The 122,000-nt window shown below is 42.0% G+C and overlaps 6 protein-coding genes, 1 long non-coding RNA gene and 1 pseudogene across 10 annotated transcripts; 6 read left to right on the forward strand and 2 right to left on the reverse strand.

The window, feature by feature from the left end:
• The first annotated feature begins 34,291 nt into the window (after positions 1-34,291).
• On the forward strand, positions 34,292-39,229 carry LOC105899475 (dentin sialophosphoprotein-like). The gene is made up of 3 exons (XM_031582552.2): positions 34,292-34,323; positions 34,495-34,605; positions 34,708-39,229. Exon 3 carries the CDS (start codon positions 34,986-34,988, stop codon positions 38,151-38,153), a length of 3,168 nt encoding a protein of 1,055 aa, XP_031438412.1. The 5' UTR covers positions 34,292-34,323; positions 34,495-34,605; positions 34,708-34,985; the 3' UTR covers positions 38,154-39,229.
• A 5,832-nt stretch (positions 39,230-45,061) lies between these two features.
• Positions 45,062-53,709, forward strand: LOC116224210 (mucin-19-like). Its single transcript, XM_031583413.2, has 9 exons — positions 45,062-45,644; positions 46,780-47,076; positions 47,880-48,116; positions 49,002-49,181; positions 49,474-49,605; positions 50,568-50,804; positions 50,974-51,069; positions 51,184-52,953; positions 53,228-53,709. The coding sequence occupies exons 1-9, from the start codon at positions 45,584-45,586 to the stop codon at positions 53,707-53,709; spliced, it is 3,492 nt and encodes a 1,163-aa protein (XP_031439273.1). The 5' UTR covers positions 45,062-45,583.
• A 3,587-nt stretch (positions 53,710-57,296) lies between these two features.
• On the forward strand, positions 57,297-63,464 carry LOC116224211 (annotated as a pseudogene).
• Positions 63,465-63,471: 7 nt separating this feature from the next.
• LOC105889570 (CD48 antigen-like) lies at positions 63,472-107,408 on the forward strand. 2 transcript variants are annotated; one of them, XM_031582558.2, is made up of 5 exons: positions 63,472-63,568; positions 67,603-67,899; positions 68,359-68,595; positions 68,771-68,869; positions 107,326-107,408. In XM_031582558.2, the coding sequence occupies exons 1-5, from the start codon at positions 63,508-63,510 to the stop codon at positions 107,370-107,372; spliced, it is 741 nt and encodes a 246-aa protein (XP_031438418.1). In that variant the 5' UTR covers positions 63,472-63,507; the 3' UTR covers positions 107,373-107,408. The 2 variants fall into 2 exon arrangements, with proteins under 2 accessions (XP_031438418.1, XP_031438417.1); XM_031582557.2 differs by lacking the exons at positions 68,359-68,595; positions 68,771-68,869; positions 107,326-107,408 and adding exons at positions 89,982-90,218; positions 90,401-90,505; positions 90,605-91,556.
• Positions 85,796-87,274, reverse strand: LOC116224032. 2 transcript variants are annotated; one of them, XR_004165393.2, is made up of 5 exons: positions 86,837-87,274; positions 86,667-86,719; positions 86,515-86,574; positions 86,299-86,359; positions 85,796-85,895 (listed from the first exon to the last, which is right to left on the reverse strand). It is a non-coding gene; the product is annotated as an uncharacterized LOC116224032 (long non-coding RNA). The 2 variants fall into 2 exon arrangements; XR_004165392.2 differs by having other exon boundaries at positions 85,796-86,574.
• Positions 95,972-99,452, forward strand: LOC105913066. The gene is made up of 7 exons (XM_031582556.2): positions 95,972-96,772; positions 96,994-97,347; positions 97,450-97,663; positions 97,965-98,185; positions 98,507-98,654; positions 98,748-98,857; positions 98,982-99,452. The coding sequence occupies exons 2-7, from the start codon at positions 97,015-97,017 to the stop codon at positions 99,282-99,284; spliced, it is 1,329 nt and encodes a 442-aa protein (XP_031438416.1). The 5' UTR covers positions 95,972-96,772; positions 96,994-97,014; the 3' UTR covers positions 99,285-99,452.
• On the forward strand, positions 104,073-107,408 carry LOC116224031 (CD48 antigen-like). Its single transcript, XM_031582559.2, has 4 exons — positions 104,073-104,869; positions 105,751-106,047; positions 106,719-107,241; positions 107,351-107,408. The coding sequence occupies exons 1-3, from the start codon at positions 104,830-104,832 to the stop codon at positions 106,979-106,981; spliced, it is 600 nt and encodes a 199-aa protein (XP_031438419.1). The 5' UTR covers positions 104,073-104,829; the 3' UTR covers positions 106,982-107,241; positions 107,351-107,408.
• A 4,877-nt stretch (positions 107,409-112,285) lies between these two features.
• wu:fa56d06 (uncharacterized protein LOC795664 homolog) lies at positions 112,286-121,614 on the reverse strand. Of its 2 annotated transcripts, none has more exons than XM_031582554.2 (20): positions 121,518-121,614; positions 120,964-121,004; positions 120,364-120,606; positions 119,911-120,036; positions 119,417-119,509; positions 118,838-119,071; positions 118,323-118,448; positions 118,070-118,183; positions 117,031-117,117; positions 116,585-116,716; positions 116,274-116,399; positions 116,070-116,183; positions 114,467-114,598; positions 114,176-114,301; positions 113,971-114,084; positions 113,580-113,660; positions 113,382-113,491; positions 113,036-113,170; positions 112,673-112,784; positions 112,286-112,456 (listed from the first exon to the last, which is right to left on the reverse strand). In XM_031582554.2, exons 2-20 carry the CDS (start codon positions 121,001-121,003, stop codon positions 112,383-112,385), a joined length of 2,319 nt encoding a protein of 772 aa, XP_031438414.1. In that variant the 5' UTR covers position 121,004; positions 121,518-121,614; the 3' UTR covers positions 112,286-112,382. The 2 variants fall into 2 exon arrangements, with proteins under 2 accessions (XP_031438414.1, XP_031438413.1); XM_031582553.2 differs by having other exon boundaries at positions 119,905-120,036.
• Positions 121,615-122,000: the final 386 nt, after the last annotated feature.

Genomic DNA, 122,000 nt, shown 5'->3' on the forward strand with positions numbered 1-122,000 from the left:
TATTGTCTTTGGTAGTGGCATGTGTTCTAAAGGGTCTTTTATACTCGGGTTTTACGCAGAAACGTAAGCACGTAAGATACATAAGCGCAGTTGTTTTGATTTATAGTTCCTTTAGGTTCCCCAAGGGTTGTGCGTGTTGCAAAGTGATTCAACGCTAAAACAGTAGGTGTAGTAACGTTTTTTTGCCTACCCCATGACGTGAATGGACACGATGAAAGGGAGATTTTTCTGTTGAAAATGCCTTACTTTATAGACAATAACGATCATACACCCCCATTGCACTAAACAACAACACTCAAAAAAATAAATATTGTATTGTTAGTCTAAGTATTGTATTTTATTAATTAGCCTGTTGTTAACCTTTCCTGCTAATCGTAGTCTGAGATTACAGGGGAGACTTTTGTTTACTGCTCCAGAGCCGAAGTGATCTATATTCTTAACTACGGGCTTATCTCCCTTTCCCTTTGAATGTTGAGTGAAGTAAGCGTATTTATTGCAGCGGGACAAAGGAAAATGAATACATTTGTTACACAAAATACAAAGATTGGCAATTCAGTACCAGTGGCGAAAAAGACAGATCACATGATGCAGAAGTTCGTTTATTGACACATCTTTTAAGGACGGGCACAGCACTTTAAAACGACGTGTTTATAAGTTACATTGTTCAAAGGTGAAAGATAAAAGGCGAGAGAATCGCCAGGTGTAGGCCTACCTTTATCATCATGAGTGTAGCTATGTTGTCAGTATTTGTAATACAATGGTGTTGGCCGCAAGTTAACTCCACGTTAATGTTAACTTTTGTATATGAGCAGACCAGGCTCCATTCTATCGCTTGCCTCAGGGGTGAAATTGATTGATTCACATCAATATGAATGGATGACATGGCTAACAAGTGGTGGAAAATGAATATGAAAGTATTTGTTCGGTGAATTAGCGCGTTCTCTCCAAACAATCGCAGTCAACGGTTTTTAAATGTCAACACAGTATAGCCTATCACCTAACTATCATCTGAAATATGACGGTATGTCAAACCAAACCTTTGATCTAAACAGAATATTCAGTATGGAATAGGAATATATCAGAGCAGTATCTTTTATCGCGTTTGACAAATATGCTCAGATTGCTGTTGCTGATTTCTCCTGTGAGAATGGGATAGTAGCGTATTCTCTCCATGAATTTGCGGTCATTTGAGCGTCCTTATAAGTGTTTAAAGAGGGTTTGTAAAGATGCTCATATCTTCGGACCTCTTCTGTTATGTTTGTTCATAATCATATATATTATATTTGATCATAATCAACAAGAAGAGGCTTGTGAGACGGTCTGCAGGCTATTCATGATTCAAAAACATTCTAGTCTTGCCTTGGCCTTTAAAAATGGCGGTATTATGCTATGAAACCGGATATGTGAGACTCCTGAAAGGATGTGGTTAGCAGCCAATCACAGTCTTTGCGGGCTGCGTGGGGACGCCGTCGTTTTTGTTGGAAAGTCAGAAATTTTGGCGGACGCACTTACGTGTTACGTCACTGCTTAAAGGGGCTTACAACAGCGTTTATGTAACTTACGTGTTACGTTTCTGCGTAAAAACCGAGTATAAATTGCACTTTACCCATCATGAGTATGGAGGGGGATGGGTCTGGGCAGTGGCGTAAGTTACGACGGGCCCCGGTGCAGGCTATTATGACGGGCCCTAGTCAGTGGCGTAAGTGGTAGTTATGACGGGCCCTATTGCATGCTAGCTACTAGCTTGAGGCGCACACACAGCATTGGCGTATATATTTTAACAACAATGTGTTGGATTTTACGGACAAATTTGTTACTTCGGCTATTGTATTGGGAAAGTAGACAGGTCAACGAGAAAGCGATCAGAAACATGGATAGTGCTTTGCCTCGCGGCAACGTAAACAGACGGTCAAAGTGCTGAAACAAGGCATTATTCGGTACGGCGCACACACAGCAGTTTTACCCACATCTAAAAAACACATACACAATAAAACAGGCGCTCGGCGGCGGCTTATTCATTTCATTGAATCGTTTTTTAATAGTTTCTATAGTGTATGTAAGATAAGCATATCATTTTGTTATAGATTGCTACTATTTTTCCCCACAAATAAAATCATGATGGAGATACGTTTACCTTTTCGACCATATATATAAATATACCTTTAGACACTCTAACTCGAATACCAGGTCTTCTCTGAACACAAGCGTATTTGAGCGGCAAAAATATGAATCAAAGCCTTATGTCAGACGCAGCCCTGGGGGGCCCGTCAATTTAGACCTAAACATGTCTATGAGTTCGGGTACGCAGACGGGCCCAGGTGCAACTGCACCAGCTGCACCCCCTATAGTTACGCCCCTGGGTCTGGGACACCAGACAACATGTCTCAATTCCAGGGGCGGCTTGTCCATTGGGGCTGCCTATGGGAAAAGGGAAGAGGGAAAATAAAAAAAATCCTGATGTATAAATGCAATTTCCTTGTAAGTCGTTTTGGATAAAAGCGTCTGCTAAATGACTAAATATAAATGTAAATGTTATATTTTTTTCCTATCGGATTCTACCACTAGACGGTCTGATCTGCCTTTGAATGTCATTGTCCAATCAGGTAACAGCCAGGCTGTCAGGCAAAAGTCGTGCTTCAAATTCCAGCTGTCACGTGCAATCCAGCTGTGTCCGATGGCGCTTGTGTAGCAGCCGTGGAGATCTCGTGCAGGAGATAGTTTGTCTGTTTTGTTTTTATGTTCTGTGTTCGGTTTCACTATGATAATCCCATACACACGAAATGAACTACTAAACATCAGAGCAACTTTATCCCGTAGTTGCCACCCTGATCTTCAGGGTTTTCATTCGGATGTCCTTACTAACTCTACGGATCGTAGCCCAAACAAACACACGAGAGCTCGCCCATGGAGGCTACTCCCCCGCAGCAGAGCGAGGGGCAAGCGAGCCGGCTGCAGACTCCGCTTGGAGAAGAAAGGTTTCCGTGCACCTTTACCTGGATTAGTACTGGCTAACGTGAGATCACTCAGCAACAAGCTGGATGAGCTCCAACTTCGGCTGAGGACGGACAAGAGCTATTCACATATTGCTGCTTTCTGCTTTACGGAAACCTGGCTCCACTCCAATATTTCTGACACGGCGATGGACCTGCCCGGCTATCAGCTCTTTAGAGCGGACCGCGATGCGACAGCCACCGGGAAAACAAAAGGCGGAGGTGTCTGCTTTTATGTGAGTAACGAGTGGTGCAGCGATTTAACAGTCATCGCTGAATTATGTTCCCCCGATCTGGAATTACTGGTGATACACTGCAAACCCTTCTACTCACCTAGAGAAATATCATCCATTATCCTTGCGTGTGTCTACGTCCAGCCTCAGGCGCACGCTGACACCACACAGCAACTTTTAGCAGATCATATCACGGAGGTGGAGAACAAGTTCCCTAACTCCACTTTATTTGTCATGGGTGACTTTAACCACACTGATCTGAGATCTGAACTTCCAAAATACCATCAGCTGGTGCGCTGCGCCACCAGGGGAGAACGGACTCTTGATCAGTGCTATTCTACCATCAAAGAGGCATATCGCGCGTGCGCACCACTAGGCAATAGCGATCATTCTGTGATTAAACTCATCCCCACATACCAGTCCCTACTCAAGAAACAAAAACCGGTCAAGAGGTCTGTCCAGATACGAACACCTGATGCAACTGAATCACTACAAGCCTGTTTTGACATTACAGACTGGGCAGCTATTAAGCTGGCATGCAATGACATTGATGAGTATGCAGACACATGCTCATCCTACGTCTACTTCTGTGAGGAACTCTGCATCCCCAGATAATCCATTGTCATTTATAGTAATAATAAACCGTGGTTCAACAAGGAGGTGACGCTACTGAGGAGAGGGAAGGAGGTGGCCCACAGGAGCGGAGATAAGGACGCGTACACCAAAGCCAAATATGCCCTCAGCAAAGCCATCCAGCATGCTAAAGGGGTGTATAAGACTAGAATTGAACAACAGGTCGGGGATAAGAACATCAGAGCTGTCTGGAGGGGCCTACAATCTGCCACGGGCTACAAGAAGAAGCCCCCCCCCCACCTCTAACGACCCAAATCTACCAGACCAGTTCAATGTGTTCTGCACAAGGTTTGAAGCACCGCGTGGGTCCACCCCCTCCATCCCCCCCGCCTCCCCTCCCCCTGCCACCACCTCACCTGCTCCACTGGTCATCACTGAGCATGAGGTTCGGAGGCTCTTCAAAGGTCAGAACACCAGGAAAGCGTGTGGGCCGGACATGGTGTCACCTGCTACCCTCAAGCACTGTGCCAGCGAGCTGGCTCCAGTGTTTACGGACATTTTTAATCAGTCTCTCAATTTATGCCGTGTCCCTGTATGCTTCAAGTCTGCTGTCATCATTCCAGTGCCGAAAAAGCCCAAGATCACCTGCTTAAATGATTACAGACCGGTCGCCCTCACCTCTGTAGTCATGAAAGTATTTGAACGCTTGGTCCTCTCCTATCTCAAAGCATCCACTGACCACCTCATGGACCCCTTCCAATTTGCATACAGACGGAACACCTATGCAAGGGTCCTGTTTGTGGATTATAGTTCTGCCTTTAACACCATCATTCCCGACCTCCTCCATAGCAAACTGACCCATCTGAACATCCACCCCCTTACCTGCTTATGGATTACAGATTTTCTCACCAACAGGAGACAGTATGTCAGGCTGGGCCCGCATCTGTCACAGCCCCGCACAGTTAACACCGGTGCCCCCCAGGGTTGTGTGCTGTCCCCCCTGCTCTTCTCCCTGTACACCAACGACTGCTCCTCTGGTGACCCGTCTGTCAAGACCATCAAGTATGCAGACGACACCACCATGATAGGTCTCATCAGCAACAACAACGAGTCTGCCTACCGGAGGGAGGTCGGCCATCTAGAGTCCTGGTGTGCAGTCAGCAACCTAGAGCTTAACGTGAACAAGACAGTGGAGGTGATTGTGGACTTCTGAAAAAAGGTTTCCGACACATCTTCCACTTGTCATCAACAACTCATCTGTCACTGTAGTAGAGCATTTCAAGTTCCTAGGCACAACCATCACCAACACACTAAAATGGGACAATAACATCACTCAATTAGTGAAGAAAGGTCAGCAGCGCCTGTTCTTCCTCCGGCAGCTGAGAGGACTACAGGTCAGCCCCCCCATCATGGTGCAGTTTTACAGTTCTATCATTGAGAGTGTGCTTACATCCTCTCACTCGGTCTGGTATGACTCTGCCTCTGCCCGCTCTAAGGCCAGGCTCCAAAGAGTCGTACGGGCAGCAGAGCGCATCATCGGCTGCCCCCTTCCCTCCATCAAGGACCTTCACAGCTCCAGATCCCTCAGGAAAGTAATGAAGATCACGGCAGACCCCTCACATCCTGCTAACAGTCTCTTTAACCGTCTCCCCTCTGGACAGCGATACAGGGCCATCATGACCAAAACATCACGTCACCTCAACAGTTTTTTCCCCCAAGCAATAGCCCTCCTAAATAGCTCTCACACACGAACTTTATCGCACTTTATTTGACTTTATTTAACATTATTATTGTTGCACTACCTCCATTCTTATTTATTATTTTGCTCATACTGTCTGGTACTATCTGTCCTTGTATTGTTGTTCTGTGTTGTCTTGTTGTTCTATTTGTGATACTATAGCCTGCATGGAGAAAACCAAAAAAAAATTCCTAGTATCTGTATACATGGCGAAATAAATTGAATTGAATTGAATTGAATTGAAATGGGCCCGCCCCTTCTGAGCGATTTGGGGCGAAATTAAAATTGCCCCAGACCTCTCCCATTGACTCCCATGTTAAATACATTTTTTTTCACAAAACAGGGCTCTCTGTCGCTACCCGATCCTAGTCCTCTACCCGATCCTAGTCCATGCTCATGCGCATGCTCAGACACAAACGGTTTACGGCATAAGGCTCATCATCAACATATGGGGCTTGTCTTAACGCATAATGTGGGTTTATTTAACGTAATATTTGATAATGTTGTAAACGGTTTATAGCATAAGGCTCAACGTCAACACATGGGGCTTGTCTTAACACATAATGTGGGTATATTTAATGTAATATTTAATTATGTTGTAAACGGTTTACAGCATAAGGCTCAACGTGGGTATATTTAATGTAATATTTACGTATACCTTTCACCCTTTTTAAGCTAATTGGCTCAGACTATTTGAGCAGTCTTCATTTTACTGCTGTTGTGCTGTAGGCTACAACGTACCCCTCAAAATGTAACTGGGGATAGACAGTGTGATCCTCCACCTGCCATTTTTAGTCCATAGTGACACCATCTCTCTCGTTTTTAAATAAACGGTCATGTTTCGGTATAACTGGCTGTCTTCGCTGTCTTCCATGATTGAAACCATAGACAAATATAGATATAAATGTGTGATTGAAACCGGCAATCTTACATGATCTGTCGTTGTGACGCATGCGCGGCTTTGCTGTCGACAATGTCACAAAGTGACGCATGCGCATGAGCATCGACTAGGATTGGGTAGGGGACTAGGAGCATATACATATATGTCTATGACTAGGATTGGGTGACCAGATTTCCCGGACCTAGCCCTTTGCAAATCTTTAGTGAATGCTGACTTTCTCTTCGGCATTCAGTTCATAAATTGCCCCCCCTGAGAATTTTTTCAGGAGCCGCCACTGCTCAATTCAACAAAACACTGATGAAGGAAAGTGCCTGCGTGAAAACCCCAGTGAAATGTTCGCTACAGACAGTGCATGCTGTAGTGTGGAGGCCCTTTATATATCCTGGACTCATCATGTGAGACATGTTTCAGCTGTCTCCAGCCAGTTGTTTGTTGTTGTTGTATCAGTTGTGCAGTGCAGGATCTATGGTTGGGCAGTTGCTGGCGACCAGTACTTGCATGTGACAGTGAGAGGATTGGCTGCTCTGGGAGGTCCCCAATCAAAGGCACAAGGAATTTAACATCTTGTCCTGTCCAAATTAAAACAAATTATTTTTTGTGACAAACAAAATACCAGTGTTTTGGACAGTTCAGGGGGGTATTGGTCGTAGCTCACTAAGCGGTTTAGCGAGCTAATTTTCAGGCTAAGATAAAAAAAAAGCCCCTCTTTTTGGTTTGTGGAAGCAACTTTGGACAAATCACCATAATAACATATCAATTAGCACTAACCTGCTCCAGCGCACGCTAACTTAAGTGTAGCTGAATAAGCTTGCCACACCCCCGGAAAAAGGAGGGATCCCATTGACCAAGGACTGATATTAGATAGTTAGATTAGCGTAGGGAGAGAGTTCTTTGCGATCGCCAAGATCCATTATTCCATCATGATGAGTTCTTGAATGAGCGCCACCGACTCAGCCGACAAGGAATAATTAATTTACAAGACCTTCTCGAGTCTATTGCAAACACCACAGTCGAACATTGACTGTCTTGTGCTTTTTTTATGCGAGTGGTACATTTTTGTAGTGTCGGTGATGCAGAGAACAAAGCACTCATAATTATATGACAGTGTTATTAGTACACCATAGCATATCATTATTGTAGAAAATGATTAAGAATAGAGAGAAATACACACAATTTACTTTCACTGCTTTAATTTATTGCATTTGTTATTAATACATTTACATTTAGTCATTTAACAGACGCTTTTATTCAAAGCGACTTACAAGGAAATGTAAAACTACACCGAATTTGGAGGTGAGGGGAATTGAACTAGCAAACTTGCAGTTACTAATCGGCAGCAGTATCCTCTGTACCAGGTCACACTTGCTGTTGCTCATTTATACATAGATATCACCCCATAGACATCCTCACACACCGCTTCTTGTATTGCTCTCACAGCGGTGGCGGTGTTGAATTTTGCCATGATTATGGTCTTGTATTCTTCATAAGCGTTCATGTTCATCTCCTGCTCGCCAGCGGAGAAAAAAAGAGCCCTTTTCTTTGAGTTTAGAACCATTATACCGTTAGAAAATCATTGTTTTGGTGATCGACCTTTCCTGTGTATCAGTGCAGTGGTTATTGTGGTTAGTGGCAGCGTATAGACGCCAGGTGCATGACGTTCTCGGGTACAGCTGTTTAGACAGCGAAGAAGCTATAGAAGCACGTAGGTATGCTTGCTTGCTTGCTTGCTTGCTTGTAGTTGTCCATCGAGGCCGATGATGACGTCCACTTCTGACTCTCAACGGTGAGTTTTCAGGTGGCTGTATAGTCCTATCCTGGATCCACAGGTCTTGTCGCAGGTGGGACATGCGTATGTAGTAGTGGTGGTACTGGCAACCTTTGTTGTTTTCCTTGTATGCCTTCTTTCTTGCCTTTCCTGTTTCCTGGCTGTCCTGTCCTCCTCCAGTGCTTTGGTCCCGTCTTGGCACATCTGACGCCAGGTGTTACGGTCAGCAGCCAAGCCCTCCAGGTCCCCAGGTCTGATTTTGCACTTCTTTAGCGCTGTTTTTATCTGGTCTTTATAGCGCTTCTTCTGCCCTCCAGCAGAGCGTTGGCCTTGGGCGAGCTGGCCATACAGCACTTTGTGAGGCAGCCGATTGAGGGGCATCCTTATAACGTGCCCCAGCCATCGTAGCTGGTAGTGGGTGATGGTGGCCTCAATGCTCCTACAGCCTGCTCTCCTGAGGATCTCGGTGTGTGGCACTCGGTCACGCCAAGTGATTCCTAGCATTCGCTGGAGACAGCAGATGTGAAAATGCTCCAGGGACTTCACATGGCGGCTGTAAGTGACCCATGCTTCACAACTGTAGAGGAGGGTGGTGATGCAAACTGCTTGATACACAGAGATTTTTGTATAGTGATATAAGTTCTTGTTTTGAAAGACCCGGCGCCTGAGTCTCCCAAAGGCAGCTGATGCTTGTTTGATTCTGTTCTGGACCTCATTGTTGACGTTATTGTCCTCAGAGAGGATACTCCCCAGGTATTTGAATGATGGTACTACAGACAGATTCTTATCAGTGATGTTGAAGATGGGTGGCGTGGGTGGGATGTTGGTGCTCCACTGACAGACTACCTCTGTTTTGGTGATGTTGATGGTCAGCCCCATCCTGCTGTAAGCCTTCACAGCTGCATCCAGGACAGCCTGGAGGTCTTGTGGAGTGTGAGCCACAAGAGCGCAGTCATCTGCATACTGCAGCTCAAGGACCCTCACTCTGTGCAGCTTGGTGGTGGCTTGCAGCCTCCTGATGTTAAAGAGGTTGCCATCTAGCCTATAGACCACTGTCACCCCGCTGTTGTCCTCAATTTCCTTATGGAGAAGCTGGGTGACGCATAGGAGGAAGATGTTAAAGAGCACTGGTGCTAGTACACACCCCTTCCTGACCCCTGTGCACACAGGGAAGGAGGCAGACTCTTGTCCTCCTATTGTCACCCTAGCATTCATACCATCATGAAACTGTTGAAGGATGTTGACAAACTTGCTAGGGCATCCAAACCGGAGCAGGATGTCCCACAGTAGGTCTCTCTGCACAGTGTCGAAGGCTTTGGAGAGGTCGACAAAAGCCATAAACAGGTCTTGATGTTGCTCCCTGTACTTTTCCTGAAGTTGCCGGGCTGTGAAGACCATGTCGACTGTACTCCTGTTCTTTCTAAAGCCACACTGTGATTCTGGGAGCAATGACTCTGTGATGTTGTTGAGTAGCTTCTGCAGCAACACCTTGGCCAGGACCTTACCAGCAACAGCAAGGAGTGATATACCCCTGTGGTTGCCACAGATGGTCTTGTCACCTTTGTTCTTATATATGGTGACAATTTTGGCATCCCTCCATTGCTGTGGGATGTTTTCATCAGCCCATACTTTAGTGATGTGTTGATGTAGCGCTCTTGTACAGAGGTAACCACCCTGTTTAAGCAGTTCCGCAGGGATATTGTCCATGCCAGGGGACTTGTTGTTCTTCAGAAAGCGGACGGCTGACAGAACCTCCAGGAAGGTCGGGGGTTGGTTAAGGTTGTCAATCGGTGGAAGTTCAGGCAGTTGATCCAGGATGGTGTGGTCTGCTTCAGAGACCTGATTAAGCAGGGTATTAAAATGTTCAGCCCACCTCTCCAGTACACTGCTCTGGTCTTTTAGGACTCTGAGCCCATCTGCGGTTTTAAGGGGAGTGATGCAGTGGTTTGTTGGGCCGTAGATAGATTTGACTGCATTGTAAAAGTTATGCATATCATTTCTATCAGCGAAAGACTGGATTTCCTGTGCCTTCTCTGTCCACCACTTGTTTTGCACTGACCGTAGGGTCTTTTGCACTTCACGCCTCGCCCTCTGCCATTGCTGTCTGGCGGTGCTCGATGAGGGTTTTTTCAGGGTTGCCTGGTGTGCTTTGTGCATGGCGTTCAGTGAGTTACGGATGGTGTCCGAGTTATTGTCAAACCAGTCCTGGTGGTTTTTGGTCTTATAGCCGATTGAGTGGGCTGCTGCTTCATGAAGGGCTGAGCTGATAGCGGTCCATTGCTGGTCCTTGTCATTCCCTCCACTCAAGATGAGTTCAAGCTCTTCAAGTTTTTCAGCTAGGGAGCATCGAAACTCATTTCTTGTGCTGGTATCAGACGGGCACAGTCTAAGCGTCTCCCACTGGCCCCACGTTTCCGTATGGGGGGGCGTACGCTCATGTGGACTTTGCCCATGATCATCCGGTGGTCTGTCCAGCATTCTGCACCTCTCATGGCCCGGCACATAAGAACGTCTTTGATGTCACAACGTCTCACGATGACATAGTCAATCAGGTGCCAATGTTTAGAGCGTAGGGGGAACCATGATGTTTTGTATTTGGTCTTTTGCTGGAAGATGGTGTTGGTTATGGTCAGGTTGTGCTCAGAGCAGAGAGTAAGTAATATCATGCCATTTGAGTTGGCCTGACCAATACCATGCCTGCCAAGCACTCCTTTCCATATCCTGTCACTTTGCCCCACACGAGCATTGAAGTCCCCAAGGAGGAGGATCTTGTCGGTCTTGGGGATCCGGTGGAGAGCCTCATCCAGTGACTGATAGAATGAGTCTTTAACCTCAGTGTCGGATGGCAGTGTTGGCGCATACACACTAAGAAGTGTAGCAAAGCGGTTCTTCGCCAGGGGGATATGGAGGGTCTTCAGTCTTTCACTGATGCCCACAGGTGTTTCAGTGAGTCTTGGTAGCAGTGTGTTCTTGATGGCCAGTCCCACACCGTGCAGATGTTGTCCACCTGGGGGATAGCCTTTCCAGAAGAAGGTGTAACCGGACCCTTCCTCTATTAGCGACCCTTCATTAAGGAGCCTGGTCTCGCTAAGTGCGGCGATGTCGATGTTGTAACGCCTCAGCTCAGCCGCAATTAGTGCTGTTCTTCTGTGAGGTCTTTCGGTCCTGCCATAGGAATCCAGAAGAGTTCTTACGTTCCATGTTGCCAGTTTTAGGTTTTTTTTCTTTTTTCTTCTGTTTCGACCGCAGAAGTGGAATGACCCGACAGGTGCGGTATCCTGTCCAGGTGTGAGTTGAGTGGGCATTTTTTAGGCCACCTTTTCTAGGCCCCTCCTCAGATTTGAGGTGAGCAGTGTAGGTAGCAGGTAAATAGGGGCTGCTTAGTCACACAGGGTGCTGCCGAGATCAGCTGCCACTCAGTCCCAGCTGATAGCGACCAATACCCTGTGCCGCTGACGTGCAGGGCTCTGACTAGAAGCTCCCAGTCTATTCAAACCTGCTCCCGTCGCCAGTTGCCCCATCGCCGCCAGTCTTCAACCAGATGTGGATCCAGAGTATACACCGTGGTCAGAGGTGGATACCTGCGCAAAGAGATTATTTAGAGTGCCGTTGGAGGCGCGCTATCCCCAGTAGCACTATCTGGTGGCATGGGTGAGCCCAGGACGACCAGTTCCCCATCCTGGCTGTATGAGTCTGCCGGGTCCTGGCTCTGTTTAGGCCCGCCTATTGCGCACCGCCAGTGCATTGCTTTTCTGTCGGGGTCTGCTCCCTTAGCCCTGCCTCAAGAGGCTAACCCACAAGGCAGTGGGGCTATTTGCCCATAGCTGGGGCGGTGGTTGATGGGTGCCAGGGCGTGTCCACCTTGTGGTGGGCCTGCACACCACATCTCTGGGGCCCACTGCTGCTCCGAGATCCCCTGCAGTTTAGCCTGGGACCGCGGGGTACCCAGTTACCATGTGTGGCCACAAGGAGGCACTGCAGGAGTCTTGGTGGTGGAGAGGCTATGTACTGGCAGAGGAGACTTACGCTCTCGGCTCCTCTTTTCACCCCCTATGAGGGAGCTAGCCAGCGGCGGTAGCTGAAAGCAGAGAGTTGCAAGCAGAGGGCAGCATGCAGCATGCACTAACTACAAGCACTTCTACACTACTGCACTAGACGCTTCACACACACCATATGTGATGATCGTCTCACACACACACACGTAGGTATACAGTATTGTTGGCTGCTGTTCTCTTATGTTTGGTTATAGTTCCGGGTGCTGCTTGTAGAATATATGTATATTTGTTTTACCCTCTAGCCTGGGGGGCTAGCAGTATATACTGTATGTGGTTAGGAGGATATTGTGAGCCACAGGTTAGAGGGTTTCTTTTTGTTTTGTTTGTTTCGTTAATCTGTTATCTGTTTCCCCCATGTTATTCCCCTCTCTCAATAGCCTGGGTATTGATTGGGCCCTAGCCTAGATTACAGGTTGGCCGGTTTTCCTCTAGAATCATTTCTCACCCTTGATATGATGTGCAGTGTAATGCAGTGAAGAGTGAACCCCCTTTTCTTAATGTGCCTAAGTGGTGCGCTTGCAGTGATGTGGCCAATGAGCTCTTAGTGTGTGCTCTCCTTCACATGTGGTATTGGAGGCAGGCCCCCTGTTAGTCTGTTTGTCAGTGGCTCCGGATTCTTACCCAACGGCTTAGTCATTCCCATGAAATCCCTTTAATGTATTGTCTATGTATTTATTTATTGACAACCATAGTGACACTTTATTTTAACGAGAAACAAGAATAAAGTACATCTTTTATATTTAACCAAAGAACCTGTGTTGGACCATTATTGGGACGGAGTTCCCCTTGCTATTCCAGTTTAGCTCAAGGGGTGGCGTAGTCTGGTGATAGGCCTACCGAGGGCCACAGTAACATGACCTTTTTACGGGAACAGCCATGAATTATTTAAACGAGATTAGTGGTGGATTGGGGTTTTTCTGTAAAATGTAGTCTTTACAGTGTTTGTTTTCAAAATGCCAGATAGTCGCTTACAAACCGGTGTTATTCACATTTTTGCCGCAGCTCTCACCCTAATCTACTTCTCCCTTGATAAAACATTGTTATTTTTTCTTAATGTGTCTATTTGTCAGAAATGTGGTGTAAGTAAATCAGGGTTATCAGTCTATGATTAAGCCTATTGTACTTATCATACTTGACCAGCTTAATTTGAAATGCTGAATCTCTGCTCGCTAGATACGTTTGCTGGTTGCCAGTTGTATGCAATGCCTGTTACAATAATCCACAGCTAACCTCTCCTAACATTTGATTATATGATTGGAATATAACACATTGTATGCAGCTAATAACTAGTATCTGGATAGGAAACCACTGATCACAACCACATGTTACTTGTGTCCTGTCAAAATCAATTGTGCAGTCAGAATCTTTCGCAAAACGTACAAGTTACAAATTTGACCCATAAACGACTTTTGTCTATAACAGACATTGAGACTGACATTTTGAATGTAGCATGCTGATGCCATCACAGGTGTTATCTGTGAGTTTCATCAGATGTTTCAACTGGCCTCTTACTCGGTCTCCGCTAGTACTGGGTGTTGTGAAATATCCAAGCGGGTTTGAAAACCACTGCGCTTATCTCATCTCAGAGGTGTGGCCAAATGATCCGGTTTTAAGTTGCACTTTCACTTTGACAGCCACGTATGGGGCGCCGTTTGTAAAATGTCGCACGTTCTAAAACCCTGCTCAGTTTTGGTACATTTAGCATTATCATATGGGGAAAAAAGCACAACAATATTCAAATGTCACTTTTTCAAACATTTAGAGAGATATTCATATAAGGATAATGTTTGGCAGTAACACAAAGTTATTGAATAATATAAATGTTTCATCTAAATGTAAATGTTAAATATAAATGTAAATGGTAAATGGTAAATTTAAATGTAAATGTTAAATATAAAGGTAAATGTTCAATATAATATGTAAATATAATAATGATGTAAATATAAGTGTTAAATGTAAATGTTAAATGTAAATGCTAAATGTTAAATGTAAATGGTAAATGTAAATGTTCAGTCTACATGTCAGATTTGAAGACTGAACCTTACAATATTTACGCCAATTGGCTTTCATAGTTTTCACGTCACGTCAGAATTACCAGCTTGCGGGCAAGAAATACACTCCACAGCTGTCTACAACTGGAATTTATACAGGAACTGACCATCTTTCATTCAAGATTATTTAATATCTCCGCTTTAAAATTGTCTGACATAGGTAGTAAAATGCCAGACAGTTGTTGCTCGGTTGGCTGTTCAAATCGGCGAGGAGACAAGCCCGGCTGTTTCCAGCTGATTGTAGAAGTCTTCTGGGTCAACTTTTCTCAGGCGGGCAGTAAAGTAGCCTTATTTTTGGAGCTTGCAATAAAAGCAGTAACCTGTTTTGGTCGCCTCATTTATCAGAATAACTACCTAAAACGGCAATAGATCAAGAAATAAAGTCAAGAAACAAAGCATCAACATGATTAAATTTGGATTATCCGGTTTCTGCTCTGAGATTGCGACAAGTACCTAAGCAAGTAGGCTAGGCTACGGTATTTTGTCATCCAACTGGTAATACTACAATGCCAGTAGAAATACTTGGGAAGATAATTTCAGTTGTCATTCGCCAGACCAGGTGGTTGTACTTGTGTTAACCAGGAAATTGTGTCAAATGATAAAGAACAGTGTTGGGTAGGCTAAAGGCTGCGAGCTAACAGCATGTAGCTCGCTAGCTGGTAGCTAGCTATTAAATGGCAATCATCTTTGCTCTGATAATGAAGATGTTTATTAGTTTTCACCTTCCAGACGACATCGTTATGAACCCATCCCCTTCTGAAAATTAAATTGCTATCTGTGCTTTTGGTAGGCTTTCAGTTTTTGAGGTGTGTAGGGGGACGGATTTTCTATTAGATAGATGTAAATATCTCCAAACTGGAGCTCAGGCAGGGACTTCTACGACGTTATAGAAATACAAATATCAGCGGGTGCAGTAAAGGGATCACAGGTTCCCAAAATGTAATTTTTTTTTAGATATCTCTGTCTGGCTATTGTGGTATGATCTGTGTTTGATGGCGATCGTAATTGAGTAGGCTGCACTGCTCGACGATGTCCACTGTTGGTCGACATCTTCGCTTTTGCCCGCAAGGTATCCCTTGTAGTGTGACTGAAAGCTATGAATTACCGTAAATATTGTAATGTTCTGTCGTCAAGTCTGACATGTAGACTGAACATTTACATTTACATTTACATTTAACATTTACATTTAGCATTTGATATTTGTATTTACATTTAACATTTACATTTAACACTTATATTTACCATTTATATATAACATCGAACATTTACGTTTATATTTAACATTTACATTTAACATTTACATTTAACATTAACATTTAGATGAAAGATTTAAATTATATAACAACTTTGTGTTACTGCCAAAAATGATCCTTGGAAAAGTTATCGCATGAATTTACATGAATTTATCTCTAAATGCTTGAAAAAGTGACATTTGAATATTGTCATGCTTTTTTTCCATATGATAATGCTAAATGTACCAAAACTGAGAAGGATTTTCAAACGTGCAACATTTTACAAACCGCGCCCCATAGCCACGAGCACTGTCAACAATCATGACTGAGAGATTTACGAAGAGAACCATTTTCTGCATTATTTTCACTCTGTTTTACGGTAAGCGCTATGCTTGATATGTTAACAAAATGTAATGTTACAGGCTATTAGTAAGCTTAGTGCGTAGCCTAATGTTCATGAATGTTGAGAACACTGGTTTGACGTTCGTGGACTCTCGCATACATTTAGCTGATACATCCATGAAAGTTCTATGATTAAGTAGTTGCATCAGAGAGGAGAGCTGTTTTGCAGTGCGCAAAGGGAACAAGCACTATGTGCATTATTTACCAGTCAGTGATCTGTGGGGGTGTGTGAGGGGACTTTGTCTCCAGGACGAGCAAGACACAAGACGGGCCTGCTGGTAGATAATCCTATACATGAAGGAAGTTCCAGACAACCTTATTCCATTTCTTATTTTCCTATGGTACCCATTTGCAAACACCAAAGTCGGAGTTTGCCATTTGTGTGAGTGGATGGAATTGCAGACTGTACCTATACAAGCCATTACAGTAAACTTACGTGCCAGTCAGCAAGGGGACATGCTCTGCTGTCAATTTAGTGCAATGACTTTCTAGGTTTTGAGGATGATGAGGAATATCTGTTCGAAAACTGTTCAGTGATGTTTTAATTACTTACAACTAGAGGGGCACTTGAGGAACACAAGCCTCCGCTGAGGCCAAATGCCGTATCTCTCAATGTTAATGAAAGTGAAACTAAATTTGTGGACCTGCCCTGTCATTCGGTTCCACTCCAAAATGTAATGGGTTATTCCCTGGCCACAAGTTTCATTGGTGGTAGTTCAAAGCTGGTAGTTTCTCTTTAAAGGTGCAGTATATAGGGTTTATGGTGATCTATTAGCAGAAAAGGAACATAGTATTCATTATCATGTTTTCATTAGTTTATAATCGCCTGTAACTACAAAGTGGCGTGTTTCCATTAGCTTAGAATGAGCCCTTAGTCTATACATAGGGAGCAAGGCCACCATGTTGTGCCATCATGTTTCAACCATAGCCCAGAACAGGCAAACCAAAACACTGGCAATAGAGGGCCTTTCACCTTTTAATGGCACCTGACGGCCACTGTAGCTTCTCCTACACGCTTGTGAAAGGAGAGAATCACAGACTGTGTCCTAAAAGGTTGGCTCAAGGTTAACCCTTTCAACAACTGAGTTGCCACAAACAGTCAAAGAAATTGATCTTATATGGCAATTTTATTATTTAAATGTATTCTGAGTGATTGTATTATACTGTGTATCTGCTAGGCTTTGTGCTGCCCATCTCCAATAAAGGGCAACTGATTTACCACATATGCCAAAAATTTGGCTGTGGAGGTTTTTGCTTGTATTTTCTATGTTTGTTTAACTATAGCATGAAACAGTCATTTGTCATCAAAAATTGGCATCATAATAAGTGCATATTTGACCCCAAATTATTTCTAATATCTGTTCTTTTCAGGTACATCCTCAAAAACCATCAATGTTGCCACTAATGGAATAGTAACATTACAGCCCCTGGTTGAAGGAGAGATAGAAGACATTCTGTGGAGGCACAATGGCAACAAGATGGTGGAGTGGGACAATAAGGGTGGAAACGTCAGTGCATATTTAAAATTCAAGGGGAGGATTAAGTTGGACGTAAAAACTGGGAATGTAACCATTATACATCTGACCAAAGATGACAGTGGATTGTATGACGCAGTAATGATAATTCAAGGAAAGTTAATCATCAGAAAGCACAGAGTTGAAGTAACTGGTAAGCACAACAAGCTATATTCACCTAATGACACATTCTTAAAGGGGAACAGTCATTCTCTACAATCTCTTTACAGTTATTGAGGTAAACAGACACAGGTCTATCTCTGTAGGGATCCTTTGCATGTTGTCAGACACTTACAATTATAATACTCGTATAGCCATTTTACGGTTGCTGGTTATAGCATTTTAATTCCATCCTGGACCAATTTTGATTGTTAAAAGTTTCACCCAAGAAGATCTAAAAATAGGGTCCAGGTTGAAAAATGCTGAAATTTCCCTTCAAGGAATTGTACAGACGACAAAAATACCTGTACTTGTGTATGTGTATGAGATGTATGTGATGTTAAATAACATAATATTCAGGCTAGTTTGATGAATGTCTATGACTCACAAACAATTCAAGCAGTAATACAAATAATTCTTATAACCAGGAAGATCAAATAAATATAGAGTGTGAGTTATGCATTTTCTGTAATTACACTGTACTCGATCTTTCACCTCAAAATGTATGTCCTGTATCATCTATCACAGTGAGATTTTAGATCACACAAAAATCAGATCAAATGTACACCCACACTCCCACCCACCTTATTAAATGCCTTTTCCTCCCTGTCTTGTAATATTTTTGTAACATTTTATGTGTTTGTTGTAGACCCTGTCACTAAAGCAAAGGTCACCTGCCTAAGCAATGCAACACTACACTGTGAGGCAGAGGGTGACTTTCTGGACTACAGCTGGTCTGGGCCTGGACTGCAGACTGCAGAGATGAGGGGTCAGACTGGACCACAGATCAGTAAGGAGAACCAGGACTCAGTCTACACCTGTTTGGTGAACAACACAGTTAGTGACAGCAGTGTGACCTACCATACCAGTGACTGCTTTACCTCAGGTGATTACTTCCATTTCATGATATAACTATCTACAATCCTCTTATGGTGATGGTATTGCTGTTAGTTCCACCTTGTACAGACTATTCAATGTTACATGGCCACGTGGAACTTTAAACAATTCCATTCACAGCAGATATAACAATGACAGTCATTCTGTTGTAAATGCAGGAGATCATCAGCTCATCCTACGTGTAGTGTCTGCTGTTATTGGAGTAATTGGAGTTATTTGTATTGGTGCTGCTGGGTTGGGCTATTACTGCTACAAGATCAACTCAAGAGGTACAGTAACTCTCTACAAATACAACCTATTATATGTGATTTCATATGTAGACTGTCGATTACTCATCAAAGTGAATATTATTTATATCTGAATAACAGGACAGAAACACACTGGAAATGAGAACGAATGTGAGAAAAATGGAAAGATTATAACCAACCAAAAGAAGGAAGACACGGTAGTATTGCTCCCTGGAAAACATCAAGCTTCATCTTGTGCAGTAACACAAAATACCGGTGATCAATCTTCAAACCCAGTTGATGGTGAACCTACAGGTGGTGTTCAAGGCAAGGTAAAACATTTTGAAGAAATGCCTCTAATGATCCCAACAACTGGTTATGTTCGCATGAATGTCCTGCACCCCTTTAAGGAATCAGACTCTGCAGCAAAGCCTGATGAGAGTGCTGATGTTGATCACCATGCAGATCCCTCCTCTGGATCTCCCAGACAGTCTGGAGACGCTGAAGCTTTAACTGATGACATTAAGGCCCCTGATTCCCACATGAGGAACGTGGAGGGCACGTGTGAGAATGAAAGAGACACAAACACAGGGACAGTGAAACAAAACCAGAGTACCATCAACAAATCCCCCTCTGGATCAGCAGGAAATGTCAGCACTGATGCCACAGATACACAATCATGTGAAAGGCAGGAGGAGAGTGTGAATGAAGAAGACAATTCAAGTGGAAAACCAATTATAACAGGCAGTCAAGCTACTCACACAGCAGCAACAAATACCTGTGACAGGTCTTCAGACACTGAGGATGGAGTTACAGGCGATGCTCAAGATTACAAAATGGATACCACTGCTTCCGCTGCTACTACTCCCTCTGCTCCAAAGTCTGATGAGAGTACTTCAAATTCAGTTCAGGATAAACCTGCTATTTATGATGGAATGAAACAGCATGAAGAAATGAACAGCAATCCCACATCAGTAAAGAGCACAGAAACTTCTGATGTTCCCAATGGAGGTGAAACTACAGGTGATGTTCAAGACGACATAAACAAATTACAAGAAATGGCTGCAATGAGCCCAACAGCATGTAATGTTCCCATGAGTGTCCCGCGCCCCTTGAAGGAATCAGACTCTGCTCCAAAGTCTGATGAGAGTGCTGATCCTGATCATCATGCAGATCCCTCTTCTGGATCACCCAAACAGTCTGCTGCTTCTGCCGCTGCTCCCACGGCCCCTCCTGCCACGGCTCCTCCTGCCGCTGCCTCTGCCTCCGCTGAGTCCACAGCAGCCGCTGCCTCTGATGAGCCCGCAGCAGTCACTGCCTCTGATGAGCCCACAGCAGTCGCTGCCTCTGTCCCGGACGCCACGGCTGCTCCTGCTGTTCCGTACACCGTAGCCTCTCACGTTGCCACCATCCCCCCTGCAGCCGCCGCTGCGGCTCCTTCTCCTGCGAAGGCTGCAGCTGAGGAAACCTCTCCTCCTGCCGCTGCTTCCGTGGCCACTGCTACAGCTCCCCCGGCTCCTCCTGCTGCTACTACAACCCCCGGAGCTCCCGCTGCTCCAATTCTAGGAGAATTAATGAATGGGCCGGACTTCTTTAAGGAACCAGAGTGTGCACCTAAGTCTGAAAAGAGGAACGTGGAGGGCACGTGTGAGAATGAAAGAGGCACAAACACAGGGACAGTGAAGCAAAACCAGAGTACCATCAACAAATTCCCCTCTGTATCAGCAGGAAATGTAAACAGGAAATGTGCTGTAAAGAGCACAAAAACCTCTGATGTTTCCAATGAAGGTGAACCTACATGTAACTTTCAAGACAAAATAACCAAGGAAGGTGGTCCCAAGAAAAGGCCACGTCAGGGTGATGAACAAGGGGTCAAAAAAAAAAAAAAAAAGTCAGATTCCTCCTCTGGATCACCCAGACAGTCCGGATACACTGACCATTTTAGTGATGCCAATACCCGTTTAGGTGACATGAAATTGAAGGGCATGTGTGCAAATGAAAGAGGCACAAACACAGGGACAGTGAAACTAAACCAGAGTACCATCATCAAATCCCCCTCTGGATCAGCAGGAAATGTCTGCTCTGATGACACAGATACACGATCATGTGAAGGGATGGAGGAGAGTGTGAATGTAGGAGACAATTCAAGTGGAAAACCAATTATAACAGACAGTCAAGCTACTCACACGGCAGCAACAAATACCTGTGACAGGCCTTCAGATGCTGAGGATGGAGTAACAGGTTACATCAGGAATGATGACATCATCAATACATTACCACATGGAGGGCAGGAAGAGGGAATGCAGGTTGACGATAGTTCAAGTGTTATCCAGACTTCAACAGATAATCAAGATACAACATTTCCTGAAGAACCAAACACATATGCTAATTTTTCCAACACTACTGGTGACAAACCTACAAGTGAGGTTAAAGCTATAATAGCAATGACTGAAGGTAAAAGTTATTCAGCAGCTGTGAAGTTCTCAAATACTGATGATGATCCCACTGATGAAGCCAGCTTCCCTCCAGCTCAACCAGATGACATAGAAATGGAAGAGGAGAGTGTGAATGTAGAAGCTACTCACACAGCAGCAACATATACCCATGACAGTCCTTCAGACCCTGCCATGGATACCATATGAAGGGCAGAAAGAGAGAACAGGGGAAGGGGTTAGTTTAGATCAGTGGTTCTCAAAGTGTGGGGCGCGCCCCACTGGTGGGGCGCAGAGACGTGACAGGTGGGGCGTGAAGGGACGTGATGAACAGGAGATTTTTTTTTTTTACCCCTGATCTATGGCAATGCTTTCCTTTATAGACAATAGATTTTGATTGACGTCGGCGTATTAATTGCAGCGGGACAATTTAAAAAAAGTTTAGTTTAGTTTAGTTAGGGCTGTGTACTGTTCTCGCTACGTGTTTTACACGTCCAGTGTGTTGACAGTCAGTTCAACAGTCAGCCAAACTTGATTTCACGAGCCAGGTAGCGACCGCCTTGCTCCTTTAAAACTTAAGAGTGAAACAGTAATACACAAGAAACGGAAAATACTTAGAAGGTATCTTAACTAAACACAGCAAGTTTCTATTAGATTCTTTACACCAAGAATCAGAGCAACAACAGATTACAGCACAGCTGGCTAATAAGTGCTAACGTTAGCCACCAACGGAGTTATGAATGAATGGTGTGCTAACGGTCACATATTAGAACGTAACGTATCTAAATGAATAATAATTACTTTTTACGTTTCAACGAACTAACACAGTTCATAGAATTTAAACATAGGTCACTTAAACATATTTATCACAGTGTGAGACAGTCATTGTTTTCGAGGGTGCGAGGAAAAGCATAATTTAATAGAGGCTTACTAGATATGTGCGTTACTAATAGTCCAGGCAAAGTAGCGTTTTACGACAGACTAATTGTAAAATAATTTTTTTCAGCATAGATCATTTCTATGAGGTGTCCAGAACAACATACTAAAAGTCCTAAGAAATCCTAGTTGAGGAAATATGTTTAATTCTCATCAATCTGAGATGTATGCTAATAATGCATGGCAAAAATACACCTCAAAAATGTAATTTTTTCCTTTACTCCTATCAAAATGAAACTTTACACAATGAAAGTACCCATGAAAAGTAACTTTTTTTGTATTACAAGTTTCTTTTGAAATTAATTTGAATATGCACATGAGCTCCACACTTGAATATGTCCATAGGCAGAAACACCATTCATATGTATGACAAATACATCGGCCCAATCTTCATCCAATCATCCTACTGCCAATGGGAGATGGCAGTGCTGCTTTTAGACTGGCCTCTAACCTGAAAACTGCCTGGCTTGGTATTACCTGCCAGGGGTATGGTGTTTCTGCCTATGCAGTTAGGACATATTCAATAAGTGTGACGCTCATGTGCATATTCAAATTCATTTCAAAAGAAACTTGTAATACAAAAAAAGTTACTTTTCATGTATACTTTTACTATATAAAGTTTTATTGTGGTAGGAGTAAAGGAAAAAATGTGCCTATTTGGCTGTATTTTGGGCATATTTGATTAGTGTATAGCTCATTTGCATATTAAAATTAATTTTCAAAGAAACTTGTAATACAAAAAATGTTACTTCTCATAGGTACTTTCATTGTGTAAAGTTGTATTTTGATAGGAGTAAAGGAAAAAAATATGTTTTTTGAGGTGTATTTTTGCCATGCATTATTAGCACACATCTCAGATTGATGAGAATTAAACATATTTCCTCAACTAGGATTTCTTAGGACTTTTAGTATGTTGTTCTGGACACCTCATAGAAATGATCTATGCTGGAAAAAATTATTTTACAATGAATTCTATTTTTGTCTCAAAAATGGGTAAATTTGCCTGGCCTATAACTGTCACAGTTGTTCCCTATCCCACGAGACGAGTATGATGTCAAAGTAAAAGTCCGTCAACAGAAAGAAACACAATACTGTGTGCGTGCAGGGATGGATTACCGAACGGGCCTACCGGGCCTAGGCCCAAGGGCCCATGAGCTCAGGGGCGCCCTAAACCAGAGCCTCTGCGTGAAGTCGCTGTTATTAACTTTGCTTGCAATTGTTTTTAGACTTTGTATTCGTTAATATCAGAGGTTGCTTAAATGTATCTCTTATTTCTGATTGGAAGCGGTGTATTTTGTTAAAGGTCCTGACCCATGGTTTCATAATCCGTCCATGTGTGCATGTCCATAACAACAATACACTACAACATGAAACATGAAATCACTCCAAGCAATATACATTTGCTGACCTAAATAAGATGCTATTTGTTATTACTTGAGGTTATTTCAATAATTGACCATTTTAAGCTTGGCCTACCATTTTATGGGAGCGATGAGGGACAGGTGGGGCTTGAAAAGGCCCCCTTGTTCAAAGTGGGGAATGACAGAAAAAGTTTGAGAACCACTGGTTTAGATGGACAATCTTCAAATTCAGTTCAGGATGAACCTGCTAGTCTGCACTCTGCACCAAGGACTGATGACATTGATGATCCTTCCTAAACAGTTCTAACATGCCCACATGCAGATTCCTCCTCTGGATCTTCCAGACAGTCTGGATATATTTTAGTGATGCCAGTAAGTTTATAGCTGACATGAATATGGAGTGGACGTGTGAATATGAGAAAGGAACAAACACAGTAACAGAGGAACAGAACCAAACCGCCGACCCGTCACTCCTTGGATCAGCAGGAAGCATCAGGAATGACCAGTGAGAGCACAATGATCCAGTGATTACACAATATGCACACAGGCTCACTCACACAGTGATACACTTGACACAAGTCACCTCTCTATAGACATGCCAATTAGACCCCCAGTCCCAAATCAAATTGCTTACAGAAGAACTGAAAGAATCTTCACACAACCCCTAAGGTAGCAAATCAAATCAGATCAAATCCAAATGAATTAATAACCTGATTAATTAATAACCTGATTATGTATTTCGTTGTCCTTTTACGCAATCAAGCACCATTTTGACCTTTGTGTGAACTTTAAACATTTCTACTCACAACCATTGTATTTCAGTTTTTAATGTAATTAAATGTATGACTGTTTGTTAAGATCCGTTTTAACCAATCTTTTGTAGATTTGTATCAGCAGAAAATAACATAACGGCAGTCATATATTTATATTGATGATCCATGGGCCATTATCATATTTCTTGGCTTTTAGATATTTGTTACTGGACAGGGCCCTCCTGTAAGAAAACAAAGGCAAACTAAACAAAGCTGAGGACAGAAAAGGTGAACATGTTGACTGAAACCTCCTGGCCAGGAATTCAGTAAACTACCTATTTTCCCCTGAAGAATCCGAAGATCAATCCTCTCAGTCAAAACAAATGACAAAACATGCACATAGACACCTCTGCATGTTCTTAACTAGCCAGACACTTCTTCATGTTCACTACAGAAGAACTGGCCTGTTTATGATTCTTTATGGCTCAAAGAAACAAGGCTAAAAGACCCTTTTGTGTGTACATGATCTTCTCACCTACTTGTAGATATTGTCTTGTGTAGACATTATCGTTGTCATCTTGGCTTGTTTCAGATAATGTATATTATAGGAAATATTTTGGCGTGTCAATATCCAAAGGGAAGGGTACTCTTGGATTGCTTTGAGGCAGTTATTGCATTCTGTCACAGAAATGTGAGGCATGTGGACGTGCTGCTTTGAAGACATTCTGACTTAACTATATTTTTTTTTAAAAAGAAAAGAAAAGTTTTTAAGAAATGAGCTCCACAAACAGCTCTTTCTTTTTTAAGACATGCAGCATGTTTGATATTTCTCCCTAAAAACCTGAATATGTTTTGTAAAGAGCATTGCTAAATGATCACTAAAGAAGTCCATCTTATCAAGCATCATCAGTCACAAAGAAATACTACTGCACTTGGAGTGACAGTGTCAATGATGTGACAACAAGCATTTCTATCATAAATGTTATAATTAGTTGTACAGTTCATGATATTGGCTACACTACCTTTGTTTTAAAATCTTTTGATGCACACCTCTTTTCGGATTTAGTTTTTAAATTTAAAGCATTCTTCCATTTAAAATTGCTTTATTTGCCATCTATGTTACCTTTTCATTTTATTTTCCTATGTTCATTTATCTTCTTATTTGTAATGCACTGAATTATCATTTTTTATGAATACAAATAAACTAGTCTTCCCTTACTTAGTCTCAATAATGGGGTCTTTCAAATTTTTAATTACAGAGTAGTATCACTTTTATCCAAATCATGACATCAATGAATCCAAAGCATTGAGATGCTGGGTGGCCCCTCATGCTGCCATGGGGAAAGAGCAGATGGAAGCCCTCTTCAGATTGCAGTCCACAGATGTCCACCAGCTCACCTGTGTGTGTGTGTGTGTGTGTGTGTGTGTGTGTGTGTGTGTGTGTGTGTGTGTGTGTGTGTGTGTGTGTGTGTGTGTGTGTGTGTGTGAGTGAGTGAGAGAAAAGGAGCTATCGGTCATACAAATTTTAAAAGAGTTTTACAGATGGTCTTCTTGGCCTAGTTTAATGCGTTGGTCTAAGGTTCTACCACATTGACATGCTCTAACTCTACATACTGGTCTCTGTAGACTGGTACATGAGCTTTTGTTCATGAATGGAAAGGTGAGGAGTGCTGATATCTCATCTCCACACATGTGACCCTGCCTCTCTGCAGATTGGGATGGCCAGGCATCCAGTCAGTATAGCCCCAAGCGGAGCCGTCTAGCCACTCATACTGCTGACCATACACACACACACACACAGAGGGGAAATAAATATGTGTCTTTGAATGTTGACCCTAAACAACACTTCTGTTGATAGTATCCAAACTGACCAAAAATCATGTCAGTAGGCTCATATCATTGAGTTCAGTTGCTGCTATTGTTACACAGCTGCATCTTTGATTGATAGATGAGCAAGAGCAGGAGGTGGGGTATTACCTTTTTGACTCCTCCCAGCCAGGTGGGGCCTGGTATCATCACCATGGAGACGACGTGTGTGTATAGGTCAGCACTGGTCACAGCAGCAATATGGTCATCATCAGCATATAGAGGTCCTGACAGAAAGACTGAGACAACATAGAAATATTCAGTACAGTTTGGATGGAACTGGTAACACAATGATTGATTGCGTAAAAGGCCATCAATGATTTCACCGGAGCACGTCACGCCCACAGGGAGTGTCTCCTTTAACCAAACAGCTTCTATGGCTCATGGCACATCTATGGGCTCATCTACTGCACACACACTGCATGCAGAACTCACCTGTGTCCGTCTGTGTAAGGTCTGTGTTCTGTCCGTGTCTAATTTCTGTGTTTGTCTCCCTTGTGTGGTCACATGTTTGTTCCCATGTCTAGTCCTCGTGCTTCCTTGTTCCCGCCATGTGCTTTCCCTATGTTTGTTTGTCTATGCCATGTGCCCTCTTGTTGTTGTCCGTGTCTCCACCCCTCACCTGTTCCCAATCTCCCGGTTTGTGTGTATCATTGGTTGCACCTGTGTCCTGTTAATTCCCCTTGTTTAGTCCACCTGTGTCTTTGTCTGCCCCGCCTTGATTGTTTTCACCTGTCCCTCGTTATCTGTTGCCTGTGTGTGTATATATAGTCCTTGTTTTCTTGTTTCTCGTGGCGTCTTCGTAAATTGTTGTTTCGTGGTATGTTCCTTGTTTTTCCCCGCTGTTCCCCGTGTTCCTAGCGTTTAGCGCTTTTCTCCTTGGTAAAGTGATTACTCGTGCTTCTGACCTCTGCCTGCCCTACAACTATTCTCCTGCTTATTCCCTGTTTGGTTTTGTTTGCAATTGTTGGACTGCCTACCTGTGTACCGAACTCGGATAGTAAAACGTTTCACCCTTTGAATCTCCCCCTGTGCTGAGTCGTGCGATTGAGTCCTGCACAACACCCATCAGTCGTAACAGTACGAAGACGCCCAGGATGGACTCAGCCGACTCAGACTCAGTGCTCAGACGTAGTTTGAGCAAACAAGCCTCCTCTCTCTGCCTCGTGGCAAGGGGAATAGAGGAGCAAGAGAGAAGTTCCCTGAAGTTCCTGAGCCTGCTGTGGGGACAATTCGAGCAGCTCCTGGCTCGTTGGGATTCCCTCGATCCACTCCCCTTCTTTCCAGCTCCGGTTTCAGCACCAGCTCCAGGTCTCCTGTCGCCCGCCTTCAAAAGAGCCACGGCCGCCTTCGAGGCAGCCGCTGCCGCTGTCAACCTCGAGCAAGTGTCTATCGCTACCACCCTCAACGCGGTCTCTGACGCCCTCCACGCAGCCCGTGGAGCTCCCTCCCTTGAAGCACGCTCCGCCGTCCTCGAAGCTGCCTTTGCAGCATTGGAAATATTTTCTGCCGCACCCAAAGGAGCCTCTGGCGCTGCCTTGCTCTGTGCAGCTTCTGCTGCCATCGATGCAGTCTCTGCCGCCCTCGAAGCAGCCTCTGATGCTGCCGCCTCCGAGGTCGTCTCTACTACCCCAGAGGTAGCCTTCGTCGCTACCACTCCCAAAGCAGCCTCTGCCTCCCCCGAAGTAGCCTCTGATGCTGCCGCCTCCAAGGTCGTCTCTGCTGCCCCAGAGGTAGCCTTCGTCGCTACCACTCCCAAAGCAGCCTCTGTCGTTACCACCCCCGAAGCAGCCTCTGACGCTGCCGCCCCAGAAGCAGCCTCTGACGCTGCCGCCTCCGACGTAGCCGCTGTCGCTACCACCCCAGAAGCAGCCTCTGACGCTGCCGCCCCCGACGTAGCCTCTGTCGTTACCACCCCCGAAGCAGCCTCTGACGCTGCCGCCCCAGAAGCAGCCTCTGACGCTGCCGCCTCCGACGTAGCCTCTGTCGCTACCACCCCAGAAGCAGCCTCTGACGCTGCCGCCCCCGACGTAGCCTCTGTCGCTACCACCCCAGAAGCAGCCTCTGACGCTGCCGCCCCCGACGTAGCCTCTGTCGCTACCACCCCAGAAGCATCCTCTGACGCTGCCGCCCCGGAAGCAGCCTCTGACGCTGCCGCCCCCGACGTAGCCTCTGTCGCTACCACCCCAGAAGCAGCCTCTGACGCTGCCGCCCCCGACGTAGCCTCTGTCGCTACCACCCCAGAAGCATCCTCTGACGCTGCCGCCCCAGAAGCAGCCTGTGACGCTGCCGCCCCCGACATAGCCTCTATCGCTACCACCCCAGAAGCAGCCTCTGACGCTACCGCCCCCGACGTAGCCTCTGTCGCTACCACCCCAGAAGCAGCCTCTGATGCCACTGACGTAGCCTCCGTCGCTACCGCTCCCGAAGCACCCACTGCTTCCCCCGACGTAGCCTCTGTTGCTAGCAACCCCGAAGCAGCCTCTGTCGCTGCTGTCCCTGAAGCAGCCTCTGAAGAAATTGCTGATGGTGACGCCACTGAGGCCTACGCCACAGCAGAACCAGCCGCCGCAGATCAAGCCGCCGCTATCCCTGCAGACCGAGCCGCCGCTATCCCTGCAGACCGAGCCGTCGCTCACCCTGCAGACCCGGCCGTCGCTCACCCTGCAGACCCGGCCGTCGCTGACCCTGCAGACCCAGCCGTCGCTGACCCAGCAGACCCAGCCGACGCTCACCCAGCTTGTGCGTACCCTACAGCCAGCGCTGCCGACCCGGACCCCGCAGCCACCGCTGCCGACCCACACCCCGCAGCTGACCCGGACCCTGCTGCCACAGCTGCCAACCAAGATCCTCCAGCATCCGTTTCCGATGCAGGCCCAGCAGCACCCTCTGCCGAGACCGGTCCAGCAGCACCTGGCCGGAGCGCCCCTGTCCCGAGCGCCCCTGTCCCGAGCGCCCCTGTTCCGAGCGTCCCAGGCGCCCCTGTCCCGAGCGTCCCAGGCGCCCCTGTCCCGAGCGTCCCAGGCGCCCCTGTCCCCAGCGTCCCAGGCGCCCCTGTCCCGAGCGTCCCAGGCGCCCCTGTCCCGAGCGTCCCAGGCGCCCCTGTCCCGAGCGTCCCAGGCGCCCCGGTCCCGAGCGTCTCAGGCTCCCCTTTCCCGAGCGTCCCAGGCTCCCCTTTCCCGAGCGTCTCAGGCGTCCCGGTCCCGAGCGTCTCAGGCGTCCCGGTCCCGAGCGTCTCCGGCGTTCCTGTCCAAAGCATCCAAGGTGTCCTTGCGCCGGTTCCAGGCGTCCATGCGCCGGCCCCAGGCGCTCCGGACCCTGTCTCCAGTGTTCCTGGGTTCCCTGTCCCAGCTGCAGCAGACCCAGGGTTCGGTGCCGCCAGCCCTAATGAACCAGCGAGTCCAGGTGCCACGTCTACCCCAGCCACTGGCCCTGCAACCCCAAACACCAATCGATATCGCTGGCATCTATTTGTTGTTAGTGTTGTTAGTGTTGTTGTTGTTGGTCTGTTTGGCCACCCACCCGGCCGGTCGCCAAAGACTCTGCCCCTGTTTGGCCACCCACCCGGCCGGTCGCCAAAGACTCTGCCCCTGTTTGGCCACCCACACGGCCAGCCACCAGACATTCTGCCCTTGCTTGGTTGTCCACCCGGTCAGCCACCAGACCCTTCTTTCCAGCCTTCTGTCTGGTCCGGTCTGCCCGCCTGGCTTGCTCTGGACCCCCTCCACCCACCCTAGGTGGATTTGGTTTGTTTGTGTGTTTTTGGGCTGTCTGGTCCGGTCTGCCCGCCTGCCTTGCTCTGGACCCCCTCCACCCACCCTCGGTGGATTTGATCTGTTTGTGTTTTGGGCCGTCTGGAATCCGGCCCTTAGAGGGGGGGTACTGTAAGGTCTGTGTTCTGTCCGTGTCTAATTTCTGTGTTTGTCTCCCTTGTGTGGTCACATGTTTGTTCCCATGTCTAGTCCTCGTGCTTCCTTGTTCCCGCCATGTGCTTTCCCTATGTTTGTTTGTCTATGCCATGTGCCCTCTTGTTGTTGTCCGTGTCTCCACCCCTCACCTGTTCCCAATCTCCCGTTTTAAAACGTTTCACCCTTTGAATCTACCCCTGTGCTGAGTCGTGCGATTGAGTCCTGCACAACACCCACCAGTCGTAACAGTCTGCTTGGCTGGGTCCATGATCTTGTTCCTCATTTTAAAATGGGAGTACTCCATATGATGGCTGAACTCATCTGGGTGAGGAGAAGAGCCCGTTAGAGAGACAGAACAGAAATGAATTCTGTATCAGTGAGACAGAAGTAACATGTACTGATGGCCACACAAAGTCTTTTACTTTTACTGAAACTGAGATGCTGCTCTGCTTTTCTATGATTATAGCTTGCCTGACATTTTTATTTCAATTCTACTCAAATGCTGGATTACTTTAGTAGAAAGTGATGTGCATTCCTCTATGGTATAATACTTTATCCTATTTTCTGTTGTGCAAAATAACATTGTTGGATTTTAGAGAATATTGTTGTGAACTGTTAACTCTCTCTCTCACCTTCCACAGTCTCATCAACTGGCTCCATAATTGAATTCTGTCTGTCGTCCTTTATTTTAAACTGGGAATGTTCAATGCCATGCTTGAACTCGTCCAATACAAGAGGGATGGTGTCTACAACCAAAGAAGAGTGGAATAGGTTTAATAGTTGGCCTGACTCTTTAGTGCATTACAAACACATCTGTTATGGAACTGGCCAACGTAGGAAGTCAGTTACTAATAGTCTAAAGAGCAGGATTCAGACAATGTCAGTGGATTAGAAACAATGCACGCACGCACGCACGCACACACGTATGCACACACACACAAACACAGACACACACACACACACACACACACACACACACACAGAGGTGGAAAAAAAGACTTTTATGTGCCTCTGGGCTGTGGAGTTAAAATATAGGCACAATTTCAACCTGATATATTTTCATACATTTTAGCCTGATTTATTTGGATAAAATGATTTCCAGAATTCACATGAGGATTGTATTCAGGACACCACAGTTTTCCTTAACCAAAATGAATGTAATAATAGCACTACTTTCTTTTTGATGCATTGCCAATAGTTCCAGTTTCTGCATTGTTGCATTGTTACACATCTGGCAAAGTGGCAAATTTACACTGGGAATTTAAATAGCTCAAACACATAATCTATCTTCTGAGGATCAACCTTTCTGGTTTACAGATACGTACACTGCCAGTCAGTGATTTGAGTGATGAACTGATTATTTCATCAGTTGTTTCATTTTTAAACATAGGCTATAGAATCGGACTACAACGATCTGACTCCTGCCTAGGAGGTTTGAGGTGAATTTGGACGCTTTTATCACTGGTTTCTTTTGGAAAACGAAGAGAAGTGATTTATCTTGTATTGTTTCCAATACTATTTGGATCAAGGTCCATTAGGCTACCTGTAGCCTGGTGTAACCAGACACAAATTCACGTAATGTATTCCCAGCGAAAAACTAAACTGTAAAGAACCATTACACAACTATGTCCTGTTTCCGTACCCATCTTAATCCCAGTAGGTTCACAGCCAACATAGATATCGCAGTGGCAGAAATCAGAGAAAGAGTAATCTGGCTGTTACAAATTTGATCGATAAACGACTTTTGTCTATAACAGACATTGAGACCGACATTTTTAATGTAGCATGCTGATATTCAAACGGTTTTGAAAACACCTGCGCTTATCTTATCTCAGAGGTGTGGCCAAATGTTCCAGTCATTAGTTGGACTTTCACCTTGACAGCCAGGATCACTCTCAACAATCATGCCTGAGAGATTTCCGAAGATGAGGACCATTTTCTGCATTTTTTTCAGTCTGTTTTACGGTAAGAGCTATGTTTGATATGTTAACAAATTGTAATCTTATAGGCTATTAGTAAGCTGACTGCGTAGCCTCATGCTCATGAATGTTAAGAACTCTGGTTTGACGTTCGTGGACTCTCGCATATCACAAAATGCCCTCAATCTTGTCGAACTTGCCTAGCTGATACATCCCAGAATAATTTAAATCACTTGTGAATGTTTTTGTTCAATCCTCACCAAACCGCTTTCTAAATTATGTATGAAGAAAACGTCTATAATGAAATAGTTGTGTCGGAGAGGAGAGCTGTTTTGTAGTGCACAAACGGAACAACATTGGGGGGGACTTTGTCCTCAGGTCGAGCAAGTCACATGACAGGTCTGCTGGTAAATAGGCCTATACAACATACTGTAGGTCACATAAAGGTATGTGACATGGGCTGAAGCAGTGCAGTAGGGTTTAGGGTGATCTATTAGCAGAAAAGAAATATAGTATTCATAATTATGTCTAATCACCTGTAACTACAGTGTTGTGTTTCCATTAGCTTAGAATGAGCCCCTTGTATCTACATAGGGAGCAAGTCCGCCATGTTGCGCCATCATGTTTCAACTTGCACTTGCCACTTTAATTTAATTTAATAAATATCCTTTTCATCCTGTCTTCTTACTTTCTTTCTAGCCTTTAAATTCTTATACCTAATTTATTCTTTTTAAGTTGAGCAGACACTGAGCACAAGAAATTTCATTACTGATTAATGCCCTTTTTATGAGTACATGACAATAAACTTGAACTTGAAACAACTGTAGCCCAGAACAGGCAAACCAAAACACTGGCACTAGAGAACTTTCACCTTTTTATGGCACCTGATGGCCACCGTAGCCTCTCCTACACACTTTGGAATGGAGAGAATCACAGATTGTGTCTTTAAATCAACACATTGCATATTGTGTTTGGGTCAAACCTAGAAAATGTCAGTGGATAATGATATACGCCTGGAATTTGTATTTTTTGTTTGTTTAACAATAGCATGAAACAGTCATTTCTCAACAAACATTGGCTTTATCATAAGTGCATATTTGACCCCAAATGATTTCTAATATTCGTTCTTTTCAGGTGCATCCTCAGAAACCATCAATGTTGCCATTAATGGAATAGTAACATTACAGCCCCTGGTTGAAGGAGAGATAGAAGACATTCTGTGGAAGCACAATGGCAACAAGATGGTGAAGTGGGACAATAAGGCTGTAAACATCAGTGAATATTTAAAATTCAAGCGGCGAATTAAGTTGGACGTAAAAGCTGGGGATGTGACCATTCTAAATATGACCAAAGATGACAGTGGATTCTATGATGCAGAAGTTATAATTCGAGGAAGGTTAATCAGCATAAAGCACAGAGTTGAAGTAACTGGTAAGCACATCAAGCTTTATTCACCTAATGACACATTCTGAAAGGGGAACAGTCAGTCTCGACAGTCTCTTTACAGTTATTGAGGTAAACAGAAAGTCTATCTCTGTAGGGATCCTTTTCATGTTGTCAGACACTTATAATAACATTATTATTATTAACATTATTATTACTCTCCTCCCTCATAATGTCTTATAATACTTTTGTAACATTCTATCTGTTTGTCGTGTCAGACACTTATAATAACATTATGAGATTCTCAGTGGTGAAAAAAAGCGAAAACAAGGTACAAATTCCCCATGGGACTACATCGTATAGCCATTTTGCGGTTGCCAGCAGTTATAGCATTTTAATTCCATACTGGACCAATTTTGATTGTTAATTTCGACCCAAGAAGATCTAAAAATAGGGCCCAGGTTGAAAAATCCTGAAATTTCCCTTTAAGGAATTGTACAGAAGAAAAAAATATCTGTACTTGTGTATGTTATATGATGTGAAATTAGATAGTATTCAGTCGCAGTTTGATGATATAATAAAAATAATTCCTATAAGCAGGAAGACCAAATACATATATTCGAAATCACAAGTATTATGAGTATGAGTTATGCATTTTCTGTAATTACATTCTACTCAATCTTTCACCACCAAAATTATGTTCTGTAACATCTATCACAGTGAGATGTTAGATCACACAAAAATCAGAGGTGACCCCCCCTTATTAAATGCCCTCTCCTCCCTCTCTTATCATGTCTCATAATACTTTTGCAACATTTTATGTTTGTTGTAGACCCTGTCACTAAAGCAAAGGTCACCTGCCTAAGCAATGCAACACTACACTGTGAGGCAGAGGGTGACTCTCTGGACTACAGCTGGTCTGGGCCTGGACTGCAGACTGCAGAGATGAGGGGTCAGACTGGACCACAGATCAGTAAGGAGAACCAGGACTCAGTGTGACCTACAATGCCAGTGACTGCTTTACCTCAGGTGATTACTTCCATTTCATGATATAACTATCAACAATCCTTTTATGGAAGCGTGGTATTGCTGTTAGTTCAGCCTTGTAGAGACTATTCAATGTTACATGGCCACGTGGAACTTTAAACAATTCCACTCACAGCAGATATAACAATGACAGTCATTTTGTTGTAAATGCAGGAGATCATCAGCTCATTCTACGTGTAGTGTCTGCTGTTATTGGAGTAATTGGAGTTATTTGTATTGGTGCTGCTGGGTTGAGCTATTACTGCTACAAGATCAACTCAAGAGGTAACTCTCTACAAATACAACCTATTATATGTGATATCATAAGTAGACTGTGGATGACTCAAAGTAATTCATCAAAGTAATGTGTTTATATCTGAATAACAGGACAGAAACACACTGGAAATGAGAATGAATGTGAGGAAACTGGAAAGATTATAACCAACCAAAAGAAGGAAGAGACTGTAGTATTGCTCCCAGGAAAACATCAAACTTCATCTTTTGCAGTAACACAAAATACCTGTGATCAATCTACAAACCCAGTGACTCACAAACAATTAGGTCAGAAAGATATAATAGGGGAAGGGAGTAGTTTAGATGGACAATCTTCAAATTCAGTTCAGGAAAAACCTGCTATTCATGATGGAGTGAAACAGCATGAAAAAATGAACAGCAATCCCACAGCTGGAAAGAGCACAAACACTTCTGATGTTTCCAATGAAGGTGAACCTGCAGGTGATTTTGAAGACCTTACAAAACTAATAGGACCAATGGACCTAGGAGGTGGTACAGAGAAAAGGCCAGTCTTACCTTCAGCTCAGGTTTCTACTGTGAGGAGTGATAGAGTGTCAGTAGATGATACACAACAGCCCTGTAGGGAATCAGACTCTGCACCAAAGCCTGATGAGAGTGCTGATCCTGATCATCATGCAGATCCCTCCTCTGGATCTCCCAGACAGTCTGGAGACGCTGATCATACATTTAGTGATGACAGTAAGTCCCCTCTTTTACACATGAGGAACGTGGAGGGCACGTGTGAGAATGAAAGAGACACAAACACAGGGACAGGGAAAGCAAACCAGAGTACCATCAACAAATCCCCCTCTGCAGCAGCAGGAAAAGTTAACAGGAAATATGCAGTAAAGAGCTCAAAAACTTCTGATGTTTCCAAAGAAGGTGAACCTACATGTAACGTTCAAGACAAAAAAAAACTATTTTACCAAGGAAGTGGTCCCAGGAAAAGGCCACACTCACCTTCAGTTCAGGTTGAGAAACACGAGGCCAAAAAAGAAAAGAAACAAGAGGCCAATAGAAAAATAAGAGTCTCAGATTCCTCCTCTGGATCACATCATACATTTAGGGATGACAGTAATGAGAGTGCAAATCCTGATCATCATGCAGATCCCTCCTCTGGATCGCCCAAACAGTCTGAAGTTGCTGATCATACATTAAGTGATGACAGTAAGTCCCCTCTTTCCCACATCAGGAACATGGAGGGCACGTGTGAGAATGAAAGAGACACAAACACAGGGACAGTGAAACAAAACCAGAGTACCATCAACAAATCCCCCTCTGGACCAGCAGGAAATGTCAGCACTGATGCCACAGTGAATCAGGCGCAGATGCCCCCGATGGCTCAGCCGGCCCTGACGCCGCAGCCGGCCCTGACGCCGCAGCTGTTCCTTACCTCGCCGCCTCAGCTGCTCTTGAAGACGGCTGCACCCGGCCCTGACGGCTCTGCCAGCCCCCGCTCCGGCCTCGCCGATGATGGCCGCCCCCGCTCCTGCTCCGCCACTGATGCTGTAGCACCCTTGCCGCCGCACTCAATCCATTTAACCTCCACACTCCCTTCACTCCTGGGGTGCATACTCATCAGGGATGAAAAGGAGGGCACGTGTGACAATGAAAGAGACACAAACACAGGGACAGTGAAACAAAACCAGAGTACCATCAACAAATCCCCCTCTGGATCAACAGGAAATGTCAGCACTGAAACCACAGATACACTATCATGTGAAAGGCAGGAGGAGAGTGTGAATGTAGAAGACAATTCAAGTGGAAAACCAATTACAACAGGCAGTCAAGATACTCACACAGCAGCAACACATACCTGTGACAGGTCTTCAGACGCTGAGGATAGAGTAACAGGTGATGTTCAAGATGACAAAATGGATAACACTGTAGGGCTCATCAATGATGATGTCACCAGTATACCGACACATGAAGGGCAGAAAGAGAGAATAGGGGAAGGGGGTAGTTTAGATGGACAATCTTCAAATTCAGTTCAGGATAAACCTTCTGTTCATGATGGAGTGAAACAGCATGAACAAATAAACAGCAATCTCACAGCTGTAAAGAGCACAACAACTTCTGATGTTCCCAAGGAAGAGGAACCTACAGATGATGTTGAAGGCAATGGAAAAAAATTTGATGAAAATACTACATTGAACCAAACAACTCGTAACGATCCCATGAATGGACCGGGCCCCTTTAAGGAATCAGACTCTGCACCAAAGCCTGATGAGAGTGCTGATCCTGATCATCATGCAGATCCCTCCTCTGGATCTCCCAGACAGCCTGGAGACGCTTATCATACATTTAGTGATGACAGTAAGTCCCCTCTTTTCCACATGAGGGGTGTGGAGGGCACGTGTGAGAATGAAAGAGACACAAACACAGGGACAGTGAAACAGAACCAGAGTACCATCAACAAATCCCCCTCTGGATCAGCAGGAAATGTCAGCACTGATGCCACAGATACACTATCATGTGAAAGGCTGCAGGAGAGTGTGAATGTAGGATACAAATCAAGTGGAAAACCAATCATAACAGGCAGTCAAGATACTCACACAGCAGCAACACATACCTGTGACAGGTCTTCAGACGCTGAGGATAGAGTTACAGGTGATGTTCAAGACGACAAAATGGATACCACTGTAGGGCTCATCAATGATGATGTCAGCAATACACATATACAGGAAGGGCAGAAAGAGGGAATAGAGGAAGAGGGTAGTTTAGATGGACAATCTTCAAATTCAGTTCAGGATAAACCTTCTGTTCATGATGGAGTGAAACAGCATGAACAAATAAACAGCAATCTCACAGCTGTAAAGAGCACAACAACTTCTGATGTTTCCAATGAAGGTGAACTTACAGGTGATGTTCAAGACCCTCCAAAACAACTGGGAGCAATGGACCTAGCAGGTGGTACCGAGAAAAGGCCAGGCTTACCTTCAGCTCAGGTTTCTACTGTGAGGAGTGAGAGGAAGTCAGTAGATGATACACAACAGCCCTGTAGGGAATCAGACTCTGCACCAAAGCCTGATGAGAGTGCTGATCCTGATAATCATGTAAATCCCTCCTCTGGATCTTCCAGACAGTCTGGAGACGCTGAAGCTTTAACTGATGACATTAAGTCCCCTGATTCCCACATGAGGAACGTGGAGGGCACGTGTGAGAATGAAAGAGACACAAACATAGGGACAGTGAAACAAAACCAGAGTACCATCATCAAATCCCCCTCTGAATCAGCAGGAAATGTCAGCACTGATGCCACAGATACACAATCATGTGAAAGGCAGGAGGAGAGTGTGAATGTAGGAGACAATTCAAGTGGAAAACCAATTATAACAGGCAGTCAAGCTACTCACACAGCAGAAATACATACCTGTGACAGGTCTTCAGACGCTGAGGATGGAGTTACAGGTGATGTTCAAGATGACAAAATGGATACCACTGTAGGGCTCATCAATGATGATGTCAGCAATACACATATACAGGAAGGGCAGAAAGAGGGAATAGAGGAAGAGGGTAGTTTAGATGGACAATCTTAAAATTCAGTTCAGGATAAACCTGCTGTTCATGATGAAATGAAACAGCATGAAGAAATGAACAGCAATCCCACATCAGTAAAGAGCACAGAAACTTCTGATGTTCCCAATGGAGGTGAAACTACAGGTGATGTTCAAGACGACATAAACAAATTACAAGAAATGGCTGCAATGAGCCCAACAGCATGTAATGTTCCCATGAGTGTCCCGCGCCCCTTGAAGGAATCAGACTCTGCTCCAAAGTCTGATGAGAGTGCTGATCCTGATCATCATGTAGATCCCTCCTCTGGATCGCCCAGACAGCCTGGAGACGCTGTTCATACATTTAGTGATGACAGTAAGTCCCCTCTTTTACACATGAGGAACATGGAGAGCACGTGTGAGAATGAAACAGGCACAAACACAAACACAGGGACAGGGAAACAAAACCAGAGTACCATCAACAGATCCCACACTACTCACACAGCAGCAACAAATACCTGTGACAGGTCTTCAGACGCTGAGGATAGAGTTACAGGTGATATTTAAGATGACAAAATGGATACCACTCTAAGGCTCAGCGATGATGACGTCAACAATATACCAATACAAGGGGAAGGGGGTAGTTTAGATAGACAGTCCTCAAATTCAGATGAGGATAAATTCGTGGATGCATGTGAGAATACAGCTGACCTGAAGCATCTGGAATGATGACATCATCAACACATTACCACATGGAGGGCAGCTAGAGAGAATGCAGGTTGATGATAGTTCAAGTGTTATCCAGACTTCAACAGATAATCAAGATATAACATTTCCTGAAGAACCAAACACATATGCTAATTCTTCCAACACTACTGGTGACAAACCTACAAGTGAGGTAAAAGCTGAAATAGCAATGACTGAAGATAAAAGTAATTCAGCATCTGTGAAGTGCTCCAATACTGATGATGATCCCACTGATGAAGCCAGCTTCCCCCCAGCTCAGCCAAATGATGAACAGAGTCCAGGGGAAAACACTAAAGAATCAGTCTCTGCCTAAAAGCCTGAGGGTGAATGGTGAACCGCTCTCCAAAGATCACTTGAACCCAGAAGCAGAGGAAGAAAAAAAAAAACACCCCAAAAATGAGACCGAAGGACTGATGATCCAGTGATTACACAATCTGCTGGCACGCAAGCTCATTCACACAGTTATACACTTGACACAAGTCACCTCTCTATAGACACCCCAATAGGCCCCCAGACCCAAGTCAAAATGCTTGTAGAAACAGAACTGAAAAAACCTCCAGACTACCCCTAAGGTATCAAACCAAATCAAATCCAAAATCATTATATTTTATAACCTGATCATGTATTTTATTGTCCCTTTTATGTATTCAATCACCATTTTGTCCTATGTGCAAACTTTAAAAATGTCTACTCACAACATTGTATTAATTTAATTGGATTACTGTATGTTAAGATCAGTTTTTACCAACCTTTTCTACATTTGTACCAGCATAAAACGAATGTGACTGCAGTCGCATAGTCATCTTGATGATGCATGGGACACCTGAACAATCCAAAGATCAATCCTCTCAGTGAAAACAAATGACAAAACATGCACATAGACACCTCTGCATGTTCTTAACTAGCAAGACACTTCTTCATGTTCACTACAGAAGAACTGGTCTGTTTATGATTATTTATGGCTCACAGAAACAAGGCTAAAAGACCCTTTTGGACAGTACATGATCATCTTGCCTACTTGTAGATATTGTCTTTCGTAGATATTATCATTATCCTCTTGGTTTGTTTCAGGCAATGTATATTATAGGAAATATTTTGGCGTGTAAATATCCAAAGGGAAGGGTACTCTTGGATTGCTTTGAAGCAGTTCTTGCATTCTGTCACAGAAATGTGAGGCATTTGGAAATGCTGCTTTGAAGACATTTAAATGAAACAGTTTTTAACACATGAGCTCCACAAAAACGCCTCTTTCGTTTTATGACATACAGCATGTGTGATATGTGTCCCTAAAAACCTCCATATGTTTAGTAGCATTGCTAGATGATCACTAAAGAAGTCCATCTTACCAAGAATCTTCATCAGCCATAAAGAAATGCTACTGCACTTGGGGCCTCATTTACTAACAGGATTGTGCCCATTTCAGGCGTAAATTAGCGGGTAAAGACATAAAACCGTATTTCCAAAGGAGGCGCACCTGAGTAAAAGGGCAGATTACCGCTGCTGGGAGGGTATAAGGGAAAGTGGGTGTTCGTCGCAAAGAGATGCGTAAAGTGCGCCTAATTGTGTATTAGTAACGAAACAAGAGGTGTTTTAGCATGCTGCTAAATGAAAACTATGTGCCTGCGAGAAATTTGAAAAATACGAACATCAGAAATATTATTTGTTTTGTTATGTTATTTTTTATATATAATTTAATATAGGCATATACAAACTGTCCCACCACCTAGCTGTTACCTAGCCTGACGATGTCATACTTATAATTCTAGTCAGAATATGAGTCTGATATCGCTCCATTGGGCTGTGATTATGGGGCGTGTTTCAACCGAACCAGGAGAAAAAATGCCTCTTCGCTCAATTGGTTACCTACAACCAATCAGAACAACGTAGTATGTGACCAGGGGCAGCTGATACATTACACTTTTACCGGATCCCGTAGGAAGGAAGGCAAAAACATCTTTTCGATTGACAAATGCCTTAATCGCGTTTCTCTGTTCCTCTTTCAAAATGAATGCACTGTCAATGTCTAAATGGACTCGAATCTATACATTTCAGCTCTCCAGCGGCAGCCATGTTTGTTGAAAACGAATTCAACTCGTGTGTTGGTGACGTGGTTGGTTACGTTACTGTTGATCATCTGTCCATCATCGTATAAAGCCCGCCTTAACAATTTGATTGGTACGGCCGATATCGAGCCGCAGATAATTTCTCCTCAATGGAGTAATGCCAGACCGAACTTCCCAACCAAAAAAATTGTGGGCGGGGCTAAGTTCGGTCTGGTATCCAGGCTAGCTGTTACCCAGAATCACCGCTCATTGTATGGTTTAAACCGTATTTTCACTTCATTTTCAAGCACACCGAGTACAGTGCACACCTTCTGCGTAGGAGTAATGGGTATCTATTCAGGAAAAGTACTCGAAGTACGCTAACTAAACTACCAGTAAGTAAATTGTAGAGACAGAGCAGCATATTCATTTCACCTTCCATGTTTATTTTGACGTTATAGCCTCTCTAGCGCAAGCTACCCCCAGTGCCATGGCAACCAAACGTCTGAAAACTTCAGTTTCCCCTGTCCAGGCTACAACTCCAGTTTTCAAATGTATCCGCCTAGGGCAGCGTTTAGTCAAAAATACTGTGTGGTATATGCGGTTTGGCAAAAGCGCAGATTAAGCTGCGGTCGCAATGTTAGTAAATGAGGCCCTTGGAGTGCCAATATCAATGATGGGACAACCAGCAGCCATATTTTCTATCATACATGTTATAATTAGTTGTACAGTTGATGATATTCGCTACACTACCTTTTTAAAAAAAAAAAAATCCTTTTCTATGGTGCATCCTTTTCTTTTGATGCACTCCTCTTTTCAATATGTAGGCGGGTTTTAATGTACTTTCTTAGATTTTGTTTTTACATTTAAAGTATTCTTCCATTTAAAAGTGTTTTGTATGTTTCTGTAAAATGCTGGATTACCATTTTTTTTTAATATGAATAAACTTGCCTTGCTTAACTTAATCTCAATAATGGGGTCTTTCATGTCTCCAAGGTATTATTTTGAATTACAGAGTAGTATCACTTTTATCTAAATCATGACATCAATGAATCCAAAGCATTGAGATGCTGGGTGGCCCCTCATGCTGCCATGGGGAAAGAGCAGATGGAAGCCCTCTTCAGATTGCAGTCCACAGATGTCCACCAGCTCACCTCTGTGAGAGGGAAAGAGAGAGAGAGAGAGAGAGAGAGAGTGAGAGAGTCAAACAATTTTTTAAAGAGTATTACAGATGGTCTTCTTGGCATAGTTTAATGCAAGGTCTGCAGTTCTACCACATTGACATGCTCCAACTCTAACTTTACATACTGGTCTCTGTAGACTGGTACATGAGCTTTTGTTCATGAATAGAAAGGTGAGGAGTGCTGATATGTTACCCATTCTGAACATCTCCACACATGTGACCCTGCCTCTCTGCAGATTGGGATGGCCAGGCATCCAGTCAGTGTGGCCCCAAACGGAGCCGTCTAGCCACTCATACTGCTGACCCTACACACATACACACAGACACACACACACACACACACAGAGCAGAGCAGAGAGAGAGGGAAAAGATATATGTGTCTTCTATCACCCTAAAAAACACTTCCGTTGATAGTACTTCTGGTGATAGTTGATAGTCAGTAGGCTGATAAAATTTAATTCAGTTGTTGCCATAGTAACACAGCTGTATCTTTGATTGATAGATGATCAGGAGGTGGGGTATTAACCATTTTGACTCTTCCCAGCCAGGTGAGAGCGGGGCCATTACTGGCCATCATCACCATGGCGACGAGGTGTGAGTGTAGTTTAGCACTTGTCACCACAGCAATAATACCCTGTCAGTGTGTTAAGGCTGTGTACTGATAGTGTGTGTGTGTGCACCGCGTGTGTGTCTGTGTGTGTGTCTGTGTGCGACAGAGAGAGAATGTTTTAGAAGTGGCTCTCACCTCTGCCTCACTGAAGGTCAGAGGGGTTGGGTTGAACTGGTAACACCTGCCATCAATGATTTCACCTGAGCACGTCACGCCCACAGGGAGTGTCTCCTTGCTTAAACAGCTTCAGCAGAAAAAAGAGTTTTTTTACACCGACGCTAATTTACCTCTATGGGCTCATCTACTGCACACACACTGCATGCAGAACTCACCTGTGACTGTCTGCTTGACTGGGTCCATGATTTCGTTCCTCATTTTAAAATAGGAGTACTCCATACTATAGCTGAACTCATCTGGGTGAGGAGAAGAGCCGTTAATGAGACAGAACAGAAATTAATTCTGGATCATTGAGACACAAGTAACATGTACTGATGGCCACACAAACTCTTTTGGTTTTACTGAAACATGTCATTTCTATTCTGTAATTATGGAGGATTACTGTAGTAGGAATCGATGTACATTCCTCTATGGTTTAATACTTCATCCTATTTTCTGGAGTGCAAAATAACATTGCTGGATTAGAAAGAATATTGTTGTGCAGGGACGTGCACAGGAGGGGGCTAAGGTTGCTCGGACTGAAGTTGCCCCTCCGAAGGAAATATATATATATTTTAAAATAGTATTACGGCTGCAGAACTTAATTTAGGCCTAGATAAAATAATCGCGGAATAAGCGTCCATGGGACGGGGGCGTGGCGGCGGGGGTTAGTGAGAGTTTCAAGTAATGTAGGCAAAATATGCGTCCAGGGGACGGGGGCGTGGCGGCGGTGACAAAAATGTACGTGTTGCCCATTTTTCCAGGGCAGAGCAACTGCCTTTTTAAAATTCCTGTGCACGTCCCTGTTGTTGTGAACTCTTAGCTCTCTCTCTCACCTTCCACAGTCTCATGGACTGGCTCCATAATTTAATTCTGTCTCGTCCTTTATTTTAAACTGGGAATATTCAATGCCATGCTTGAACTCGTCCGAGACAAGAGGAATAGTGTCTACAACCAAATAAGAGTGGAACAGGTTTAATAGTTGGCTTGTCTCTTTAGTGCATTACAAACACATCTGTTATGGATCTGGCCAACGTAGGAAGTCAGTTACTGTTAGTCTAAAGAGCAGGATTCAGACAATGTCAGTGGATTAGAAACACTACACACACACCCCCCCCCACACACACACAAACACACACACACACACACACACACACACACACACACACACACACACATACCCCCCCACACACACATACATACACACACTCACACACTTACAGCCTGATGGTCTCCTGCTTATCTCACCAACGTAGTCCTTCAGCAGGCCTGTGTTTAGATCCATCAGGAAGCAGCGTGATGGTTCTGTTCCCTGCCTGCAGTTGTCTGCAGGAACACCTGGAACACCTGGCCTCTCCAGTGGGATGCCTCCTTCATTGGTCTGTGCAGAGGTGCGCTGATCTGTACCGTGACAGCAGGGATCTGGGATGGTATGGCCTGCCATGCTGAAACTATTACTGTACACATGATTGAACCCCTCCTCGTGTCTCCTTGAAAAGAGATACAAAGGACTGCACCGTGTGCAATGGACATTAAAAAGTGTTTCAATACTGACTCAGTGTAATATCTCAATATGTGTCACTGCAATGTTACTGAATTTTGTGTTCTAGAGGGTGATGACATGCAGCCTCACAAAGTTTGAGAGCATGAAGAGAATATCTGCTGAGAAAGAGAGCAAGTTCAAATGAAGTATTTTCATGAAAGAAACTATCTTTGTAAGTGGTTCCTACCTTTTTACCTTCACACCAAAGCTAAAGTAAGGTATTAAGTAATGTAAGAATCCGAAGAGGACAAAAAGACCTTCATGTGCCTCAAAGAGGTAATTTAGTCATAATTCAGCCATTATTCTTAAGAAAGCTCCAGGAAGGGCTCCGGAGTTAAAAAAAAACTAACAATTTCAACCTGATTTATTTTCATACATTTTAGCCAGATTTATTAGAATAAAATGATTTCCAGAATTCACTTGAGGATTGTATTCAAGACACCACAGTAACCAACATTATTTTAATAATAGCACTAATTTATTTGTGATACATTGCTAATAGATCCATTTTCTGCATTGTTGCTTTGTTACACAACTGGCACATTTACTCTGGGAATTTGAATAGCTGAAACACATAATCAATCTTCCGAGGATCAACCTTTCTGTTTTACAGATACGTACACTGCCAGCCAGTGATTTCAGTGATGAACTGATTATTTCATCAGTTGTTTCATTTTGAAACATAGTCTATAGAATCTGACTACAGCGATCTGACTCCTGCCTAGGAGCTTAGAAAAGATGGTGCATTTTGACCCTTTTATCACTGGTTTCTTTTGAAAAATGAAGATAAGTAATTTATCTTGTATTGTTTCCAATAGTATTTGGATCAAGGCCCATTACCTGTAGCCTGGTGTAACCAGACACAAATTAACTTTGTGTAATCCCAGTGAAAACTAAACTGTAAATAACTATTAACCAAATATTTACTGTGCCCCTACCCATCTTAATCCCAGTAGGCTGTTTCAAGTCCACAGCAAAGATCGCAGTGGCAGAAATCAGATAAAGAGTAATCTGGCTGTTACAACTGACTTTTGTTTATAACAGACATTGAGACTGACATTTTGAATGTAGCATGCTGTTATTCAAACGGTTTTGAAAACACCTGTGCTTATCTTATCTCAGAGGTGTGGCCAAATGATCCAGTCCTTAGTTGGACTTTCATCTTGACAGCCAGGAGCACTCTCAACAATCATGTCTGACAGATTTCCGAAGATGAGGACCATTTTCTGCATTATTTTCAGTCTGTTTTACGGTAAGCGATATGCTTGATATGTTAACAAGATGTAATCTTACAGGCTATTAGTAAGCTTAATGTGTAGCCTCGTGTTCATGAATGTTGAGAACTCTGGTTTGATGTTCATGGATTCTCGCATATCACAAAATGCCCTACATCCTGTCGAACTGGCTTAGCTGATACATTCCAGAATAATTTAAATCACTTGTGGATGTTTTCGTTCAATCCTCACCAAACCACTTTTTAAATTATGTATAAAGAAAAGGTCTATGATGAAATAGTTGTGTCGGAGAGGAAAGCTGTTTTGTAGTGTGCAAACGGAACAAGCATTGGGGGGGGGACTTTGTCCTCAGGTCGAGCAAGACACATGATGGGCCTGCTAGTAAATAGGCCTATTCAACATACTGTAGGTCACATGAAGGTGTATGACATGGGCTGAAGCAGTGCAGTAGGGTTTAGAGTGATCTATTAGCAGAAAAGGAATATAGTATCCATAATTATGTTGATATTCACCTGTAACTACAAAGTGGTGTGTTTCTATTAGCTTAGGATGAGCCCTTAACATACATACATACATACATACATACATACATCCCTACATAGGGAGCAAGTCCGCCATGTTGCGCCATCATGTTTCAACTTGCACTTGCCACTTTAATTTAATGCAATAAATATCTTCTTCATCCTGTCTTCTTACTTTCTTCCTGGCCTTTAAATTCTCATACCTAATTTATTCTTTTTAAGTTGAGCAGACACTGAGCACAATACATTTCGTTACTGATTAATGGCCTTTTTATGAGTACATGACAATAAACCTGAAACTTGAACTTGAAACAACTGTAGCCCAGAACAGGCAAACAAAAACGCTGGCACTAGAGAGGGCCTTTCACCTGTTTATGGCACCTGATGGCCACCGTAGCCTCTCCTACACACTTGGGAAGGGAGAGAATCACAGACTGTGTCTTTAAAGAAACCATTGCATATTGTGTTTTGGTCAAACCTAGAAAATGTCATTGGATAATGATATACGCCTGGAATTTGTATTTTTTTGTTTGTTTAACAATAGCACGAGACAGTCATTTCTCATCAAACATTGGCTTCATAATAAGTGCATATTTGACCCCAAATTATTTCTAATATCCGTTCTTTTCAGGTACATCCTCAAAAACCATCAATGTTGCCACTAACGGAATAGTAACCATACAGCCCCTGGTTGAAGGAGAGATAGAAGACATTCTGTGGAAGCACAATGGCAACAAGATGGTGGAGTGGGACAATAAGGCTCTAATCGTCAGTGAATATTTACAATTCAAGGGGCGAATTAAGTTGGACGTAAAAACTGGGGATGTGACTATTCTAAATATGACCAAAGATGACATTGGATTCTATGACGCAGACCTTATCGTTCAGGGAAAGTTAATCAACTTAAAGCACAGAGTTGAAGTAACTGGTAAGCAAAACAAGCTTTATTCACCTAATGACACATTCTGAAAGGGGAACAGTCATTCTCTCTACAGACCCTTTACAGTTATTGAGGTATAAACAGACACAGGTCTATCTCTGTAGGGATCCTTTCATGTTGTCAGACACTTATTATAACATCATTATTCTTAATATTATTATTACTCTCCTCCCTCATAATGTCTCATAATACTTTTGTAACATTTTATCTGTTTGTCTTTTCAGACACTTATAATAACATTATGACCTTCTCAGTGGTGAAAAAAAGCAAAACAAGAAACATATTCCCCATGGGATTACATCATATAGCCATTTTGCGGTTGCCAGTTATAGCATTTTAATTCCATACTGAACCAATTTTGATTGTTAATTTCGACCAAAGAAGATCTAAAAATAGGGCCCAGGTTAAAAAGTCCTGAAATTTCGCTTAAAGGAATTGTACAGACGACAAAAATACCTGTATTGGTCTATGTTAAATTAGATAGTATTCAGTCTCAGTTGGATGAATGTTTATGACTGAATACAAATAATTCCTATAACCAGGAAGACCAAATAAATATATTCATCAAGATTCTGAGTGTGAGTTATGCATTTTCTGTAATTACACTGTACTCGATCTTTCACCACCAAATTGATGTCCTGTACCATCTATCACAGTGAGATGTTAGATCACACAAAAATCACAGAGGTGAAAGATCTAAACCCCAAACCCCCACCCCTATTAAATGCCCTCTCCTCCCTGTCTTATAATGTTTCATAATACTTTTGTAACATCTTATGTGTTTGTTGTAGACCCTGTCACTAAAGCAAAGGTCACCTGCCTAAGCAATGCAACACTTCACTGTGAGGCAGAGGGTGACTCTCTGGACTACAGCTGGTCTGGGCCTGGACTGCAGACTGCAGAGATGAGGGGTCAGACTGGACCACAGATCAGTAAGGAGAACCAGGACTCAGTCTACACCTGTGTGGTGAACAACACAGTTAGTGACAGCAGTGTGACCTACCATGCTAGTGACTGCTTTACCTCAGGTGATTACTTCCATTTCATGATATAAATATCTACAATCCTCTTACGGAAGCGGAGAGGAGAGCTGTTTTGTAGTGCGCAAACGGAACAAGCATTGGGGGGGACTTTGTCCCCAGGTCGAGCAAGACACATGGCGGGCCTGCTGGTAAATAAGCCTATTCAACATACTGTAGGTCACATGAAGGTGTATGACATGGGCTGAAGCAGTGCAGTAGGGTTTAGAGTGATCTATTAGCAGAAAAGGAATATAATATTCATAAGTATGTCTAATCACCTGTAACTACAAAGTGGTGTGTTTCCATCAGCTTAGAATGAGCCCCTTGTTGTATCTACATAGGGAGCAAGTCCGCCATGTTGCGCCATCATGTTTCAACTTGCACTTGCCACTTTAATTTAATTGAATTAATAACTTCTTCATCCTGTCTTCTTACTTTTTTCCTGGCCTATATATTCTTATACTTAATGTATTCTTTTTAAGTTGAGCAGACACTGAGCACAAGAAATTTCATTACTGATTAATGGCCTTTTTATGAGTACATGACAATAAACTTGAAACTTGAACTTGAAACAACCGTAGCCCAGAACAGGCAAACCAAATCACTGGCACTAGAGAGGGCCTTTCACCTGTTTATGGCACCTGATGGCCACCGTAGCCTCTCCTACACACTTGGAAAGGGAGAGAATCACAGACTGTGTCTTTAAAGAAGCACATTGCATATTGTGTTTTGGTCAAACCTAGAAAATGTCATTGGATAATGATATACGCCTAGAATTTGTATTTTTTTTTTTTTTAACAATAGCACGAGACAGTCATTTATCATCAAACATTGGCTTCTTAATAAGTGCATATGTGACCCCAAATTATTTCTAATATCCATTCTTTTCAGGTGCATCCAATGCTCTAATCGACAGTGAATATTTCAAATTCAAGGGGCGAATTAAGTTGGACGTAAAAACTGGGGATGTGACCATTTTAAATATGACCAAAGATGACATTGGATTCTATGACGCAGATGTTATCATTAGAGGAAAGTTAATCAACCTAAAGCATAGAGTTGAAGTAACTGGTAAGCACATCAAGCTTTATTAAAATAATGGCACATTCTGAAAGGGGAACAGTCATTCTCTACAGTCTCTTTACAGTTATTGAGGTAAACAGACACAGGTCTATCTCTGAAGGGATCTTTTCCATGTTGTCAGACACTTATAATTACATTATTATAAATTATTATTATTATCATTATTACTATTATTATTAACATTATTATTACTCTCCTCCTGTTAGGCTTTCTCACAGTAAGGACCCAATCGCAGTTCAAAGTCTAACAAACACTTGTGGTTTTATTTCTTTTCAAAAAGGGAACACGCAAAGGATCCAAAAGGCAAAACAGAATTCCAAAAAGGGGAAAAAACACAGAAGATCAAAAATCAGAATATCCAAAGGGGCAAAACACAGAAGATCAAAAATCAGAATACCCAGAACGATACCAGGTACACGGATCTCGAAAAATGCAACAATCCGATAGGGGACACACAGACTGAACTTAAATAAAAGGGGGAACAGAGTAATCGGAGGGGAACAAACACGCTGCATGTGAACCAAATCAGGCAAACAAACAGGGTGATGATTGGGAAGAGGTGAGGGAAAAAAACAGGGAGCGGCAGACGGCAGGTGAGGGCAGAGTCTCAGGACAAAGACAGAAAACACGTGGCCTGACAACACAAACACAACAAGCACATGACAAAATAAACAAACAGGGGAAAACACATAGCAAAACACAACACACGCAGGAGGCACAAGGAAAAATGTCTCTTAGTTAACAGGGATATTAACACCTCCCTCATAATGTCTTATAATACTTTTGTAACATTTTATCTGTATGTCTTGTCAGACACTCATAATAATATTATGAGCTTCTCAGTGGTGAAAAAAAGCGAAAACAAGATACATATTCCCCATGGGATTGCATCATATAGCCATTTTATAGTTGCCAGTTAAAGCATTTTAATTCCATACTGGACCAATTTTGATTGTTCATTTCGACCCAAGAAGATCTAAAAATAGGGCCCAGGTTGAAAAATCCTGACATTTCCTTTTAAGGAATTGTACAGACGACAAAAATACCTGTATTGGTGTATGTTAAATTAGATAGTGTTCAGTCTCAGTTTGATGAACGTTTATGACTGAATACAAATAATTCCTATAACCAGGAAGACCAAATAATTGTATTCATCAAGATTCTGAGTGTGAGTTATGCATTTTCTGTGATTACACTGTACTCGATCTTTCACCTCCAAATGTATGTCCTGTACCATCTATCACAGTGAGATGTTAGATCACACACAAATCAGAGGTGAAAAACCGACCCCCCCCCCCTTATTAAATGCCCTCTCCTCCCTGATTTATAATATCTCATAATACTTTTGTAACATCTTATGTGTTTTTCTTGTAGACCCTGTCACTAAAGCAAAGGTCACCTGCCTAAGCAATGCAACACTTCACTGTGAGGCAGAGGGTGACTTTCTGGATTACAGCTGGTCTGGGCCTGGACTGCAGACTGCAGAGATGAGGGGTCAGATAGGACCACAGATCAGTAAGGAGAACCAGGACGCAGTCTACACCTGTGTGGTGAACAACCCAGTTAGTGACAGCAGTGTGACCTACCATGCCAGTGACTGCTTTACCTCAGGTGATTACTTCCATTTCACGATATAACTATCTACAATCCTCTTACAGAAGTGCGATGGTATTGCTGTTATTTTAGCCTTGTACAGGCTATTGCATGTTACATGGCCACATAGAACTTTAAACAAAAACGCCTCACAGCAGATTTACCAATAACAGTCATTCTGTTGTAGGAGATAATCAGCTCATCCTAGGTGTAGTGTGTGCTGTTATTGGAGTCATTGGTGCTGTTGGGTTGGGATACTACTGCTACAAGAAGAAATCAAAAGGTAACTCTCTACAAATACGAACTATTACTGTATATGTGATTAAATATGTAGACTGAAGATTACTCTAAATACATCAAAATACATACAAGTAATGTATTTATATCTGAATAACAGGGCAGAAACACACTGGAAAAGAGAACAAATATGAGACAACTGGAAAGATTATAACCAACCAAAAGATGGAGGAGACTGTACTACTGCTCCCTGAAAAACATCAAGCTTCATCTTTTGCAGTATCACAAAAGGCCTCTGATCAATCCTTAAACTCAGTTGAAGGAGAACCTAGAGTTGATGTTCAAGGCAGGGTAAAACAATTAGAAGAAATGGCTGCAATGAGCCCAACAACATGTTATGTTCCCATGAGTGTCCCGCGCCCCTTGAAGGAATCAGACTCTGCCTCAAAGTCTGATGAGAGTGCTGATCCTGATCATCATGCAAAGCCCTCCTCTGGATCACCCAGACTGTCTGCTGCTTCTGCCGCTGCTCCCACGGCCCCTCCTGCCACAGCTCCTCCTGCCGCTGCCTCTGCCTCCGCTGAGTCCACAGCAGCCGCTGCCTCTGATGAGCCCACAGGAGTCGCTGCCTCTGTCCCGGCTGCTCCTGCTGTTCCGGCCACCGTAGCCTCTGCCGCTGCCACCATCCCCCCTGCAGCCGCCGCTGCAGCTCCTTCTCCTGCGAAAACTGCAGCCGAGGAAACCTCTCCTCCTGACGCTACTCCCGCGGCCATTGCTACAGCTCCCCCGGCTCCTCCTGCTGCTACTACTACTACAGTTTCCGTGACTCCTCCCGCCGCTACTACAACCCCCACAGCTGCCACTGCTACAATCCCTGCAGTTGCTGCCGCAGCTACCGCAGCTACCGCAGCTACCGCAGCTACCGCAGCTACCGCAGCTACCGCTACTACAACTCTCGCAGCTGCCGCTGCTAATACTCCCTCTGCTCCAAAGCCTGATGAGAGTGCTGATCCTGATCATCATGCAGATCTCTCCTCTGGATCACCCAGACAGTCTGCTCCTTCTGTCGCTGCCCTCATGGATCCTCCTGCGTCTGCCTCTGGCTCCGCTGAGCCCGCAGCAGCCGCTGCCTCCGCTGAGCCCGCAGCAGTCGCTGCCTCTGTCCCGGACGCCACGGCTGCTCCTGCTGTTCCGGCCACTGTAGCCTCTCCCGCTACCACCATCCCCCCCGCCGCCGCTGCAGCTCCTTCTCCTGCGAAGACTGCAGCCGAGGAAACCTATCCTCCTGCTACTACTACAGCCCCCACAGCTCCTCCCACCGCTACTACAGCCCCCACAGCTCCTCCCACCGCTACTACAGCCCCCATGGCTCCTCCCACCGCTACTACAACCCCCGCAGCTGCCGCTGCTCCAATTCTAGCAGTTGCTGCCGCAGCCGCCGCTGCTACTACCCCCGAAGCTGCCACTGCTACAATCCCTGCAGTTGCTGCCGCAGCTGCCGCAGCTACCGCTACTACAACTCTCATAGCTTCCGCTGCTACTACTCCCTCTGCTCCAAAGCCTGATGCGAGTGCTGATCCTGATCATCATGCAAATCCCTCCTCTGGATCACCCAGAGATGCTGATCATACATTTAGTGATGACAGTAAGTCCCCTCTTTTCCACATGAGGAACGTGGAGGGCACGTGTGAGAATGAAAGAGACACAAACACAGGGACAGTGAAACAAAACCAGAGAACCATCAACAAATCCCCCTCTGGATCAGCAGGAAATGTCAGCACTGATGCCACAGATACACAATCATGTGAAAGGCAGGATGAGAGTGTAAATGTAGAAGACAATTCAAGTGGAAAACCAATTATAACAGGCAGTAAAGCTACTCACACAGCAGCAACAAATACCTGTGACAGGCCCTCAGATGGAGTTACAGGTGATGTTCAAGATGTCAAGAAAAGAAAAAAGAAGAGAAAGGGCAAAAAGGGGGGAAAAAAACAGGGGAAGGGGGCAGTTGGTATATAAAACTATTTCAAGCAAAGGGCCAAGGAAGTGATACCAAGAAAAGGCCAGTCTTGCTCTGGTTCATACTGTGAGGAGTGAGAGAATGTCATTAGTTGAACAACAGCCCTGTGAGGAATTAGACTCTCCACCAAGGTCTGATGACATTGCTGATCCTTCCTCAACAGTTCTAACATGCCCACATGCAGATTCCTCCTCTGGATCTCCCAGACAGTCCAGATACACTGATGCTTTTATTGATGCCAGTAAGTTTATAGCTTACATGAATATGAAGTGGACATGTGGAAATGAGAAAGGAACAAACACAGTAGAAGAGGAACAGAACCAAATCGCCGACCCGTCACTCTCTGGATCAAGAGGAAGCATCAGGAATGATGACATCATCAACACATTACCACATGGAGGGCAGGAAGAGGGAATGCAGGTTGACGATAGTTCAAGTGTTATCCAGACTTCAACAGATAATCAAGATACAACATTTCCTGAAGAACCAAACACATATGCTAATTATTTCAACACTACTGGTGACAAACCTACAAGTGAGGTTAAAGCTATAATAGCAATGACTGAAGGTGAAAGTAATTCAGCATCTGTGAAGTGCTCCATCACTGATACTGATCCCACTGATAAAGCCAGCCCCCAGCTCAGCCAAATGATGAGCAGAGTCTAGGGGAAAACAATGAAAAATCAGTATCTGCCTAAAAGCCTGTTGGTGAAGCTGAACCATTATCTAAAGATCACTTGAACCCAGAAGCAGAGGAAAAAATCCAAACACCACAAAAATGAGAGCGAAAGACTGATGATCCAGTAATTACACAATCTGCTGGCACACAAGCTCATTCACACAGTGATACACTTGACACAAGTCACCTTGCTATAGACACCCCAATAGGCCCCCAGACCCAAGTCAAAATGCTTACAGAACAACTGAAAGAATCTTCAGACAACCCCTAAGGTATCCAAATCCAAAATCATTATATTTTATAACCTGATCATGTATTTTATTGTCTTTTTATGCATTCAACCACCATTTTGTCCTATGTCTATACTCACAACATTGTACTGAATTAATTGTAATACTGTATGTTCAGATCACTTTTTACCAACCTTTTGTACATTTGTATCAGCATTAAAACAACGTGACGGCAGTCGCATATTCATCTTGATGATGCATGGGACACCTGAAGAATCCAAAGATAAATCTTCTGCATGCACATAGACACCTCTGCATGTCCATAACTAGAAATGTGAGGCATGTGGATGTGCTTTGAAGACATTCTGATTTAACTGTACTGTAAAAAAAAAAGTTTTTAAGGGAAAATTAGCTCCACAAACACCTCTTTCGTTTAATGACATGTGTGTCCCTAAAAACCTGCATATGTTTAGTAGCATTGCTAGATGATAATTTTTTACTATTTTACTTTTTCCTCTTATTTTTCTATGTTCATTTATCTTCTCATCTGTAAAGCACTGATTTGCCATTTTGAATAAATATCAATACATTTGCCTTGCCTTACCGGTCATAAGATTTTTAAAAGACTGTTACAGATGGTCTTCTTGGCATAGTTTAATGTGAGGTCTGCGGATCTACCACATTGACATGCTCCAACTCTAACTCTACATACTGGTCTCTGTAGACTGGTGCATGAGCTTTTGTTCATGAATGGAAAGGTGAGGAGTGCTGATATCTCACCCATTCTGAACACCTCCACACATGCGACCCTGCCTCTCTGCAGATTGGATGGCCAGGCATCCAGTGAGTTTAGACCCAAGCGGTGACTGATGACCCTACACACACACACACATAGAGAGCTGGATGTCATTAAGCTGTCGTTAAACTCTCGTGGTTAAACTGAGTGACAGCTGTTGGTCTAGGTCAGTGGTTCCCAAACTTTCTACAGTCCCGTACCCCTTCAGACATTCAATCTCCAGCTACGATCACAAATGTGTGAATAATATGTGCCACAAGTGACCCAAACCTTCTAAGGTTGTTGTTTGCCAGCCATCAAGAGAACAGAAGACTAACATTATTTACAGGCGATTGGGAAGATGAGCAAATTCATTTTACAGGCTGTAGCGGAGGTGTGTGTGTCAACCGTTGAACCTGGGGGTGTGGCCGGCGCGGAGTTCAGCACAGACGTGACATTTTCTCAGTGGTTTTGTTTTTTAATTAATGCTTGCTCATCGTTGCGATCGTTGTTGTGTTTATTAGAAAGAAATGCAGCCTTGCAGGGCAAAATACAGGGGAATTTGGGCGATTTTGATGCACAAAATGATATTTCCGTCTGAAAGTTGCAATTCTGTTTCAAAGGGTACATTCCGCGAATTCCGTCCGTTTTCAGTTATCGCGGAAATTTTCTCCCCGCGTACCCCCTGAACCACTTTGCGTACCCCAAGGTTATTATAGTTTTGCATTTTTCACTAGTTTTTATTTTTATTTCGTTTTGACTTTTTGTTTTCAATTTCAGTTTAGTTTTAATTAGTTTTTAAAGCGGGTTTGCTAGTTTAGTTTAGTTTCTATTTTTTGAAAATGCTTAGTTTGAGTTTAGTTTTTATTAGTTTCAGTATTAGTTTTAGTCTTTACCGCGGAATGGGGGGGGGGGGGGGGTGCAGTCAGGGAAGCTTAATTTTTTTGCTTGCAAAACAAAATGCTCAAAATGAATAGAAGATACAAGCTATAATAAATAATATGTAATAAAAACTCACCAAACATACCATTTAAAAAAAAATATTCACTTAGGACAGATGAACAGCCATCCACAAAAGACAACTATGAAAGATCTGTGTCAGACGTGTGTCAGTCAGAATTTGCGCATATCCTGTTCAAACAGACAGGAGACAGGGAGACGGTGAGGCAGCGACGAGCGGTGCCTCATCTCAGATTGCGCAATCCCTCACAAACTGGGTTGAGCGCATGCGTAGAACCTATTTACTCTTGCTGATCTGACGTAAAGCTGCAGTGACAAAGCACGGAGAGGAGGCAAACAGTACCTCTGCTTCAATGAAGGGAGCATGCGAGAGCCCACCGGTCGGGTTTGTGCTTGTTCTGCCGTTACTCTTCTTATATTTGACCTTGACTACGAAAATGGAAGATTCTATAGCTAAGCTAAAACATTTCTCATAACTGGACTTTCAATCAAAACGTGAATTGATCAATAATGGGGGACCAATGCCGTAGCTAAAAGGTATGCTTCAAACAACGGGACAGAAGATAACTCGATCGACTTCTCACACCCAAAGCCAAATTGCTTTGAAAATATTTTGAACCTCAAGAATAGATTTTGGTTTTGGACCTGTGCAACTTCGTAAGAGTTCATATTCACGAGTGCATAATCACACATTAACACGAGTTCATCACAAGCTAGCAGCTGCCAACTGTATGTAGCCAGCTTACCAGACTATGTAAAGAATGCTGTGTGTAAAGAATGCTGATATGAAAAACAACCAGTAGTCAAAGTGCAAGCTGCCAATTGAATGGTGATTTAAGCTACTGTATTGGGTTTATATATTTGTAAATCTGACTCTGAAGTGCCTCACCAGCCACGAACCTCACCGCACGTTACTGTTCCAAGTAATTCCAAATAGGGCTCTGTCGCTTTCTCCCGATTTTTGCCGCCATGAAACCAGGTGAGGGGCGTGTACTAAAAGTGGTACGGCGGAAGATAGACTATAAGGCTATGTATGAAATAAATTGACATCTATACATTGACAAAGACGAAAACGAAGGACATTTTCTCTATAATTCTATTTTATTTTAGTTAGTTTTGTAAAGACACAATACAGTTTCAGTTAGTTATCGTTTTTTTATAAAGCCTCGTTTTTATTTTTATTTCAGTTAACGAAAAAAAAAATCACACCTCGTTTTTGATTTTTCGTTAGTTTTCGTTAACGATAATAACCTTGGCGTACTCCAGTTTGGGAACAGAGGGTCTAGGTGAAACTAAGGGTGTCTGTGTCCGGGTTGGTGATTGTAGTAAAGTGTATTTACTATTTTAGCATTCAAGCCACTAGGTGGCAGCAGTAGTCTGGAGTGGGTGGTTGGTCTGGGTGGCAGTTGGAAGTTTACCTGCATGCTAGCAGTTGGATAAAGCTACCTGCATGAAACTGTATTGTTGGATTACGTGGTAATAAACAGATTGAACATAAAGTGGTTCAAGTTACTACAAATGGCGACGAGGATAAAAGCACAGTGAAGAAGCTTCTGTGGAAAAGTGTCACAAAACGGTTGGATAAAGGACGACGTGAACTTCTAGGAGCAACATGGCCAGTTTGGTAGGAAGCACGTTACCGTTCAATAGTCAGGAGCAATCTTGGGAAGAGTATTGTGAAGTCCAGCAACATTTTTTTGATGCCAATAAAATTGAAGAGCCAGAGAGGAAGAGGGCTATTTTGTTAAGCTCAGTGGGGAGCCAGACGTACAGTTTGATAAGGAATTTGCTCAGTCCTGCTAAACCAGGAGATAAAAGTTATGACGACCTCGTGAATCTGTTAAAGGAACACTTCAATCCAAAACCCAATGAAATAGTTCAGCGTTTCAAGCTCTTCTTCAGAGCCAGGAAATCAGGGGAAACTGTGTTGGAGTATGTTGCGGCGTTGAGGAAAATTGCGAGCGACTGCCAATATGGAGACAAGCTCACCGAAATGCTGCGAGATAGACTGGTGTGTGGGATTGGAGAGGAACAGATACAACGTCGTTTATTTTCAGTGACTGGGCTAACCTTTGATAAGGCTCTAAAAATCGCGCAGGCGATGGAAGCAGCCAACAAAGACGTGCGTGATTTGCAGACTCAGTTGTCGGAGTCCTCGTCTGCAAGCAACCAGGACGTGCACAAAATGGCTGCTGCGCGATCAGAAACTAGAAGAGAGCGCAACAGAGCATGCTACAGGTGCGGCAGTGAACAACACATGTCCAATGACTGTCGTTTCATCTCGGCAAAGTGCCACATGTGCGGTAAGGCAGGGCACATTCAGAAAATGTGTAGGTCTAGATTCTCACTGGATGTATCCTTAGATAAAAAGGGGGAAAAACAGCAGACAAGAAAATGGGGGAAAACCCAGAGAACACATCATGTCAGTGGTAGAGAAGGGAGTGAATCAGAGGAAGAGGATGTGTTTGTGATGAAGAGCATAGGAGACACTGTTATCCCAAAAGTTGCACCTCTCACCATGACATTGACAGTTAATGACAAGAAAACCAAGTTTGAAGTAGACACAGGTTGTGGGGTGACAGTAATGAATGAGGCGGATTTCCAAAAGCTGTGGTCAGGGAAAATCAGGCCAGAACTGGCAGATGGTTCCATTAAACTGAGGACGTATACAGGACAGAAAGTGGAAATATTAGGAACTGTGACTGTCGCTGTGAAACACAAGAAAACAAGGAAAGACTTGCCGCTGGTGGTAGTGCCAGGCACTGCACCAAACCTGCTTGGGAGAGGCTGGATTAAAGAACTGGGCTAAGAATGGAGCTCAATAAATCACCTGACGGGCGCAAAAGCACAAACATTGCAAGAGGTGCTAACACAAAATGAGGAAGTGTTTAAGGAGGAATTGGGTAAGCTGAGGGGGCCACCAGCAAAACTCTATGTGGACAAGGAAGCAGCACCCAGATTTTTCAAACCAAGACCAGTGCCGTATGCAATGAGAGCAAAAGTTGAGGCTGAATTGGATCGATTGCGGAGAGAGGATGTTATAGAGCCAGTCAAATACTCTGAATGGGCTGCTCCTCTGGTTCCAGTTTTGAAACCTGACAATACTGTGAGGCTGTGTGGGGATTATAAATTGACTGTTAACAGAGTGTCAAAACTTGAGCAATACCCGATTCCCAGGATAGAGGACTTGTTTGCAAACCTGTCAGGGGGAGAAAAATTTAGCAAGTTAGACATGAGCCATGCTTATCATCAAATTGCTTTAGATGAGGAGTCAAAGAAGTTTGTGACGGTGAATACTCACAAGGGGCTTTTCACCTATAAAGTATTACCTTTTGGAGTCTCTTCCAGCCCGGCTATTTTTCAGCGCACGATTGAGGGAGTCCTACAGGGGATACCACACGTGGCGATTTTCCTGGATGACATCCTGCTGACGGGCAGAAATGACAGAGAGCACCTCCACACTTTGAAAGTAGTCTTGCAGCGACTACAGGATGCAGGGCTACGACTCAAGAGGAGCAAGTGCACGTTCATGGCAAGTGAAGTGGTTTTCCTGGGCCACAAAGTGGACTCCATGGGCCTGCACCCAGTATCAGACAAGGTACGAGCCATTGAAAATGCACCACCACCATCAAATGTGACAGAGTTAAAGGCCTATTTGGGTCTTCTAAACTATTACAATAAGTTCCTGCCCAACCTATCAACTGTTTTAGCTCCTGTGCACAAGCTACTGTGTAAAGACACTGAGTGGAGATGGAGCGCAGAACAACAAGCTGCATTTGAAGAGTCAAAGAGACTACTGCAGTCCGCTGAAGTCTTGGTCCATTATGACCCTACAAAGGAAATAATCCTTTCATGTGACGCATCTCCATATGGTGTAGGAGCGGTGCTATCTCACAAAATGCCTAATGGGGCAGAGAGGCCCATAGGATTCATGTCTCGCACACTGAGCAAAGCTGAGCGCAATTACTCTCAGCTAGATAAAGAGTGCTTAGCTGTAATTTTCGGAGTTCAGAGGTTCCACAAATACATCTAGGATCATGGAAATGCTGATGCACTCAGCCGCCTGCCATTACCCGAGGTGCAGAAAGCAGAAGGGCCAGAGGAGAGAGTGCTCATGCTGGAGAATTCGGACATTACGCTGGTGTCAGCTGACCAAGTGAGATCATGGACTAACAGAGATGCAGTGCTGGCGAGAGTTAGAGAGATGGTGCAGAAGGGGTGGCCACAAGAAATGGAGGGAGAGGAGTTCAGGCCATACAATGTTAGAAAAAATGAATTAAGTGTGCAGAACGGGTGTGTGCTCTGGGGAGCACGAGTCATTGTGCCTAAGCCAGGCCGAAGTGGCGTGTTGAAGCAGTTACATCAATGCCATCCTGGGGTATCTCGTATGAAGGCGTTGGCGAGGAGTTATGTGTGGTGGCCAAGGCTGGACCAAGATGTGGAGAATGTGGTGAAAACCTGCAGCACATGCCAGGAGTACAGGCATAACCCACCAGTAGCTCCACTTCACCCGTGGGACTGGCCGGCCCGGCCCTGGCAAAGGCTGCATGTCGATTACGCAGGACTTTTCATGGGAAAAATGTTTTTTGTGCTCATTGATGCCCACTCAAAGTGGATGGATGTATATCCAGTAGTTTCTTCCTCTTCAGCTACCACCATTGAATGTTTGCGAGTTAGTTTCAGTAATCATGGATTACCAGATCTATTAGTGTCAGACAATAGTACTTGTTTCATGAGTGGGGAGTTCAAGGAGTTCCTGCAGAAAAATGGCATACGGCATACGACATCAGCACCCTACCATCCCTCCAGCAATGGTTTAGCTGAACGAGCCGTACAAATTTTTAAGCGGATGATGAAGAAGTGTTCTGAGGGCTCTTTAAGAACAAAAGTGGCAAGAGCTTTATTCGCATATAGGACAACACCACAGACCACTACAGGGTTGTCACCCGCAGAAATGTTGATGGGTCGAAAACTTCGCTGCAGTCTGGATTTGATACATCCTGACCTGAAAAAGAGAGTGCAAGACAAACAAGGTAAACTGAAAGAAAACCATGACAGGAGGGCAAGGGGCCGACATTTTGGAGAAGAGGATCCTGTCCTCACCAGGAATTTTGGCCCGGGACCGAGATGGATTCCTGGACATGTAGAGACAGCGACAGGGCCAGTCTCCTACAAGGTGAGGCTGGCGGACGGCCGAGTGGTCAGGAGGCATGTAGACCAGATCCATTCAAGAGCGTGTTATCCTGTGGAGAATCCTGAGGTAGAAGTGGGGGGCTACACTTCACCTAGTTCCGATGCAGCTCCGTCGTCAGGGCCTACTACACCAGAACTGGTAACCCCTTCTGAACAGGAGGACACAGAGACGGCGCCTGTTCCTGACAGGGACGAGAACCAAGGGACCAGTGGCGGCGCCAGAGATTTTTTTCTGCAGGTGCTATAGGGGTGCTCGGCGTTTTACCGAGGGTGCTATGAAATTAGGGTGATGGCATATGTGTCACATGGTTCTCTACTACAACACCTCCCCACCATATCGTCATATCTGTTTACATGATGTTTGCTCTCTGAAGCGCCTTTGTGGTCCGTGAAAATCGCCATACAAATCGATCGTATTATTATTATCATCATTAGGCTGCTTCCGACGGACGCGCACATAGCAGTGTTCCTCTGCGACGGTCACTGACAAAATGCATGCAGCATTGATTCCGCAATCCCAAATACTTTACTTACTTCAGTGGGGGTTAAAGTTGGCGCCAGATGACCACCAGGTCACCACTACCATGTCTGACAAATTAAACTAAACATAAATAGTTCAATACATTCTAAACTAAAGAGGGCAAATTAGAATAGCAGATAGAATGAACTAAAACAGTCAAAGAGTCAGAAATGCTTTCAAAAAGTATATATTATTTCAGGTCACAATCAATAAAAACATAGAAGCTTATGTATACCTGGCTAGCACAGACAGACTGCTCGTCCTAGGCTAGAATCTGATTTTTTTTTAGGCGGATCCAGAAAAATGCCAAAAAGAGACCGCATTCATTATTGTTACACATCTAACAAGACCGTTCCACCTTAAATCTTAAACGGTGTAAAGATGCAGGCCCCTTTTAAAAGTGAATGAAACAAAACGGTAGGCACTAAAAACCACAATTATCAGAGCTAGATCATTGTATCATTGTACAATAAAACTCTTAAAGAACAGGCAAAAATGCAAACAAAACTATGCTGGAAAAGCCATAAGCAAAACCAAAATCCGGGCAAGCCAGCAGACCAGGTGTAGCATGGCTAGCACCCTCAGTAGAGGTGTAGGGTTGATCTCTTTGACCACGACGTTCCTCTTCTTCTAAATCAGATTCAGATACTCCTTGCATTTCTTCTTCTTCTTCAACGTCACATGATTCTTCTACACGTGGAATTTTGGGTATCAAAAACCGATCCATTACTGTGAATTTGTTGATACTACAACAACGACTTTGACAGTGCACTAGCTCTCGTTCTCCTTCAATCGTCAGGAAACGTCAACGTTCACGCATGCGACGTGTCTGTGTCGTGCTACGTGAATAATCTGTTCATTTCAATCTGTTATTATTTTCTTTTGTGATTGAAATATTATTATCACACAATAAATTAAATTAAGAACGCAGAATTAAATAAAATAACAATAATAAATAAACCATTATTTTCTTGGGGGTGCTATGGCTAATCCAGGGGGAGCTATAGCACCCCCTAGCCCCCCCCTGGCGCCGCCCCTGCAAGGGACTGGGGGAAAGGGTAGAGAGTCCTCATGCAGGGGGAAGACACTCATCACGCTTGAGACGGCCTCCTGCATATCTGGAGGACTTTGAGACATACTGAAAATGAAGATGCACACACTGGATATACACTGACACATAATTGTGTGATGGACTGACAAGGACTGATAACACACACAAACACACACACTGATATACATAAAAGAAATAATAATAATAATAATGAATAATAATAATAATTCTGTTCTGTTCTGTAAATTTAGTAGGTACAGTGCTGTTGGAGAATACTTGAATACTTGAATACTTGGGTGTTAAGTAATTTACCTCATTAAGATTTTGTTCCTGCTTAAAAGGGGGGATATGTAGTAAAGTGTATTTACTATTTTAGCATTCAAGCCACTAGGTGGCAGCAGTAGTCTGGAGTGGGTGGTTGGTCTGGGTGGCAGTTGGAAGTTTACCTGCATGCTAGCAGTTGGATAAAGCTACCTGCATGAAACTGTATTGTTGGATTACGTGGTAATAAACAGATTGAACATAAAGTGGTTCAAGTTACTACAGTGATAGACTAGGTGGCACTCCCAAGGCTTGTCACTGTGACAATATTATCTTTGTAAGAAAAAGGATGTTTGTCAGATGGTTCAGGCAGCAATCTGTCTTTAGGACCATTACACATCTATGTCCTGTTTCCATACCCATCTTAATCCCAGTAGGTCCACAGCCAACATAGATATCAGAAATCAGGGAAAGAGTAATCTGGCTGTTACAAATTTGATTGACAAACTACTTTTGTCTATAACAGACTGACATTTTGAACGTAGCAAGCTGATGCCATCACAGGTGTTGCCTGTGAGTTTCATCGGATGTTTCAACTGACCCCTTACCCGGTCTCCCCTAGTACTGGGTGCTGTGAAATATCCAAGCGGTTTTGAAAACACCTGTTTTAACACCTTATCTTATCTCCTACACATGTTGTAATACCGTATCTGGTCTTAGAGGTGTGGCCAAATGTTCCGGTCCTCTGCTGAACTTTAACTTTAACTTTGACAGCCATGAGCACTGTCAACGATCATGACTGAGAGATTTCTGAAGATGAGGATTATTTTCTGCATTATTTTCAGTCTGTTTCACGGTAAGCGATATGCTTGATATGTTAACAAAATGTAATCTTACAGGCTATCAGTAAGCTTAGTGCACAGCCTAATGCTCATGAATGTTAGGAACACTAATTTGATGTTTGTGGACTCACATACAATGACAAAATGCTCTAGATCCTGTCGAACTGGCTCAGCTGATACCCAAAATAATTTCAATCACTTTTGACTGTTTGCGTTTAATCCTCCCTAAACCGTTTTCTAAAATATAGTGCAAAACTTGAATGATGAAAAGGTCTATGATTAAATAGTTGTGTCGGAGAGGAGAGTTGTTTTGTAGAGCGCAAATGGAAGAAGCATTGGGGGGACTTTATCCCCAGGTTGAGCAAGATAAATGATAAGCCTGCTGGTAAATAAACCTTTAGAACATACTGTAGGTCACATAAAAGTAAAGCACTGCAATATATAGTGTTTAGGCTGATATATTAGTAGCAGAAAAGGAATTTACTATTCATTATCATGTTTTCATTAGTATATAATCACCTGGGACCAGTGGCGATTTTAGCCTGAAATTTCTGGTGGGGCAATTTTGTATGACGTCATGTCACCGTAACAAAACTAGAGGTAGCTGATTATTATAAGCAGTAGGCCTATATAGACCAGTAAGATATGCTATGGGCTGCATTTTGAGTGCCAGTAGGGAGCAGAAATCCTATTTCAAATACATTTCACCTGCTTCAGCGCGACACAAAGATGTTGCCTATAATACAGCATTAAAGTAAAATGATTGCAACAAAGTAAAAAGATTAGACAGACACATAGCTCAAATAACTTGCATAATTTATTAAGCTTGTGGCACACGTGTGGTATACAATATTAAGCAAAAGGCACAACTGAAACAAATAACAGCAACAAAACATGCTGCTAAATGAACGAAACTTTGTTCTTGCAGATTGTATTAATAGATCCATCAGCTCCAAAAAAAAAAAAGTTTGACTCACAGAATCGTAGTGTCTTTGCAGCCTGGTGTCGCCCTTGCACATCGTCTCAAAGTTCGCACTTCCCACAGAGCTTTATGCACGATATCAGCCTCCCCAGTACATAACGATTCTCCTCCGTCTGTTTATTGTGCTCTAAAATGTTCCGCTGTTATGCCCTATCTAGCTGCGCCAATAGTCGCAATTGATTATGGGGTTTACAGCTTTCGTGTTTCACTGTTCTTTCTGCCAGATGCTTCAGGTCTTTGAATCCATCCGTTGTCCGAACTGAGTCTGCATTAGTACCAATTCCAAAAAGAAGGCATGGGAGACAGAACTAGGGTTGCCACCTGGACATATCAATGACACAACATACCACGACCCACCTGCATGAACAAAAAGGTCCCTTAGACATCTGACCGAAGCGACAGAATTGTCTTTTGTGCAGATTGTATGCACTGAATATTTTAAACATCAAGTATTCTCATGAGAGGAAACAGCTTCCCTGATTCCTTAGATACTGGTGTGTGCATTGCTTGTGCTTGCCTTCTCTACTTCTCGGCTAAACACATGAGTAGAGGGATGACATTAGAGTTGCCTTTAACATACTTTGGCATCACATAGCCTCCTATACTTAATGCATCTGTCAGATAGGCCTTCTGGATGTAATCATTTTCTTACCTGGTCTTCCATTTATATTTTGTGTTTCCCTTTGCTGCAACTATCAGTGACCTCGATCAGTGACCTCACAGTGTTGTTAAGGATATGACACTCGCAATTGCCCTTCACAATGCGTGGGTTAGCTGCTCTGAGTTTCTGAAAGACAGCTGTGCCACCCATAATTAACTGATGCATTATCTGCACCATATACGTATACTGATTTGGTTGATTGAAAGTCCATTGCTCTCAGGAATAGTCACTATTTGTTTAAATATGGCTTCACTAGATTTGTCAGGGTCATCATAGAATTCTAACAAGCCATAGGCTACTTGACACCTTTGGAGGCACTGAAATACTGGACCCTGTCGGGAAACAATTTTGTATGGCCAGAGTTGGACGCGTCAGAACATACTGAAAAGTAGTGCGGTCTCTGGTTTGTCTGGTAACTTGAACACGATTCTCATTTTTTTTTTTTTTTAGCATGGCCATCCAAAGCAGATATCCCTTAATGCTTAACGAGAATCTTAACTGAGCATAGGGAACATGTAGCAGAAAGTGGATCGCCTGGGGTTGGTATTAGCCATTTGGAGTAATTTTCGTTTTTCATCCAGTCATTATTAAAACAAGTGTTACGCTTCATTTTCTTTTTAACTGGCCTGTCAGTCCCAGTAGTGCCATCCTCGTCCTCAGTCTCCCCTCCCATGTCAACGTTGTTTCTATTCAGAAGAACCTAGTTACAGTAACTTGCAGCAAGCGATTCAACTTCTTCTCTCACACGCCCTCCATTGAATTGCGAGAAAGGCTATTCTACATCACACCCCTAGTGGCCGTGCATTCTGCGCACGAGAGAGAGAGATTGAGCACAATGAGATACAACGCATATTTTGAGTGTATGGACGCGCAGAAAAAAATATTTTATGATCAGCAATGTTCATGTTGACAGAACCCATGAAAAACCGGGACATTCCGTGTCCCGGGAGAATTTAGGAATATTCCGGGACAGGCTACAAAAAAGAAGGTCAATCCCGGTAAAACCGGGACAGGTGGCAACACTAGACAGAACAGTGCTCGTTTTGATGTGCTAGCTGTTCTGCCATCTCTTTCTGTCATAAAAGTTCGAGTCGCTTTCTGACCAGGCTGCAGCAGGATCAAGTCGTCTGGTCTGTGTGGACCCAAACGTTTGATTTTTGAATTTTTCTTCCAGCGGCAATGTACTAAATTGCACCCTCAACAAATAATCTACGTTATTCATTGTATGAATTAAAAAACACTTCCAAAATATTCGAAATCTAGCGATAGCTAACTAGCTGTAACGTTACTGGCATTGATCTGACTGTATGTTTTTTTTTTCTTAGTCACAGGGTACAGGTCTCGCGGTTTTCGCATTATTCCAGTTTAGTTGCCAGGCAGATTTCGTGGGGCACATCTGAAAGTGCCCCACCGCTCAATGTTAACTTTGGCCTGTGTGGTTCAAGCTCATTGGTGTTTCCATGGTAACGGTGGGGCGGAAAGGGAGGGACAGCGGAGAGCAGCATTTCACAGAGCAAGCACACAGACAGAAAAACACGCAAATCAGATTACTCCAAAACAAGACTATAATGGTTGTGAGTCAAGTTTATTCACACACATATTCACGCTACTTTACATATATATATATATATATATATATATATTGCCGCGAAGTACGAATGTATTGAGCTTTCTGCACAACAGCGTCATCTGGACCTGCCCCTAATGTAGAAACGCCACTGCCTGGGACTACAAAGTGTTGTGTTTCCGTTAGCTTAGAATGAGTCCACAGCTACATAGGGAGCAAGTCCGCCATGTTGCACCATCATGTTTCAATTGTAGCCCAGAACAGGCAAACCAAAACACTGGCACTAGAGAGGGCCTTTCACCTTTTTATGGCACCTGATGGCCACCATAGCCTCTCCTACACACTTGGGAAAGGAGAGAATCACAGACTGTGCCTTTAAAGAAGTTGCCTTGGCTTAATGTTAACCCTTTCAACAACTGAGTAGCAACTAACACTCAAAGCAATTGATCTTATATGGCTGTTTATTATTTAAATGTATACTGAGTGATTGTATTTTACTGTAAATCTCCAAGACTTTGTGCTGCCTATCTCCAATAAAGGGCAACTGATTCACCACATGTGCCATAAATACGGCTGCAACTCATGAGACAAGTCAAATAGACCACAGGTCAATCAAAAACTGTCCAATAACCATGCTCTCTATCTAGTCTTTTTGCACTTTGTGTTTTGGTCAAAACTAGAAAATGTCCTTGGATAATGATATATCCTGTGGAAATGTTTGCTTGCATTTTTTGTATTTGTTTAACAATAGCTTGAAACAGTCATTTCTCATCAAACATTGGATTCATAATAGGTGCATCTTTGACCCCAAATTATTTCTGATATACGTTCTTTTCAGGTACATCCTCAAAAACCATCAATGTTGCCACTAATGGAAAAGTCACATTACAGCCCCTGGTTGAAGGAGAGATTGAAAGCATTTTGTGGAGGCACAATGGCAACAAGATGGTGGAGTGGGACAACAAGACTGTAAACGTCAGGGAATATTTTAAATTCAAGGGGCGGACTAAGTTGGACGTAAAAACTGGGGATGTAACCATTATACATCTGGCCAAAGACGACAGTGGATTGTATGATACAGTGTTGATAATTCAAGGAAAGTTAATCAGCATAAGGCACAGAGTTGAAGTAATTGGTAAGCACAACAAGCTTTATTCAAGCTTTACTATGTCAGTGGCTAAAACAAGCGGTTTACTTTGATGCAGATTCTTGCCCTATGAGATTACATTGTATAGCCATGTTGCAGTTGCCGGCTATAGCGTTCTAATTCAATACTGGACTAATTTCGATTGTTAATTGTCCTTAGTAAAGGTTTACAGACGATAAAAATACCTGTATTTGTGTATGTGTATGAGATGTATGTGATGTTAAATGATATAATATTCAGGCTCAGTTTGATGGACTTTTATGACTCTCAAACAATTCAAGCAGTAACACAAATAATCCTTATAACCAGAAAGATCAGATACATATATTAACCATGATTCTGAGTGTGAGTTATGCATTTTCTGTTATTAAACTGTACTCCTGTACCATCTATCACAGTGAGATGTTAGATCACACAAAATACTTTTGTAACATTTGATTGTTGTAGACCCTGTCACTACAGCAAAGGTCACCTGCCCAAGCAATGCAACACTACACTGTGAGGCAAAGGGTGACTTTCTGGACTACAGCTGGTTTGGGCCTGGACTACAGACTGCAGAGATGAGGGGTCAGACTGGACCACAGATCAGTAAGGAGAACCAGGACTCAGTCTACACCTGTGTGGTGCACAACCCAGTTAGTGACAGCAGTGTGACCTACCATGCCAGTGACTGCTTTACCTCAGGTGATTACTTCCATTTCATGATATAACTATCAACAATCCTCTTACTGAAGTGTGATGGTATTGCTGTTAGTTCCACCTCGTAAAGGCTATTACATGTTACATGACCACATTGAACTTTAAACAAAAACTCCTCACAGCAGATATAACAATAACAGTCATTCTGTTGTAAACACAGGATATCATCAGCTCATCCTAGGTGTAGTGTGTGCTGTTATTGGAGTCATTGGTGCTGCTGCTGGGTTGGGCTATTACTGCTACAAGATCAACTCAAGAGGTAACTCTCTCCAAACACAAACTATTATATGTGATTAAATATGTAGACTGAAGATTACTCTAAATGAATTAACGTAATGTATATTTATCTGAATAACAGGGCAGAAACACACTGGAAATGAGAACAAACGTGACACAACTGGAAATATTACAACTAACCAAAAGACGGAAGAGACTGTACTACTGCTCCCTGGAAAACATCAAGCTTCATCTTGTGCAGTAACACAAAATACCTCCGATCAATCCTTAAACTCAGTTGAAGGAGAACCTAGAGTTAATGTTCAAGGCAAGGTAAGATATTCCGAACAAAAGCCTCTAATGATCCCAACAACTTGTAATGATCCTGTGAATGGACCGGGCCCCTTTAAGGACTCAGACTCTGCACCAAAGCCTGATGAGAGTGCTGATCCTGATCATCATGCAGATCCCTCCTCTGGATCACCCAGACAGTCTGAAGACGCTGATCATACATTTAGTGATGACAGTAAGTCCCCTCCTTTCCACATGAGGAACGTGGAGGGCACGTGTGATTGTGATCAATCTTCAAACTCAGGTGAGGATAGACCTTCTTTGCATGATGAAATGAAACAGCATGAAGAAATGAACAGCAATCCCACAGGTGTAAAGAGAACAACAACTTCTGATGTTTCCGATGAAGATGAACCTACAGGTGATGTTCAAGGAAATGTAAAACAATCTGCTGAAATGGCTGAATTGGCCCTGACACATATAAATGTGTACCAACACAAGGCCTTTTCCAACATATCAATTGAATGGCTGGAATTTGTGAAGAGTCACAGAAATGTACAGGTGAGCCATGATGAGAGTCCGGAAGTACGATCACATAACACCCATTCTACACACTACTACACTGGCTCCCTGTCTCATTCCGTATTGACTACAAAGTCCTACTACTCACCCATCAATGCATAAATGGTCATGCACCCCCCTACCTACAAGAACTCATCACTCCCCAAACATCCAACCGCACCCTCAGATCCACAAACAGCTCGCTCCTGCGGGTCCCAAACACCAAGCTCCGCACCATGGGCGACCGGGCCTGGGCTGTTTTAAGACTGGCCTAAAAACCTTTTTATTCAGAAAGGCGTTTCTTACTTTTTAAATTTATTTTATTATAGGTTGTTTTTAACTATGTTCTTACTATGTACTGTGGCACCCTGAGATTCAGGTGAATGTAGAGCGATCCAGTTGTCTATGTCCAGAAAAAGAGTTGAGACACAATCATGTCTGGGAGGGTTCGGCAAAACGTAACACTTTTGAAAAAACTACTTAAGGCTAAACCGCTACAGAGGCGGATCATTTTATAAACAGCATCAGAAGAGTTAATCCTGACTCTGTGTGAAGTGGCATTAAACATTCTCTGTGGTACTATACCCCTAACAAGTGGTCAATATAGAATATTGGAAAAGAAGAAGACGGTGATCAAGCTTATAGCTGATAAGAAAATTGGTGTACGTAAGAAAAGACGAATGATTAATCAGCAAGGTGGTTTTATTCTCCCTCTCCTGAGTGTGGAAATACCTTTTATAAGTAGTCTAATTGCCTCAAGAAAATGTATTTAGTCCCCCAGCGCCAGTTGGATAGATTAAAGAATAATGAAACACCAACCACCCTAAAACAGACTGCAGAAAACGAGTTTGATGCATCTATATAAAATGCTTTGAGTAGATCAGATATGGATCAGTATGAAAAAGCTAAACTGTATACAGGATTGTTGCAGAGATATTTGTCACTGGTTAAACAGGGGGCTCTCGAGACAAATACTTTAACATTGAGTTTACCCCAAACTCCAGTCAACAGTGGCCCCGTTACACCTTTAACAGCACCAGTTACAAACACTGGTATGAATGGTTACACCATGGTTGTAGAATTTTTTTTAAATATACCATTGAGATGTAAAAAGAATGCACAGTATATATTAGAAAAAATGCTTAACTCTCAAGATACAGCATCTTGGAGTGAGACGGGTGAATTTGTTTTCAATGGGTTGGTCGTCCCTGGTACACATATATTTGATTTGGTAAAAAGTGCCAAAGCTCCTCAGACGATTCGACGGAGGCCTCAGGGTTGGCGCGAATTTCTGAGTGCCATTGCAAAATTAAATAAACCACTTTCCACAGTTCCAAATAAACAAGTTCAACAGGTAGTCGAATCTTTGAAAAGAACTGTACCCCCCAGTTATTCTACCCATGTCAGAGGTTTAGAAAGACCAGAGTTTTTATCACCTGATGTAGATACCTCGAGATGGCTTTTGTTTTAAATATGTATTGGTGATTGTGTGTACTTATGTTGTATAATACAAAATAAAAAACATTTTGTAAACACTGTTATTATGTGTATTTTGTTCATAACATAAAATGTAACAACTCATTACGGTATATGTCCTTGTGTCATGATCATATACATTTTTATAAATAAATACACTTAAACTGTTGGTATTGTCTTTGTCTTTGTTTTATTTGATTAGAAAACTTTGCACCAGACTGTACATGCTGGACACAATATAACATATTAGAACTACATTTACATGGTTGTAATTTTTTCACAAATGCTGAAACCATATTATCATTTCTAAACAAGTCATCAGAATATTTTAACATTACATCGGCAGTTTAAACCACTCAACATGTTATAGAGGAAGAAAACACAATGCTCGCCACATGTGATGGATGCGTAGTCTTGGACATGTCTGTTTGAAAATTGTAGGTTTGAACCGTTAGTTCTTAAAAATGAGTAGATAGATGTTAGAATAGCTTAGAGTTTGGTTTGTTACCAAAACTATCGAAAAAACAGACTGCACCGGTAGTTGTTATGTATGCAGCTAGCCAATGTTCACCAGCCATGTCCGAACTATGCGTGTTGATTATTACACATAAACTATTACATTTATAGTGTTTGGTAGCGGCTGCCTGAAACAGGTTTCTAACCTAATGTTACCCGAAAGATATTAATGACAGATGTTGACCACACTCTTCGCAGGGTTCAGCGCTGGCGTGACACATGCAATAATCTGGTATGGTGATAAATAACTGTGAGTGAAAGAGATACAGTACAAAGCAGCTTTGGAAATAAAGACTTCTAAGATATAAGTTCATATTGGCAACATGATGAAATATTTTGTCTGTATTGTTTACAAAACATGACAAAAGGACTTGCCTTGCACTGACATATTCATTGATGTTATTATTTACTTTTGAAGAATAAACTAAGAATAGACACCCACTATGGTGTAGTTACGGCATTTTACAGTCATCCTAGATAAGATAAGATCCTACTAAAATAGGGCCTGCTATTGTGAGAAGGGCAGGATACACCACTCACTGCCCAGTAGGCTTGTGTTGCAGCCTGCCACTGACAGACAATGAGATGAAATCTCCCATTTGTGTGTGTGCCTACATTACTTAAAATGTTCCTCTTGTCTGTATACTGCTACAGTTGAAGTTATTATCGTGTTAATCATCATTAGTTTGCAGTTATAGCTGCTTATTATCAGGAAGGCTTAAATGTCATGTGACTTGCTGCAGTTATAAGGAACAGGAACTTTCATGGCTACCATCACTGGCACTTCTCTATGTAGAAAGCGCTTCTAACGGGAAAGATTATCTTTCTGCAGTTATAACATTGTAAAATCTAAAAAAAATCCTCTAAAACTTCATTTTTACACAAATTACCTGAATGTCTGAATTCTGTTCTAAATTGTAAATGTACATAAATTTATACACATGACGTCCAATGTACTCCTGGGCATAGTCAGTCTCTCTTTCTCACTGCTGCCATGCATAGTCATTCAATGTAACTTTAGGTGCCACCCACCCCAACACCTGCATTTACTGCCCCCAGCCACATGGAGAGCTGGATGTCATTAAGCTGTCGTTAAACTCTCTGTGGTTAAACTGAGTGACAGATGTAGGTCTAGGTGAAACTAAGGGTGTCTGTGTCCAGGTTTGGGAAGGACTAGGTGGCACTCCCAAGGCTCGTCACTGTGACAATATTATCTTTGTAAGAAAAAGGATGTTTGTCAGGTGGTTGAGGCAGCAATCTGTCTTTAGAGCCATTTCACAACTATGTCCTGTTTCCATACAATCTTAATCCCAGTTGGTCCACAGCCATGATAGATATCAGAGATCAGGGAAAGAGTAATCTGGCTGTTACAAATTTGATCGAAAAACGACTTTTGTCTATAACAGATATTGAGACTGACATTTTGAACGTAGCAAGCTGATGCCATCACAGGTGTTGCCTGTGAGTTTCATCGGATGTTTCAACTGACCCCTTACCCGGTCTCCCCTAGTAGCCTACTGGGTGTTGTGAAATATCCAAGGGGTTTGAAAACTCCTACACCTGTTGTAACACCTTGTCTTATCTCAGAGGTGTGGTCAAATGTTCCAGTCCTCAGTTGAACTTGAACTTCGACAGCCATGAGCACTGTCAACAATCATGACTGAGAGATTCCCGAAGATGAGGATTATTTTCTGCATTATTTTCAGTCTGTTTTACGGTAAGTGCTATGCTTGATATGTTAACAAGATGTAATCTTATAGGCTATCAGTAAGCTTAGTGCATAGCCTAATGTTCATGAATGTTGAGAATCCTGATTTCATGTTTGTGGACTCACTCATATCAAAATGCCCTTGATCCTGTCGAACTGGCTCACCTGATACACTGTAAGCCCCAATAAGTTGAGTTTACTTAAAAAATTTGAGGAAAGTGGTTGCCTTAAAAACATTGAGTAATGTCTAATGAAAACTTGAGTACAATTAACTTAAAATCCATTGCAATATCAACTGCTTTGCATAGTGACTACACTTAAAGCATTAAGTTCAATGAACATTAAAATTCCAAGTTGATTCAACTTAAAATCTATTGCAATACACTAAGCCCAGATAAGTTGAGTTTACTTAAAAAAATTGAGGAAAGTGGTTGCCTTAAAAACATCAAGTGATGTGTAATGAAAACTTGAGTACATTTAACTTAAAATCTATAGCAATATCAACTGCTTTGCATAGTGATTAAACTTAAAGCATTAAGTTCAATGCACTTAATTCCGAAGTTGATTTCACTTCAAATAAAATCGCTAAAAAAATCGCTTTGCATAATTACTACACTTAAGTGTGTAAGTTCAATGCACTTAATTACAAGTTCAAAATGACAAGTTTTTTATTTCACTTTTATTTCAACACTTTAGAAAACCAAAAATACAAAAACGTAAAAAATAAATACAAAAATAAACGTTTTTTTGTATTATTGCAACCAGTTAGCACCTACTCGCAAGCTTGCATCTTGTGGCAGCTTGCATTTCCCCAAATTAGGCATAACCTGAACGTACACAGACATTCCTGATATAAACATGGAAAAGGCTCTGTTCTTGCTTAACTTCCATGTTTTAGTCTATAATGTTTAAATAGCTGTGCTCTCTTTTCACAGCTATGAGGACAGTACTTGCACTTCCAAAACATTGTAAAAAAACAAGAGGAGCGATTCAATTAAACATGCTCCGCATTCAAGTTGTGACCACGTTAGGTTAACCACGGCTGATTTGTAGTTTGGTTTTTTGCCAAATTAATTACAGACTTCATTTACTTAATGCTTTTCAGCTGTCAAGAGCATTCACATTCCCACAATGCACTCTGGTCATGACTAAAACTCAGTAATTGAAAGCCGCTTAACTTAAGTTAACACTTAGGTTATTCACTAATTCGACTTTATCTACAAAGTAGTAGAATATACTTAGAATTTTTTAGTAATGTCATCACACTTAGTAGAATATACTTAACATTTGGTAGTAATATCATAAAACTTGAATTCTTTAAGTGAATAAAACTCAGTAATTCAAAGCCACTTAACTTAAGTTAACACTTATGTTTACTCATTCGACTATATCTACAAAGTACTTAGGATTTTGTAGTTATGTCATCACACTAAGTAGAATATACTTAACATTTGGTAGTAATGTCATAAACTTAAATTCTTTAAGTGAAAAAAACTCAGTAATTTAAAGCCATTTCACTTAAAGTTATTCACACATTCGACTATATCTACAAATTGGTAGAATATACTTAGAAACTTGTAGTAATGTCATCACACTAAGTAGAATATACTTAACATTTGGTAGTAATGTCATAAACTTAAATTCTTTAAGTGAAAAAAACTCAGTAATTTAAAGCCATTTCACTTAAAGTTATTCACACATTCGACTATATCTACAAATTGGTAGAATATACTTAGAAACTTGTAGTAATGTCATCACACTAAGTAGAATATACTTAACATTTGGTAGTAATGTCATAAACTTAAATTCTTTAAGTGAAAAAAACTCAGTAATTTAAAGCCATTTCACTTAAAGTTATTCACACATTCGACTATATCTACAAATTGGTAGAATATACTTAGAAACTTGTAGTAATGTCATCACACTTAGTAGAATATACTTAACATTTAGTAGTAATGTTGTAAAACTTATTTTTTTAAGTGCACTGTAATTAAATTGTTTACGTGCAGTAGACTTGATAAGAAATTGGGGCTAACAGTGTACATCCCATAATAATTTCAATCACTTGTGGATGTTTTCGTTCAATCCTCACCAAACTGCTTTCTGAATTATTATTAAAAAACTTGTATGAACCAAAGGTCTATGATTAAATAGTTGTGTCGGAGAGGAGAACTGTTTTGTGGTGTTTAAACGGAACAAGCATTGGGGGGGGACTTTGTCCCCAGGTCGAGCGAGTCACATAATGTGCCTGCTGGCAAATAGTCCTATACAACATACTGTAGGTCACATAAAAGTATGTCACATGGGCTGAAGCACTGCAATATATAGGGTGTAGGCTGATACTGTATCTACAGTAAGTAGCAGAAAAGGAATATAGTATTCATTATCATGTTTTCATTAGTGTATAATCACCTGGAACTACAAAGTGGTGTGTTTCCGTTAGCTTAGAATGAGTCCACAGCTACATAGGGAGCAAGTCTGCCATGTTGTGCCATCATGTTTCAACTGTAGCCCAGAAGGGGTAAACCAAAACACTGGCACTAGAGAGGGCCTTCCACCTCTTTATGGCACCTGATGGCCACCGTAGCCTTTCCTACACACTTGGAAAGGGAGAGAATCACAGACTGTGCCTTTAAAGAAGTTCCCTTGGCTTAATGTTAACCCTTTCAGCAACTGAGTAGCAACTAACACTCAAAGCAATTGATCTTAGATGGCTGATTTATGATTTAAATTCATACTGAGTGATTGTATTATACTACGTATCTCCTAGGCTTTGTGCTGCAATCTCCAATAAAGGGTAACTGATTAACCACATGTGCCATAAATACGGCTGCAACTCATGAGACAAGTCAAAAAGACCACAGGTCAATCAAAAACTGTCCAATAAGCACACTCTCTCTAGTCCTTTTGCACATCCTGTTTTGGTCAAAACTAGAAAATGTCCTTGGATAATGATATACGTCTGTGGAAATGTTTGCTTGTATTGTCTTTGTTTGTTTAACAATAGCATGAAACAGTCATTTCTCATCAAACATTGGCCTCATATTAAGTGCATCTTTGACCCCAAATTATTTCTGATCTTTTCAGGTACATCCTCAAAAACCATCAATGTTGCAACTAATGGAATAGTGACATTACAGCCCCTGGTTGAAGGAGAGATAGAAGACATTCTGTGGAGGCACAATGGCAACAAGATGGTGGAGTGGGACAACAAGACTGTAAACGTCAGGGAAAATGTAAAATTCAAGGGCCGGATTAAGTTGGACGTAAAAACTGGGGATGTAACCATTATACATCTGGCCAAAGATGACAGTGGATTGTATGATACAGTAGTGATAATTCAAGGAAGGTTAATTAGCAAAAGGCACAGAGTTGAAGTTATTGGTAAGCACAACAAGCTTTATTCAAGCTTTACTATGTCAGTGGCTAAAACAAGCGGTTTACTTTGATGCAGATTCTTGCCCTATGAGATTACATTGTATAGCCATGTTGCAGTTGCCGGTTATAGCGTTCTAATTCAATACTGGACCAATTTTGATTGTTAATTGTCCTTAGTAAAAGTTTAGACCCCCAGAAGATCTAAAAATAGGGTCACGGTTTCCCTTGAAGGAATTGTATAGACGACAAAAATGCCTGTACTTGTGTATGTGTATGAGATGTTTGTTATTAAATGCCTCTCCTCCCTGTCTTATCATGTTTTATAATACTTTTGTAAAAAAATATCTGTTTGTTATAGACCCTGTCACTACAGCAAAGGTCACCTGCCTAAGCAATGCAACACTACACTGTGAGGCAGAGGGTGACTTTCTGGACTTCAGCTGGTTTGGGCCTGGACTGCAGACTGCAGAGATGAGGGGTCAGACTGGACCACAGATCAGTAAGGAGAACCAGGACTCAGTCTACACCTGTGTGGTGAAAAACCCAGTTAGTGACAGCAGTGTGACCTACCATGCCAGTGACTGCTTTACCTCAGGTGATTACTTCCATTCCATGATATAACTATCTGCAATCTTCTTACGTATCTTATGGTATTTATATTAGTTCCACCTTGTACAGGCTATTACATGTTACATGGCCACATGGAACATGAAACTAAAACGCCTAACCATTCACAGCAGATATATCAATAACAGTCATTCTGTTGTAAACACAGGAGATCATCAGCTCATCCTAGGTGTAGTATGTGCTGTTGCTGTTATTGGAGTTATTGGTGCTGCTGCTGGGTTGGGCTATTTCTGCTACAAGATCAAATCAAGAGGTAACTCTCTACAAATACAAACTATTATATGCCTATATTAAATTCATCAAAGTGATGTATATATATCTGAATAACAGGGCAGAAACACACTGGAAATGAGAACGAAGGTGAGAAAACTGAAAAGATTATAACCAACCAAAAGAAGGAAGAGACTGTAGAATTGCTCCGTGGAAAACATCAAGCTTCATCTCTTGCAGTAACACAAAATACCGGTGATCAATCTTCAAACCCAAATGATGGTGAACCTACAGGTGAAAGGCTGGAGGAGAGTGTGAATGTAGGAGACAATTCAAGGGGGAAACCAATTATAGCTACTCACAAGCCGAAGTCGAACAAGGCGGCCGATTTGAGGCAAGAAAAGTGGTACCAAGAAAAAGCCACACTCACTTTCAAATGAGAAAGGAACAAACACAGGGACAGTGAAACAATACCAGAGTACTACCAACAAATCCCCCTCAGGCTTGTAGTGATGTTCAAGTGACATGAATATGGAATGGATGTGTGGAAATGAGAAAGGAACAAACACAGTAACAGAGGAACAGAACCAAACCGCCGACCCGTCACTCTCTGGATCAGCAGGAAGCATCAGGAATGATGACATCGTCAACACATTACCACATGGAGGTCAGGAAGAGGGAATGCAAAATTTAAGACTGTTAATAGACTTCAACAGATAACCAAGATACAACATTTCCTGAAGAACCAAACACATATGCTAATTCTTCCAATACTACGGGTGACAAATCTGATGATGATCCAGTGATTACACCATCTGCTGGCACACAAGTGATTCACACAGTGATACTTTTGACACAAGTCACCTCTCTATAGACACCCCAATAGGAGCCCCAGACCCAAGTCAAAATGCTTGTAGAACAACTGAAATTATCTTCAGACAACCCCTAAGGAATCAAATAAAATAAAATCCCAAATCATTATATTCAATAACCTCATTATGGATTTTGTTGTCTTTTTCTGCAATCAACCATCATGTTATCCTATGTGTAAACTTAAAATAATTCTACAACCATTGTATTTCAGTTTTGAAACTAAATCAAATGTATTACTGTATGTTAAGATCAGCTTTTACCAACCTTTTGTACATTTGTATCAACGGAAAATAACATAACGCCAGTTGCATATTTATCTTGATTATGCAAGGGGCATTATCATAATTCTTGTCTTTTAGATATTTGTTACTGTACAGGTCCCTCCTGTAAGAATAACAAAGGCAAACTAAACAAAGCTAAGGACAGGAAAGGTGATCATGTTTACTAAAACCTCAGGGTTAGGAATTCAGTGAAGTAGTTATTTTCCCCTGAAGAATCTAAAGATCAATCCTGTCAGTCAAAACAAATGACAAACATGCACATAGACACCTCTGCATGTTCTTAACCAGCCAGACACTTCATGATCACTACAAAAGAACTGGCCTGTTCATGATTCTTTATGGCTCACAGAAACGAGGCTAAAATACCCTTTTGGACAGTACATGATCACCTTGCCTACTTGTAGATATTGTCTTGTGCACATATTACTGTTATCTTCTTGGTTTGTTTCAGATAATGTATTACAGGAAATATTTTGGCGTGTAAATATCTTAAGGGAAGGGTACTCTTGTATTGCTTTGAGGCAGTTATTACATTCTGTCACCGAAATGTGAGGCATGTGGACGTGCTGCTTTGAAGACATTCTGATTTAACTGTACTGAAAAAAAAAGTTTTTAAGACATGAGCTCCACAAACACCTCTTTCGTTTTATGACATGTGTGATATGTGTCCCTAAAAACCTGCATATGTTTAGTAGCCTTGCTAGATGATCACTAAAGAAGTCCATCTTATCAAGCATCTTCATCAGTCACAAAGAAATACTACTGCATACAAGTGCTAGTGTCAATGATGTGACAATAAGTGGCCATATTTTCTATCATAAATCATGTAATTAGTTGTACAACAGTTGATGTTATTGCTTATACTACCTTTGTTTTTTTATGCACTCTTCTTTTCAATATGTATGTCTTTAATGTTTTAATGTAAGGTTTTTATGTACTTTCTCATATTTCTTTTAAATTTCAAGCATTCTTCCATTTATAAGTCTTATATGTACCATCTATTTTACTTTTTCCTCTTATTTTTCTATGTTCATTTATCTTTTCATCTGTTAAACACTGAATTACCATTTTGAATGAATATTAATAAAATTGCCTTGCTTTACTTAGTCTCAATAATAGGTCTTTCATATCTCCAAGGTGTTATTTTGAATTACAGAGTAGTATCACTTTTATCCAAATCATTACATCAATGAATCCAAAGCATTGAGATGCTGGGTGGCCCCTCATGCTGCCATGGGGAAAGAGCAGATGGAAGCCCTCTTCAGATTGCAGTCCACAGATGTCCACCAGCTCACCTGTGTGAGAGGGAGAGAGAGAGAGAGAGAGAGATACATTTTTACAATTTTGTATTTTTTAAAGTCTGTTAGAGCAGGTTTTCTTGGCATAGTTTAATGCGAGGTCTGCGGTTCTACCACATTGATATGCTCCAACTCTAAATTTACATACTGGTCTCTGTAGACTGTAGGAGTGCTGATATCTCACCCATTCTGAACATCTCCACACATGCAACCCTGCCTCTCTGCAGATTGGGATGGCCAGGCATCCACTCAGTGTAGCCCCAAGCGGAGCGTCTAGCCACTCATACTGCTGACCCTACACACACACGCACACGCACACGCAAACGTACACACACACACACACACACACACACACACACACACACACACACACACACACACACATACACACACACACACACACACACAGAGACAGAGGGGAAAGGAATATGTGTCTTTGTATGTTGACCCTAAACAACACTTCTGCTGATATAACCCAGACTGACCAAATCATGTCAGTAGGCTCATATCATTGTGTTCAGTTGCTGATATTGTTACACACATGCATCTTTGATTGATAGATGAGCAAGAGCAGGATTAGGGGTATTACCTTTTTGACTCCTCCCAGCCAGGTTGGGTCATTACTGGTCATTATCACCATGGAGACGACATGTGTATGTAGGTCAGCACTGGTCACAGCAGCAATATGTCCATCAGCATAGAGGTCCTGACAGAAAGACTGAGACAACATAGAAATATTCAGTACAGTTTGGGTAGAACTGGTAACACCTGCCATCAGTGATTTCACCTGAGCACGTCACGCCCACACAGCTTCAAAAGGAGAGTTTTTACACCAACGCTAATCTACATCTATGGGCTCATCTACTGCCCACACACTGCATGCAGAATTCACCTGTCTCTGTCTGCTTGGCTGGTTTCATGGTGCTGTTCCTCATTTTAAAATGGGAGTACTCCACTACTCAAATGCTGCATTACTTTAGTAGAACGTGATGTGCATTCCTCTATGGTATAATACTTCATCTTATTTTCTGTTGTGCAAAATAACATTGTTGGATTTTAGAGAATATTGTTGCGAACTGTTAACTCTCTCTCTCATCTTCCACAGTCTCATCGACTGGCTCCATAATTTCATTCTGTCTGTTGTCCTTTATTTTAAACTGGGAAAATTCAATGTCATGCCTGAACTCGTCCAAGACAAGAAAGAGGTGGTTAAAACCAAAGAAGAGTGGAATAAGTTTAATAGTTGGCTCTTTAGTGCATTACAAATACATCTGTTATGGATCTGGCCAACGTAGGAAGTCAGTTACTGATAGTCTAAAGATCAAGATTCAGTCAATGTCAGTGGATTAGAAACCAAAGTAATTGGTTGTGTTGTTTGTATCTGAACCCCTCACCTTTGATGTGTCCCCTCTGCATCTCTGAGGCAGACTGCAGCAGCAGGCCTGTCCTTGAGTCCACCAGGGTGGCGTGGGAGTTGCCAGTCCCCTGCCTGCTATCGCTGGGGGGAGGGACATAGACTGCATGTGGAGAAATAACAACACTTACCCCATGAACAGTGTGAAGTACAGCAGTGTAGGTACAACGGGTACCAGACTCACATGTCAGCGGACGCCGAGTAAAGGTGGGTGCAATTGTTCATAAATAGCAATACTGTCTTTACGAGGGCCAAGACAACATTGGTACTATACTGACAATAGCACCAATATGTTGGTAATCTCACCCAATTGGACAGGCACCAACCATTCAACACACGGCAGATCAATTAAGTTGAACACTAGGGGTTGCAACAAAAAGTGTAGTGTTCCCCACAGTGGTCAAAAGAAGGATCTGTAAGACATGCCTCCTAAACCAATAACGGAATAGGTGTCCTGAGGGGTTTTAACGGGTGTGTCTCTCTTCGCTCTGCTGAAAACATAGCATTTATTAAAGCACCCTTCTTGGTACGATCATAATTAATCTGACTCCATTTTCATTAGTCTGACTCCATTCAATTAGGAACTCAGCCTTAGCTCCTGTCTTTTAATGGAGATTGCTACCTGTTTTGGTAGTCATTTATTTGAACACCTACAGTCTGTTTTATGAATACCCCCCTTACTTTTTATTAACCAGTTTCTTCTAGGGACAGTGTCGCACAGGATTTTACCACGGCCGACAGTGCTCTTACGGGGCTTTGCAGCTTGTTCGATCGACTTGGTTCAGGGACGGGCGCCAGGCTGCCGTACGATTCCATATAACCATTCGATCCAGTGCAAAGGCACGTCGCCAATCCACCGCTGTCTAGCCCAGTTGAGTAAGCCAGTAACCTCCAGTCTTACACTTTACGTTGCTTTTTGGTATGAAACTAATCCTAGCCAGCCATTGCGGAAACCTACGAAGACTTCGCTATGTTAAAAGTTCCAGAGGCCACAGTGGGTCAGAGTTTAGAAATGTATTTAGTCAGGTACAAGTTACTAATACAGTTACATATTCAATGAGTATAAGATGAATAATCTAAGGCTACAAGTATAAAAGAAACATATGAAACATCCAAACACTCAGAGAATATGAACATACCTGGCTGCTCAGAAGATGACTACACACATAGAGGGGCACTAAGCCAGTGTCCATGCCTCTGGGAGGGGGGACAATTTATTAATTAATTTTTCATGCATTAGTAGTCAACAAGTAAACACTGAATATGAGCATGCTTTGAACAATACACTGAGACACTGCAGCACATAAACATACACTCCTGTACCGTTATCGTTATCAATAGCAATCATATTATGCATGATCAGTTACAGTACTTGTATGATATACGAGAAACAACACTTAACACCGCTGGTCAGGCGTCATATACAGATAGCAAGCTAACTAGATGGTTAGCTAACTGATACAAGCTTTCAACAACTACTTTAATCACTGCCAATACTCGGCCGTTTGGCTGTTTCAGCTCAGAGTAACATTATAGTAGTTACACATGGCTGTTTCCATTCATAGCAATGTTGTAGTTATAAGACTTAGCATAACTTAGTTCATAATGTAACCTTATCTTCAGTAAAAGCGTTAACGTTAGTTAGGCTTGTCAATTAATACAATATGGAAATGATTGGTGCACGTATCTTCAGTGAAAGCGTTAACGTTAGTTAGGCTTGTAAATCAATACAATATGGAAATGAAACGTGTGTCCGTCTAAGAGAAAAAATAAAAACAAGTCGTGGTTACTTACTTACTTTGACGAGTTGTCGTAGCTTCAGCCATCTTGAGGAGCTTGCGTCTGCATAACTTGGCAACGTAACGTCACACAAGTTCAAGCCAAGTTCTCGACTATGGAGAGAAGTGCCGCAATTGGCGCAGGTCCATTCTCGTTCCGCGGCTGGATTGGATTACTGAGAATGGATTTGAAAGGCAAGGATTGGCCGACGAGACCCGAGCGGTCCTGCTCCAAGTAGTACCACAGTCACCTAAGTTGCCTTCGCGCACAGCATTAAAGGAGCAGAGAGTGAAACATTACATCGAAATTCACACTGGCAACTAGCGATTTGCAATTTGCTTTATATCAATCATTTTTGAAGATATGAAGTTGCCTTTGCACATGGGAACATGTTGTAGTGTCTTCCACGTGCATACCAAGTTTGGTGTTGATATCTGAAAGATTTGCTGAGATATGACTCCACTTTCTGTTTGGCTGCTTTTCTGCTGAATTTGAATGGCTGTACCGGACAAACGGTTGTGAGGATCACAATTCTATGAAGGTCTTTTGTGAGGCTTGGTCTGAAGATTATCTCTGGTGATTTTGAAGAAGATTTGACAAAAATTGTAGGAGGAGTAAGCTTTCAAAGGTTTTTGAGAAAAGTGCAAATATCGGAAAATCTATATAACCGAAAATTGGCGCCATTGAACGTTGAATTCGTCTTGATCCAAGGAATCCAATGGTACCTCATTTTTGAAAATCGGGTCAAACGGTTCAAAAGTTACAGTGTTAACAAAAGTCCAACTTTGACCCGTTGGTGGCGCTAGTGTGGTCTAGTGGGAGACATGAAACTTGGTGTGAGTAAAGAAGGGACTGTCCTTAATGAGTGTGCCAAATTTCAGAAAAAGTTACCATACGGTTCTAGGGGCTGCCATTGACTCCCATGGTACAAGAATAATAATAATACCTACAAAAACAGTAGGGTTCCTCCTGACGGAGGAATCCTAATAAATTACAATCCTTTTTTAAATGAACATTTTACCTTATTATCAGAAAATAAAGCAAAAACAAATGCATTGTCTGTCTGGTAAACAGACAGAAAAACCCAAAGGAAACTTAACCACGTATTTTCTACAGAGTTACAATTAAACACCTTATTTCCCATCATCAGCAAACATTCGCCAGAACACACGGGTTGTCCGCTAGATGGCACATCTCACACGTGCACTTAGCTAGCATGTCAAGAGTAAGTTGACATGTTTCTTCCAGGCTTCAGTTTCGCTAAATTCTTTGTCGCAGTGATCTATGTCATAAGGTACAGGGGTCGCCAGGAGTGGTTTGGTCGGCACCCTGGGCCCTGCACAGACTAGACAGTCACCTTGTGGTATGTGTGTTCAGACGGTCTGATTTACCCATTTCCACCACGGATGATCTTTAGCCAGGCCCCACGTAGAAATTCTTCTAGGGCCGGTGTTTGATGTGTCCATAAGTATGTTACTAGACCAACAATGTAAAATCCTACAGTCGCTGCTAAGAGTCCCCCACATCCTTTGGCCCACTTTCCGTAACCTCCCATGACTTTGCAGAGGAAGAGACCTCTTACTCCACAATTTCCACTAGGTTCTAATCCCCCAGGACAGTACTGTATCTTCTGCCAGCGGTTGAGACGAAAAGAATCTAAACCCCTTTGTAAGCTGGTCTTCTGTCACAGTGGGCACACCCTGGAAACAGCAAAGAAAGATGATCTTTATTCCTCTGCCTCAGCTGTGTGCATTCGTTTGGATTCAACTCAATAAAATCTATAACTGAATGTTTAAACATCTTTCAAACTAAATAATTTAATAAGAAGTAAAAAATATAAAATCAATAATGAATGATTAACCTTCTTTCTCAAAAAATAAAAACAAGAAGTAAAAATATGTGCTTACTATCCCCTCTTATTGAGGCATGTTTTCACCATGGCTCAATATTGCAGCATATCTTTTAGTATTGTGAGATCTAATTCTTCAAATGTGTACGTGTCAGATGGTTCTTGCCTCGTGGCCTGGTTAGGGGCCTTGTCTGCTTTCCCAATGAAACTGGGTATTTGCATGTGTGTGCGCAATCAGTGCAATTAGTTCCGCTGCCTGTGTGAAATTGTTTGGAAGTAGTGGCTATGCGTTCAAGGTTTATTTGCTCGAACCATCAACAAACAATTTGTAACCTAATGGACTAATAAGGTCTTGGCTCTGGATACGACTACGCCACCTGGTGACTTTCACAGCAAGATATAGGGTTAGGTACAATGTGTACCTTTTGATAGAGACCAGTGGGTTCTCACTCAGGTACGCTCCAGTAAAGACAGACGAAGTATTCAAAATAGAAGGACAGTATTTGTTAATACATGGCTAGATTTCGTCGAAGAATGGCGAGAGAGTTGGTGGTGGCTGCCACCAGGATAGTAAGAGGCATAGGGAGCAGCTGTTGCAGGGGGTTACCTGTCCTGGAAAAGGGGAGTGAGACCGACACGCCACCCGTGCTCTTGGTTCTCACACACAAACACCTCTGCACCCAACACACATAGGCACTACAAACAGGTATTAAAGCAATGGTGAGGTGCACGTTACCACTCAATATGACATGCAGTGCGCGAAGAGGACTCAGATACGGCGACCTGCCCCACAGACAGCTGCAACACTCTGGGGAGGAAGGGGGAAGAGGAGTTGGGGTTAAACCAGGCAGAGTTCCAGTTTATGAAGACGCTTATTCCAACTAGGGAGCAATGCTGGGGCAGCCAATACAACATCTAACGCTCTAGCACCGCAGGGAGGAGAGGGGACAAATAATAAAAGAAAATAGAAAGTAGTGCACCAAACCTAGCTCACACCTAGGTTTAGCGCTAGGTCAAACCAAACACACAAGCAAACAAACCATAAACTACAAAGGACAACAACTGAAATGAAACTAAATTTCTAACAAAACAAAGCAGCAGTGGCAAATCTCCTGAAGAAAGAAATACACCGCTCTAAATCTGTTATGTATAAAATCATACAGAGTAAACATGTATTTGACAGAGCAAGACATTACATTGTCTCACGTTACCTTCATGCAGCACCGACAGAACAAACTGACAATTGGCTCTCGGGTGTCTCACAACCAAGACCTACATGAGCAGACAGTTAAAATACATGTTACAACAGACATTCAGATCATCCGCAAACAAACGAAGATGTAAACGCCATCAGTCACTTCGTATCAGTGACTCATCCATACGAAGTTACACACCCACAAGCATTTCACTCTGCAAGTAAAGTTTACCTCGACCAGTCTTCTCAATGTACCATCGCGGGGTCTCGCTCAGTGTCGTCCGACCAAAACCTATATTAAAACATCACTATTAGGCGTGCACAGAACCTCTTTGATAGTCACGCAGATTAAGGTGGTAGGTAAAATAGTGTGTGTGTTAATACCTTCAGTAGAGAACTCGCATGCTACCCGGAAGCGTTTGGGGAATTGTCAACACCTGTTGCCAGACAGTAAACTTAAGAAACGTATGGTCACACAGCTACATATTAAACTTAAGATACGTATGGTGATACAGCTAGGCGCCAACAGTGGAAGTACCTAACACAGCACATACCTTTGTAGAAGCAACAGCATGGAGAGAAAAAATGTAAAAACCCAGAGATCGCTACCATCTACCTGGTGAGCCTGTTATATAGGAGCGGCATTTTGTGCTAATGAATGCACAACCACTGAGTGCTACTTGGGGGCGTGGCAGAGCAAGACAGAATCTACCGTGGCTGCTGGTTGACAGGACCATGATTCTGCCGGTTACAAATAGTTAAATCAGCTTCTGGAAAAGGCATATCTCGTAGGTCAGCTCTGGCTGCCATAGTTGTTATCTGTCTTTGCTACACAATCATGTGGATTACCATCCTCTGCCGTAAGTAAAAGTGTAGCTGGGTTAAATGTCATGCAGTGCTCAATAGTGATATGAGGCTGCGAGAGCAAAAATATATAAAATATATAAAATAAGCATGTGGCACTTTCAGTGTAAGTGTCTGTTTAGTACAACAGGAGCAGAGGCCTGCACCGCCAAGGCTGCAGCCACTACTGCTTGTAAACATTCAGACATTGCTTGGGCTACTGGATCTAGCCGTGTTGACTAGTATGCCACTGGTATCAACTTTAAGTCCCCACTTATGCATTAACACAGACTTCATATAACCTTTTTTTTTTTTTAAATCTACAGTTTGTACGAATGGCTTGTCGTGTCATGGATGTGCTAAGACATAATTTATTTCTTTGTCGGTGGCTGAGGTGCTTTTTTAAGATAGCTTTACTTTACTGGACCACAGCTGCTAATTTTGTGGCCTTGTTTCTGCAAAAAATCTTAACAACGCCAGGGTATGTTGTTTACAGGTCTTCTTATCTGGAGGAACAGCATATTCTTTTGAGCCAGCACTCAGCCCCCACCCAGCCTGTGTTAGGGCATCTAATTCTCTGATAACTACTCAGCAGGCACCAAAGTCACACAAAACAAAACAAAACAAAAAATCATTGGCTTTCTTGCCACCATTAACGTAAGCTTTGCTCTGTTTGGCGCAACCAATAATGCAAAAAAAAATTCAAATCTGTGTTTACAATTTTCTTCTTGTTGTAGACATTTTAAACCACCTCTTATTCCCATTATCATGTACGTCTTCTGATTTTGACGCACTTTTTCCCATTTGTAAGTTATTTTATGTATTTCTCTTAATACCTCTAACTGATCTGGAAACCTTTTAAATGACCTTTATCTTATTCTTCACACTAGGGTTAGTTATGTTTCTATTTTCAGACTCTCATAGTTAGTTCTTGAGATCGCAATGCTGAGTCAACCCGAGCCCGACCAGAGGACCTCCGTCTCTCTCGTTTTGTGAGGAGGTTGAGGCCAGGGGATTTCCTTGGGGTGATCAGTTCCGGGTGATCTGGTTCCGGGTCAAGGCATCTCAGTAATGCAAAATCAGTCCTTTAATTACATAAATTATGACTACAATTATCTGTGTTTTACCCATTGTAAAAAGTTCGTCAGTATGTTTGCACAGTCAGCATTTGCTTGTATTTCCATATGTTTCATATCCCCCTCTAACTGGGATATGCCATCGATTTCAGATCCTTTGTTTCCCATTTTTTATTATTCGTATAGCCTTTTTGCTAAAGCACCCAGGGGCTTACCAGGGGATCCCACAGGAAAACAGAAATTGAAAAGTTTGTTCCCTTCATACAAGGCGAACAGGAATATACAGAAATATCCGGAGAAATAGGCCTAGAGAGTTTTCAAGTTCAGATCACAGCGCTTTTACATATAGCCTTTTGCGTTCCACCATGGCAACAGGCCTGCTTTAACAGAAAAGTCCTCTCTTCAGGAAGGTGCTTTTTTACCTTGAGCGTACGGTACCCTTCTTCAGGAAGGTGAACAGTGCTTATATATCTTTAGCGCGTGCTAACCTTTTCCTTCTTTAGGAAGGTGATCATGGCAACAGGTCTAATTTACATATAACCTTTAGCGTTTCCAAAAACGAACGCTACCCTTCTTCAGGAAGGTGAACAGTGCTTATATATAAAATATAAAAAGTCCTCGCTTCAGGAAGGTGCTTTTTAACCTTGAGCGCTCCAAAACATGAAAACTACAGACAGGAGTCTCTCTAACTCCAGCAATTCGTTCAACACACGGGGCAAACAGGCAAAGTCCTTCTTCAGGAAGGTGCTTTTGTTCCCCTTTCCACCCCGTGGCAAACAGGCAAAAAGTTTGTCTCAACCCCACTTGAAGACAAGTGTACAAAAAACCGAAACGGTTCAGCTCCTGATGATTTGCCCAGCGTGGAGAGTCGATGAGGTTGTTGGAATCCCGCTCACAAGCCCCCAAATATGATAGGTGAAAATTCACCCTAGTTACCTCAGGACTCCGGAGCTGCATATAAGTATATTTATTAGACAAACAACAATTGCAATCGGGCTCACTCCCAGCACAAAGCTGAAAGTGAAGCCATGATAAACACATCGCGCAAGGTTTATATAGACAGAAGTTTAGCGTTCAGCAGGGATAACCACGTGGTGGATTTCTGACGTCCGAGGCAAGGATGGAAGTTTTGCAAGGTCGGAAGAAGCACAGTTCGACCCTTCTTATCACCTCTGGTCTAAACATGCTCCTGTACATATGCAGACTAAGTGGCACCTAATAATCTAAGTTACACACACGCAGAAACACAGAAAAGCCATGTTCCTGCTTACATAAGTACATGATTCATATTAGGTAATTAATAATACAAGGCACTTGATTATTATATTCTTAAGTCATTAACAGTGTTTGGAAATTATCTCCATCAGTTTAGACCCCAGAAGATCTAATAATAGGGCCAAGGTTTACCTTTCAAGGAATTGTACAGACGACAAAAATACCTGTACTTGTTTATGTGTATGAGATGTATGTGATGCTAAATAACATAATATTCAGGCTCAGTTTGATGAACGTTTATGACTCTCAAACAATTCAAGCAGTAACACAAATAATTCTTATAACCAGAAAGATCAAATAAATATATTAACCAAGATTCTGTGTGCATTTTCTGTAATTAAACTGTACTCGATCTTTCTCCTCCAAATATATGTCCTGTACCATCTATCACAGTGAGATGTTAGATCACACAAAAATCAAAGAGGTGAAAAAATTATTAAATACCCTCTCCTCCCAGTCATAATGTCTCATAATACTTTTGTAACATTTTATGTGTTTGTTGTAGACCCTGCCACTTCAGCAAAGGTCACCTGCCCAAACAATGCAACATTACACTGTGAGGCAGAGGGTGACTCTCTGGACTACAGCTGGTCTGGGCCTGGACTGCAGACTGCAGAGATGAGGGGTCAGACTGGACCACAGATCAGTAAGGAGAACCAGGACTCAGTCTACACATGTGTGGTGAACAACACAGTTAGTGACAGCAGTGTGACCTACCATGCCAGTGACTGCTTTACCTCAGGTGATTACTTCCATTTCATGATATAACTATCTACAATCCTCTTATGGAAGTGTGATGGTATTGCTGTTAGTTCCACCTTGTACAGGCTATTGCATGTTACATGGCCACATGGAACTTTAAACAAAAACGCCTCACCATTCACAGCAGATATATCAATAACAGTCATTCTGTTGTAAATGCAGGATATCATCAGCTCATCCTAGGTGTAGTGTGTGCTGTTGCTGTTATTGGAGTCATTGGTGCTGCTGCTGGGTTGGGCTATTACTGCTACAAGAAGAAATCAAGAGGTAACTCTTTACAAATACAAACTATTATATGTTATTTCATATGTAGACTGAAGATTGCTCTAAATACATCGAAGTAATGTATAAATATCTGAATAACAGGGCAGAAACACACTGGAAATGAGAACAAAAGTGAGACATCTGGAAAGATTATAACCAACCAAAAGAAGGAAGAGACTGTAGTATTGCTCCCTGGAAAACATCAAGCTTCATTCTTGAACCCAGTTGATGGTGAACCTACAGGTGGTGATCAAGACAAGGTAAATCGTATAACAGTCAGTCAAGTTTCTCCCACAGAAGCAACATATACCTGTGACGGGTTTTCAGTCCCCGAGGCGGCCACCACACAGCGGTCCAACATTCAGATGCCTCGTGACAACAAGGCGTTCCTTTTGAGGCAAAAAAAAAACAAAGAAGACCAAGAGAAAGCCACTTCCACTTTCAAATGAGAAAGGAACAAACACATGGACAGTGAAACAGAACCAGAGAACCATCAACAAATCCCCCTCAGTCTTGATGTAGTGATGTTCAGGTGACATGCATATGGAGGGGACGTGTGGAAATGAGAAAGGAACAAACACAGTAACAGAAGAACATAACCGAACCACCGACCCATCACTCTCTGGATCAGCAGGATGCATCAGGAATGATGACATCATCAACACATTACCACATGGAGGGTAGGAAGAGGGAATGCAGGTTGACGATAGTGGTACACACTTCAAAAGATAATGAAGTTCAAAAGAAGGTTTATAGACAATAGTTATCCAGACTTCAACAGATAATCAAGATACAAAATTTCCTGAAGAACCAAACACATATGCTAAGTCTTCCAACACTACTGGTGACAAACATACAAGTGAGGCTTAAGTTGAAATATCAATGACTGAAGGTAAAAGTAATTCAGCATCTGTGAAGTGCTCAAATACTGACACTCAGGCACGTGCACAGACATTTTGGGGCGCAGGTGCTCAAACCAAAAAAAAGGGCACCCATCGCCAAAATTATTAATGAAATTAAAAATAATAATAATAAATAAAATAATAAAAAACACAGTAGGATATTCTCAACTTAAATATTTATTTTTGTTAACAAACTAACTCAAATTATCTCCTGAACATAACTCAGTCCTACACTCTGTCTGTCCTTCCTCATCTATGATGGGCTCCTCTGAACCAGATAGGGTTACTGATTCTCCCTTATTTGTTTTACTAGTTGATGGCATGATCCAAGATAAAAGAGAGCTGCTACCCTGAGCTGCTTGCTGCAGTTCCCTGTCCTTCTGCTTTTGGAGTCTCTCTTTTCTTGGCATTATGCTGCAAATTTTGTAAATTAGATAAATCAATGTTGTGCATAATGATCAAGAGTGACTTACATTATCTCTGTAAAGCTGTTAACTGTTTTCTGACTGAGTTGAAGCACACTGCAAAAAATGATTTTCAAGAAAGTTAAATTGTCTTAATTTTAGGAAATTAATCTTGTTTTTATGTGCAGATAGAAAATAATTCTTGACAGTACAAGAAAATCAACCTTGTTTTTAGAAAATATGTCTTTCTTCACCTTATTGAGATACTGCAGCTTATTCTGAGCTGAATTTATCCAGAAATGAGCTCTAACAATGTGCAACATCAGAGCAACCCATTTTATCTTCTTATTTCAAGAACTCATCCATCAGCATACTCTTATTTCAAGAACACAGCAACATGCAATGTCAACAAACATCTTTATTTCCTCATTTATCTTCTACAATACATTACAATGATTTGTGTCGTTCCATCACATCTCCAAGATAATATTTCACAGGCACATATGTGGTGGATTTGTATGTAAGAATATAGTAAGGCGTGAAATCCACTCGACTGTCTGCTTGTATCAGTTCATTTGCTTGTGCCAAAGTTGGGGTGTCAATCTTATATGCCATGTAATCCCTTTCATAACACACAGTATTTTGTTGTTGGAATTCAAAACAATATAATGATGAGTTAATGACATATATTTTTCTCACAAGCCCAAATTCAGGTAAATTGTTGGCACTTACAGTAGTCACAATTAATGTTTTATCACAAATATATTTGATGCCATTTAGAATAATCCATTTAACCGATACAGCATGTTGTATATCGTCTCTTCCAAGGAAAACCCTTGCCTTTTCTTTTAAGTATGGCAGGTTTTTTACTTCAGATACTGGTCCCAAATTACACATGTTAGAAAATATGGGGTGTTCATTACTATTTGCATTCTGACAAGATTCATACAATTGATTATGTTTCACCAATGACTTACAGACATTTTTAAAGTTGTCTTTTGTGGCCCACTGTTTAAAAAAACAGTGTTTAGATTCAAAACGCATGCACATGTGACGGATCATAGGCCCAAGAAGTTTAATCTGGGATGGGACATGAATGAGGTAATGCTGTTTGGGGGTTATGTTATTTTCTGGAAATAGGTTCTTTACATGATTTAAATGCTCTTCAATCAGAATTTTCAACCTGTCAATAGTTTGCAGGCAAATAACAGGAGCAAATAAGATTTGAACAATCTCAATGAGCTCTATAATAACACTGTGGTAATCACTACCCTTAATCGTATCTATTAGGAATGGTAGAATTTTTAGAAGAACAATCATTTGCCCTGATGACTGTTTCAATTTATTATCCCTGGAAGCCAATGTGTTATAGGATATTGGGCTTGGTTTATCCCGGACATCTAGAGGAGAGTAGGGGAATCCAACAATGGCAGAATTGAGCAAATCCAAATCTAATTGCCCTAACAGAACTAAATGTTTAATTACACACTTTATTTCTAATGGAGCAATACCCTCAAGGATTATATGCATAATATCTTGTGGTGTTTGTTGGATTAAGTTAAAGCCGGGGAAATCTATAACTTTACTCTTTCTGTTGATTCCATATGTGGTTTTTAACTTGTTTCTGAGATATTCAGTGCTGGCTTTTTCAATGTCATCACACTGCCGAATATGTCTCTCCATTGACCTTTGCTCAAAGTAATCCTCATCAAAAAACATTTGCATTTCTTCAAACACACATTCACATTGCCTACATTTACTATATGCAAACCCAACACCCTCTTTAAATCCACACATCTCATGTTGAGCTAAAGTATCTCCACATATTGAAACTAATGCTCCAAAGACCTTTTGTTCTTGATTCCCAATTTGCATTTTCACACCATCATACAACAGAACCAAGTCCTTCTGTAACCTATCCAACACAGCGTCAATTCCACAATCGGACAGCTCACTGTGTTTTGCAACAGCAAGTAGGCGGATTGCAGCTAGTCTGGATCGGAATTTGGGATTTCCCAGGGTATAGTAAAACATCAGCAATTTATTCTTTGAAGCATAAGACCCAAGTGGGTTGGAAATTTCAATTCCATCGTAATACAAGATTATCTGCAAGGCAGAGGGACGCAGTGAAAATAAGGGGTGTGACCTCATTAGTTCTCCATCTCCAATATCATACAAATATCCATCACTATTATAATTTGGGGGTTCATTTATCATTGCAAGAATTTTTGGATGTGACAAGAACTGTTCCAAACTTCTGATCAGAGAAATATAATGAAAACCTTTGGCAACTGTTGTAAGAACTCTTTTTGCTCTTCTTGTCTGCAAGGATGCTGCATAGCCAACAAATACTTCCTCTGGCTCTACATAATCAAAACAATTTCTGATCATACGATCCTGAAGGTAAGTTGTAGAAACTGCAGCAAGTGGATCCTCAAACTGGTCAAACACTTCCATAACTTTCATTTCAAGGTCCCCGTCTTGATGTTGCTGCAGTGTTGTTTGAAGCTGACTCCTGAAGCTGGTCAGTAACAGTGCTTGGTACTGCTGCATTGATGCCACCATATCATTCACACCATTCTGAAATGCAGATGGGGAGATCATAAAAACACTCATCCAGGAAAATGAAATAGAAGCATGCACGCCAATGTCAAGAACTGCTCAAATGCTTCTTTAATATGCCATCTTGCTGACCTGTATAGGCATGTGTAAAAGGCCTAGTGCTACTCTATATCAGACTTTGTTTTTACCATGGCCTACAGCGAAGGGTTAGCTTCAGAGACATTGACAAAGACATGTCAGCCTTTTCCATGGAAACAAACCTGTGAAAGATGGTGTTTTTCCCTTGCAGTCATCACTATCGCAGCAGCCTGTCTGGTCAGAGCAGCATGGGGTAACTCATTCTGTGGACGCCAATTAATGAAAACGTCACTACTTTCAATTTCACAAACCTGCACACAGTACTGACTGAACTAATTTGTTATTACAAAAATTGGACACTTACCTCATAATTGCAAGACGTGGAAGAATCATCGTAAGTGGGCAGGCCAAGAGAATCGTCATATGGAACGAGGGTAATGCTAGTTGAGTTGATCGTTGCAGTACTTCCCTAGCCTGACGATGTCATACTCATAATTCTAGTCAGAATATGAGTCTGATACCGCTCCGTTGGACTGTGATTATGGGGCGTGTTTCAACCGAACCAGGAAAAAAAATGCCTCTTCGCTCAATTGGATATATCTAGAACCAATCAGAGCAACGTAGTATGACCATAACGTAGACCATGGGGCCAGCTGATACATTAAACTTTTACCGGATCCCGTAGGAAGGACGGCAAAAACATCTTTTCGATCGACAAATGCCTTGATCGCGTTTCTCTGTTCCTCTTTCAAAATGAATGTGCTGTCAATGTCTTCTAAAACAGACTCGAATTTCCACATTTCAGCTCTCCAACGGCAGCCATGTTTGTTGAAAACGAATTCACCCCAAAAGCTCTTTGGTGACGTGGTTGATTACGTTAGGGTTGATCATCTGTCCATCATCGTATAAAGCCCGCCCTGACAATTTGATTGGTCTATCTATCTCCTCACAGATTTTTGTGAGGAGATAATTTCTCCCCAATGGAGCGACACCAGACCGAACTTCCCGACCAAAAAATGTGTGGGCGTGGCTAAGTTCGTCTGGCATCCAGGCTAGTATTTCCCTGTGGCGGTCTCGAAATTGTTTGATTGCTGAAGCCAGAGAACACGCTTCTAGTGGTGTCAAAAACGCCAAAATGCTCCGGTGTAGTTGCATTTCTCAGCCAAGGGTTGCAATGCATTAGTCTCGCCGACTGAAGTTGCACGGTCTCCGTTGTTCATGGTGACGGTTGGGCCAGATGCTCCAAATGTTCTTCCCTCGTTTCCATCGATTGACGTGCGACCTATTGTCTCAGGACGTCGTCTCCCTGCCTGGCATGCTCGGCTGCTAGCAGCGCTGCCATTTGCTAACAGGTGTTTCTCATGACACGTTTAACGTGGTACCAAAATGAATTGTATACACGGTATTCTTTGGCACAGCCATCAATTCCGCAAAGTACACGAAAATCTGGACTGCGACTTTGGGTAACATGCATATGACTCAATAAAGATTTTAGGGTTAAAGCCACAAACACATCACAACACACCGCCACATTTTCTTTCCTTGAAGTGAGAGATAGTTGTCTGTTTCAGTGAGCATGCGTGTGTGTGTGTTTGTGTGTGTGTGTGATGGATGAGCCCATGCAAATGTTATATCAAAAAGCATGGGTCATAATCAAATAAATGATGTATTTGTTATCATGTTTGAAATTAAAGAGTTTATTCGGTATCATTGGCCAATTTGAAATGTATGCAAGTAATGAAGCCAAGACAAGTGCATTTCAACTTAATTTCGATTATTCATCCCCATTCCGGGAAGTCGACTTGGTACATTCCACTTTGTTCACTACCTCGCCTGGCTCGCGCCACTTCCAACAACGGCTGTATTTCAATTTTGGGAAATCACAAGCAAAGCTCTCCTGCTGGAAGAAATTCATCTGATCTAATCAATCATCATTCATCTTTCCAATTCAATTTTCGTCATGGAGGATCTCGATGATGTGGCTATTAACACACTGAGAGGTAATTATTTTTTAATGTTTTAAACGTGATGACGAAACTTGTAATCATTGATATAGAATCCAGGCTAGATTAGCAAAATTGGCTAGTCGAGCAAACTAATGGTAGTTTGCTAGCGCTAGTCAGTTTGCTAGCCCAGTTAGCTGTGCTGAACCATTAAGGTTAACTTACTTTGTGTGTGTGTGTGTTTTGTACATTACAGCAGCTAATATCAGCGAAGACCAGCTGCATTCTATTTCTAGAGATGACATTAGGGACCTCTTCCCTGGCCCAGAACACTTTTTCCGTCGAAAAGCTATATGGCTCAAAATACACGTGGAAGATAGGGTAAGTATACAAAGCAACCGCTAGAGGGCATTATTTCACAAACATGCAGGACCAATTATTTTGTAGCAGTGGGTGATGTTTAAGAATAGATTACGTGTTTGGCCCTTTACTTAATTAAATAACAATTTAAGATTTTTTTATTTTATATACTGACTTCAGCATTAATCTGTTAAAGCGTAACTCTCGCCAAAATGCAATCTTTGGTCTTTTTGTGAATGTAGGGGGAAGAGGGTCCCACTGCAATGGCAGGGCCATCAACGGCTCAATGTGATGCAACTTCTCCTGGCAAGTTTCTGAAATTCTCCAGTATAGAATATGTCATCTTTACTGACAGTGAGCTGGAGCAGGCGAGACGTTTATATTTTGAAAAACAAAGACTTGGGAAAGAGCTAGAGGTCACTTTATCCAAAGAGCTTTTCTGCCGCCTGATTCGTAACACAATGACCAATATGATCGCCATAGCCAGAGCATCTGAGGAGTTCCGCTATCCATCAAAACACGAAGTCATCTCCATGGCTAAGCGCTTAGTTGAGTACTACCCGATGATTAAGGACAAGTCATCTGACAATGTGTGGGTATGTAAAAAAGAAAAACGTCATTATATGCTTCAAATTTTGCTGACATTTTTAAATGCATCTCCGTGCATCGCTAAATGCATTTTAAAATCTACTCTACAGGAGAATGTGTCAAGGAAGCTCATGAAGAGGCTCTCTAACGTGAAAAGTCCTGTGAAATCCAAGGGTCCACCTGTTAAAGTACAACGTCGAAATGAAGATGCTGATGACAGTAGTGATTGGGACTCCAGTGCATCAACTGTCATCTTGGAAAGATCACCAGCCAGTACAAGCACCCCAAAACGACTGAGGGACAACAATGATGAACCATCCACAGGTATGTTACACTGACCATACATTTTCTAACTACTTAAACAAAACTAGTTTTAGGTTAATAGTAACCATTAATTACAATGAAATGCACCATACGTGGATGTTGTTACTTCAAAGTGCGTAATCGTTAACTCACAATTAACACACAAAATGATTTACTTGAATTGCCTGTATGTTTATTGTGCTACTGCAGCTTAACCAATAGTTGTTTTATTGTCTCGCTTATGCCTGCATATTAGAAAAGTGAATGCTTTCATCTCCGTTCTGCTGTCATACAATTTGGCTCTCTATCGCCTACAATACAGGTTCAGGAGACTTATTGGACAGTGAAAAAAGCCAGGCAAGACACTATCGTACCCTCCAGGATATGTACAAGTCTAAGAAGCCGAACAAAGCTGCGGTTTCTCATCTTCTTGATTTGGAATTCCAGTCCCGTAGACAATTCATTGTCTCTGACACTCTCAAAGAACAAGACAGACCGGGGAAGATTTTAGATGCGTACCCCTGCTTCCGAGAACTTGACCACGTAAGTCTTGACCTTATCTATTTTACCAAATCATTCAGTTGCCTTTTTTTTTTTTTACACAATCAGGTAATTTGTTTACTGTGTTATGTCAAATGTGTTTAGGCTGACATACAGAATACACTATGCTTAGCCAGTGTTGGAGCCTCCCACAGACAAGACGTTTTCAATGAAAATCAACAATGAGCACAATATTTGTTAAAGAATTACATATTGCACAATGCAGTGAAGAGAAATAAGTGATGTAATTTGTAATGTTTCATATAACATTGAGCAAGAAATATAACAGACATTGACTTAAGCATGTCTTGATGTGTTTTGCAGATCATGGACGAGCTACGGAGGATAATAAACCCTGACAATCCAGACTACATTGCCAACATTAAGGACAGATGGGAAACTTTTTATGGGAAAGTGCAGTTTTATGGCGTAATGAGAAAAGTCATGAAGCCTCCAAAGACCTTGGATGGAGGTGAGTTGTGGAAGTCAATAATGGATGGATAATGTGAAATATGAATTTCAGTGTTTGTTACTAATTTACTTTGTGTGGTTCTTTTTAATCCAGTGGAACATGCTACTGCAGTGTTCTCTGCTCTTCCACAACTTTTTCAATCACCTGCCATGGCGCCCAAAAAGACACGCACCCCAAGCGAAGTCTTTTTTCACATTTTAACGGTGAGACAGAGAGTGTTGGTACTTGAAGAATCATTTGAAAAATATGTTATGTTTCGTAAATGGTTAATTTACTCCTGCTTCTATTATTAACCCAAGGATTTTCTTTCCACTTTGTCTTTTCTAGTCCTGTGAGAGCCCAGACTCTTTTCTCCTAACTCGATCCCACCCAATCCGCCTGTTGGGGCAAGAAATCTGCCTCCTCTCAATTGGGCCCACCACACTGTGCTCCTTTCCAAAGATAAAATTCCACGAGGCCATCCTCTACCTGATGGGCTGCTATTACGTGTTTCATTTAACATATCCGAAATGCATTGCCACACTGCTATCTGTCATTCAGACAGAAGTTCTCGGGGATGGGCTGCATGAGAGGGACATCACCCCATCCTACAAGAGAGCAATCGCCGACTGGAAGGCATTCATAGACTGAGGGCGGGGATTCGTTGAACACACACAGACAAACAACCACACACACACACACACACACACACACACACACACACACACACCTAGAGTTTCCTATGCTACTTCATCATTTACATCATCATCATTATTTTGATGTTTAGATGGGATGTGTGATGCAAGTCTGAGTTTGTTTTTTGGTTTGTGGGGGGGGGGGGGGGGGGGTGTAACTCTAGTCAACTTGAAGAAGAAAATTGTCTTCAAAGTGTTCGGAAGTAAAATACAGAAAATGTTGTTTTTCTTTTCTGTTATAAAAAAAATGTAGCATTCCTTATGTTACTGTTACTTGTCTTACAATTTGTCTTACCATAAAGAGTCCACAAACCAATAATTTGTACATGTCTGTTTGCAACTTGTACCAGCAGAGTGAATTATGAGATTTTGAGCCAAAAATGTGTCGCTTTATTTATGTACAACAAGGTCTAATCTCTTATTTAAAGACAGTTTGACTAATTATTTTCACCTTAATTTAAGAAAAAAATACTCATTATGAGCATTTTTCTACAAAGTAAAAAATGCTTACCACATTGGCAGATTTGCTTGAAATACATTATTTTAACCTAATTTTAAGATTTTATTTCTTATTTCCAGATGAATATTAAGACTAATTTACTCAATCCAAGAAAGGTTCTATAAATTACCTACATTTAAGTTACTTATAACAAGCCAAATCGCCTCTTTTTGAGTAGCAATTTTGTCTAGTTTTAAGTTTTTTGGTGGCTAGGATTTCATGCTAATTATGAGAATTCTTACCAAGTAAAAAATGCTTACCCCATTGGCAGATTTTTTTGCTTGAAATACATTATTTAAACCTAATTTTAAGATTTATTTTCTTATTTCCAGCAGTGCATTTTTTGCAGTGCATAAGCAGCATTACACTAATAATATAGTCATGTAGCTCAACTTGGGGCGGGGCTTGTGAGCGCCGCGGAGCATGTCGGGGCGAAATTCTCACAAGAACTCAAATAAATGCCCCGTCATATATCAAAACTAGGGCTGTCAATAGAATAAAAAAAAATTAACTAATTAATCGCACATTTTGAAATGAATTAATCGCGATTAATCGCGATTAAAAGTTTGTTTTTCTTCTTAAAACTAAATCTTATAAATTAACGAGTAATCGCTTCATACAGTGTGAATTTTAGACACTGTTGTTAAAGACGAGCTGCTTCTGTGATAGCTAAATTCAGCTTGACAAATGCTACATACAACTTCAGTTTTGTCGATTGTTCCATCATTTTGGCTCTTAAACAGAGACTTTCCGCTCAACAATCCCTCAGCTCTCTCCATCTTCAACTACCACAGTGGTTCTCAAACTTCTTCTGTCATTCCCCACTTTGAACAAGGGGGGCTTTTCAAGCCCAACCTGTCCCTCATCGCTCCCATAACATGGTAGGCCAAGCTTAAAATTGTCAATTATTGAAATAACCTCAAGTATAAACAAATAGCATCTTATTTAGGTCAGCAAATGTATATTGCTTGGAGTGATTTAATGTTTCATGTTGTAGTCTATTGTTGCTATGGACACGCACACATGGACGGATTATGAAACTGATGGAGATAATTTCCAAACACTGTTAATGACTTAAGAATATAATAATCAAGTGCTTTGTATTAATATATTCCTTGTATGAATCATGTGCTTATGAAAGCAGGAACATGGCTTTTCTGTGTTTCTGTGTGTGTGTAACTTAGAATATTAGGTGCCACTTAGTCTGCATATGTACAAGAGCATGTTTAGACCAGAAGTGAAAAGAAGGGTCGAACTGTGCTTCTTCCGACCTTGCAAAACTTCCATCCTTGCCTCGGATATCAGAAATCCACCACGTGGTTATCTCGCTGAACGCTCAACTTCTGTCTATATAAACCTTGTGCGATGTGTTTATCATGGCTTCACTTTCATACTTGTTTTGTGAGTGAGCCCAATTGCAATTGTTGTTTGTCTAATAAGTATACTTATATGCAGCTCCGGAGTCCTGAGGTAACTAGGGTGAATTTTCACCCATCATATTTGGGGGCTTGTGACCGGGATTCCAACAACCTCATCGACTCTCCACGCTGGGCTAATCATCAGGACCTGAATCGTCACAGATATTTCCCTAACAAATGTTCTAGTCCCCTGGGCGCAGTCACCTTCTTTAAGCCTGTAAAGGAGAGCTAGTGTCTCTCCCGAAGCCCCGAAGCGCGTTCGGTGGAAGAAGACGAGAAAGCCTCTGAAGGAAGGGTATAGAAGGAAGGGTGGCCTCTGGGCGCGGAAACATAGCTAGGGAAAATATTTCTATGAGACTCGGTTTTTCTAAAGACCTCCAACCCGAATTGGAAGCAGGCCAGGGCCTGCCAGCAAGGAGAGCCGAGAGTGAAGGAATTGAATTAGACTATAGGGGTTGGACTCCGAGCTGTTTGTGAGTATATTGTTTGTTTGTTGTGTGTGCACGCTAGTATAGTTTTTTTTTTGGGGTTGAGACTAACTTTTGTTAATTTTAACTTGCACTATTTTTATTATTTCTCTGTAAAACTGTTTTAAGGGTACCATGGCACTGTCGGAAACCATATTGTGGCTTCAATATATCACATGTTATTCTCATAGATATTTCCCTAACAATTGTTCTAATCCCCTGGGCGCAGTCACCTTCCTTAAGCCTGTAAAAGACAGCTAGTGTCTCTCCCGAAGCCCTGAAGCGCGTTCGGTGGAAGAAGACGAGAAGGCCTCTGAAGGAAGGGTATAGAAGGAAGGGTGGCCTCTGGGCGCAGAAACATAGCTAGGGAAAATATTTAACAGGGTAAGGTGGAATCTATGAAGCAGCACTATGGTTCCGACTGAGCTTAAGACCATGCAGAAGAGTTTTATTACTTTAATTATTTTTTATTCCTTTTATCATGATTTTAGTAATCCAAGAAGCCTATCGGAACATCAGGTTCTGATACGATGTTGATCATTTTTTTTTACTCCATGTATTGCTTTTGCTGCTTGCTTTTATGGATTTTATGCAAAGCACTTTGAAGAATTAGATCTCACAATACTAAAAGATATGCTGCAATATTGAGCCACGGTGAAAACATGGTGCCACTTAGTCTGCATATGTACAAGAGCATGTTTAGACCAGAAGTGATAAGAAGGGTCGAACTGTGCTTCTTCCGACCTTGCAAAACTTCCATCCTTGCCTCGGATATCAGAAATCCACCACGTGGTTATCTCGCTGAACGCTCAACTTCTGTCTATATAAACCTTGTGCAATGTGTTTATCATGGCTTCACTTTCATACTTGTTTTGTGAGTGAGCCCAATTGCAATTGTTGTTTGTCTAATAAGTATACTTATATGCAGCTCCGGAGTCCTGAGGTAACTAGGGTGAATTTTCACCTATCAGAAACCATTGGTCAGGACGTGTAACAAAATACACCGCTTCCAACCACAAATAAGAGATACATTTAAGCCACTTCTGATATTAACAAATACAAAGTCTAAAAACAATTGACAGCAAGCAAAGTTAAAAACAGCAACTTCCCGCAGAGGCTCTGGTTTAGGGCCCCCCTGAGCTCAGGGGCCCTTGGGCCTGGGCCCGTTCAGCCCGTTCGGTAATCCATCCCTGCACGCACACACTATTGTATTTATTTCTGTTGACAGACTTTAACTTTGACAACGGTGACAGTTAGTAACGCACATGTCTAATTAAGCCTCTATTAAATTATGCTTTCCCTTGCACGCTCAAAAACAATGACTAATGACTTAGCTGTCTCACACTGTGATAAATATGTTTAAGTGACCTATGTTTAAATTCTATGAACTGTGTTAGTTCGTTGTAACGTAAAATTTAATTATTATTAATTTAGATACGTTACGTTCTAATATGTGACCGTTAGCACACCATTCATTCATTACCCAGTTGGTGGCAGACGTTAGAACTTATTAGCCAGCTGTGTTGTGATCTGTTATTGCTCTGATTCTTGGTGTAATGAATCTAATAGTAACTTGCTGTGTTTCGTTTCTTGTGTATTATTGTTTCACTCATAAGTTTTCACCTGACATCAATATAGGAGCAAGGCGAGTTAACCATAGCCTACACAGCCCTAACTAAACTAAAGTAAAAAAAAAAAAAAAAATATTATATATATATATTTTTTTTTTAAAGTTGCGTTAACTGCGTTAAAATATTTTATCGCGTTAATCGCGGCCGCATTAATCGCATAGATTAGCGCGTTAACGCTGACAGCCCTAGTTAAAACACAAGCACACTATCTGCAACGAACACGTTGTTAGCAAGCTAGCAGGCTAGTCAGAAACTTAGGCAGCCAGGATAGCAGTCACTACTTTCAAAATGAAGTTGAGCCAATGAATTTTGTAGCGCCCTGAGCTAGTGAGGGTTAAGGAACCCAGATAACTCACCAACCAGTAGAGAGCGAAAAGCACACAAAACCCTTTTGACTGTGGTAGAGCGTTTGAGATATGCTCGGAGATGTTCACTCCGTCTTGCGAAGTTTCAAAAGAGGCAGATCTGAGGGCGCGTAATAATATTATAGTGCTCCCGGGGGGCGGGCCCAGGAGCGCGCGCTGACAGATCTCGCGGCCTTTCAGGCGTGAATAGATAAATGCTTCGATTTGTACCCATGACTGACGTCATGTACCATACTGTTATATCAGTGAACTGCGATAAGGAACCATTTATTAACACAATCGGAAATAAAACACAATATGTAATCTAAATAAATGTATATAGATAATGAATTAAAGGAGGTGTGTGTGTGTGTGTGTGTGTGTGTGTGTGTGTGTGTGTGTGTGTGTGTGTGTGTGAGCTGGTATGATCGAGGGTGCGCGGTCAGGTGCACGCCAGAAAGAATGTGTGTGTGTGTTTTGTTCGATCACTGTAGTTCTGCGTGCATGTCTTTGCCCGTTTGTGAACATAAATGTGATATGAACAAAGAATGAGCCTATGTGAAGCACAAAGTTCAAGTGTTCCCTTTGCGTGTGTGGCCATGTGAAGGCCAATGAATCCGTGTGATTACAGTGCCAAGTTATGAGAGGGAAGCGGTTAGTTATGCATGCAAGAACCAAGTCTCTAGGAAGCAATACCAACATTAACCCTTGAATGGTGTGGCGAAGCCAACTACAAAATTGTCAGGATTCGTGGACTGCAATACCCCTATTGACCATGTGGGGCCCTCAGTGTTCCTGTTTGCCAGTCACATGCTTGAGTCTTGTCTTTATTGTGTCATTATGTTCACCTGAGCCTTGTTTATATAAGCCTCCTGATTTTCTGTGTCTTTGCTCAGTCTTGATTTGACACCCTGTGATGACACTGCGTGAGGTTTTTCTAAGATTTTTGTTACCTGTTTTTGAATACCTTTTGTTGGAACTGTTTAACTGCCTGGACTGAGTTTCCTTGCCTGGATGTATTCTGAGTTTTTTTTGCCCTGTTTTTGGATACTTGTGCCTGACTCAAGTAAAAAGTTCTTGACTTGAACAAATCTCTACTGAACTTCTCCTTGTCTCTCCATCTGAGTGTCTAACACCTCCAGATGAGGACCATTTTCTGCATTATCTTCAGTCTGTTTTACGGTAAGCTCTATGCTTGATATGTTAACAAAATGTAATCTTATAGGCTATTAGTAAGCTTAGTGCATAGCCTTATGTTCATGAATGTTGAGAATCCTGATTTTATGTTTGTGGACTCACATATATGCCCTTGGACCTGTCGAACTGGCTGACCTGATAGATCCCAGAATAATTTCAATCACTTGTGGATGTTTTCATTCAATCCTAAAAAAAAACAGCTTTCTGAATTATAATTAAACGGTTTATGATTAAATAGTTGTGTCGGAGAGGAGAGTTATTTTGTAGGGCGCAAAATGGAAAAAGGATTGGGGGGGAGCAAGTCACCTGACGGGCATGCTGGTAAATAAGCCTTTACAACATACTGCAGGTCACATAAAAGTGTCACATGGGTTGAAGCAGTGCGGTATATAGGGTTTACGCTGATATATTAGCAGGAAAGGAATATAGTATTCATTATCATGTTTTCATTAGTCTATAATCACCTGTAACTACAAAGTGGTTTGTTTCCATTAGTTTAGAATTAGTCCCTCATAGCTACATAGGTAGCAGGTCTGCCATGTTGTGCCATCATATTTCAACTGTAGCCCAGAACAGGCAAACCAAAACACTGGCACTAGAGAGGGCCTTTCACCTTTTACTTTGTGCTGTCCATCTCCAATAAAGGGCAACTGGTTTACCACAAATCAAAAACTGTCTAATCATCACACTCTCTAACTAGTCTTTTTGCAAGTTGTGTTTTGGTCAAACTTTGAAAATGTAATTGGATAATGATATGCCTGTGGAAATTTTAGCTTGTATTTTCTTTTTTTTACAACAGCATGAAACAGTAATTTCTCATGAAACATTGGCATCATAATAAGTGCATATATATATGTTCTTTTCAGGGGTATCCTCAAAAACCATCAATGTTGCCTCTAATGGAATACTAACGTTACAGCCCCTGGTTGAAGGAGAGATAGAAGACATTCTGTGGAGGCACAATGGCAACAAGATGGTGGAGTGGGACAATAAGGCTGTACACGTCAGGGAATATTTAAAATTCAAGGGGCGGATTAAGTTGGATGTAAAAGCTGGGGATGCAACTATTATAAATCTGGCCAAAGATGACAGTGGATTGTATGACGCAGATATTATAATTCAAGGAAGGTTAATCAGCATAAAGCACAGAGTTGAAGTAGTTGGTAAGGACCACAAGCTTTATTCACCTAAAGGCACATTCTGAAAGGGGAGCAGTCATTCTCTACAGTCTCTTTACAGTTCCTTTCCATGTTGTCAGACACTAACATTATGAGCCTGTCAGTGGAGAAAACAAGCGGTTTACTTTGATACAGATTCTTGCCCCATGGGATTACGTCGTAAAGCAATTTTGCGGTTGCCGGTTATAGCGTTCTAGTTCAACACTGGACCAATTTTGATTGTTAATTGTCCTTAGTGAAAGTTAAGACTCAAAAAGATCTAAAAATAGTGCCCTGGTTGAAAAATCCAAAAGTTTCCATTTAAGGAATTGTACAGACGACAAAAATACCAGTACTTATGTTTGTGTATGAGATGTATTTGATGTTAAATTAGATAATTTTCAGGCTCAGTTTGATAAGCGTTTGACTCACAAACAATTCAAGCAGTAATACAAATAATTCCTATAACCAGGAAGATCAAATAAATACATTCAAGATGTGTGAATTATGCATTTTCTGTAATAACACTGTACTCGATCTTTTACCTCCAAATGTATGTCCTGTACCATCTTTCACAGTGAGATGTTAGATCACACAAACTCCTTATTAAATGCCCTCTCGTCCCTGTCTTATGATGTCTCATAATACTTTTGTAACATTTCATCTGTTTGTTGTAGACCCTGTCACTGAAGCAAATGTCACCTGCCTAAGCAATGCAACACTACACTGTGAGGCAGAGGGTGACTCTCTGGACTACAGCTGGTCTGGGCCTGGACTGCAGACTGCAGAGATGAGGGGTCAGACTGGACCACAGATCAGTAAGGAGAACCAGGACTCAATCTACACCTGTGTGGTGAACAACCCCGTTAGTGACAGCAGTGTGACCTACCATGCCAGTGACTGCTTTACCTCAGGTGATTACTTCCATTTCATGATATAACTATCTACAATCCTCTTACGAAGCGTGATCGTATTGCTGTTAGTTCCATCTTGTACAGGCTATTGCACGTTACATGGCCACATGGAACTTTCAATAAAAACGCCTCACCATTCACAGCAGGTATAACAATAACAGTCATTCTGTTGTAAACGCAGGAGATTATCAGCTCATCCTAGGTGTAGTGTGTGCTGTTGCTGTTATTGGAGTCATTGGTGCCGCTGCTGGGTTGGGCTATTACCGCTACAAGATCAACTCAAGAGGTAACTCTCTACAAATACAAAATATCATATGTGATTTCATAGCAATGAAATCACAGACTGATGATTAATCTAAATGTATCAAAGTAATGTATTTATTTCTGAATAACAGGGCAGAAACACACTGGAAATGAGATCAAACATGAGACGGATGGAAAGATTATAACCAACCAAAAGAAGGAAGAGAGTGTACTATTGCTCACTGGAAAACATCAAGCTTCATCTTGTGCAGTAACACAAAATACCTGTAATCAATCCTTTAACTCAGTTGAACCTACAGGTAAAAGGCTAGAGGAGAGTGTGAATGTAGGAGACAATTCAAATGGAAAATCCATTATAACAGGCAGTCAAGCTACTCACACAACAGCAACAAATACCTGTGACAGGTCTTCAGACGCTGAGGATGGAGTTACAGGTCATGCTCAAGATGACAAAATGGATACCACTGTAAGGCTCAGCAATGATGATGTCACCAATATACTGGCACATGAAGGGCAGCAAGAGAGAATATCAAATCAAATCAAATCAAATCAAACTTTATTTGTACGGCGCATTTCATACAAGGAAGTAACACAATGCGCCTCACAGTAGGAAAGAAAAGGGGGGGGGGGTTACAAACACTTACTTATAAAATAAAATAAACGTACTAACCGCACTGGCACCGTAAAGGACTACTCAGCACGGTCATCGTCAAACTAAGCTGCTGGGGGGGGGGGGTTACAAACACTTGTAAAGAGACACAGATAAGTAAATAAATAAATGTTACATTAATGTTAAATAAATACATTTTACAAGTTACAAAACACTTATAAAAAGACAGATTTTGCCAGAGATAAATTAACAGGAAATTACGTACTAACCGCACTGGCACCATAAAGGACTGCTCAGCACAGTTATCGTCAAACTAAGAGACAGCTGCTGGGGGGGGGGGGGGGGGGGTACAAACGCTTGAAAAGAGACAGAAATAAGTAAATAAATAAATGTTCCATAAATGTTAAATACATTTTACAGTGAGTGAGATCAAAGAGGTATGTCTTAAGTGCATGTTTAAAGGTTTCAACCGTTTCGGCCATTCTTAGGTATTCTGGCAGAGTGTTCCAAAGGTTGGGGGCATAGAAACTAAAAGCTGCTTCCCCATGTCTCTTTGTCCTGGCTTTTGGAACTGTTAGAAGTTCAGTGCCGGAGGACCTCAGGGATCTACTGGGTGTGTACCTTGAGAGCATGTCTGTTATATATTCAGGTGCATGACTATAGAGTCATTTATAGACTAGTAGGAGAACCTTGAAATCTATTCTAAAACTAACAGGTAGCCAGTGCAGTGATATTAATACTGGTGTGATGTGCGCTCTCCGTCTTGTTTTAGTGAGGACTCGCGCTGCTGCATTCTGTATTGTTTGTAGTTGACTAATGGCTTTTTTTGGTAGACCAGACAAAAGCGAGTTACAGTAGTCTAGCCTGCTCGTGATAAACGCGTGCATCAGTCTTTCGGTGTCGGCCTGAGCGAGAAACGGTTGCACCTTAGCAATGTTTCTTAAGTGATAAAAAGATGTTTTAATTATATTTTTGATATGGGTTTCAAAATTGAGATCTGAGTCAAGTATGACGCCTAGGTTTCTGGCTTGGTGCTTGGTGTTAAGTGCTAGTGTTTTTAAGTGTGCAGTTAGTTTCTCTCTCTCGTTTTTTTCACCAATGACTAATACCTCTGTTTTATCTTGGTTTAGCTGGAGAAAGTTTTGTGACATCCATACATTTATATCAGAAATGCAATTTACCAAACAATCAATAGAGCTGTAGTTGTTGGGTGTTACAGAAATATAGAGCTGGGTGTCATCTGCATAGCTATGATAGTCGATGTTGTGCCTCCTAATTACACTACCAAGGGGTAGCATGTATAGACTGAAAAGTAAGGGCCCTAAAGTGGATCCTTGAGGGACCCCACAGGTCATACAAATGTTTTTTGAGCTGTGGTCTCCGAGGGCGACAAAGTATTCCCGGCCAATTAGATAGGTCCTAAACCAGTTTAGGACCGGACCAGTGAGGCCAACCCAATTTTCAAGTCTATCAATAAGGATATTGTGATCAACAGTATCAAAGGCTGCGCTCAGATCCAGAAGGGCCAAGACAGATAGTTTTTTGGAGTCAGCATTAATCCTGAGATCATTTACAACCTTGACTAATGCCGTTTCTGTGCTATGATTGGAGCGAAAACCAGATTGGAAGGTGTCAAATGCACAGTTAGCATCAAGGAAATTATTTAACTGTTTAAAGACAATTTTTTCCAGGATTTTGCTTAGAAAGGGAAGGTTAGAGATGGGTCTAAAATTGTTTAGAACTGAAGAGTCTAAATTGCTTTTCTTCAGGAGGGGTCTCACCAGGGCAGTTTTAAGTTCTGATGGGAAAATACCTGTAAGCAGGGAACAGTTTATAATGGCTAGAATGTCCTTAGACACAGAGTCAAAGATGGTCTTAAAAAATTTGGTGGGAAGGGGATCAAGAGGGCATGTAGACGGCTTCAGGTGTGACACTACTTTGCTCAGCATTTCTATATCAGCCAGTGCAAAAAAGCTCATACTGTTACAGCATGGTGGAAGGGGATCAGAAAACAAGACATTTGGAATTTCTTGAGCAATATTTTTCCTAATGTTCGTTATCTTATCTCTGAAGAATGCTGCAAATTCCTCACATTTGGAGGTGGAAAAGAGACTATCATCTACTTTAGGTGCAGGATTTATAAGGCTGTCTATTGTTGAAAAGAGGACCCTGGAATTGTTAGAATTTGTAGATATCAAATTAGAGAAATTATCCTTCCTAGCATTTCTTATTGCTTTATTAAAGACTGAAAGTTTATCCTTAAAGATATCAAGGTGGACCTGTAGCTTGGTCTTTCTCCATGTACGCTCAGACCTTCTGCAGGATCTCTTAAGTTTAATAATTTCCTCATTTCTCCATGGAGCTTTTTGTTTGGCTAAAACCTTTTTTTGTTTCAATGGTGCTACAGAGTCAAGTGCTGTCCTTAATTTTGTATTTAGAGTAGTTACTAGATCATTAACACATGATGGCCCCGTATCTGGGTTTTTTGTACTAGTTATGTTCATCATTACTTTGAAATTCTCAGCTGCTGCAGAGTTAAGATAGCGTTTCTTAATAAAACATTCAGCACAGAATAGGGGAAGGGGGTAGTTTAGATGGAGTTATGTTCATCATTACTTTGAAATTCTCAGCTGCTGCAGAGTTAAGATAGCGTTTCTTAATAAAACATTCAGCACAGAATAGGGGAAGGGGGTAGTTTAGATGGACAATCAACAAATTCAGTTCAGGATGAACCTGCTGTTTGTTCATGATGGAATGAAGCAGCATGAAGAAATGAACAGCAATCCCACAGCTGTAAAGAGTTATTTAAGAGTCCTGCTAAAAATATTTGACCCAAGTATTACAATGAGCCCAACAGCTTGTCATTTTGTCAAGAATGACCTGGGCCCCTTTAAGCAATTAGACTCTGCACCAAGGTCTGATGAGAGTGCTAAGCCTTCCCCAACAGTTCTAACATGCCCACATGCAGATTCCTCCTTTGGATCTCCCAGACAGTCCAGATACACTGATACTGTTAAAGATGCAAGTAAGTGTTTAGGTAACATGAATATTGAGGGGACATATGGAAATGAGAAAGATACAAACACAGTAGAAGAGGAACAGAACCAAACCGCCGACCCTTCACTCTCTGGATCAGCACGAAGCATTAGGAATGATGACATCATTAACACATTACCACATGGAGGGCAGGAAGAGGTTATCCAGGTTGACGATAGTTGTACACACTTCAAAAGATAATGAAGATTCAACATTTCCTGAAGAACCAAACACATATGCTAATTATTCCAACACTACTGTTGACAAACAAGTGAGGATTAAGCTGAAATATCAATGACTGAAGGTAAAAGTAATTCAGTATCTGTGAAGTGCTCAAATACTGATGATGATCCTACTGATAAAGCCAGATTCCCCCCAGCTCAGCCACATGATGAGTAGAGTCCAGGGGAAAACACTGAAGAATCAGTCTCTGACTAAAAGCTTGTTGGTGAAGCTGAACCGCTCTCTAAAGATCACTTGAACCCAGAAGCAGAGAAAAAAACCCAAACAAGACAAAACCGAGAACGAAAGACTGATGATCCAGTGATTACACAATCTGCTGGCACACAAGTTCATTCACACAGTGATACACTTGACACAAGTCACCTCTCTATAGACACCCCAATAGGCCCCCAGACCCAAGTCAAAATGCTTGTAGAAGAACTGAAAGAACCTTCAGACAACCCTAAGGTATCAAATAAAATCCAAAATAATTTTATTTTATAACCTGATTGTGTATTTCATTGTCTTTTTCTGCAATCCTATTTGCACATATGTATCCTGATGATGCATGGGGCAATAGCATAATTCTTGGCTTTTAGATATTTGTTACTGTGCAGGGCCCCCCTGTAAGAAAAAAAAGGCAAACTAAACAAAAGCTGAGGACAGAAAAGGTGATGATGTTTACTGAAACCTTGTGGTCAGGAATTCATTCACTTAACTAGCCAGACACTTCTTCATGTTCACTATGGAAGAACTGGCCTGTTTATGATTCTTTATGGCTCACAGAGACATTCTGCTTTGAAACAGCTCTTTCATTTCATGACATGCAGCATGTGTGATTTGTGTCCCTAAAAACCTGCTTATGTTTAGTAGCATTGCTACATGATCACTAAAGAAGTCCATCTTAATCAGTCAGAAAGAAATGCTACTGCACTTGGAGTGCCAGTGTAATGATATGACAACAAGCAGCCATATTTTCTATCATAAATCATATAATTAGTTGTACAACAGTTGATGTTATTGGCTACACTACCTTTTTAATCTTTTTTTAGGGTCTTTTGATTTACACTTTCTCTGATTTGGTTTTAAAATTTAAAGCATTTTTATATTCATTCATCTTCACATTTGTAAAGCACTGAATTACCATTTTGTATGAACACAAATAAACTAGTGTTGCCTTACATAGTGTCAATAATGGGGCCTTTCAAGTTTTTATTTTGAATTACAGAGTAGTATCACTTTTATCCAAATCATGACATCAATGAATCCAAAGCATTGAGATGCTGGGTGGCCCCTCATGCTGCCATGGGGAAAGAGCAGATGGAAGCCCTCTTCAGATTGCAGTCTACAGATGTCCACCAGCTCACCTCTGTGAGAGGGAGAGAGAAAAAAAGAGAGGGAGAGAGAGTTAAAGATCATGAGATTTTTAAAAGACTGTTACAGATGGTCTTGTTGGCATAGTTTTATGCGAGGTCTGTAGTTCTACCACATTGACATGGTCCAACTCTAACTCTACATACTGGTCTCTGTAGACTGGTACATGAGCTGTACATGAATGGAAAGATGAGGAGTGCTGATATCTCACCCATTCTGAACATCTCCACACATGTGACCCTGCCTCTCTGCAGATTGGGATGGCCAGGCATCCAGTCAGTGTAGCCCCAAGCGGAGCCGTCTAGCCACTCATACCGCTGACCCTACACACACACACACACACCCACACACACACACATACACACATACATACATACACACACACACACACACAAACACACACAGAGGGAAAAGATATGTGTGACTTTGAATGTTGACCCTAAAAAACACTGATATTACCCAAACTGACCAAATCATGTCAATAAGTTCATATCATGGAATTCAGTTGCTGCTATTGTTACACAGCTGTATCTTTGATTGATAGATGAGCAGGAGCAGGAGGTGGGATATTAACCTTTTTGACTCCTCCCAGCCAGGTGAGGGCGGGGCCATTAGTGGCTATCATCGCCATGGAGACGATGCGTGTGTGTAGGTCAGCACTGGTCACCGCAGCAATATGGCCATCAGCATAGAGGTCCTGACAGAAAGACTGAGACAACATAGAAATATTCAGTACAGCTTGTCAGCCCTGTCAATGTGTTATGGCTGTGTGCTGATAGTGTTTGTGTGTATGTGTGTGTGTGTGTGTGTGTGTGTGTGTGTGTGTGTGTGTGTGTGTGTGTGTGTGTGTGTGTGTGTGTGTGTGTGTGTGTGTGTATGTGTCTGTGTGTGACAGAGAAAGTTTTAGAGGTGACTCTTACCTCTGCCTCACTGAAGGTCAGAGGGGTTGGGTTGAACTGGTAACACCTGCCATCAATGATTTCACCGGAGCACGTCACGTCCACAGGGAGTGTCTCCTTTAACCAAACAGCTTTAGCAGAAAAAGGAGAGTTTTTACACCAACACTAATCTACATCTATGGGCTCATCTACTGCACACACACTGCATGCAGAACTCACCTTTCTCTGTCTTCTTGGCTGGGTCCATGATTTCGTTCCTCATTTTAAAATGGGAGTACTCCATACTATGGCTGAACTCATCTGGGTGAGGAGAAGAGCCCGTTAGAGAGACAGAACAGAAATTAATTCTGTATCATTGAGACACAAGTAACATGTACTGAAGGCCACACAAACTCTTCTGCTTTTACTGAGGCAGAGATGCTGCTCTGCTATTCTATGATTATAGCTCGCCTGACAGTTTTATCTTCAATTTTTTTCAAATGGAGGATTACTTTAGTAGAAATTGATGTGCATTCCTCTATGGTATAATACTTCATCCTATTTTGTGTAGTGCAAAATAACATTGATAGATTTTAGAGAATATCGAGAAACTCTTAACTCTGTCCCTCACCTTCCATAGTGTCATGGACTGGCTCCATGATTTCATTCTGTCTGTCGTCCTTTATTTCAAACTGGGAATATTCAATGCCATGCTTGAACTCATCCAAGACAAGAGGGATAGTGGCTAAGAGTAACCAAAGAGTGGAACAGGTTTAAATGTCTGTTGATTAGAAACCAAAGTAATTGGTGGTGTTTTTTTAATCTGAACCCCTCACCTGCGACGTGTCCCCTCTGCATCTCAGAGGCAGACTGCAGCAGCAAGCCTGTCCTTGAGTCCACCAGGGTGGCGTGGGAGTTCTCAGTGCCCTGCCTGAAGTCATCTCTGGGGGGAGGGACGTAGACTGCATGTGGAGAAAGATATAGCAGATAGATACCAGATTAGAGGTATGAGATGCGAGTGGACAGTTACCCAAACACAAACATCCATCACCATCATCAAACAACCACAGGCGTTGGTATATAGTGGGTAAAAACACATGAATGGACACACACACACACACACTTACAGCCGGATGGTCTCCTGCTCATCTCACCAACGTAGTCCTTCAACAGGCCTGTCCTCAGGTCCACCAGGAAGCGGCGTGATGGTTCTGTGCCCAGCCTGCGGTTCTCCATGGGGGCTTCACTCGCCTGGCTAACTGCACACACAAAACATACACCCAAACAATCCTTCAACATACTACACCTCTGAGAACATCCATCACTCAAATCTGTGTTTAACCTTCTCAAAAAAAAGTCAAGGCTGCTGCATTTTTCATTCTTTATACAATGAAAATATAAAGACAACCTTTAAGCTTTCTTTCTATTTGAAATTATGTGGGATGTTACCCTTAGTGTAATGCTGCATTCTGAAGCAGTAACAAGTGTCTAGTTTGGAATGCCATCCTTAAGGGGTTCGATTTCCATTTACCCAACTTAACATGCCCAACCCACCCCCATATACAGTGTTAACAGGGTTGACTCTTAGCTCTGTTGCTTTGGTCTGATCAATATCATGATTGAACTTCTCAGCAGGATAATGAACCTCACCTGTTTACAAAATGACAGATACACCTTTAAATTAATTTGAATATAGACTTTTAAAAATCATTCTCAAGTTTTTAAATGTAATATTTCTTCAATTATTCAACAATATTGGCGATGTGAGAGGCAAAGGTGTTTACTGTTTCTCTGTTTGTATTCTCAACCTTTTCCTATAGCATATGGATAAATGGACATCATTTGGTGTGTGTTGAGAAGGAGTAAATATTAAAGGAACCGTGTGTTTTTAGTTTAACAGTGTTAAACGTTTTGAGTGGCATCTAGTGGTGAGGTTGCTAAATTGCAAACAGCTGAACACCCTTCCCTTTATAAGAGTGTGTGAGTACATATGGTGGCCATCAAATGCCATAGCAAAGCAAAAAGCCCTATCTTGAGACAGTGGTTTGGTTTTTCCATTCTGGGCTATTGTCAGAACATGGTGATGCAACATGGCGGACCATGTGGAAGAGCAACTGGTCCCTTTATAGATATGAAGGGCTCATTCTAAGCTAACGTAAACTCTATGATTCATAGTTACAGGTAATTATTCACTAATGAAAACATAATTCTGAGTACTATTTTCCATTACTACTAATAGATGCCACTCACTACAAATAGATGCTACTGACTATATACTGTATTGTAAATGCCATCCCAAACTATTTATACCCACTGCCATATTTTGATTTCGTTTTTTAATTAAGGATGTGGGTTGTTTAATACAACTAGGATATGGACCAGTATGTACAGCTACATCATGCATTGCTAATCATATTCTCACTCTGCATCACATCTCAGACACAAGTTACAATTACAAAACACCTGAGTTTCATTAAGCGTATGAGTCTATGGTGAGTGGATCTAGATCAAACTCTTCTGCTTTTACTGAAACTGAGATGCTGCTCTGCTATTCTATGATTATAGCTTGCATGACATTTTTATTTTCAATTTTACTCAAATGGAGGATTACTTTAGTAGAAATTGATGTGCATTCCCCTATGGCATAATACTTCATACTATTTTGTGTAGTGTAAAATAACATTGATAGATTTTAGAGAATATCGAGAAACTCTTAACTCTGTCTCTCACCTTCCATAGGGTTGTCGACTGGCTCCATGATTTCATTTTGTCTGTCGTCCTTTATTTTAAACTGGGAATATTCAAGGCCATGCTTGAACTCGTCCAAGACAAGTGGGATAGTGGCTACAACCAAAGAAGAGTGGAACAGGTTTAAATATCTGTGGATTAGAAACCAAAGTAAATGGTTGTGTTGTTTGAATCTGAGCTCCTCACCTGCTACGTGTCCCCTCATCATCTCAGAGGCAGACTGAAGCAGCAGGCCAGTCCTTGAGTCCACCAGGGTGGCGTGGGAGTTCTCAGTGCCCTGCCTGAAGCCATCTCTGGGGGGAGGGACGTAGACTGCATGTGGAGAAAGATATAGCAGATATATACCAGCTTAGAGGTATGAGGTACGAGTGGACAGTTACCCAAACAGAAACATCCATCACCATCATCTAACAACCACATGCGTTGGTATATAGAGGAAAAAACACACACACACACACACACACACACGCACACACAAAACACACACACACACTTACAGCCTGATGGTCTCCTGTTCATCTCACCAACATAGTCCTTCAACAGGCCTGTCCTCAGGTCCACCAGGAAGCGGCGGGACGGTTCTGTGCCCTGCCTGCGGTTCTCCATGGAGGCTTCACTTGCCTGGCTAACTGTACCATATCATACACCCAAACAATCCTTCAACATAATACACCTCTGAAAACATCCATCACTCAAATCTGTGTTTAGCCTACTCAAAGAAAAATCAAGGCTTGTGCATTTTTTTAATTTTTCATGCAATGAAAATATATAGACAATCTTTAAGCTTTCTTTGTATCTGAAATTCAGTGGGATGTTACCCTTAGTGTAATGCTGCATTCTGAAGCAGTAACAAGTGTCTAGTTTGAGATGCCATCCTTAAGGGGTTCGATTTCCATTTACCCATTTTAACATGCCCAACCCACCCCAATATAATCACACTTACCAGTGTTAACGGGGTTGACTCTTAGCTCTGTTGCTTTGGCCTGATCAATATCATGTTTTACCTCCTCGGCAGGATAATGAACCTCACCTGTTTACAAAATTACAGATATACTTTTACATTTATTTAAGTATAAACTTTTAAAAATCATTCTCAAGTTCTTAAATGTAATATTGCTTCAATTATTCAACAATATTGGTGATGTGAGAGGCAAAGGTATTCACTTTATCTCTGTTTTTATTCACAATCTATTCCTATAGCATAGGGATCAATGGACATCATTTGGTTTGTGTTGAGAAGGAGTAAATATGAAAGGAACAGTGTGTTTTTAGTTTAACAGTGTTAACAGTTGTTAGTGGCATCTAGTGGTGAGGTTGCTAAATTGCAAACATTTGAATACCCTTCCCTTTATAAGTGTGTGCGAGTACATATGGTGGCCGTCAAATGCAATAACAACACTAAAAAGCCCTATCTTGAGACAGTGGTTTGGTTTGCCCGTTCTGGACTATTGTCGGAACATGGTGATGCAACATGGCGGACCATGTGGAAGAGCAACTGGTCCATAGGTAGATATGAAGGGCTCATTCTAAGCTAACGTGAACTCACTACTAATAGATGCCACTCACTACATACTGTACTGTAAATGATCGTCCCAAACTATTTATACCCACTGCCATGTTTTGTTTTTATTAAGGATGTGGGTTGTTTAATACAACTGGGATATGGACCAGTATGTACAGCTACATCATGCATGGCTAATCATATTCTCAATCTGCAGGCCTCTTCTTCTCTGCATCACATCTCAGACACAAGTTACAATTACAAAATACCTGAGTTTCATTATGCGTATGAGACTGTCTATGATGTGTGGATCTAGAACTACTAAGAATGTTGCTTTAGTTACCAGGGAGAACAAGGACTACTTTGCCTCTTTTTTCACAAACTACATGAACACAGGATGAAACACAAACAAAACATTAAATAATATGCAAAGTAAATAATACTTAAATAAAAACAGTCCTGACTTAACTCTGTCTCTCACCTTCCATAGTGTCATCGACTGGCTCCATAATTTCATTCAGTCTGTCGTCCTTTATTTTAAACTGGGAATATTCAATGCCATGCTTGAACTCGTCCAAGACAAGAGGGATAGTGGCTAAGAGTAACCAAAGAGTGGAATAGGTTTAAATAAAAAAAAAGTTAGTTACTGATAATCTGAAGAGCAGGATTCAGTCAATGTCAGTGGATTAGAAACCAAAGTAAATGGTTGTGTTGTTTGAATCTGATCCCCTTACCTGTGATGTGTCCCCTCATCATCTCAGAGGCAGACTGCAGCAGCAGGCCTGTCCTTGAGTCCACCAGGGTGGCATGGGAGTTCTCAGTGCCCTGCCTGAAGCCATCTCTGGGGGGAGGGACGTAGACTGGGGAGAGAGGGTCTCAATTTGAAAATGTTGGTAAACATGGCTGTGAAAGGTGTGGTAGAGAATAGTGTAGTTTGACAATCAGCACAATTTCATGAAACTACTATCATAAATTCTGTATTTAGTATTTAATGGTCTGCAAAGGGACTGTACCACAAATAAATAAACCTACTTCCTAAAAGGATATGGGAGATCTTTGCCAGTCTGTTACAGTAGTTGAAATGTCTACACACACACACACACACACACACACACACACACACACACACACACACACACACACACACACACACACACATGCACACTGTCACAAACACACTTGCACACACACAAACACACACACACACACACACACACGCACACACACACACACACACACACACACTTACAGCCTGATGGTCTCCTCCTCATCTCGCCAACGTAGTCCTTCAACAGGCCTGTCCTCAGGTCCACCAGGAAGCGGCGGGACGGTTCTGTGCCCTGTCTGCGGTTCTCCTCAGGAGCTGCTCTCAGAACCTGTTTGTTGAGTTCTTCAGAACCAGATGACTGAATTGGGTCCAGACTAAGACCGTCTCTCATCCATCCTCCCTTGACGAGAGGAACAGCCACCACCTCTTTCTCCTCTTCAGAGGCAGGACACACACACACACACACAGAGGGACAGCGAAAGACAGAGAGAGATGTGGGGATCACACAGGGTTATACCAGTGTTACATCTGTATATATGTTTCCTTTTATACTGAGTTCAAGTAGATTTTTACATACAGTTTCTTTCAACATTGGATATGCGTTTATATAATGTGTCAATAAGAATAACTGTCTAAAGCACTGATGTGCATTCTTCCATGTAATACTGTACTTTGTGACAATAAAGGCTTTTCTTTTATTCTTCTTACTATCCAGACAACTGGCAGAATGAGCCATTGTAGTAAGATGAGGACATCAGTGTGATATCTTGACATCCTCACCTTTCACAGTTTCTTTGCCTTGTGTGTCCTTAACCTCCAACCAGGAAGATTCAATGCCATCCCTGAACTCATCTGAGTGGACAAGGTGGGTGTCTGCAGAAGAAAAAATATGTTTAATAAAGATGTTTATATCAGCTCTGTGTCATCAGTGATACACTCTCAGGCATAACATAATTAAAATGTACATAGTAATTACATAGTAATTATCAAGTAGCATATCATCTTAATCTTGTTTAGCTATTTGTACTATTGTTGTGTTAAATGTTATCCCTCGTGGCACCAACAGGAGCAGCGCTCCACATTTCGTTTCGCAAATACAATGACAATAAAGGCTTTTATATTCTATTTCTTTGGGTATATTTTTGAATGCTGTAGCTATTTTCTTGTAGATCAACATGTATAGCAGGTTGCTTGCAACACCAAGGTCATGGGTTTGATACGTATGGAGCACAAACACTACAACCAAAGATGATGATATAATCATTTACCCTCACCTGCGATGTGTCCCCTCATCATCTCAGAGGCAGACTGCAGCAGCAGGCCTGTCCTTGAGTCCACCAGGGTGGCGTGGGAGTTCTCAGTGCCCTGCCTGAAGCCATCTCTGGGGGGAGGGACGTAGACTGGGGAGAGAGGGAGATGTCAGCAGGTCTCCAATTATGTCTAAGACATCACTGTCAAGGATGATGACAGTGCTTGGAAATAAGTATGTGAACCTGTGTTTTTCCTAGATGTTGTAGTTAATGAATATATAGAAAACCTGTAAATTAGGTTCAGTCTAGAAAGTATCAGATGGACTATCATTTTAGTCCAGAGTACAGAAATATAACACACACACACACACACACACACACACACACACACACACACACACACACACACACACACACACACACACACACACACACACACACACACACACACACACACACACACAAACACACACTTACAGCCTGATGGTCTTCTGCTCATCTCGCCGACGTAGTCCTTCAACAGGCCTGTGTGTAGGTCCACCAGGAAGCGGCGAGATGGTTCTGTTCCCTGTCTGCGGTTGTCTGCAGGAACACCTGGAACTACCCGCCTCTCCAGTGGGATTCCCACCTCCATTGGTCTGTGCAGGGGCACATGCCTCTCCCTCCCTACATTCATCACATGACCTGTGCCAGCCTTCCTCAGAGGAAGTGCACTGAGGCCTGGTCGAAAAGGTGGTAAATTGCATTTGTAGTTGACACATATTATCTTTAAATAAGAGTCACCAGAGAATGGTGAAGTTGAGCTTAGGTCAAACAGGGGTCAGGGGGTGGAGCTGTGAGTCCACAGACAAAGTTAAAGGAGCATTTTTATGAGTACATGAAGAGATAAAATGAGGTCCAATGTGGAGTCTGGGTTAGACTTTGGCTTGTACCGTGGCACTGTAATGTCATAACAGGGATGGCCACACGGATCAAAGGTGTAAAGATAAGCTACTCTATGTTCAATATTTCATACACATATAACAGGCTTAATGGAGAGGGTTCCAGTTATTGTAAATATTAATATGTTTTACTTACCAGCAATGGCAAAGATCAACAAAATAAGCAACTTTAACATCCTAGACACAGAAGAGCTCAAGATTAATGCTAATATATGCAAGGCAGTGATTAGATCCAAATTGACACTACAGGTGTACAAAAAACAAGCCTGTTTAGAATTTTATATTTATTACGTTAAAGGTCAAATATGTAATTCAATGATCGTGATGAATGGATGCAACTCTAAAAAAAATCATGAATAAGTCACATTTCCTGGTTCTTTGTTTCAGGTTTTCACACATTTATTTTCAGACTAAGAAAGGCTAAGAAAAGTCTAAAACAGTTTCATAAAAAAAAAAAAAAAAAGCATACACAGCATACCGCATATTAAACGTGTTATATCAGCATTTCATCATAAAGCAGAAAACTCCTAGGAATCATTTTGGATAATAAAACTCATTCTGGAGACTACACATAGAGGAAAAGAGAGCTTTTAAATCAGATTTTAAAAACCAACTATTTGTTTAGCTTCCTTCAAACTCGATGGTATCCGCAGGCCCAGTAGACAGAGGAGCAGAGTGTGTGGGACATACCTGTGCTGAGGTTTGGCTGCGCTCGGGTGAGGAAGAGCTGATCAATGAGGAGACACTGGTAGTCTGACTTGCCTCGAATGCTACACAGAGTTAAGAGTCAAGATTTTGATCCCCCTTTTTTTTCGTCATATCATAAAACTTCAGACAGATCTTATCAGTGCCCTCCTGTAATGACAGTTTCCATTACAGCTCTGGCCTTTATAGCCCTTCCATGCATATCAGGGCCTGCTCTCTGGTACGGGTAATCAGTGATTGAGGGGGCAATAAATGAACTTTCCACCCAAGAGTAATCAGCAACACAGGCTGACTGGTTAAAAGATGTATAGGATACAAGCCAGGTTCCCTCTTTCTAAACAGGTTGGCTTTGTTTTGTTCTAGAATAAGACCACTGGGTCATCCATTGACTGACCCAAATAGCAAAAAAAGTTAAAACATTTGTTGGAGACTAGCAAACCTGGCACTGCTGATAACGAGGGATTTATG

The sequence above is a fragment of the Clupea harengus genome, chromosome 16 (assembly GCF_900700415.2).
Source record: "Clupea harengus chromosome 16, Ch_v2.0.2, whole genome shotgun sequence".
NCBI classification, from domain to species: Eukaryota; Metazoa; Chordata; class Actinopteri; order Clupeiformes; family Clupeidae; genus Clupea; species Clupea harengus.

Coding starts and splice junctions, on each gene's coding strand:
- LOC105899475 (XM_031582552.2), top strand. CDS start 34,986: ATGAACAGCAATCCCACAGCTGGAAAGAGCACAAACACTTCTGATGTT.
- LOC116224210 (XM_031583413.2), top strand. CDS start 45,584: ATGTCTGACAGATTTCCGAAGATGAGGACCATTTTCTGCATTATTTTC. Junction 49,182..49,473: donor GCATAGAGTTGAAGTAACTG/GTAAGCACATCA, acceptor CTTTTCAAAAAG/GGAACACGCAAAGGATCCAA. Junction 52,954..53,227: donor GCCCTCAGATGGAGTTACAG/GTGATGTTCAAG, acceptor GCCCACATGCAG/ATTCCTCCTCTGGATCTCCC.
- LOC105889570 (XM_031582557.2), top strand. CDS start 63,508: ATGACTGAGAGATTTCTGAAGATGAGGATTATTTTCTGCATTATTTTC. Junction 63,569..67,602: donor TATTTTCAGTCTGTTTCACG/GTAAGCGATATG, acceptor CGTTCTTTTCAG/GTACATCCTCAAAAACCATC. Junction 90,506..90,604: donor CTACAAGAAGAAATCAAGAG/GTAACTCTTTAC, acceptor TCTGAATAACAG/GGCAGAAACACACTGGAAAT.
- LOC105913066 (XM_031582556.2), top strand. CDS start 97,015: ATGGCAGGGCCATCAACGGCTCAATGTGATGCAACTTCTCCTGGCAAG. Junction 97,348..97,449: donor AGTCATCTGACAATGTGTGG/GTATGTAAAAAA, acceptor TCTACTCTACAG/GAGAATGTGTCAAGGAAGCT. Junction 98,186..98,506: donor GCTTCCGAGAACTTGACCAC/GTAAGTCTTGAC, acceptor TGTGTTTTGCAG/ATCATGGACGAGCTACGGAG.
- LOC116224031 (XM_031582559.2), top strand. CDS start 104,830: ATGAGGACCATTTTCTGCATTATCTTCAGTCTGTTTTACG. Junction 104,870..105,750: donor TATCTTCAGTCTGTTTTACG/GTAAGCTCTATG, acceptor TGTTCTTTTCAG/GGGTATCCTCAAAAACCATC. Junction 106,048..106,718: donor GCACAGAGTTGAAGTAGTTG/GTAAGGACCACA, acceptor TGTTTGTTGTAG/ACCCTGTCACTGAAGCAAAT.
- wu:fa56d06 (XM_031582553.2), bottom strand. CDS start 121,003: ATGTTAAAGTTGCTTATTTTGTTGATCTTTGCCATTGCTG. Junction 118,449..118,837: donor GAGGAGGAGACCATCAGGCT/GTAAGTGTGTGT, acceptor CTCTCTCCCCAG/TCTACGTCCCTCCCCCCAGA. Junction 116,717..117,030: donor AGTCAACCCCGTTAACACTG/GTAAGTGTGATT, acceptor GATATGGTACAG/TTAGCCAGGCAAGTGAAGCC.